General features: G+C 51.9%; 3 protein-coding genes and 1 non-coding gene across 6 annotated transcripts in view; all 4 read left to right on the top strand.

Moving 5' to 3' along the window:
- The first annotated feature begins 22396 nt into the window (after window positions 1-22396).
- On the top strand, window positions 22397-22469 carry TRNAQ-CUG (transfer RNA glutamine (anticodon CUG)). The gene has a single exon. It is a non-coding gene; the product is annotated as a tRNA-Gln (tRNA).
- Window positions 22470-35861: 13392 nt separating this feature from the next.
- Window positions 35862-110272, top strand: BICRA (BRD4 interacting chromatin remodeling complex associated protein). Its single transcript, XM_070387422.1, is given in 17 exon segments — window positions 35862-36080; window positions 74559-74663; window positions 86285-86385; window positions 88255-88300; window positions 88398-88440; window positions 90562-90627; window positions 92537-94507; window positions 95061-95237; window positions 103425-103691; window positions 103693-104070; window positions 104237-104417; window positions 104718-104827; window positions 105917-105978; window positions 107047-107195; window positions 107308-107402; window positions 107611-107713; window positions 108199-110272. Coding segments are annotated over 14 exon segments (4764 nt in total). The 5' UTR covers window positions 35862-36080; window positions 74559-74663; window positions 86285-86385; window positions 88255-88259; the 3' UTR covers window positions 109320-110272.
- A 4848-nt stretch (window positions 110273-115120) lies between these two features.
- On the top strand, window positions 115121-133846 carry EHD2 (EH domain containing 2). The gene is made up of 6 exons (XM_005900922.3): window positions 115121-115259; window positions 117438-117896; window positions 118431-118528; window positions 123013-123425; window positions 129102-129266; window positions 132044-133846. Exons 2-6 carry the CDS (start codon window positions 117493-117495, stop codon window positions 132593-132595), a joined length of 1632 nt encoding a protein of 543 aa, XP_005900984.1. The 5' UTR covers window positions 115121-115259; window positions 117438-117492; the 3' UTR covers window positions 132596-133846.
- A 1666-nt stretch (window positions 133847-135512) lies between these two features.
- Window positions 135513-141101, top strand: part of NOP53 (NOP53 ribosome biogenesis factor) — an 8649-nt gene continuing 3060 nt past the window's right edge. For all 3 annotated transcript variants that reach the window (XM_070387420.1, XM_070387419.1, XM_070387421.1), the window contains exons 1-6: window positions 135513-135755; window positions 136184-136248; window positions 138024-138132; window positions 138738-138937; window positions 139301-139371; window positions 140454-140549. In XM_070387420.1, coding sequence (XP_070243521.1) covers window positions 135532-135755; window positions 136184-136248; window positions 138024-138132; window positions 138738-138937; window positions 139301-139371; window positions 140454-140549 — 765 coding nt within the window. In that variant the 5' untranslated portion in view covers window positions 135513-135531. The remainder of the gene's footprint in view (window positions 135756-136183; window positions 136249-138023; window positions 138133-138737; window positions 138938-139300; window positions 139372-140453; window positions 140550-141101) is intronic.

Below are 141101 nucleotides of genomic sequence, written 5' to 3'. Positions count from 1 at the left end.
CACCCCCACACCTTAACCACTCAGAGTAAATGAAATAAAGACAGCAAAGAGCAACGTGTGAGTTCAGGTATGGCCACCGAATGAGGCCGCAGCCACCTCAGCATTCTCAGAGCTTTTGGGGATTCTAAATTGCAGACAAGAGAATGTGGATTACAGAGGTTTATATTCCGGGACAAAAGGGATTTCTCTGCCAGTTCCAAAGTTGCTTCTGCAGGGCTGCTATAAAGTATTCTCAGCACTCCAAGAAGGAAAAAACCCATTGCTTTCACTTCCTATCAATAAAAAATGAGCAAATAATACAAAACATAAACCATCATTTCAAAGAAACAGAAAGCAATATCTTACAAAGTCAAATTGTAAATGTTTTCTCCTTGTTAGACATCACACTAAGTGTTCTACTTTATGAATTCACTCTCCACAACACCCCGGAGGTCGGTTCTATTATACTCCCCCCCCCGCCCTGCTTTTTTTCCCACTTCCATTTAACAGAGAGGAAAAGGGACTCTGAGCAAGTAACTCATTTGTCAGAAGTCACACACCTAACTGGGAGTTGAAACCAGATCTTAAAACCAGATGTTTAGACTTTAGAGCTTGTGTTCTTACCTGCTACACAATACTGATTCCCTGTAAGTTAAACTATAAATGGCACTGCACCAATTATACTAGAAAACACGAAAGGTGCAGGACGAGGGCGGGGCGGGAGACAGGCTACATCTCTGACTTCCCCAGTGCCCAGTCGCCTGCCTTCCAACATACTGGTACAGTCCATGTAACAAACTGGTCCGGTTGCAACCTTGGGCAGGCATGCCAGAAGTTCAAAGGCCATGCTTTGCTATCTACATCCTTTTCCAGAGAGTAAAGCAAATCCTCACTCAACCAATATTGAACTTGCTCTTGTTCTGTCAACAGATTTCAATTCAACAAGTTTTAGCACCTGCTAGGCAGAGAGCTCCCTCCTAGGCCCTGTAGGGCAGTGTGTCTTGAACCTTGGAGACATTCCCAAACATCCAACTACTCTTTCCAAGAGTTCGGTTATTTTGTGCGTTCGTTTTGAGAACCTAAAAGAACATCTTTATATATGGATTACTGGATGACTACTTTATCACCTAGGGCGTGTGCAAGAGTGTGCTCAGTCATGTCCACCTCTTTGCAACCCCATGGACTGAAGCCTGCCAGGCTTCTCTGTCCATGGGATTTTCCAGGCAAGAGGACTGGAGTGGGCTGCCATTTCCTCCTCCAGGGGGACTTCCCAACCCAGGGATGGAACCTGCATCTCCTGCACTGACAGACGGATTCTTTATCACTGGGCCACTTGGGAAGCCGCTGATCACCTGGACTACTACCATTTGGTAACAACGCCCCAGGGGAGGTTGGTAACTGCACTAACTGCAGTAATGCCCAATGGGACAACTTTAATTGCTGCAGGCTAATGAGAGGAGGACAGAGGTGGACTTGGCTCATGATAACGCTTTTGGGCTCAACTAAAGCCAACGGACATCATGGTACAAGGGGAGGTTTTGCTGCTGCTGGAACTGAGAAAAGGAATAGGCGATCTGAGACACCACAGGGCATGCTAAACCCAAAAGGGCCCGGTGTGGTAGTCTGCAGAAGTCTTTGTCTCAAGGAAGCAGTTTAAGTTTTAGCAAAATAGCATCCCTCTCATTAAATTAACATTTGTAATATGAGTTACATTAGTTTGGTTGCTTTGTTTGTATTTAATTTGCAAGCTGACTTTGGCTCACAGTGGCATAAGAGCTGTAAGCTTCAGGAACTTGTACACTTTATCATCACTTAAGCTTTGTTCATTAGTTTAAAAAAAAATTTAAAACAACACTGGGGATCCAAGGCAATTTTAAGTTTTGCCTTTTAAAAAGACCCATCATTCAACGACTGGTGGGGTTAAGAAGACAAAGGGAGTCTCCTGTGAAATACTACAACCTCTGGGGAAAGTAACTCACTATAAGATTGTAGACAGCAGCCATAAATCCGCAACTAACTAGGTAAATAACACCCACAGCAGCTCTGTTTGGCAGGGAGGCAGGGGACAATCTGAGTATCTACCTGTCTACAAAGATGTTTTATTTAGTCCCCAGTTAATTTCATCATTTTTCAATTATTTATCAGGTTGAAAAATCTGTCAGCGTTCTTTCAGACAGAGTGAAAACGAAATGTGAAATGTGCTGGTGCTCAGGACAGAGTGAAAACGAAATGTGAAGTGTGCTGGAACTCAGTCCTGTCTGACTCCGCGACCCCATGGACTGTAGCCTGACCAGGCTCCTCTGTCCATGGGATTTCCCCCAGGCAAGAACACTGGAGTGGGCTGCCATTTCCTTCTCCAGGGGATCTTCCCGACCCAGGGCTCGAACCTGCATCACTTGCGTCTCCTGCACTGACAGGCGGATTCTTTACCTCTGCGTCACCTAGGTTTCTCTTTGGGGCAGATAATCATGGTCTGAAAGAACTGTCTGCGCTGGTGGCAACGTTCTAGATCTGCACTGTCCAGTGACAAGCCCTGGGCATGTGTAGCTCACAAGCAGCTAGAAATGTAGCTGGTGCAACTGACAGATAAAGTTCTTTGTTTTACTTACTTTTAATTAAATTAGCTACAAGTGGCTAGTGGCTGTCACATGGGACACTGCATTAAGAGAATATTTCCAACTTCTACCTACAAACCTGGGGGGAAAAATCGGATGCTCTGTCAACGCCGAGTCTACAAAGCAACAACTGGCTGGAACTGCCTTTCTTCATCTATTTATTTTCTATTTTTTTTGGCTATGCCGTGCAGCATATGAGATTTTCGTTTCCCCGACCAGGGGTCGAACCCATGCCCCCTGCAATGGGATTGCGGTCTTAACCATTGGACCACCAGGGAAGTCCTCACAGTTGCCTTTAGACACAGTGCACTCGCCAGTTTGCCAGAGTCCCCACCACTCCCTGGTGGCTCACAGCCTCCCACCCCACTCATTTACCTGCCTGCCAGGCTCCTCTAAAGAGGGCCTGGCAAGACATTTGTATTTTTTAAAATATTTATTTGTTTGGCTGTGCTGAGTCTCAGTTGCAGCATGCAGGATCTTTTCTTCTTTTTTAGTTGTGGCATTTGATTGCCTAGTTACGGCATGTGGGATCTAGTTCCCTGACCCAGGACTGAACCTGGGCCCCCTGCGCTGGGAGCACAGAGTCTTAGCCACTGGACCACCAGGCACTGGACCATTCAGGTGTCCCAAGACACGTGAATTTATAATGGTTGACTTGTGCAGTTTCCCTTGACCACTTTCTCTCCACTCGGCTTTACCAAATGAAACCCTTCAAAATCAGATCGAAACAGCTCCTCCACTTTGGAGAGTACTCCCAACATAATTAAGTCAGAGATTATTTCTCCCTCATCAGAGCTCTGACAATCCAGTTAACACTTAACTCAAAAGACCTTAGAGTTTAATTCTCTCTCAGGTTCCCCCAGACTATAACCTCCAGCATGACTTCCAACTCTGCCTCATGTATCTGTACTTCTCACAGCATCTTGCTGGGCACAGAAGGCTGATCAAAGGAGCTCTCAGCATCCCTTTCCTTGATGAGTGACAGCATTCCATCATGCCACCTCTTGCCCTCTTTGGAAAGTCCTAACCTGCTAACATGTCAGCCTTCCCCCTCTGCCCCTGCCCCGCCCAAGTGCCACTTCCTCTTTCTCTCTCTGCATCAGGGTCACCAGGGACGGAGTGAGCATGTCTGGGTAACATCAGGTTGTTGGGAGCTGGAAGATAGGAGAGACTTCCAGCTTTTACCCTACCTACACCAATTCTTTCTTATTTTCCCACACCAAACACTGCTGTAAACTCTAGGCCTATTGTATTTGACCCACACTGTGCTTTTAAGAATTAGATCAGCAACATTTTTTTATGTTTCATGGGGAAGATCTTAACTAGTTTTTCTGGCTTCTCTTGAAGATGGTTAGATTTGATATTCGCTGCTGGTTAACAATAGGATAGAGTGAGGGACAAGAGACTTCCCAAGTGACTCAGTGGTAAAGAATCCACCTGCCAATGCAGGAGACGCAAGAGACACGGGTTAGATCCCTGGGTCAGGAAGATCCCCTGGACTAGGAAACGGCAACCCACTCCAGTATTCTTGCCTAGAGAATCCCATGATAGAGGAGCCTGGTGGGCTACAGTCCATGGGGTGGCAAGAGTTAGACATGACTGAATGACTGTGCATGCACACATGAGGGGCAATGGCCATCTCTGTACTGGGTGATGGCCTCTGGTTCCCGTGGTCCTCACTTATCTTCCTGCCTGGCCCCCATAATCATCAGCGTTATAATAATAATAATAATAATAATAATAATAGTAGCACACATTTACTGAAGATTTATCATGTTCCAGGCTCTACTGCAATCACGTATATATCATTTAATTCCCACAGCGCCCCTAGAGGAAAAATCAAGGAAAAATCTTCCTCTAGCCATGTAACCAATATAATTTTAACTATTAACTCATTTCCATTGATCACTCGTTGGAAAAGAGAAAGACATTGAGGAATCAGAAGGCTATGACTGCACTTGCCAGAGTGAATTCTTACACAGAATTAACTAAACGAAGAAAAGAGACGTCAAAGTTTCTCACTCCACAAGCTGATCCTAGCAGAAAATGCAGATAATCATTAAAATCTAGAACATTTTCACAGTGAGGACAACGAGAGGACCCCTGGGGTCCTCAAGCGCCTTTCAGGTAGTCTGTGAGGTCAAAACTATTTTCATAATAATATTTACATGTTATCTGCTTTTCTTATTCTAGTGAAACTTTAGAGGATTTATCTCAAGAGGCTGCATGCAGAAGCAGATATAAGACACCAGATGACTCTAAAAATGCAAAACAATGCCACTTTTCTCACTAAATGTTCTTTTTTGAAATAAAAGTGCCCATTAGGTTAACGTATAATGGGTTTACTATTGCTATTTTTAAATGAATTCATATTTTAAAAATTTATTAGTTTAAACTCCTAATACAGCAAATATCAGCAGATATAAATTCTTCAGCCACCTGCTGCAAAGAGCCGACTCATTGGAAAAGACTGTGATGCTGGGAAAACTGAAGGCAAAGAAGGGAGTGGCAGAGGATGAGATGGTTGGATGGCATCAATGACTCAATGGACATGCGTTTGAGCAAACTCCGGGAGATAGTGTAGGACACAAAAGCCGGGTGTGCTGCAGTCCATAGGGTCACAAAACTCTGGACACAATTTAGCAACTAAACAACCACAGTTCACATGCACAAAAACACCCTGGGTGGGGTCTTTAATAATTTTTAAGTCTAAAGGGCTCTGAAGACAAAAAAGTTTGAGAACTGCTGCTCTGAAGGGAAAAAGTCCAGCACATATGCATGGCCCAAACATGATATATACAAGATATATATCTGTGTATGTGTATCTAACCTAAACCCAAATTCCAAACTGGTGGCCAGCAAACACGTTTTGCAAGGGCCCCACACTGTATTTAAAAACTTGTTAAATTGGTTCTCAACACTTACCAATCAAAATACTTCACATAAAGACAGCATTATGGCTTCTTCTCAAAAACAAAAACTTCTGGCAACACTGTTGTGACATTTCTACTTGGCCATTTCCACTGGCTGCATCACTAGATGGGGAACACAATCTCTGTTTCACCACACTCTGGACCTTTACCTGCCCATCCCCGGTAGGCATCTACATTGCTGAGCTAAAGAAGAAAAGGATTCCTTTGCAATAAATAATCAAACAGACATCAATCTAATAAATGTCTGGATTCCTCCAGATCAGTCAAAATGTACAATAAGTGATCCTCTTTCTTATCTGTTCTCCTAAAGCAGCAACTTGTGTAATGGCCTTGGACTGATCAGAAACCCTCCTGAGAAAAAGGAATCCATCTGAAAACGGAGACATTCTCCAACAAGTGCAAAGCAAGGAAACTCACCAGGAGAAGGAGTGAGTGAATCAATTCCCAGGGAACAGGGGGGCCCAGTGTAGGCCCCACAGAGAAAGGGGTTCCGGTGACAGTCAGATCATTGGCTATTTCTTCCTGGAACGCTGGACAGTAAATTCAGGACCCTTATTCAACTTCTTCTGCCCTGAAAGCAGGTGGTGGAAAGGAAGGGGCTGTCAGAACCTGGGTCCCCAAAGAAGCAAGGGCACGGGTGTGAAACTGGGGGCGACTGGTAATTTTTGGAAGAAAGAAGAAAGCAATACTAAACTGGGGAGATCTAGGTAGGAAAATGGATTTTGATGTTCAAGGAGTTATTTTTTCTTTCTTTCCTTATTTTCCTCCCCTTGGGAAGGAACCTGGAGAGCTTTGCTGGGAGAAGTCTAACTGAGGTGGAACAGGTGATGAAAGGGGTTTGTGTTGGGATTTCTGGGGAAGAGTTGGAAAGAAAAATATTAGACAAGAGAGAAAACGGAAGGACTAAGTTGGTTTGTTATCAGTGGAAAGATATTCCAAACAGGGGGACTCATGGTGGGAGGAAAGAATTTTTGCTGGAAAGTGATCCTCAATGAAGAAAAAAAAAATTTTTTTTTGCTAGAGAAAGTTCCTAAGGGGAGGGGGAGGGGCGAAATCAAGGCGTCTAGGCGGGCTTCTTGGTTTTGCTGGAAGATCCTAAATAGAAACAAATCTGGGTCCTCTAAAGTGGGGATCTTTGGGAGGAAAGCGGATTTTTAGCACCAGGGCCTGGAAAAGCGGAGGGCAAATGCAAGGCCGAGATGCAGAAAGTGCGGAGGTCGGGTAGGGCCCGCGGCGCGAGCTGGGGAGCTGCGAGGGGGCAGTTGGGGCCTGGGGGGCGGGGTAGGAAAGAAAAGGGGGTGCAGCGAGCCAGGGGCCTCTGAGGAGAGTCTTCTCCAAGGGGGAAGGGGCTGCGGGGATGCAGCGGGGCCCGGAGCTGTTGGGGTGCAGAAGGTGCGTGCGTGACGCGGGGTGAGGGGCGCTCGCCACGCCTGCTGCGCCTCTCGAAAGGGAGCTGGGCCCCCCTAAAAAAGAAACATAAAAACGAATTAGATTTTAAAAGGGGGAGGGGTTGACGAATGAGGAAGGGGCGGGAAAGGGCAGGGTAAGAAGGAAGGGGAGGGGGCAGGGGCAGCAGCAACCGGGTTTTACCCGCCCCGGGGGCTCGCGCGTCGGGCCTCGAGCCTCGCGGGCATCCCAGCGGCCCCCAGCCTGCCCCCGCGCCGCCTGCCGGCCGGGCGCGCACGCGCAGCCGGGCCCGCCCCTGGAGAGCCCCGCTCACCCGCGGCGCGGGCGCGCGTATGTGGCCGAGGGCTGCCTCGCGCCGCTCAGACCGGCCTCGCGCCGCCCGGGCTCCCGGCGCGTGCCGCCCGGCCGCGCACTCTCGGCGGCTATTCGGACGTCGCCGAGGGGGCGGGGCCACGCGGGGGCGTGGCCAGGCGCGGTCAGGTGACCTGCGGCGGGCGGGAAAGGAGGCGGTTGGTCGCCATTTTGGGAGGAGGGCGGTTGAAGGCGGGAGAGTGTGAAGGAGCACAGGGAAGGGGACCGCGGGGGGAGGGGCCGGCGCCCCACGACCCACACACTGAGGCGGAGAGTCGGGCGTCTCCGGCCATTGTTCCTGGAGGGCGGCATTAGAACGCAGCATGGGGAACTCCGGCTCCCCGCGGGCCGCTCTAAGCTGCAGCCTCAGGGTGTTGCGGGGTGGGGGTAGGGATGGGGGCGGAGGGGGGTGGTCGGTGTGAGAGCAAGGGCCCCTCGCAGCGTCGTGGGACCCTCGAGGCAGCCCCTGTGCTCCCTAGGGGCCACCGAGCTCTGCCTGCCAGGGGGTTGGGAAGACGTGGGGCTGGAGAAGCACGAAGCGGGACACGATCTCCTCTGCCTTTTTAAAGCCAAATCCTGAGCCGTCTGTAGATCGGGCTCTGAGCTGAGCTATGTTTCGGGACCAGGAAAGAGGAGGAAACCGGGAGCAGCACTGGCTTGGGAGTCGGGGTGGTTGATGATCGGTCAAGAATTTTGAACCCTGGAACGACTTAGACGGGGATTTAATTCCTTAGAAATTGTGCGCTGAAAACCTATAGAGACATCAGATTCGTGGTTGCCTGGGTGGTGGGGATGGAGGCTAAGTTTCTAAACTCTAAGAGGATCTGCTTGGGATGATGGAAGTATTTTGAAAGTAGGTTGTAGGGGGTGACTGCACAACGTGATGACTTTACTAAAAATCCTTGTGTTGTACACTTTACATGGGCGACTTTCATGTAAATTATAGTAAAGTTCTGATGTTTTTAAAAAATGTGATCCCTGGGGTAGGTAGAACAGAGAGGAGAGGAAAAGGACTGGCATTCCATCTTTGGATTCCTTCATTCAGCAAATATTTATTGAGCTTCTGTTCTGATATACCACAGTGTATGAGTCAAACAGCCCTGCTCTGGCTTATGTTCTAGAGAAGCACTGTCTGATAGAAATATAATACAAGCACTAAATGCCAGCCACATAACTTTCTGTTTTCTAGTGGCCATATTTTTCAAAGTTAGAAAAAAGTGGGAAATTAATAATACAATTTAACCCTAAATGTTATTTCAACATGTAACCAGTACAAAAAGTTTTAAAAGATAATTTGCCTTGGGGGTGACTCTTTAAAATCTGGCACATGTTTTACATTGACAGGACATCTCAATTAAGACTAGCCACGTTTCAAGGGTTCCATGTAGCCAAACGTATGGCTTAGGTACCAAACAGCAGGCATATCTTTAGTGGGGGCAGGCAAAGACATTTAGAATACAATGTGGTTATACTTTTTTTTTTTTAATGTAAGGAAGGACACTACACTGTGTCAGAAGATGCTATTTTGTACAGGTCAGTAAAAGCCTCTCTGGCAAGGTTACACTGAGCAGAAACTGGAAGGCGGTAAGGAAGGGAGGTATAAAAATATGGACTGGGTGGGGGAGGGCAGAGTACTCACCTTCCCTGGTGGTCCAGTGGTTAAGATTCTGAGCTTCCCTGGCAGGGGGCCCAGGTTCAATCACTGGTCGGGAACCAAAATCTAGGATGCTGCATGGTGCAGACAAAGTAAAACTATCTGGAGGGGAGGAGCAAGTGCAAAGGCCCTGAGGTAGGAAGATGTGGGATCCACCTTCAGAGACCACTGTGGTTTGAACCATGTAAGCAAAGAGTAAACTCGGGGCAGGTCATGTAGGACCTTGTAGGTTATGCAAAGACAGGCATTAAGCATCTGCCTTTAATTTAGGAGGGTTTCTTTGTTTACTTAGCAAACATTAAAAAATACTGAGTTTCAGCAGTATGATCTCTCCTCCTGATGGAAGAAAATGAGTACCCTGGTCAATGAGTAGATGGGAGTTTTAAGAACAAGCCGTAAGGTCCTGAATGAAAATGACATTTTTTTTTTTTGTCCTTTGACAAATACCAATCAATTTATGACCAGAGAAGTTCCTTGCAACACACAACACCAAAAAGAGCATTCAGAAATTATTTTAAAAGACTGAAAATTAATGTGACAACCCAATTAATAAAGGTATGTGGAGGCATTTCATACAAGAGGGAAAATAGGAAAAATGACCTAACAATAGCAAGATTTTAATGCAAATTAAAGCCACAAATATTAGGTCACACCCACCAGTTCGGCAAAATTAAACATTTTTTTCTGTCAGGCATAGCAAGGGGAACTTGCACAGTGCTGGGCATGGGTAAAATTGGTATTCACATTGGATAACAAGTTGGAGATACTGAAGAAAATTTAAAGCATAGGACTTCCCTTGTGCTCCAGTGGTTAAGAATCTATCCTTGCAATGCAGAGGACACAGGTTTGATTCTTGGTCTGGGAAACCCACATGCTGCAGGGCAACTGAGCCTATGCACTGCAACTACTGAAGCCCTTATACCTGAAGCTAGAAGCCACTGCAATGAGAAGTCCATGTACCGCAACTAGAGAATAGCCCCCACTCACCCCAACTATAGAAAGCCCACATGCAGTAACGAAGACCCAACACAGCCAAAAAAATGTTAAAGATGTAGTGTGTCCCATGCCCCAGCAATGCAGGGATTGACTGTAGAGAAGCTCTGGTTCATATGCATTTGAGATGGACATAAGAAGAGTCATAAGCAGTAATGTCTAATAACCAAAAAATAAAACATCAACTTGGATTGGATGATTTCTGGAACAGAAAAAGGACATTAATAGAAAAGCGAGTGAAATCTCAAAAACCGAAATTCAGTTAATACTAGTGGATTAGTGTTGATTTCATGTTTCTGACAAATGTACTCTGGTAACATCAGAGCTGACATTAGAGAAATCTGGGTGAGGGGTCTATGGAGGTGTATGTCTTTCCAACATTTTGTAAATCTAAAAATCTTTTCAACCTAAAATTACTTCAAAATCAAAAGGTTGGGAAAAAGAAAAAATGTTCTTCTGAATAACTTGTGGTGTTGTATAGTTATTCAATGGAATATTTTATAGCAGTGACGATCATTTTCAATTACTACAGTACAGATGTGCTTCCATTTACTTATAAAGTTTCAAAACATAGGCCAAAATACACAATATACAGTTTGCTGCTGCTGCTGCTAAGTCGCTTCAGTCGGGTCCGACTCTGTGCGACCCCATAGACGGCAGCCCACCAGGCTCCCCCGTCCCTGGGATTCTCCAGGCAAGAACACTGGAGTGGGTTGTCATTTCCTTCTCCAATGCAGGAAAGTGAAAGTGAAGTCTCTCAGTCATGTCCGACTCTTAGCGACCCTACAGACTGCAGCCCACCAGGCTCCTCCACCCATGGAATTTTCCAGGCAAGAGTACTGGAGTAGGGTGCCATACAAATAAAGTGAATTGGGCTTTTTAAAAGCGAAGGAAAGAGAAACACAAAATTTAACAAAGTAGTTACTCCTGAGGGGTGAGGGAAATGAATTGAGATGGAGAAGGGCCCATAAGAGAAGTGCAGAGGAAATGGATTTTTTTCCCTTATGGTGGGCCCACTCATTTTATTCTTTATAATATAGATATATTTGATTTTTAAACTGTATTACAATGTTTAAACATTTGTAGCTCAACATTTTTTTTAGATTTGGGGGTGCAGCTGTGGAACCAAGATTTTGGGCTCTGGAACAATTCAAGTAATTCCTTTTATTTCCTCTCAATCCTTGACAGTCTTTTGGGTGCTGTGCTTTGAAAGAGGTACCAAAAAAGGGGGAGAGATGGGTTAAGAAAGAAATAACAAGTTAATTCCAAAGGGAGATGAGAGCTGTGAAAGAATTGAACACAATGATGTGATGGAGAGGATCTGGATGCTTAAGAAGCTGGATTTTCAAAGCACAGTCCCCAGACCAGGAGCTCCACCAGTTTGTTAGAAATGCAGAAGGCCAGGCCCTATCCCAGTTCTCTTAAGGCAGGAGGTCTTGAATTTAATAGCAAAATTCCCATGGGATTCATGTACACCTTGAATTTTGAGAAGCACTGCCTTAGCATGATCCAGGAAGACTTCTAGGAAGAGGTGGCATTTGAATTGAGAGCTCAAAGTTAAGAGTCAGATGGTCAAGGAGAGGTCTAGAGCAAAAATTCCAGGCAAAGGGAGTGTCAGGTACAAAGATCATGATACCAAGTAGAGGTCTGAGGAGCTCAAAAAGGACTAGAGGACTTCCCTGGCAGTCCAGTGGTTAAGACTCCGTGCTTCCACTGCAGAGGGCACTGGTTCCATCCCCAGTCTGGGGACTGCAGCATAAGATCCCATATGCTGCAAAACACAGTCAAAAAAGAAACTGTCAGAGAGGACTAGTGTGGCCACAGCAAGCAACACAGGGGTACTGACGAGGTTAAAGAAGCAGATGAGGTCCACCCAGAGCCTGGTGGGCTCTGGGAAGAAGTTTGGATATTATGTGAAATCGTTAGAATCCACTGCAGTGTTATATGCAGGGAGAGACACAATCAGATGGACATTTACAAAAATGTCCCTCTGGGCCTGCAGTGGCTTCATATTGTGACAGTTTAGCTAACCTGCAGCCACATTTCTCAGAATTCCCTTCCATATATGGTTCTGGGTTAGGCTTGGCTAGAAGAGAAATCCACAAAACATTGATTTGTTTAGCAATTTTAATGTAATATATAGTCCATATTCAGATTTCCCAATCATCCTTCAAATTCTCACCTTAATATGAATAATATTCCAAGTAACAGTTAGAGCTGTCTTAAGGCTTGGAGAAGGCAATGGCAACTCACTCCAGTACTCTTGCCTGGAAAATCCCATGGATGGAGGAGCCTGGTAGGCTGCAGTCCATGGGGTTGTGAAGAATCCGACACAACTGAGCGACTTCACTTTCACTTTTCACTTTCATGTATTGGAGAAGGAAATGGCAACCCACTGCAGTGTTCTTGCCTGGAGAATCCCAGGGACGAGGGAGCCTGCTGGGCTGCCGTCTATGGGGTCGTACAGAGTCGGACACGACTGAATCGACTTAGAGCAGCAGCAGCAGCAGCAAGTTTGTCCTAAGGGCTTCCCTGGTGGCTCGGATGATAAAGAATCTTCCTGCAATGCAGCAGACCCAGGTTCGATCCCTGGGTCTGGAAGATACCCTGGAGAAGAGAATGGCTACCCTCTCCAGTATTCTTGCCTGGAAAATTCCATAGACAGAGGAGCCTGGTGGGCTCCAATCCATGAGTCGAAAAGAGTCAGACACAACTGAGTGACTAACGAGGTTGATCACACATAATTGCAAAGAATATACCTCTTAGGGGTGGCACACAGCGTCTTCCAGTAGTTTCTCCCCTTGGTGTGACCCAATTTTACACAACCAGTCCCAAACATGAGAGTAAGTGCAGTATCTCATGCCTGGAGATTATGAATTAATTGACAAGCCCGTGATCCAGTCATTGTTCGGTTTTAAAACTTCCCTAGGTGATCACAGTATGCAGACAAGTTTGGGAATCACTACTGTGACTGTAGGAAAACCTGCCCATCTCAGAAGTCAAATCCTGGGACTTCCCTGGTGGTCCAGTGGCTAAGACTCTGTGTTCCCAATGCAGGCAGCCCAGGTTCGATCGCTGGTCAGGGAACTAGATCCCACGTGCAGAATCTAAAAGTTCACATGCCACACTGCAGATTCTGCATGCTATAACTAAGACCCAGGGCAGCCAAATATATTCAGTAAATAAATATGTTTTTTAAAAGAGAAGTCAAGTCCTCACCACGTTCTTCCTTGGCCATTGATAGATAAAGCTGCCTCTATAGCCCTCTCTACCTCCCACCACTGCCTGACTTGCATGAAGACCACCGACCTGATCCTTTCAACTGTTCTCAACAGTGCTTCTGATACTGGGATCAGAAATGTTAGCTAGTCACTGAACCTCTGGAAGCCTGGGCAGAAAAGGAGAGTCAAGGTGGGGAAGGGGTGCCTAGATTTACACTCAGAAAAGTGCAGGCATTTGAGGAGAAGTTGATCGGTGAGGTTGCTGAAAAAAGAGGAACCAGAGAAGTGGAAGGAAAACCATGAAAAATCAAGCCCCAGTGAAGTGAAGGGAAAAGACGCTTTCTGAGGACTGCCCTGGTGGTCCAGTGGCTAAGATTCCTTGCTCCCAATACAGGGGTAGGGGGCGGGTTTGATCCCCAGTCAGGGAACTAGATGCTGCAACTAAAGATCCCACATGTTGCAAGGAAGATGGAAGATTCCACGTGCCGAAACTAAGACCTGGCGCAGCCAAACAAATAAATATTAAAAAAACAAGATGCTCTCCAGAAGGTGTGAGAGGTCCACCCTGGCCACACGTCTCTCCTTCCTGCCTTCCTCACTTTCCTGTCCTCACATTCATCCCTTGAATTCACTTCCTTTGAGCATTCTCGAAGCCCTTGCCCCTCTCATCCTCTGAAGTACGCACCTGGCCAAACTCCAGCCATCTGCCTTCTCCAAGCCAGCTGAACAACGTAGCAGGAGGAAACTGCCCAGCCGGCCCGGCAGGGTTAACCCGAACCGGGGAAATCATGGACCTCAAGGGGGCGCAGGATGTTCTCTCTGTGTCTCTGGCGAGCTGGCTTTCTGTCCCATTGCAATTCGACCTGTTCCCTTTCAGGCCTCCCACCCACCCAGCCCTCTCATCCAGCTGGTGGCCACGTCCCTCACTTCCCTGTGCAGACTGAAGCTCTCATTTGGGAACCTCTTCATTGCCCAGTACCAGAGCACAAGCCTCTGCAACTTCCCATTCATTACCAGTCCCCCAACTCCTGGGTTCCATCCTGTTCTTTTTTCTTTTTCACCTTCTTTTCTTCCTTCATCATTCCTTTTCTGTTACTTCTACTGCTCCTCCTTCTAATTCTTCTCCCCCTCCTTCTCCCCTCTTCCTGCACAATCTCATCCCACACCAGCTGCTGCAATCCTTTCTAAAAGGAAAATGGGACCCCTCCACTCTTGGTGGGAAGAAGGGTCATAATATTGCGGACAGATTTAGCTACTACTCTCTTGCCTGAAGGTGTGTAGGGGGTGATAGTTAGCTCCCTCTGTAGTAAAGGCAACTTCTTTGCAGCCAGCAGTCTGAGAGGTAATGCTCTGAGACCTTGTGAGCATCCTGCTTCCCACCAGCCTTCCTCCAGGGATGTTGGTGTCTGATTCTGCCCTTCTCCTGGAAAAATGTTTCCCAGCAGTTGACCGTGTCACAGATGACCACAACCTGGACTCAAGTGGTCGGTATGGAGATGGTGAAAGATGACGACTCTGACTTTAATTGTAATAAAATCCCTCACTGTGTAACTAATGACTAAGTATGTGTCTCCTCTGCTCATTCTGTGAGGATGGGGGCCGTGCTGATTTTGGTCACCAGGTCTTCAGTACCTAACAGGACCTTCTAGTAATAATGTAAAGGCACCAGGGCTTCCCTGGTGGCTCAGTGGTAAAGAATCCACCTGCCAAGCAGGAGACACGAGTTCTATCCCTGAGTCGGGAAGATTACCTGGAGAAGGAAATAGCAACCCACTCCAGTATTCTGGCCTGGCAAATTCCATGGACAGAGGAGCCTGGCGGGCTACTGTCCATGGGGTAGCAAACAGTTGGATACGATTTAAACAGACTTTCATTTTCTTTTTTTTCACCAGTGTACTAGGCCCTTCACATTCACTCCCCAGTTGAGCGAGGGTTTGCTGCTATGCCCACTGTACCCACGAGGAACCTGAGGGACAGAGAGGAGACCAACTTGCTCAAGATGCAGAGCCAGTAGGTGGCAGAGCTGGGGTATGAACCTGGAGGCCTCATTCCAGAGCCTGCTCTCTTCAATGTCATGTTCTCTGACTTCAGAAAGAAGCTGCAATGCCACTATGGTGGAAAACAGCATGGAGGGTCCTCAAAAAACTAAAGCAAGAATTGCCATATGACCTCTCCTGGGCATATATTTGGAGAAAGCCGTAATTCAGAAAGTGCACCCTAATGTTCATAGCAGCACTATTTACAATAGCTAAGACGTATAAGCAATCTAAATGTCCACTGACAGATGAATGGATAAAGACGATGGGGTAAATATGCACAATGAGATAGTATTCAGCCATAGAACAAGAACGAAATAATGCCATTTGCAGCACCGTGGGTGGATCTAGAGAGTATCATATAAAAAAGTGAAGTAAATCAAACAAAGACGAATACCATATGATATCACTTTCATGTGGAATCTAAAATATGACGCAATGAACTTGTGAACCTATCTGTGAAACAGAAAAAGACTCATGGACATAGAGAAAGACTTGTGGTTGCCAAGGGGAGGGGAGTGGGAGAGGGAAGGCTTGGGAGTTTGGGGTTAGCAGATGCAAACTATCACATATAGGCTGGATAAACAACAAGGTCCTGCTGTATAGCACAGGGAACGCTATTCAATATCCTGAGATAACTCATAATGAAAAAACAGTATAAAAAGAATGTATAAATGACAGAACCATTTTGCTATATAGCAGAAACTAACATTGTGAATCAACTTACTCTTCAGTAAAAAGAAGAAATCCTTTAAGACTGTAATGACATTCTCCTGAAAAGAAGAAGCTACCGTTAAAATCTATTGAATGAGTTACGACTGCGTGCGGGGAGTGAGGGGGAGGGTGGGCAGGAAGGAGGGTGGGGGATTTAGGAATGTGTTCCAGGTTATCTCAGCTTCCTCTACTTAAAATTCTTTAGGGGTGGATTTTTGTCTTGTTTTTTTCTTTCAAACATGAGAAGTGTCCAGACTTCACAAGATGGGTTTTCTGAGCACAAGCAGGGCCAGCCCAGCCTGGCAGATGGGTCCATGCTCTGTCTCGCCACATCCGTTTGGGACACAAGGCTCCAGGATTCCAAAGTGCAACTTTTTCAATGAAGGAAACAAAATCTAAGTGTGTCCTATGTCTGCAGCCACCCAGGCACCCGTTTTTCCTAACAGGAAAATCCAGGCTCACAAATACCATCCCTTCCTTACCTAAGTCCTTGTAGTTTCTCCAAGTGGAGTCCAGAAAAGAAGAAACGACGTAAAAAAAAATAATTTGCCATCTTTGCACAGGTGACATGGGTGGCTTCTTCTCTCATTTCCACCAGAACTTCTCACCTCATTTCAACAAGAGCATAGTCCCTCTGAAATTCACGCCATTGTTCTTAATTTCAGTGATAAAAGTGGTTCTCAGCTAATACGTGGCCTCAGTTCCAAAGCTGTTATTCTTTGGCCATGTCATTCTTTCCTTCTTAAAATGTTAACATCATATCCCTGGAAAAGGTATGTTTTGTTATTATTAGTAGCGAGCTGTGAGCTGGATTTGGAATAAGTTTCAAAGGAAGACTTGAAACTTATTTCAAGATAAGAGAGAATTTTGGATTTCCTTTGTCTTTCAATGAACACAAAAATAGTCATCGAGGATGCCCACATGTTTATCCTAGCGTTCAGCCTCTCCTCTGTATCAGCTAGCTACAGCTGTGTAAGAAATCATCTTGAAATTTAGTAGCTTAAAAGAACAACTTTTTATATATATATATGTTATCTGGGTCATCTGGACAGTTCTGCTAATCTGGGCCAGGCTTCACTGACCTTGGCTGGGCTCATTCATGAATCTGCCATCATCTTCTGGCAGGTTAACCAGAGGCTGGCTGGTTTCAAATGACTTCAACTAGGATGACTCACTTCTTCTTTACCTTTCCCTCACATCCCTCCAGCAAGCTAGCCTAGGCATGTTCTCACAGCAAGGAGAGAGAAGAGAGATACTCAGAGCCTCTTAAGGCTTAATCTGCAATCTACTGATGAAAACAAGTTGTATGTTTCAGTTCAGGGGATAGGGAAAAAACTCTGTCTCTTGATGGGAGGAGCTCCAAAAGCACACGGCAAAGGGCCTGGATACAGGAGGGAGGAAGAAGGGCAGCCTCAAAGTAGAGAAGAGTTTGCTGTTGTTGTTCAGTCAGTCATATCTGACTGTGACCCCATGGACTGCAGCATGCCAGGCTTTCCCATCCTTCACTGTACTTTGCTCAAACTCATGTGCGCTGAGTCAGTGAGGCCATCCAATCATTTCATCCTCTGTCACCTTCTTCTCCTCCTGCCCTCAATCTTTCCCAGCATCACGGTCTTTTCCAAGGAGTCAGTTCTATGCATCAAGTGGCCAAAGTATTGGAGTTTCAGCATCAGTCCTTCCAATGAATATTCAGGGTTGATTTCCTTGAGGATTGACTGGCTTGATCTCCTTGCTGTCCAAGGGACTCTCAAGAGTCTTCTTTAGCACCACAGTTCAAAAGCATCAATTCTTCAGTGCTCAGCCTTCTTTATGGTTCAACACTCACATCTCTTTGTGACCCCATGGATGGCAGCATGCCAGGCTTCCCTGTCTTTCACTGTCTCCTGGAGTTTGTTCAAATTCAGTTCACTGGGTCGGTGATGCCACCTCAACATCTCATCTCATCTCAGGATGCCATCTTATCCTCTGCCACCCACTTCTTTTGCCTTCAGTCTTTCCCAGCATCAAAGAAGAGCGGTCCCTTCCTATTTCTGCTTTTTTCCCATTAGTGACAGTCTGATTCCCGTTGTCCAGTTGCTTCATATGCCCCACGTTCCTGTTTTCTGATTTTAATCTTCACTTCTTTCTGTGGGTCCCTTTGATCTCTTTCAGGGCTGCTTTATCTCAAGTCCCCAGCCCCACCTCCACCCATTATCACTGATGACGCCCCTCTTACTTTAGGATCGGGCTGATTCCTGCTTCCCTGCCTCTTGTTTATTTCTCCCATCTCCTGTGAGGAAGTGTTTCTTCTCCAGTAGTCCACCCCTCCCACTTTCTTAGCCCACCTCCCAGGCAGTCACCCTTCTGCCTCCCTGTGGGTCAGTCCTCCTGTCTCTAGAAGCTTCCACCCTGGTCCAGGTGTCACCATTATCTCTTGTCTTAGACTCACAAGAACCATATGTATGGGGGTGGTGAGTGGTTGGGCTTCCCCCCATGGCTCAGTGGTAAAGAATCCACCTGCAATGTAAGAGTCATGGCAGATGCAGGTTCCATCCCCAGGTTGGGAAGATCCCCTGGAGGAGGGGATGGCAAACCACTATAGTCTTCTTGCCTAGAGAATCCCATGGACAGAGGAGCTTGGTGGACTACAGTCCACGGAGTCACAAAGGGTCAGACACAACTAAAGAGACTTAGCAGGCAGCACGGTGAGCAGTAGTGTCTGGGTATTAATCTTGGTTCTGCTGTGAACTAGCTGGGTGACCGAAGGGGACTGACTTTACCTCTCTGTGCCTCAGTTTCCTTCTGCTGTAGACTGAATGTTTATGTTCCCCCTTCGTCCCACAGATCTATATTTTGAAACCTAATCTCCAGTGTGATGTTATACAGAGACAGGGCCTTTGGGAAGTGAGTAAGTCATGACAGTGGGGGTTCTCATGAATAAAATAAATTCCCTTAGAAAAGAGACCCCCTAGGGTCCCCTTACTCCTTCTGCCCTGTGGGCACGTGGCAGGAAGGTGGCTGTTTGTGAGCCAGGGAGCAGGACTTCACCAGCCACTGAGTCAGCCAGCACCTTGATCTTGGATTTCCCAGCCTCCAAAACTATAAGGAAAAAAAAGAGTCTGTTGTTTATAAGTTACCTGGTCTATGGTCTTCTGTTACATCATCCTACACAGACTTAAGACACGTCTTCTATGATACCTTGCTCACTTCTGTGACTTTCCTGGTGGTCCAGTGGTTAAAAAAAAACTCCTTGCTGCCACTGCAGGGGGCGCAGGTTTGATCCCTGATCTGGGAAATAAGATCCTGCATGCAGCATGACCGAAAAAAAAAAAAAGAATGACTCACTTCTATAGTGATAAAACTATCCGCTTACATGGGTGTTTGTTGTAAGGATCTGAAAAGCAACCTTGTCTGAAGAGCTGCAGCACTTGGCGCTGCTCTGGTCCTGGAAATTGACAGGGCTGAATGGCCATGATGGGATGGGGGTGGGGGACTGACTCCACCTGATGTGCTGGGTCTGTGCTTGGTACACCGCCGGTCCTCCCAGGGAGCCTAGGGCTTAGTTCCATTTTCCCCATGAGACAACTGAGGCTCAGACCGCCTCAGGGTCACAGTTGCCCAAGGTCAAGGTTACCGAATGACTGAGAAAGATTTGAACTGAGATCCATCTGATGCCTGAATTTCTGTCTCTGACTGTGAGCACCAGCTTCTCCCTTGTCTCCCCAGTCAGCCAACGGGAGGCAAAGAAGGGGTAAGGCTGATCAAATGCCTTCCTTCCTAAGATTTTTCAGTGACATGACTCAGTCCATTGCACAATCCAGGATGGGACCCTGTACTGGCGGAAAACATAGCTATAAAGGACGTTATTGAAGTGAGGCGAGAGATTTGAATTTGTGGATTAAACAATTGTACTGTTGTATCAGTGTTACATTTCCTGATGTTGATGACTGTCCTGGGGCTTTTGAAGAGAATGTTTTTGTTCTGTAGCTCCATGCTGAAGTATTTATAGGGACCAAGGGACAGGATGTTTGCCACTGACTCTCAAATACTCAGAAAAGAGATAAAACACATGTGGCCAAATATTATTGACTGACAAACCTAGGAAAGAGGAGTTCTTTTTACCCTTCTTGCTTGTCTTCCGTTGTTTGATCTTATATCTGGTGAAAAACAAATCAGCAAAACAAACCATTCATCCCGCTCCCAGCAGATACCCAAGAGATAGGAAAATCTATGTCCATACAAACCCTTATACACCAAGGTTCAAAGCAGAATTATTCACAGCAGCCGAAAGCAGAAACAACCTAAATATCTGTCCACTGATGAATGGATAAACCAAAGGTCAAGTGAAAGTCGCTCAGTTGTGTCCGACTCTTTGTGACCCCATGGACTATACAGTCCATTCTCCAGGCCAGAATTCTGGAGTAAATTGACCCAGGGATCAAACCCAGGTCCTCCCGCATTGCAGGCGGATTCTTTACCAGCTGAGCCAGCAGGGAAGCCCAAGAATACTGGAGTGGGTAGCCTATCCCTTCTCCAGCTGATCTTTCTGACCCAGAAATCAAAGCCGGGTCTCCTGTATTACGGGTGGATTCTTTACTAGCTGAGCTACCAGGGAAGCCCTAAACCAAAGGTGGTATATGCCAATAGTGGAATTTTTTTTTTATTGAAATAAAGTTGATTTACAATGTTGTGTTAGTTTCAGGTATACAGCAGGGATTTAGTTATATGTGTGTGTGTATATATATGGGCTTCCCAAGTGGTGCTAATGGTAAAGAACCTGCCTGCCAATGCAGGAGACATAAGAGACACAGATTCGACCCCTGGGTCAGGAAGATCCCCTGGAGGAGGGCGTGGCAACCCACTCTAGTACTCTTGCAGGGAGAATCACATGGACAGAGGAGCCTGGCAGGCTACAGTCCATAGGGTTGCAAAGAATCGGACATGACTAAAGTGACTTAGCACACATGCACATATATATATGTATGTATTCTTTCCATTATAGTTTATTATATGATATTTAATATAGTTCTCTGGGCCACACAGTAGGCCTTTGTTGTTTATCTATTTTATATATAGTATAAAATTAGCATTATTGTATCTGCTAATCCCAAACTCCTAATTTATCCCTCCCTGTCTTTTCCCTTTGGGGAACAATGAGTTTGTTTTCTATGTCTGTGAATCTGTTTTGTAAATAAGGTCCTTTGTATCATATACTTTACACTCCACATATAAGTGATGTCATATGACATTTGTCTCTGACTTACTCCACTTAGTATAATAATCTCTAGGTCCAACTATATTACTGCAAATGTCATTATTTAATTCTTTTTATAGCTAAGTATTATTCCACTGTGGGTTTCCCAGGTGGCTCAGTAGTAAAGTTTCCGCCTGCTGATGCAGGAGAGGCAGGAGACATGGGTTCAATTCCTGGATCAGGAACATCCTCTGGAGGAGGAAATGGCAACCCACTCCAGTATTCTTGCCTGTGAAATCCCATGGACAAAGAAGCCTGGCTAGCTATAGTCCATGAGGTTACAGAGTTGGACACAAGTGAGTGCCTGAGCGTGCACACACTGTTTCATTGTATATATGTACCACGTCTTCTTTATCTATTCATCTTTGGATGGACACTTAGGTTGCTTGTCAATAGTGATGCTATGAACATGAGGGTACATGTATCTTTTCAAATTAGAGTTTTTTCCAGATATAGGCCCAGGAGTGGGATTGCTGGATCATAAGGGAACTCTATTTTTAGTTTTTGTGGTTGTTTTTTTTTTTTTAGTTTTTTGAAGAACCTCCATACTGTTCTCCATAGTGGCTGCACCAATTTATATTCCCACCAACAGTGTGTATGTGAGGGGATTTCTCTGTCTCCACACCCTCTCCAGCATTTATTATTTGTAGACTTTTAATGATGGCCATTCTAACCAGCGTGAGGTGATACCTCCATGTAGGCTTGATTTGCATTTCTCTGATAATGTGTAGTGATGTTGAACATCTCTTCATGTGCTTGTTGGCCATCTGTATCTTCTTTGGAGAAATGCTATGTAGGTCTTCTGTCTATTTTTTGATAGGTTTGTTTTTTTGTTTTCAAGTTGTATGAGCCGTTCGTATATTTTGGAAGTTAAGCCCTTCTCAGTTGCATCATTTTTGAATATTTTCTCCCAATCCGTGTTGTTGTTTAGTTGCTAAGTCACACCCAGCTCTTTTTTGACCCCTTGGACCGTAATAGCTCAGCAGGCTCCTCTGTCCATAGGATTTTCCAGGCAAGAATACTGAAGTAGGTTGCAGTTTCCTTCTCCACCCAATCCATAGGTTGTCTTTTTATTTTGTTTACGGTTTCCTTTGTTGTGCAAAAGCTTGTAAGTTTGATTAGGTCCCATTTGTTTATTTTTGCTTTTATTTCTATTACCTTGGGAGACCCTACAGTGGAATATTATTCAGCCATAGTAAATAATGAAATTCTGATTCACGCTACAGCATAGGTGAACTTTGAAAACATTGTGCTCGGAATTCCCTAGTGGTCCAGTGGTTAGGACTCTGCACTCTGATTGCCAAGGTTCCAGGTTCAATCCCTGGTCAGGGAACTAAGTTCCCATAAGCCATGAGGCAGAGCTAAAAAAATAAAAAGAAAACATTATGCAAAGTGAAAGAAGCCAGACACAGAGGCCATATATGATAGGATTTCATTTATACGAGAGGTCCAGAATGGACAAATTGGTAGAGACAGAAAACAGATTAGTGGTTGCCTAGGGTTGGTGAGGAGGGTGGGGGATAGGAAGGGACTGCTAATGATATAGGGTTTCTTGTTGGAATGATGGAAATGTTCTGGAACTAGATAGTGGTGACGGTAGCACAAGCCTGTGAATGAATATACAATAAACCATGGAGCAGCTTCCCTGGTGGTCCAGTGGTTAAGAATCTGCCTTGCAAAGCAGGAGACATGGGTTCCATCCCTTGTTGGGGAAGATCCCACATGCCTCGGGGCAGCAAAAACCTTGTGCCACAGCTACTGAGCCTGCACTCTGGAGCCCATGTGCTTCGACTACTGAAGCCCAGTGCCCTAGAGTTGGTGCTCTGAAAGTAAAGAAGCTACTGCAGTGATAAGCCTGAGTGCTGCGTCTAGAGAGTAACCCCTGCTTGCTGCAAGAGAAAAGCCCTTGAAGCAACGAAGACCTGGTGCAGCCAAACACAAATAAATAATTTTTTAAAGTTCTTATAAAAAAAACACCTTGGAATGGATCCCTTTAAACAAGTGAGTTTTATGGTATGTGAATTGCATAGCAATTACAAGTAATAATGACAATGACAACAAACCCATCAGTGACTGTGTATGACCTTTGAGATCAAACTCGAAACCTCTAAGGTCACCCAGTCCCTCAGCCTCACACAGCTGAGCTGTCAAGATGCCAGCAGCCTGACCAGCCTTCTTTCCCTGTTTCTGCCACCTCTGGGCCTTTGTACCTGTTGCTCCCCTCCACCCTTGTCTAACTCCATTTATCTTGCAAGTCTTAGCTTACAATGGGCTCCCTTCAGGAAGGTGTCCCTTAATCTCCAGAGTGCAGGTCACCGGGTTCCCAGACTAGCATTAGGGATGATCTCCAGGTGATTTATTTTAATGCATGTTGGGGAAAAAGTAACTGGACTTCATGAATTTTGTAGCTTGGTGTGAGCCTAAGGTAGCCCCAGGGAAACCCATCAAAGGAAGAAAAAAGACTAGATTGAAAGGACAAATTTTTAACAATTTATTTTACTGAAGTAGAGTTGGTTTAGCAATACTAATTTCTACTGTACAGCACAGTGATTCAGTGATACGTGTATAGACATTATTTTTGTAAGAGTTTTTAAAAATAATTTTATTTCTTACTTTTTGGCTGTGTTGGGTCGTGGTTGCTGCCAGGGCTTTTCTCTCGTTCTGGAGAGCAGGGGCTACTCTCCAGTTGCAGTGCGCGGGCTCCAGGGCGCGCGGGCTTCAGTAATTGTGGTTCCCTGGCTTTGGAACACAGGCTCAACAGTCGTGGCACATGGGCCCAGCTGCCGCGAGGTATGCAGGATCCTCCCAGATCAGGGATGAAACCTGTGTCTTCTGCATTGGCAGGTGGACTGTTCACACCCCCAGGGACGCTCCTAGACATTCTTTTTCAAGTCCTTTTTCACATTCATTTCCATTATGCTTTGTCGTAGGATATTGCACATACTTTCCCGTGCTATACAGGAGAACCTTGTTTATAACAGAACAGATCTTTAAGATACAAACAACAGAGGCACTATTCTGCAAAAACTGTGAAATAGCCCCTCGGGAATAATCGAAGTGGGGAACCCCCTGGGGGCTGGGTTCACTCCACCTGGCCTCCCATAGCAGCCATCAGACTAACACCTGTCAGGCTGGGAAATGGTTTGTTTCACACCGGTGTCCCCCGCAGCGGTTTGAGTCCCATGAAGGCAGGGCGGGGCCTGTCTCCTCCCCACTGTATCCCAGCATTACCGATGCAGGGCGGGGCTCAGAGTAGCTGCTCAGAGAGGGTGTGCTGAATGAATGCAGGCCAGGTAATTCTGGACTGTGGACTTTCACCCAAGGGCACTGAGGAGCCCTAGGAGGGTTTCCATCAGGGGGGTGTCAAGGTTGATCTGTGCTTTAGGAATTCCAGGCTCCTGGGACTTCCCTGGTGGTCCAGTGGCTAAGACTCCCAGCTCCCAATGCAGGGACCTGGGTTTGATCCCTGGTTAGGGAACTAGATTCCCATGTGTCCCAACTAAGATCTGGTGCAGCCAAATAAATAAATATTAAAAAAAAAAAAAAGAAAGAAATTCTAGGCTCCCTTTCTACTCTAGACTCACACTCCTCCCCATCCAGCCTCTTCTATCAGACCCCTCTTTATCCTTCTCCTCCTCCAGGAAGCCTTCCTGAACTATAGGCTGTGTGGTGGAGTGCCTGCTCTGGGCTTCCCCCATACCAGCCCTGTCTACCCTGGGGGTGGGTCTGTATCCTCCAGAGACCTGTGAGATCTCCACGAGGTCCACCCTAGGCTCTCAGGAGCCTCCTTAGAGCAGGGACCTTGACTGGGTCTCACTCCACTGCCGTCTCCCCAGATCTCCCTCCAGTCTTTCTCTCTACCAGTCCCTCCCTAACTGTTTTTGGACATTGCCATGTGTATTTTTTAATGCAATTTTTATTTTATATTGGGATGTAGCTGATTTACAATGTTGTGTTCATTTCAGGTGTACAGCAAAGTGGTTCAGTTCAGATCAGATCAGATCGGTCGCTCAGTCGTGTCCGACTCTTTGTGACCCCATGAATCGCAGCACGCCAGGCCTCCCTGTCCATCACCAACTCCCGAGTTCACTGAGACTCACGTCCATCGAGTCAGTGATGCCATCCAGCCATCTCATCCTCTGTCGTCCCCTTCTCCTCCTGCCCCCAATCCCTCCCAGCATCAGAGTCTTTTCCAATGAGTCAACTCTTCACATGAGGTGGCCAAAGTACTGGAGTTTCAGCTTTAGCATCAGTCCTTCCAAAGAAATCCCAGGGCTGATCTCCTTCAGAATGGACTGGCTGGATCTCCTTGCAGTCCAAGGGACTCTCAAGAGTCTTCTCCAACACCACAGTTCAAAAGCATCAATTCTTCGGCGCTCAGCTTTCTTTGCAGTCCAACTCTCACATCCACACATGACCACAGGAAAAACCATAGCCTTGACTAGACGGACCTTTGTTGGCAAAGTAATGTCTCTGCTTTTTAATATGCTAACTAGGTTGGTCATAACTTTCCTTCCAAGGAGTAAGTGTCTTTTAATTTCATGGCTGCAGTCACCATCTGCAGTGATTTTGGAGCCCAGAAAAATAAAGTCTGGCACTGTTTCCACCTTTTCCCCATCTATTTCCCATGAAGTGATGGGACCGGATTCCATGATCTTCGTTTTCTGAATGTTGAGCTTTAAGCCAACTTTTTCACTCCCCACTTTCACTTTCATCAAGAGGCTTTTTAGTTCCTCTTCACTTTCTGCCATAAGGGTGGTGTCATCTGCATATCTGAGGTTATTGATATTTCTCCCAGCAATCTTGATTCCAGCTTGTGTTTCTTCCAGTCCAGCGTTTCTCATGATGTACTCTGCATATAAGTTAAATAAACAGGGTGACAATATACAGCCTTGACGAACTCCTTTTCCTATTTGGAACCAGTCTGTTGTTCCATGTCCAGTTCTAACTGTTGCTTCCTGACCTGCATACAAATTTCTCAAGAGTTATATATATACATATATCCCTCCATTTTCCGATTCTTTAGGTTGGGTTTCCCAGGTGGTGCAAGTGGTAAACAAGCTGCCTGCCCATCAGGAGACATAAGAGATGGGGGTCCAGATCCCTGGGTCGGGAAGATGCCCTGGAGAAGGAAATGGTAACCCACTCCAGTACTCTTGCCTGGGAAATCCAATGGATAGAGGAGCCTGGTGGGCTACAGTCCATGGGTTCGCAAAGAGTAGGACACGACTGGAGCCACTGAGCATGCATATAAGTTATTACAGAATATTTTTATGTTTTTAAAAAATTATTTATTTAACTTTGGCTGTGCTGAGTCTTCATTGCTGCAAGAGTTTTTCTGTCGTTGAGGAGAGCAGACATTACTGCCTAGTTGTGCACGGGTTTCTCATTGGGGTGGCTTCTCTTGCTGCTGAGCGTGGGCTATAGGATCGAGAGCTCAGTAGTTGTGGCTCCCGGGCTCCAGAGCACAGGCTCAATAGTTGCGGCTCAGGGGCATGCAGGATCTTCCTGGATCAGGGGTCGAACCCATTTCTCCTGCATTGGCAGGTAGATTTCTTACCACTGAGCAACGAGGGAACCACTCATGTGTATTATTTTTTAAATCACGTGTGCTTAACACCTCTGCTTTCTCATCATCCAAAAAAATTTTTAATTTGTGTATTATGAAATTGATCGTTGTCACCATTTAAAATGTATAATTCCGTGGCATTAAGTACATTCACAATGTTGTACCATCACCACTATCTTTTTTTTTTGACTCTGCTGGGTCTTAAGTTGTGACATGTGGGATCTAGTTCCTGGATCAAACCCAAATCCCCTGCATTGGAAGCATGGAGTCTTAACCATTGGACTACCAGGGAAGTTCCCCCTAACCCCAAAAGGAAACTCTGTGCCCATGTAGCGGTCACTCACCATTCGCCCTCCCCACATCCCCTGACCTCTGCTCATCTGTTTTCTGTCTCTGTGGATTTACCTCTTCTGGACAGTTCATAAAAATGGGCTCATCCAATATGCGATCTTTCAGATCTAGCTTCTTCCACTCAGCCTTGTTTCCAAGGTTCTGTGTTGCAGCATGGACCCATTCTCTTTTACGGGGCTGAATAATTTCCCATTGGGTATACCACATTTTGTTGATTCCTTCGTCCGTTGATGGACATTTCGGTTGTTTTCACCTCTGTGAAAACAGCAGTGACTACAGCTGCTGGGAACATTCATGTACAAATTACGGTTTTCAACTATTCTGGGTATACACATAGGCGTGACCCTGTAGTAATTCCAGGTGCAGCTGATGGAGGAAACAGCAAACTGTCGTCCATACTGGTGGCCCCATTTTACCCACTTCCCATTCCCCCACATCCTTCCTTTCATTTGGTATTGTCCGTTTTTTGGATTATAGCCCTTCTGATGACGGTGAAGGGGCACCTCATTGTGGTTTTGACTTACATTTCTCTAATGACTAATAGCTTCCCAGATGACGCAGCGGTAAAGAACCCGCCTGCCAATGCAGGAGATGCAGGAGACATGGGTTCGATCCCTAAGTTGGGAAGATCCCCTGGAGTAGGAAATGGAAACCCACTCCAGTATTCTTGCCTAGAAAATTCCATGGACAGAGGAGCCTGGCGGGCTACAGCCCATGGGGCCACAAAGAGTCGGACATGACTGAGCATACACATGATAACTAATAATTTTGAGTATCTTTTTGTGTGCTTCTTGGGCATTATCTTTTGCAAACTGACCTTAGATCCTACCACCTCTCTAAAGCTATTTTCCCTGTATTCACCAGTCCACTGGCTTCTCTCTCTCTCTCTCTCTGTTAAAGGCCCCCCCCGCCCCACTTTATTTCTTTATTTTTTGGCTGCACCACCCATGGCATATAGGATCTTAGTTCCCCAACCAGGGAATCGAACCTGTGCCTCCTGCATTGAGAATGTAGTTTTAACCACTGGACTGCCAGGGAAGTCCCTTGGTTTTAACTTTAAAAAAAAAATGTTCATGGTTTATTACATGATAACTCGGGTTCCCTTGTGGCTCGGCTGGTAAAGAATCCGCCTGCAATGCGGGAAATCTGAGTTCGATCCCTGGATTGGGAAGATCCCCTGGAGAAGGGAAAGGCTACCCACTCCAGTATTCTGGCCTGGAGAATTCCACAGATTGTATAGTCCATGGGGTCACAAAGAGTCGGACATGACTGAATGACTTTCACTTCACTTCACTTCATTGAATATAATTTCCTGTGCTATACAGTGGGAACTTACTGCTTTGCCACAGGCTTAATTCCTATTTTTTCTCTTAGCAACTTTGCATACCTTCTTCTCTCTCCTTCCATGATCTACCCATTCCTGGTCTTCCTCTTCCTTTTCTGGAGAGAGATGAGTGACCTCGGGCGAGTTACGTAACTTCTCTGTGCCTCGGTTTCTTCATCTGTGAAGTGAGACCGCTAACCATTTTGACCTCAGGGTTGTTGTAACAATTCAGTGAGTTAGAAGTGTGCCTCGCACGCGGTAATCATTAGGGAAGTATTTAATGGTGAGAGAGGAGTAGGAGGGCTGAGGGCAAAATGTTTCCTCGTGAAAAGTACTTTAAAAGATAAAAAAGATTGAGGAAGAAAAAATTAAATTAAATTAAAAAGCTTGCCCTGATATAGAATTTTAGGGGAAAAAACATCAGAAATTATTTCAAAAAAATCCACAATATTACTCAACCATAAAAGATAATGAAATAACGTTATTTACAGCAACATGGATGGACAGAGAGGATCATACTAAGTGAAGTAAGCCAAAGACAATGTCATATGATATCTCTTATACGTGGAATCAAAAAGAAAACAAACAAAACCCCAAACAAATGAACTTATTGACAAAACAGAAAGAGACAAAACAAACCTGTGGTTACCAAAGGGAAAGGGGGGGCGGATAGGGATAAACTAGGAGCTTGGGATTAACATATACACACTACAATATATAAAATAGATAACCAACAGGGACCTACTGTATTGAACAGGGAACTGTACTCAGTATTTTATAACAATCTTTAAGGGGACAGAATCTGAAAAATATGTATCAAGTCACTTTGCTGTACACATGAAATTTACACGAATTATAAATCAGCTACACTTCAATAATAATAAAAAGGAAATCACAAAACTCCTTTACAACACAAAGCGTATAAAATGGTTCACCGTCATTAAGAATCTGCATTAAACTTTTTATGGCTTTTAAAACAATGCATCAAAAGACAAAGCAGTTTTTAGGGGCAAGTGTCAAATATTCGTTAAAAGTATGAACTTCAGAGCAGAGCTGCCAGGGTCCAAATAGCTGTGACGCCAGACGTGGGCAGTTATATAACCTCTCTGTGACTCAGTTTCCACATTCGTAAAACGGGTTGCTGTTAGAACCTGCGAGCATCTTTGGGGCATTCACCGAATTTATCTGTGTATCTGGGCCGGCAGCACCAGCTCGGATAGGCCTGTTCCTTAGAACTACAAGCCCGGCAAATTTTCACTACGGGCCTGGGTGACTTTCCCAGACATGTAAACAATGTTTCACAAATCCTTTAGCGAACTTATACAGAGGAAGTCTTTATAAGTAAGATCCATAACAGGTCAAAACTCAGCTGCAGGAAATCGTTCTCATCCTCGCCTCCAGATCTCCGGGAACAGAGAGTAATAACAAACGTCAAAATCCGGACAACTCTCCCTTCTGCCGGTCAGTTCCGTCAGCCTCGCGTCGTTTACCAGAGGAGGCTGGCTTTCCTTCTTAAAGGGGCCTCTCCTAGTTTTGACTTCTCTTTCCTAAGAGGGCCTCCCCCACATCCTCCACTTAGCGTCTCTCAGGAAAGGGTCCCTCCCTCCCAGTCGGGATGTTAAATCCTGCAGTAATTACTAATAAATAAAACCACCCTTCATTGGATCCGGGTATCTCTTGGTCATTGAGTAGGTGAAGCAGCTCTTTCCTAACGCGTTCCCACTCCCCAATACCATTGTGGGATGCAAGGAGCGCAGATGGGGGGGTCCATGGCCTCTACAGCCTAGTCAAGAGTTTTCCTAGGGGCAGTTGCTTCGAGATATGAGATAATTGGGGAGAGTTCTTAGAATTTAATATTTTTGTTTACCCTGTATGTCTTTGAATAGGTGCTACAAGTTGCTAACTTTCAGTTCAGTTCAGTTCAGTTCAGTCGCCAGTCGTGTCCGACTCTGCCACCCTATGAATCAGCAGCACTCCAGGCCTCCCTGTCCATCACCAACTCCCGGAGTTCACTCAGACTCACGTCCATCGAGTCAGTGATGCCATCCAGCCATCTAAGCCTCTGTCATCCCCTTCTCCTCCTGCCCCCAATCCCTCCCAGCATCAGAGTCTTTTCCAATGAGTCAACTCTTCTCATGAGGTGGCCAAAGTACTGGAGTTTCAGCTTTAGCATCATTCTTTCCAAAGAAATCCGAGGTCCAACGTGATCTGCCTTCCACGCTCCTCGCTCCTTCTCTCCACAGACATCTGCAGTTAGGAGTTTGTTTTTGCTTTCAAAGATATTCTGCGTGTTTAACAAGCAGAAGGTTGTATTTTCTCACGCACCTTAAATTATTATACACTCTGCTTCCATTATTGCCTTTTTCCCTTAACTGAACTCATAGCTCATTTCGTGTCAGTTCATGTATTACTTCCTCATTTTGTTTATGTCCCACTATGGGCCATTCCGTGAGTGCTATTTCGCTTCGGTAATGTCCGACTCTTTGCGACCCCATGGACTGTAGCCCACCAGGCTCCTCTGTCCATGGGATTCTCCAGGCGAGAACACTTCGGTGGGTTACCATTCCTTCTCCAGGGGATCTTCCCCACCTAGGGATTGAACCCGAGCCTCTTAGGTGTCTGGCATTGGGGGGCAGGTTCTTCACCACTAGCGCCACCTGGGAAGCCCACTACGGGCCAGACCACAGCTTATTTGAGTCCCCTAGGTTATCTGAGTCCCTTATCCATGGGCAGCTCGGTTGTTTCCGGGTTTGTTTTTCCTTAGGCGTTTTTATGGTAACAAAAACAATGCTCCCTACGCCCTTGGTTAGCATTTATCAAGAAGCCAGCGGAAGGCTCAAACTTGCCGGCCCCCGCTGCCCGCACCCGCCCAGGGCACTCCAGTCTCCAGAGTCCCGATGCTTCAGCGGCGCGTCCAGCGCGGCTTCTGCCTGGCTGAAGCTGTCAGGCGCCCGCAGGGGCCCTCTGGAGCCCCGCCCCGCAGCCGGCAGTCGGGCCGATTCAAATCCAGCCAATAGCAGAGTGTAAACAAACCCCGACCCCGCCCCACGGTGAATAACTCCCCCGGCCGGCGCGAAACCTATTTAACTTGGCGGAGAATGGGGGCGGGACGAATACGTGACCCCGCCCCCATCGTGAGCCAATGGGCGGCTGGACCCCGCCCCTCGCACTTGCCGCTCTGAGGACCCGAGGTCGGGCTGGGCTTGTATCTGCCTGATTCGCGGCCGCTCGTGGTCTTGGTGTTGCCGGCTAGCCAGCGTCTCTGGGAGCTAGGGCAGCTTTTTCCCGCTGTACGCGGCACGTTTAAAGGGCGCGGTCAGAGGGCGAAGGTCGCTCCGGAGTCAGTGCCCTCCGAGCCCTCCTATTTTTCCCCACCTGGCGGCTAGAATTCGGATCCCTGACGTTGGATTGACCGAGACGTGAAGGGTCCGCAGGGGTGTTCTGGGCAAGGTTTTTTGTTTTGTTCCTTTTTGTTATGGAATCGTTTATACGCCTCCAGAAAAGTGCACAAATCCTAAGCGTGCTGCTCAGCTGAGAACGAAAAACACTCGTGGAAACATCCTCCCAGATCAAAAAGCAGCTTGAGTTGACCAAGTTTTAAACTTCGCAGCTGCGGGTGCGAGGGAGGAGCCGCGATGGGCGTTGTTTTGGTTTTCAGAGGCTCAAACCGCTTGTTTTAAAAAAAGAGAAAGAAAAAAGAAAACCACGCCTCTCTGTAGAGAGATGGCAATCAGGCCAGACTCTGGTCAAGCTCCCGCTGGGTAGGAGCTGGCCTGTGGAACGGGTAGGAGGTATAGGCAGTTAGAAATGAAGGGGATTAGGGTCTGGTTGAGAGGGTCGGGTGGAGAACTTGAAATGTGAGGGGGTGGGACAGAAATGCGCTGGTACTGAGCGTGGGGGAGGGGAGCCTTCTGGGCTGGAGTGTTGGGAGAGCCTGCGGGACTTGGACCCGGTGGACTAAAAGTGGAACTAGGCATCCTGGCCACTTGGAGAGGGCAAATTAGTTCTCCAATGTCCTGGACTTTTCCATGGCAAATGAATGTGTGTGTGGGGTGGGATGGGGGATGCGGTTTCCAGCTGTTCTTTTCTGCTGCAAAGTGAAAGTGAAGTGGCTCAGTCGTGTCCAACTTTTTGCGACCCCATGGACAGTAGCCTACTAGACTCTGCGGTCCATGGATTTTCCAGGCAAGAATACTGGAGTGGGCTGTTATTTCCTTCTCCAGGGTATCTTCCCAACCCAGGGATCGAACCCGGGTCTCTTGCATTGCACACAGACGCTTTACCGTCTGAGCCACTACACGAGTATAATTAAAACAGCCCTTAAATGAGATGATGAGCCCGGAAACCCAAGCTCATGTTGGCTACAGGGATGTAGCATATTTGCTGAGAAAAGTTGGGTGCATCTTCTCCAGTCCTAATTTTTTACATCTGAATGCTGTTTTGTCCCTGTCCCATAAGAGCTTCTGCATGTCTTGTATCCATTTCATCCTCCCGGTGGTCTTCATAAAGTCTGGACTCTGGGAACAGACAGAGCTGGGTATAAATCCCCAGCTGTGTGACCTTGGTCCGGTTTCTTACCCTTTCTGGTTTCTCATTCACACACAAAAAATGAGAATTGAGGTTTAATTCTCTGGCTCAGGGGCTTGTCATTACAGTTGTGTTAACCATGTGTTTGGGAGAGATACACAGATGTGTGTAATGCATCAAAAAAATGAGATGGATTTGATGAAGGGATAGAGGCACAGATGTGTGACACAGCAAGGAGAGGAACGTGCTGATTGTTGAACGTGCTCATGGAGGGTGTTTTGGTGTCGCTGTTCTATTTCTTCAACTTTTCCATGTTTGAAAATGTTCATTAGAAAATGTTGGGGGAGGTGAATTCTGGTGTGACTCTACAGTCCCATTGTACAGATGAGAACATGGAGGAGCTGCAGAAGTGACTTGCCCCAGGTCCATCTGGTGACTCAGAGACAAATAGAACACCCAGGTGCACTGAATAAGTCCTTCCCCTGGCTGGGCATCCCTGGGCCAAGTTGCTGAACCTCTCTGGGTCTCATTGCCAACTCCATTCTGAATCTGTAACTCCCAACTTGCATCTGAGCTGCAAAGTGAAGGTAGGTGTCACTCCCCCCAAAGGATAGCAGGTCTCTTTCCATTTGGGCCCATGTTGACCCCTCCTCTGGCCTTGGACGTTTGACCTCTCAGGGCTTTGCCAGCCACGGCTAGACTGGGGGTTTCTTTCATACCCATGCGTATTCCTGGCCACCTGGTCCTAAGAGAATGCCTGTAGAAGAGTGGGCAGTATCTCATGGTTTCGTAGATCTTTCTGGAGCACTTACTAAGTGCCAGGTACTGTACTGGGGTGTGTGTGTTGGGGGGTGGAGGGGTCGTGGTGGTTACCACAGTGCACCAAAGAAGCCTGGAACCTGAGGGCAGGGGAAACTGAGGCTAAGCAACTTATTTGCTCATCATCAGACTGCGTACTGGGGCAGGAACCAGGGTGCTCTTGGTCACAACTATATTGCTGGCAGACTAGATACTCGTAAACAATACTTCCTGTATGAATGAATAAACTTGGATAGTCACCCCCGCAATGCCTCCTGTCTCATAACTTTGAACCCCAGTCAATTCCCAAGTTCCGAGTCCCCCGGGATTGGCATCTCTGAGACATCAGTGCCACCCAGCTCAGATCAGGCCCGGCTTGCTGGCTCTGTGACCCTGGGCAAAACACTTTCCCTCTCTGAGCCAATTTAGTTTTCTACACTGCAAGGGGGGAGGCCTGGTGTGCTGCACTTCATGGGGTCACAAAGAGTCAGACACAGCTTCTAGACTGAACAGCAAGGTGGGAATCACTAAAGACCTCCAGGTGGGGGTCCCTGGAGGTCTCTTTTCTGGTGAAGAGTGGAAAAACAGCACATACATGAATACTCAAGGCGTAGCTCCCTAGGCTCAATCTTAGCAGATGAAAGGCAAACTCCACAAAAATAATGTCCGTGTATACTGCTGTTCCTGGAAGGGTCACATACCTCCACGGACTGTGGATGACCACTGTATAAAACTTATAGATTGACTACTGTCATATTTGGGGCAACACATGTGCTCACATCTGGAACGGATAAAATTTCCTTTTTGCTATAATAATAACAGCACTTATCTGCACTTCCTGTCACGGGCTGCTCTCCATGAGAACATTCTCTCCTAATGACCCTATGAAATGAGGCCTGTTATTGATTTCCCCTTAGAAATGGAGGCACGGAGAGGTGAAGTAGTTTGCCCAAGGTCACACAGCAAAGGAAGTGGGAGGATGTGAATCAAGGGCTCACTGGTTGGCGTCAGGGCCCTGGACCTCCGTGGTCTCTTCAATAATATGCATAGTACCACCAAGATCCCAGGATCAATTCTAAAGCTTAAAACACAAAGCTTAAAACAATCACTCGTTTATTCAACACACATTATTGAGTCGCTTCAGTATGCACGTGGCTTTTCCAGGGCACCGGGGAAGCGGAAGGTAACAGACCAGAGTGTAGGTGCCGTTGGCCTGTGCGCCCCGGGAGGGTAGCTCCGAGCTGTCTCGGTGCTCAATGGGTCCCGAGCACGGCGCAGGGCACACTGCAGGCGCTCTGCAAGTGTTCCCTGAAGGAATGCGCGAATCGAAGTGTCACGCCCGCAAGGCGTACACGGCCCGGCGAGGCGGAAACAGACCCAACACCACCGAGGCGTCCCGGGGCTTCTGGGAATCCCATCTGCGCGGCCCGCGAGGCCTCGAGGAGGCGGTAAGACAGGTCGGACCCGCGTCCCCGGTGCCGTCCCCGGTGCCCTCCCCGGGGCCGTAGCAGGTCAAAATTTTGGCCGACTGAGGTGAGTGAGCAAGCCGCGTTCGGGGTCCCGGCGAGGAGCCCCAGCACATCCTCTGCCCCCGCGCCTTCCACCCTTTTAACTCCGACTCCCGGCTCCTTCGCGATTCCACCTACGGGGCCTCCCATATCCTCCATCCTCGTCTCCCGCTACCTTTTCGAACCATCGGCGTTGCCCCTGCTCGCGTCCTCCCGCCCGGCGACCGTTCCCCGAGTCGGGGCGCCCCCTCCCCAGCCGGCCCAGCCGAGCCCGAGGTCCGGGAGCGCCAATCCCTTTAACCTTTCCCTCTAATCCCGAGCATCGCTCGATGCTGTCGGTCGACTCCACCGGAGCCTGGGAAAGCGCGCCCCCGAACCCCCGGGACTCCGGCTGGGGAGGGGGCGGCGCCGGCGCGGAGGTCACCCTCCCGGGGCGTCCGCAGTCTCCCATTCGCTCGCAGGCCCGCCGCTCCGCGCCCAAAGCCCGAGCTGGTTCGCCAAGTCGCGGGGCGGGGCCTCCCCCAAGCCCGTCCCCCGGTGAGGGCGGAGGGAGGAGGAGGAAAGGGGGGGGGCGGAACACAAAACCTGCAAGGTTTTTTTTTTTCTTTTGCATTTAATTAAAAAAAAATTTTTTTTTTTTTTTTTTTGCAAACCCGAGGGGTCCCGCCCGGAGCGGGCGCGAGTCCGGGGCGCCCGGGCCGCGGCGCGGGGCGGCGGCAGGGGCCTGGCGGAGGCCGCCGGGCGGCCGCCATGCGATCAGGCAGTGCGCTGACCGGCCCGGCCGGTCGGCCCCTTCTGGGTCCTCCCTTTGCAGCCCGTGCGGGGCCGTCTCGGAGACCCCGCGCCGACGGCTGCTCAAACATCAGGGTGAGTTTCTCACAATGTAGCAATTTCTCTTTAAATCTCTTAACTCTCTCTACCTGCGAGTCGGGGCTGTGACAGGGCGCAAAAGCGAGGGGGGGAGTGGGGGTTGGCGGCGAGGGTGTGTGTGGGGGGAGCCGGAGCCGGGGCCGAGCCCACCCCCCCGACACTCAACACTCAGCCCCCCAACCGGGGCGCAGCGCCCGCTGCCTCTTTTTCTGCTCCGCGCCCACCACCCCCGGCAGCTCCCCCCAACCCCCCGCGTCTCTCCCACCATCGCCGCCGCCCTTATCCTGCGGGGACCCCCCCACCCACCCACCGCGGGCTCCCTTGCCCGCGCCCGGTGCCTCCCCGGCCCTCCCGCCGGCTGCCGGGGATACAATGGAGCGGCGGAAAAACGAGACCTAACGTTCCACGGGGGGAGGGGCGGGGAGACCCCCTCCCCCGGCCCGGGGGCCCCCTCCCCTCGCTCCGCTCCCCGCCTTTCGGAGAAGAAGAGGGCCGTGGGGGAGCGGATGGTGGTTTCCCGGCCGGAGCCGGCGAGCCTTCATCTCCCTCCTCTTCGCCCCGTGCCCTGCGCCCCCTCCTCAAATCACTCCCGGGGGTCCGGGGAGAAACGGGGCCTCTGGCAAGCTGAGTGGGGGGGATGGATGCGGAAGGAGGCCACTGGGTCTCCCCCTTCCCACCGCCCCTAAACAATGAAAGGAGTTGACTTGGTCCCCCACCCCCCAGCAGTGAAAGGAGTTGACCCCCTCCCCCGCTAGCTGGCGGGTCCCGGAGGGGGCCGTTACGGGGAGGCGGGTGGGGGGAGAGGAGGGAAGTGAGCCTTACCCCTGTCACCTCCCGAGATTTGGGGCGGCCCCCCATCTCCACCCCCTCGGCCGGGGAATGGGAGGCACCAGGCCCAGCCTGGGCACCGCGCTCGGGTGGTGACCTTTAGACAAAGGCAACCTTTTCCCTGGGGTGAGCCCGGCCGAGCCGGGCCCGAGGCCTCCCCGGGCCCCTGCGGAGGGCGGCCAGGCCGCGGGCACCCGGAGGGAGGGATGGAGGAGGCGGGAGGAGGGCTGGAGCCATCTGGTTTTCTCATCCCTGGTTGCCCCTCGGCGGCTTCTCCGGCTCCTGTCACGGGCGGCCCGCGGGGAGACAAGGGACCGGGGAGCTGCCCAGGCCTTGGTCCGCGGCCAGCGGCGAGCGGGGCGAGGAGCCGCGGGCGGGCTGGGGAGGCAGCGGTGATTGGAGCCTAGGCGGCTCCTTCCTCTCCGCACCCCTTTGTTTTGCTTTGTGGTTCTGAGCAGCTGAACTTCCCGGGAGGTGGGGTCAGAGGCCGCTGTGTCAGCGCTCCCCGGGAGGCCGGGGTGACAGGTCCCAGCGCTCCGGTGTGCCCGGACTTCTGCCGGCCAGGCGGCCCCTTTTGTCACACCCCGCCGGTAGTGTAAACATCGCGGGGGGATGTGTCTGCTTTCCCCTCACACCTCCTTTCGCCGGCTGCTCCTCAAGGAAACAGTTTTTCGGAACACCCCAGACTTCACGGCCTGAGATTTCTGATAAGCGCTCTGTACTTTCAACCTCTCCCCCAACTTGGGATGGGGGTTGGGCGGGGGGGCCCCGTCATCTCTGACCTGCTGGGGTGATGGGAGAACCGGGGAGGTGGGCAGATCAGGGGCCACCCCCCACCCCCCTGCCAGTGTCCAACGGGCCTTAAGGGGTGTGCTTACCTACACCCCCCGCCCCTCCCTCGGAGCTCCCCAACTCCTAGAAGCCGGAAATAACATCTCCCTACCCAGAGAGCACTAGGGATTAGCTGCTGTTAGGTGAGTTACACACTGGCCACAACCCAAGGAGGAAGTTGGGGGGGGGGTGTCACTTATATAATTCCCATTTTGCAGACAGGCTAATGGAGGCTCACAGCAGTTGAGTGACTCGCCCAGGGTCACACGGCCCCAATCTGTAACCATCTCAAGTTTTCCCAGCTCAGCTCAAAACTGTTAGGTCTGCCTGTACCTGCCTTTGGCATTTTCGTCCCTTTGACTTCAGCTGGGTCTCAAATGTAGATGAGACCAGGAAGGAGTTGCCAAAATTTTTTTCCCCCACCGAGTATGGGTAAGGGGTCAGCTGGGCTGAGGGCAAGGTGCTTTCACCTGTGGCCCAAGCAGAGCGTTTACCTGCAGGAGCTGAGGGTTGAAGATGTGGGGGTCAGGAGAAGGGGGGCCCCAGGCCTTGCTGTGTGGGGCTTGGGGTGGGTGGGCACTTGGCGGTTGGGCCCCTCTGTCATCCTCTTCCTGCACCTGAGCTGGCTCTTGGCCCAGCTGGCTGCTCCTCAGCCTTGCTGGTAGGGATGCTGAACTACTCGGGACCTTCGTTGTCTCTCTGCCCGGTGACCCTGCGTGGTGCCGTGACACAGAGAAGTCCCTTCCCGTTCTCCCCATGGCCCAGGTGGCAGGCTCCTTGTCTCACCCTGTGACCTCAGGCACTGGATTCAACTCACTTGTCCTGTTTCCTCATGGGCAGATGGGGGGGACCATTAGAGCCTCTTTAACTGACCTCGCAGTGGCTGACAGTTTTATCCACGCGTGTTATTTTTGTTTTCCCCTCACTCTGCCGGAATATGGCTGGCCTGTAGGGGTGGGGAGGAATGTTGGGGGGCTGGGTATTTGAGGGTGACCGGCAAAAGGCGCCCACCCTGGAGGAATTCCCTGTGGTGGATGAGCAGCACCACAGTGTAAATAGTTTCACTTTGGTGGCCCGCTTCCTCCAGCTTTCTTGGACCCTTCCCCTTCAGCACTTACTGGTGCCAAATAAACCCTTGGGCGGGTGGGTGTGTGGCATGAAGGAGAAGAGCTGTGGAGGGCCCAGCCTACTCCGGGAGCGAGGCTGTAGGAGTGATCTCGCCATTTTACAGATGAGGAAACTGCAGTCAGTGGCTGAGAGGGGATTCCAACCCAGACTGCAGGGATGGAGGGGCTGGGGGTGCCGTTGGAGAAGAGCGAACACTTTCAGGGACCCCTTGCAGATACTTTCTTGAGGTGACAAGCATAATAAGTCATAATAATTCCTGTGGGGTGGGGGCAGGAGGGGCGGGGCTGTGGGCCTCTCTGGAGTGAGTGCTTCCTGATTTTGGGGGGGTTGGGAGGGAAGTGGGGGAAGCATGAGTAAGGCCCAAGAGTGACAGGCCTATGCCCCGCCCCCTTATTTGCCAACTTCCTTCCCAGAGGCCTCCGGGGCCTTTCCCAACTTTCCCTGGGGATGTGGTGGGGGGTCTCCCCGCTCTCCCCTCTGAAAGGGCCCAGGGGTCAGCGCCAAGCCCTGAGAGCCTGGCTGGAGAGGTCCTGGGGTGTGTGTGAGGGTCCTGGCAGGGGGGGTCACCTTTTCACCCCAGGCCCAGCCACCACCAGAGTCGCCCTCCCCACCTCTCCCCCGTGGCTGTCTTGACTCCTGGTCTCAAGAATGCAGAGGGCTGCTGGTGGGGGGAAGTTAATTGGAAACAGGAAAACATGGCATTCCTTTCTAGACGGCCTGGGCTTGGAAAGCAGCGAAGGGTTGCCTTTCTGCCTCTCCCGTCCTGCAGGGGAGAGGGGTGGGGGACATGGTTATCTTGCCTTGATCTCTTTGGGGTCTCTGCCTCACCAGGCTCCCTGACTTTTACTGGAAACAGCAAGTTGCCTGTTTTACATCCATGGTATGAAACACTCTTCCCCGCCAATCACAATCACTTGGGCAGCGCCACCCCCGCCCCCCTTCACTGGTTCATCCCCATGTTTGTCCCCGGCCTTGCACTCTGAAGGCGGAGGGCCTGAGCTGGCTCTCCACTGTATCACTCTTGAGACACGTGGGAAATGTTTGGTTAACTGGTCCCCGAGGATTCCCTCCTCCTTCCTTCCCTAGACCTCTCCCCTGCCTGGGGTACCACCATTAGAGCTCTGTCCCCATCCACTGAAACCTTTGTGTCTCAGCGGCATGCAGGATCCCCCAGCAGGAAAGAGAGAGGGTTTTCTAAGACATCTCTGGCTTGGCAACAATGAGTATTGTGTCCTGAGTTTAAGGATATTCACTGATGCTGGGGATCTGTTGGCAGGAGAAGCTGGAGAGAAGGCCTTTGTGTCTCTAATTGTTCCTAATCAAACTTCCTGAGGGTCTTCTGTGTGCCTGGGCCCCAGGGCCCAGTTATGATATGGGGACCCCGTTCAGGAGGAGGGCAGAGAGAAGAGTTGTCTTCAAGGCTGCTGGAGGACTTGATCCATTCTGTCTGGGTGGTTTGCAAAGGCTCCGGGGAGGAAACACCTTCTTTCTCCCTCTCTTTTTTTCTCCTGAGTGATACCCAGGACAAATTCAAGATGCCAAACATAGCTCCCCTTTCCTCCTCTGGGACATCCCTGGTCTCCAGCTCATCTCTCCAGAGGCGACTCCTCAATCCTGATGTTCTGTGCACATACATTTGTGTACATGTGTATATCTTTAAAAATATGTATTTTACACACGCTGGAACCCTCTGCCCATTGTCCTGCATGTTGCTTGTTTTGCTTCATCTCCCTGGGAGACGTACACAGTACCCAGAGGGTTTCCTCTGGGTTTTTCTTGACTGCGTTGTATTCCTTGGTGTGGGCACGTCCTCCATGACTCAGCATGGATATGGAGGTGTTTCCTGATGTTTCTACCTGCTGAGCAGGAGGACAGACGTCTGCTTGGCGTATCAGGAAACGGGTATGCTGGGAGGATATACTGGAGGCAGGATTGATGGATCAAGAGCCTGTTCTTTGTCATTGAGTCCCACGGAGGAGGCACCTGTGCAGCTGAATCTTGAAGGAAGTCATTCCCTCTCCTGTTCAAGTCATCCCGCCAGTCCGCCCCATTGTCTTTGCTTCTTATGACCTCCTTGCCCCCTCCTTCCTGCCTGTAACCTGCACCCACCCCAGGTGGGCATGCATGGTGTGGAGATCAAGGACTTGGATGCTGTTGGTTCAAATCCAGGTTCTGCCACTTACTGGTTGAATGGCTGCAGGCTGGGGGCTTGCTGACTCTGGGCCTCAGTTTTCCCTTCTGTTAAATGGGCCAGTCTCAGTACCTATCTTTGGAAACTTTGTTACGAGGATTAAATAGTATCTACCAAACTCATAGGTACCCTAGTCTAGGCTGTCCATGGCAGTGTCATCTGTCATTCGGTGGCAGTCCTATCACCTGGGGGCAGGAATCCCTTAATCCTGGGCTGTGAACCCCCTTACTGACAGGCAGGGGAGGTGACTTTTGCACTTACCTACAGTGTGACCTTGGGCAAGTGATACTTCCTCGGGTCTTGGTTTCCTTGTCTGTGAAATGGGCTTGTAACATCTCCCCGGCAGGTGGGCTTATAAGGGCAGGAGGAGGCAGTGGGCGGGCGGGCGGGCCGGGCAGGCAGTTGATGTTTGGGAATCAGCATCTGATGTTGATGTTTTCGCTATGATTACTTTTCTCCCATGGGCCCCATGCTGACTTCCCTGCTCTGAAAGCTTTCCATTGTCTTCCCAAAAGGCACATAGGGAAGGTTGTTAGCATTCTATACTGCTTGGCTGCGGAGGGCACAGGGCAGGCTGCTTTGGCATGAGGCAAGGCTGCGTGGCCCTGGGGACGGACGGGGCCGCCCCGCTCGGGGCCTCAGTCTCCTCACCTGGAAGAGTGGCTGTGACGAGAGACCCAGCTTTGTGCTCACGGTTCTTGAGTGCTTCACACTGTGCCTGGCGTATCGTGGTTGTGATGGTGATGATGATGGTAATAGTGGTGATCGTGGTGGTGATGGTGGTGGCGATGGTGGTGGTGATGGAGAGAAGCACCAAAGTTTCCTGTGGAATTAGATACCAAGTCCTTGCCTCCTTCCCCTAAAACCCTGGGCAGTCAGCATTGGCCATTTTAATTGAAAAGAAGAATCCAAGGGAATCAAATGCCCCTTTGGGCCTCAGTTTCCTCATCTCTGACAAAACTCGTGGGGTCACTGTGAGGCTTAAATGAGTGAAGATGTAGGAGAGCTTTTAAGACACCCTGGCTTGCAGGAGTGCACAGGGAAGGTTCGCTTTGCTTGTTGTTATTTTAACTTTTTATCATGGAAATTTTAAAGCACCCACCAAGAGTTGAGAGAATAGAATAATCAACCCCTGTGTATCCGTCTCCAGCTTCGCCAATTTTCTCCTGATCCTCCCTCCTCATTTCTGCCCTTTCCTTTTCCTTTTCTGCTAAAGTATGTTTAAGCAAATTCCAAACACTGTATCAGTTCAACTGTAACATTAACGTTGTTAATGGTGTTATTTTTGGCATCCAGAATCGACTTCATCACGTCTGGGATCTGTCCTATCCTGTGAGGGAAGAGACATGGAGCCCATTTCACAGGTGGGGGCAATCAAGGCTGCAGGCAGTAAGCTATAGTCAGGTTGTCCCATCCTGTCTTGGCCACCCCAGGCTTTGCACGCTGGTAGCTGTTTCAAATCACACAGGCCCGGGGATTTATGCCTGGATGTGTATTGTGTGGGTTGGGGGTTCTGATATTCTGTGCAGAAATCACAGAGAAGGTGGGCTGTTAACAGCGGGAGGGATAGATGGCAGTGAGGGCTTTGAATCCTCTTTCTGCCCCTCCTGACTTTGTGACTTGGAGGCAAGTTACTGTCCTCCTCTCATTCCAGATTAGAGAACCAGAAGTACAGGAATAATAACTGATGCTTCTTTTGAGAGCTTTTGCATTTGTTAAATAAGGTCCCGTGTGGAAAAGTGTTTTGCAAGTGCCTGGCTCTCAGTAAGCGCTTGGCAGGTCATCATAGTCACTGTCGTGATTACTTCCAGGTGTGCCCCAAGGGGACTGTAACCAAAGCCTCCTTCCAGGGTTCAGAGGTCAGAGAAAGGGTCCGTGTCTCTGGAATCTCCCAGCCAGGCCCAGTTGCCTTTCTCCCCTCCTCTTGCTCACTCCATCTAATTCTCCTTCGAAGTGTTCCTTGTCCTTGCAGGGGCGAAAGGGTTGCTGACTTCTAGTGACCCCCACCCCACCCTCTGTGTCCCGTAGGTCCCAGCCTGGCAGCCTTGGGAGCGGAGTGAAGGAGTAATGTCTGGCTATGGCTGTGGGACCCTTGTTAATGACCCCTGGGGCCCTGGAGGGAGCCCCAGTGGCCTCCGCAACCTGTTCCCCCAGGACACCTGCAGATCGAGGGTCCCTGGGTCCCCTTTTTCCAGAGGAGGCATGCTGTCCTGCCTCTCGTTCACCGTGTGGTGCTGGGCAGGCTGACGCCCACAGTACCGACCTCATGGGACGCTTGTGACAGTTGGCTGGACTGTGTAACCTCCCTCCTGTCCTTCAAGGAGGCGCCTCTCCCATCCTCAGACACTCAGCCCCCCAGGCAAGGTGGGTGGATCCCTGGAAGAATTCTCAGCTCTTTACCCAGTCGGCCGGGCTCCCCTCGTCCTGGCAAGCTCTTGCCACACTGGCTTCATTCCTTTCCCCGGAACCTGCGCAGTGACCCCCTGGTTCTGTGGATGTGTGTATTCTTTCACAGAAAGGTGTATATTTCCCTCTCACCCTTTCACCGGATGTAATTGACATACACAACAAAACGCACAGAGATGACCAATGCTTCTCCCCAAGTCTTGCCAAACGGTAGCCACCTGTGTAATCCACACCCTGTCAAGACCCAGAGTGTTTGCATCGCAGCCAGAAAGTTCCCTTGTGCCCCTTCCTAGTCAACGCCCCCTCCCAGAGAATCAGAGCCACTGGCCTGCTGCTCCCTCATGTCAGGCCTTGCAGATCTACCTGCCTTGCCTCTTCTCGAATCCCACAGGCTCTCGCAGACCCGCCTGGTCCTTTGGGTTGAGCATCTCAGCATCACTGTCTTGAGATTAGGCCGTGTAGTCGTGGTCTCAGGACGGCCTGCCTGGTTTTCACCCAGCAGGAGTCCTTGGGAAGGTTTTACCTCCTTTTTCTCCAGAGAGAGAGATCTTCCCGCTCCCCACCCCCATGGAATCTCATCATTCAAGAGCCCCTCGCCTGGGTGCCTTCCCCAGCCTCAGCCCCCAGCCTGGGGGTGCTGTCTCTGCTCACTGCACCACCCATCGTAGCTCTGTTGGGATGTAGATGTCCTGTGAGCGTCCCTTCAGGCCTGGCTTTCTCACTCAACTCTAAACTATAGAAGGAAAGAAACAGCGTGCCCATGTTCCCAGCTGCTGGCGTGCAGTAGGCATTTCGGAGATGTTTGTTGACTGACTGAAGGATGGACATGTCACAGGGGTGAAGAAAGCCGAGCAGAGAGCCTGTATTTGGAGTCACCATTCTAGTTCTTAAAAAGTGTGACCCATTTGCTTCCAAAGCACCAGTGGTGTTTGTTAACAGTGCCAATCCCGGGCTCCCACTTGGAACGGATCTCCTGAGAGTCATGGTGGGTGGGGCCTGGCCAACTCAGCCACCTGCATCACTGCCCTGGACCCATCCCCTTAGCACTGTTATCACGCCCTACCCCTGAGTGCCCCTTCCTTGGCTCAGGATGCCCAGCCCTCAAAGCTGCAGGGCTCCGGACAGGAAGCTACTGGTCTCCCAGCTGCTCATGACCCTTGCTCCATAGGTGCTGTTACATCGTACCCTGGCTGCCTTCCCGGTGCCCAGTAGGCGCTCCCTATCTACAGAGAGGGAGTGAATCAGGGCCCGTGGGGCAGGTCAGGACAGGAGCCTGGCCCCTGCTCAATGGAAAGACTGAGATGGGGGGTGGTGGGGGAGTTCTCAAGTGCTGTCCCCCTGAGTTTAGTCACAGACTGCAAACCAGCCATTCTGTGTCTGTCAAATCTTCTTAGCTGTCGCTTGTAAGCTGCATCTCCTTTTATAGACGGATACAGACTCAGGTCTCGAAGTTGGTAACAGTTTTGGGAAAATCTCTCCTCCATTCTGGCCTTCAGGTTTGTGCAACCCTTCGGGCTGCCCTGGTGGCTCAGATGGTCTCCTGCCTGCATTGCAGGAGACCCCGGTTCCATCTCTGGGTCAGCAGGATCCCCTGGAGAAGGGAATGTCTACTCATTCCAGTATTCTTGCCTGGAGAATTCCACGGACAGAGGAGCCTGGTGGGCTGTAGTCCATGGGATCGCAAAGAGTCAGACATGTCTGAGTGACTCACACTTTCGCTTTTCTGAATGCCTACAGTTTGCCCCCTACATCTCAAAACTGCTTCATGAAGTGTTGTTTCTCTTTGTCAGATTTCTGTCTAGCCAGACAAGCAGAATTCCCTAACGTCTGCCCAGCTCTTCTCCCTCTGTCCCCCTTCCACAGTCCTGCTTTTTTTTTTTTTTTGAGATCATTAAGGAGCAGGGCACTGCGTCTCCATTTGTCACAGGGACACCGAGCCCATTTCTGGGCCAAACTCTGTAGCAGGAGTTGTTGTTTATGAAGTATGTTTATGAAGTTTATGAAGTTGAAGTTTATGAAGTTGTTTATGAAGTCCGACTCTTTGCAACCCCATGGACTGTAGCCCACCAGGCTCCTCTGTCCGTGGGATTTCCCCAGCAAGAATAATGGAGTGGGTTGCCATTTTCTTCTCCAGGGGATCTTCCCAACCTAGGGATCAAACCTGAGTCTCCTGCATTAGCAGGTGAGTTCTTTACCACTGAGCCACCTGGGAAGGCCCTGTAGAAGAAGAGGAAGATTTATCTAAGGGAGTTCCTAACATAAGCCTTCTTTATGCAAACAGACAGTAAAAAAAAAAATATATATATATGTACATTTCCACATGTTCTATATCATTGTAGTTTGTATAATAGCTTAATAGTAAATGTAAATTTAGCACTATGATGAGCATATAATAAATGTATATGTTATATACAGATATCTGCAGGTATAGATTTATAAGTCTGTATAAAATCCCCTTTTATTCCCATCCCCTTCCCTGGCCCTCTGCCCTGGCAGATCGTTCAGTGCCCTGGCAGACTGTTCGCTCTGTGTGGTGGATTTTTGCTTTCTCCAGAGGCTCCTGCTGTATTTCTTCTTCTGTGTCTTTTTCGCCCAGCACCCCACTTTCAGGCCGCGCCCCGTGTTGCCACTAGTCCATCTCGCCTCCTCCTTCTTCCTGCTGTGGGACTCCTTCGGTTGTAGGTATCAGAGGTGAAATGTCTCTTCCAAGGTCAACACTGCTAGCTGCTGGTGGAGCAAGGATTCGAATCCAGGTGCTTCCTGCTGGTTAATTCAGACCTGCACAGCAGGCCTCTCCTGTCCCTGGTCTCAGAGCTCTACCCTCAGGGACTGGGAGGGGAGTAAGCCCCAAACACACCCATCCTCCCAGCTAGGTGAGATCTGTATCTCGGGAGTGTCTCCTGGGCTGGCCTGGAGGAGGCATGGCTGCTGGGCTATGTTGATGCATCAGGTCAGGCTTCCTGGAGGAGAGGGGCTTCAGGGATGGAGGGTTGGGAGGGGGCTTTGGGCTGCAGCCCATTTCTAGCAGAGGACCCTGGGATGCTTTGCATAAAACTAACAGGGAAAGAGGGCCTAGGACACTGGGACTGAGATCTGGGATGCCCAGATTTTGTTGATGGGAGATAAGAGAAAGAGGGTTTCCAGGATGATCCAAGGTCATTGGCTTGAGCGACTGAGTGGATGCAGGTACCCTTTCGTGGGACGCTGTAGCGGTGTCTGTGGTTTGGGGAGCACAAACTCCAGAGAAGAAAACTCCAGCGCCCTCTTGGCTGGTGGAAAGGTGCAGACGGGAGGAATGAAGGAACTGGAGGAGTCGTGAGTGAGAGACGGTGACCCAGAGTGATCACTCGAGCCCCAGGGATGGGGACAGTTCCTCCTGGAGAGGACAGGAGAGGTGGGAGCTTCTTTGGCCAAAACTGAGAGAGAGGGAGGAGCCTGGGTTTGATAGGCGGGGAGGGGCCTGAGGCAGACTGGAATATGGTGAGGAGTCAAGAAAGAAGGGTGGCTTCAGGGATAGAGGGATGGATGAATGGAAGGTGGCTGAATGGATGGGTGGATAAATAGACAAATGGATGGAAGGAAGGCAGGCAGATGGAGCTCTTGGCAGCCTGAGATTGAAAATCTGTATCTATATCTGCTATCCTCTATGGCTCCCTAGTGTTCTCAGGTGAAAATCTAGCCCTCCCGTCCTCTTACGAAGCCCAGTAGTCTGGCCTGGGCTTATCTCCTTGACCTCATCTCCTGCCTTTTCACCTGGCTTTCTTCAGGCACCCAGCTGGTTCCTGCCCCCTCCCACCTTTGCTCTTGCCTCTCCTTGCCCTCCTCTTCACCCACTCCTTCCTGTCTCTGGGCTCCTATCCTCCAGGCCTCAGTTTAAATACTCTCTCCTCCAGGAAGCCTTCCTTGATGACCCTGTCCAACTTCATCTACATCACTTTGTTTATTTCCTTGTCAGGATTCGTCCCTCGGACCTGACTGGGAATAAGTCCAGACTCAGTATTCACTGCATGAAAGAGGGGACAGGCTTAGAGACAGAGATTCCTAGGATTGGCACAGGCTTAGAGAAAAAGAGAGAAGGAAGATTCTAGAAGAGGCAGGACGGGGTGGTGCTGGTTGGGCTCAAGAGTGAGGTTTCCTCATAGGTCAGGAGATGAGGAGGAGAGGGGAGTGAAGGCATAAGAAAGGTGTTTGTGTAGTTGGGAAGGAGTTCAGGAGGCCAGTGCGGACCTGCTTGGACACGGGAGGAGAAGGTTGCGGGGAAGCTGGTGGTATTGCCAGCCGCTAGGAGGGAGGGAGCTTTGGCAGTCCTGCCGCAGCTGGGAGAAGGCAGCCGCCTCTTATCTTTAGAGGTCTTAAGAGCACGTGCTGAAGCTAAGTCACTTCAGTTGTGTCTTACTGCAATCCCACGGACTGTAGCTCAACAGGCTTCTCTGTCTGTGGGATTCTCCAGGCAAGAAGATTGGAGTGGGTTGCCATGCCCTCCTCCAGGGGATCTTCCCAACCCAGGGATCGAAGCTGTGTCTATTATGTCTCCTGCATTGGCAGGCGGTTCTTTTCAATAGCGCCACCTGGGAAGCCCTGAAGTGAAGCTGTTTCTGCCGATTAAGAGCAGGTGGTGGTCCTTAGTTTGAGGATTCTTTGGCGAACCTGTTCGGAGGCCACTGATCTTTCCCCCCAGAGAAATGCATGCTTGACTCTACATCCCAACCTTTGGTGGAGGATTTCGGAGTGGGGGAGGGTGGATCCAGTTACCATAGCAACACTAATACTAACAGCTCACTCGATGCTGAGCACTGGTCTAGGGTCTTCACAAGACCTGACTCCGTTACACACGTGGAGACTTAGGAGGTAGGTGCAATGGGCAACCCCCATTGTACAGAAAGGTTGAGGGTGGGAGAAGATGGGGGCAACTGGATGAAATGATAAGATGGCATCACTGACTCAATGGACATGAGTTTGAGCAAGTTTCGGGAGATAGCGATGGATGGGGAAACCTGGTGTGCTGCAGTCCACAGGGTCGCAAAGAGCAACTGAACAACAGTTACAAGTTGTACAGATGAGGAGACTGAGGCCCTGGGAGGTTAAGTAACTTGCCTGGAGTCACACAGCTGCTGAAGAGTAGAGGGGATTCCCACCCACCCCTCCCCCCAACTCTGCCTCCCAGACTGCCCAGTCTGGCCCCACAGCCCAGGCTTTTAGCCATAAAGCCTCACTGCCTGCTTGTTACAGGGGCCAGGACCAAAGCCCACAATCCAGAAGCTGCCCTTCCCCCTTCCTACTATTGCCCTGGGATCTGGCTCGGTCGGCAAGGGCGGGGAAGTCTTGGCTCAGCAGGAGACCTCCCTCCCTGCTCTTTCTCTCTCTCCACTCCTTGGTGTCTTCATTAACCTAACCTTGAGCTTCCTGCAGGCAACTGAAGTGTTGGTGAGTTTGTGGGATGTGTTTGTGTGTTTGTGATGGAGCCGGGTGGGTGACTGAGTGTGAGTCAGCGAGGCCTGCCCGAAGGGGTCAGGACACCGGAAGGCAGATCTGGCTGGGCGCAGGGGCTCCTCCACCCGGCTCAGCCTTAGTTTCCCTGTCAGCAAGAAGGGCCTGATGCCAGCCTCGAGGAGGTTTCATAGATGATGTCACATGTCAGCAGGCGTGCTGTAAATTTATGGCAGTAACTGGCTTCAGTGGTGTTTCAACATTCAGAATATTTCAGAGCCGAGAGCAGGCTAGATGAGGTAGAACAGCTCCCAACCGGGCAGGGCAGCTCTCCTTCCCCAAAAAGGCTAAAGATTTTTGCAGCAAATAGTATTTCTGATGCTAATATTGGGTGGGCCAAAAAAGTTCGTTCGGGTTTCTCCAGAACAGCTTACGGAAAAACCTGAAGGAACTTCACCCAGTGTATCTGTGACTGTTTGTACTAAGCGGGATATGGAAGGATGGTCATGGCAGGTCAACTTTTGCCTTCCCCCCACCCCTCAATGAGAGTAAAGTGGTGGGTGGGGGAAAGGAGTTGGTTCTTAGAGATTTTTGAAGTCGGAATTGCAGAAAAGGGGTTGTAGACAGAAACCATTTACCTGTTGGGATGTCTGTGGAGTTTCATTGAGATAAGGTACCATCCAGGGCCTGACACTCAGTAAGCCCGTTGTGGGTGTTGGTTGCTATTATTACTAACCAGCCTTTAGTCTGTACCTGCTTGGTGCAGACCGGTTGGGCTATGTTGCAGATCAACAGTTTCTCCACCTTGAGCACGAATCCCTTGGGGAACCTGTTCAAGTGCAGGGTCTGTGGCAGCCCTCAGACTCTGCATTTCCGGCCAGCTCCCAGGGGACACTGAGGCTACCCTTGGTCTGGGGCCACACGTTGAGTAGCAAGGGATAGAGTGGTTTCCGGATGATTTCTGAGTTGCTTCAAGGGTTCTGGCCTGGATACTGAGGCTAAAGTGAAAGTTTGAATTAGTCGCTCAGTTGTATTCAACTCTTTGTGACCCCACAGACTGTAGCCCACCAGGCTCCTATGTCCATGGGATTCTCCAGGAATGTCCATGGGATTCTCTGTAGTGGGTAGCCATTCCCTTCTCCAGGGGATCTTCCCCCGGTCTCCTGACCTGCAGGCAGATTCTTTACCGTCTGAGCCACCAGGGAAGCTAAAGTCAGATTTAACTCTTGGGTTGTTGTTCAGTCTTTGTGACCCCTGGGATTGCAGCGCACCAGGCTTCCCTGTTCCTCACCACCTCCCGGAGTTTGCTCAAACTCATGTCCACTGAGTTGGTGATGCCATCCAACCATCTCATCCTCTGTCGTCACCTTCTCCTCCTGCCTTTAGTCTTTCCCTGCATCAAGCTCTTTTCCAGTGAGTCGACTCTTCGCATCAGGTGGCGAAAGTATTGGAGCTTCAGCTTCAACATCAGTCCTTCCAATGAGTAGTCAGGGTTGATTTCCTTTAGGATTTAACTCTTTGAAATTAAAAGTGAAAATGTTAGTCACCCAGTCATATCCGACTCTCTGCGACCCTGTGGACTGTATAGCCTGCCAGGCTCCTCCGCCCGTGGGATTTTTCTAAGCAAGAATACTGAAGTGGGTTGCCATTTTCTTCTCCAGGGGATCTTCCAGACCCAGGGATTGAACCTGGGTCTCCTGCATTGCATGCGGATTCTTTACCATCTGACCCACCACTCTTTCAGTTCAGTTCAGTCGCTTAGTCGTGTCCGACTCTTTGAGACCCCATGAATCGCAGCACGTCAGGCCTCCCTGTCCATCACCAACTCCCGGAGTTCACTCAGACTCACGTCCATTGAATCAGTGATGCCATCCAGCCATCTCATTCTCTGTCATCCCCTTCTCCTCCTGCCCCCAATCCCTCCCAGCATCAGGGTCTTTTCCAATGAGTCAACTCTTCGCATGAGGTGGCCAAAGTACTGGAGTTTCAGCTTTAGCGTCATTCCTTCCAAAGAACACCCAGGGCTGATCTCCTTTAGAATGGACTGGTTGGATCTCCTTGCAATCCAAGGGACGCTCAAGAGTCTTCTCCAACACCACAGTTCAAAAGCATCAATTCTTCCGCGCTCAGCCTTCTTCACAGTCCAACTCTCACATCCATACATGACCACAGGAAAAACCATAGCCTTGACTAGACGGACCTTTGTTGGCAAAGTAATGTCTCTGCTTTTGAATATGCTGCCACTCTTTGGGGCTTACCAATTTGAAGGCAGATCTGTATGAATTATTATACAGGGGGAAGAAAGTCATACATAGCACCGTGAAAGTCTTTTCACCGTGCCCTTATCCTGCCCCCTCCAGAGGGCCTTCTGTGCGGAGTTTGGGGTGCATTCACTCTGCCCCTCTATTCTATGAGTACATTCTTCTCCCCTCTTGATTGCATGTTTCATATGAATTATTTTACACCTGGCTTTTTTAACTTGAACAAACATCTTAGAATTATTTCCGTGACAGCAGTCTAGGACTCCATTCTTTTTTTTTTTTCCTATTTGTTCATTTTAATATTTATGTTCTTGGCTACGCCTGGTCTTAGTTGCACCATGTGGGATCTAGTTCCCTAACTAGGGATCAAATGAGGGCCCCCTGCATTGGGAACTCAGAGTCTTAGTCACTGGACCACCAGGAAAGTCCCTCTTTTTTTTTTTTTTTTTTTGTCCCTTTTTAATTGAAGTATGCTGCTGCTGCTGCTAAGTCGCTTCAGTTGTGTCTGACTCTGTGCGACCCCATAGACGGCAGCCCACCAGGCTCCCCCGTCCCTGGGATTCTCCAGGCAAGAACACTGGAGTGGGCTGCCATTTCCTTCTCCAATGCAGGAAAGTGAAAAGGAAAAGGGAAGTCGCTTCAGTCGTGTCTGACTCTTTGCAACCCCACGGACTGCAGCCTTCCAGGCTCCTCCACCCATGGGATTTTCCAGGCAGGAGTACTGGAGTGGGGTGCCATTACCTTCTCCGTTAATTGAAGTATAGTTGATTTATAATGTGTTAGTTTCTGGCGTGTAATAAAGTGATTCAGTTTATACATATATATTTATACACACATTCTTTTTCATATTCTTTTCCATCATGGTTTATACAGGCTATTTAGTACAGTTCCCTGTGCTATATAGTAGGACCTTGGTGCTTATCCATTCTGTATATAATAGTTTGCATCTGCTAATCCCAACCTCTCAATCCTTCCCTCTCCCCTGCCCCACTAGAACTCTTTTAGCAAACTAAAAGAGTATCCCATAATTTAACCTCACCTCTACTCAGTGGATTTTTTGTTTTATTTTGGCTACCAGGTTTTACTGTGAGCCTGTATGTATCTTTGAGCTTCCTGGGTGGTTCAGTGGTACAGAATCTGCCTGCCGATGCAGGAGATGCAGGAGACAACAGGTTCCATCTCTGGGTCAGGAAGATCCCCTAGAGGAGGAAATGGCAACCCATTCCAGTAATCTTGCCTGGGGAATCCCATGGACAGAGGAGCCTGGCGGGCTACAGCCCATGGGGTTGCAAAGAGTTGGACACAACTGAGCGACTAAGCAAAAAGAGCGTGAGGTGGCACGGTCTCCTGACTTTTGTTTGCGCCTCCTCACCGGTACCCGAGTGTCGCCTTCAGTGTTTTCGGATATATTCCTGGGGATGGAATCGCTGGGTCGTCTGGTAATTCTCTGTTTAACTTTCAGAGGAGCCACTGTTGCTCGTGGTAGCTGCGCCCTTTCACATTCCCACCAACAGCGCACAGCGTCCCAGCTTCTTCACAGCCTTGCCAGCAAGTGTTGTGTGGTCTTTGCCCGACCCCACCCCACACTTAAGTGTTTGAAATCCAGTGTGTATTTTCCACTCAGAACATCTTGTTGGACCAGCTCTGTTTCCAGGGCTAGAAAGTCATGTGAGAGTGGACGGTGCAGGCTTAGACCGTTTGTGTTTGCCCTCGTTACTCATGTGGCTGTACTGAGATCTCCCATCTTGCTGTTGGTTTTCAGTTTATCTCCAGTGTCCCATGTTCCTTTTTCCCTCGTTTCCCAACTCCTTTAGTTTGAGCAGTTTGGTATTCCATCTTATCTCCACTAGGAGCTGATGCACGCTGTCTCTCTACTACTCTAGCGTTTCCATTCTGCCTCTTTGACCAGGACTTGGGCTCCCATTCGGAGGGAGATGGGAGCCACGGCAGGCTTTTGACTGGGGAGTGACCCGACCTGCCGTTTTTTGTATCTGCGCCTGCAGTGGCTTGTGCAAGAGGGTTTCTACCGGCCAGATTCCTGGAAGAGGACTTGCCGAGGCAAAGGGAAGCGTCCACTGAGGATTAGGGAGGTGGTGCCAAGTGGCATTCCAGAAAGGCCTCACCGTTCTCAGCCCTGGCAGACAGCAGCCAGAATTTACTGAGTGACTGCTCAGTGCCAGGCATGTGCCAGACCCTGGAGTTGCTGTTGAGAATCAAGCCAGGTCCCGCTGCTTAGATAACTCTCATCCTGGAGATGTGGGGCAGCCTCTGGAGTGGCCTCTGAGCTCAGAGGAAGGCAAAGCTTTCAGAGGAACCAAAAAAGGAGAGGCCAGAGGCCGTTCCTAGGTGGTGGAAGGAGGCTTGGCCCAGCCCAGGTGGCGTGAGTGTTGGCTGGATCCAGAGGCAGACTCTGTTCGTCTGGAGACTGTGTGTGGGGGTTCCCCCTCCACCTGGGACATGTCAGGGTACAGTTGAGGAGTAAAATAATAATACCTCCCCCTTGGGGCTTGTTTGGGAGGGTTCAGTGGGAGGCAGACAGCACATGGGTCAGGGGTTGACTAATTTATCCCCACTGGGAGGGGATCAACATCAGGAACCGGGCGGCCTGACCCAGGGGCTGGTGTGACCGTGCTCTGGACGTGTTTAGGGCCTATTGCAGATACACTTGGACTTGGAGACCCAAGCTGTCTCCTTCCTTGGGCCAACTGCACCAGGCCTCTGTTTAAAGAGGATAAAAAAACAGATGCTGCTTCCCTGGAGGCTGATAAGGGTCCAGTCAATGAGGTGTTGGCCATGTGGCACTCGGGGCCCCCTGTACCAGTCAGGCTCCATAAAGTTTGTTGTTGTCTAGGCACTTGGTCATGTCCGACTCTTTGCGACCCCCATGGACTGTAGTCCGTCAGGCTCTTCTGTCCATGGGGATCCTCCAGGCAAGAATACTGGAGTGGGTTGTCATCTCTTCCTCCAGGGAATCTTCTCAACCCAGGGATTGAACCTGCAACTCCTTCATTAGCAGGCGGATTCTTTACCACTGAGCCACCGGGGAAGCCCTTCCATAAAGGTTAGCTGCTGTTACTGTTATTGCTGCTGCCATCATTATTAGTTTAACGCTATACACAACAGCCAGCTCCTTCCAGACCCTTCAGGACTGAGACCCCAGAGAAGTGAGGTCAGTGGCTTGGGGTCAGGAAAACTGTGGAGCAGGGATCTGAAGCCCGGTTTGTCGGACCTGGGCTCAGGGGCTCCATGCTTCCGGACTCTGGGGAAGCCTCATGCTTAACATAAAGACCCTTCCCTTCTCACAGCAGCACACAGAGCAAGACACGCTCTCAGGGTAACACCACCTGCATCAGTGGTGATAACGGGAGCTCACCTGCGGTGACTCGTCAGGCGCCTGACCTGAAGCCAGGCTATTTATAGTCTGTCTTTGTGCTCTGTGTGAATATTCATATGTTTGGCTGCAGACATATTAGCGTTTGATTCCCGGTGGCATCCCACAGCCGGTTGTGGGTGTTCCAACATAGACACGTGCTCATCGCAGCACCTGGCCAAGTCTGTGGAACAATCTGCTGTTCAAAAAACATCTCCCCTCCAGGGTTTTGAACAAAGCCTCAGGGACCTCTAAGCACATGGATTCTGTCACCCGCTGGCCCACCCTGCAGGGTGCCAGTTGCCTGTACAGTGATACCGCTGCTGCTGCTGCTAAGTCGCTTCAGTCGTGTCCGACTCTGTGCGACCCCATAGACCGCAGCCCACCAGGCTCCGCCGTCCCTGGGATTCTCCAGGCAAGAACACTGGAGCGGGTTGCCATTTCCTTCTCCGATGCATGAAAGTGGAAAGTGAAAGTGAAGTCGCTCAGTCGTGTCCGATCCTAGCGACCCCATGCACTGCAGCCTACCAGGCTCCTCCGCCCATGGGATTTTCCAGGCAAGAGTACTGGAGTGGGGTGTCATTGCCTTCTCAGATAGTGATACTGGGTGGTGTTTACTATTCAGATTCTGCGCTTCTTGGTGGACTGTGCAAAATGAGCAGCCGCGTCGAGCCTTGGTGGGTTCCAAGGGTAAGGATGCCGGGTGGGCGGCAGGAGTGGGTAGAGAGAGGCTTCTGGAAGCCTGTACCCTGCAAGCTGGGAGTCTGGAGTCCGTGTTGGGCCGTGACTGGTGGTGAGGAGGAAGGGGGAGCGTGAAGGGCCAGCCCTTGTGATGCGATGCTCCTTGTGCCAATAGACACGGTGTCCAGGGAGGCCACGGTGTGGAAATGGTCATGAGAGGAGTTAAGGGCGAGTGGGCAAGGGAGCAGAGGTTTTTCACTTTTGTCTCCAGCCCTTCCAGCTCTTGGGCTTCCTGGGTGGCGCTAGTGGTAAAGAACCTGGCTGCCGACGCAGGAGACGCCAGAAACCTGGGTTCAATCCCTGGGTCGGGAAGATCCCCTGGGGAAGGGACTCCACTTCAGTATTCTTGCCTGGAGAAGCCTCATGGACAGAGGAGCCTGGCGGGCTACAGTCCATGGCATCGCAAAGAGTCGGACACAGCTGAGCAATTTAGCACGCGTGCACGTCCTGCTCTGCTGAACATTGCCCTGGATTGTTAAATAGGCATCTCAACCCAAACACATCCGACACCTAGCTCCCCACTGCCCGCCCCCCACCACACACACACGCAGATAAACAGCGGCCAAAACAGCAGAGCCTGCCTCTCTCCAGTCCATCCATCTTCCCACTGACCTCCGTCAGGCACTTTGGCGTCATCCTTGACTCTTCTCTCTCTCTAATTTTTCTTTTTCCTTTTTTTGGCCATGCTGCGCCGCTTGTGGGGGTCTCAGTTCCCTGACCAGGAATTTGGACTTGGGCCCTGGCAGTGAAAGCGCTGAGTCCTAACCACTGGACTGCCGGGGAACTCCCAATTTGAATTTTTCTTACTGTAGTATAAGCAACACATGATGCGAAATTGGCCACCTCATGCCTCTGTTATTCACATGTTGTGTAGATGCCCGTCTTCTGTCCCCTGTTGGGCCACCAGCACAGCCTGGGAGCTCGGCCTGCGGGAGACCGCCACGATCTGGCCCCTCTCCCCACCTCCTCCACAGCCCCCCAGCCCCATCCAGCCACCATCACTTCCCGCCTGAGATCAGCCTCCTCCTCCCCCCCCGGGGCTCCCTCCATCCTCTGCCCCCTACCGGCCTTTTCCCTCACTCCGCCAAAGGGACCCTGTTATAACCTGAGTCTGCTCACATCCCTTCTGCTCAGAGCCCTTGTGGCTCCCGCCAATCAGTAAATACCCAAGAACCCTGCTCACCAGTGCACTACCCACTGGATGAGCCGTGCGTGTTCAAGGAGAGAAACACGCTCGATTTCAAAGCCTTGAAAGGAGAGGAGGAAAGAGTCAATCTCCCACTAACACTATTTTTTATATTGATGACACGTTGAAATGATCATATTTGTTTATGTCACAGGGTTGTTGTTTAGTCCCTAAGTCATGCCTGACTCTTTTGTGACCCCATGGGCAGGTAGCCTGGCAGGCTCCTCTGTCTCTGGGATTTCGCCGGCAAGAATACTGCAGTAGGTTGCCATTTCCTTCTCCAGGGATCAAACCCACGTCTCTGAAATCTCCTGCTTTGGCAGGCAGGTTCTCTATTGATAAGTAATTCTATATATAACATAAATTCAAATATCTATTAATGTTTATTCAATAAATAAGAACTAAATATATATAAATTAAATATTTATAAATACTTAGTTGAATATGTTATATTGTTCTTTTTTTGTTTCCATCCTTACCCTCTTTCAGAACGTAAGCCCCAAGTGAACAGGGATCTTTGTCTTGTTCACAGCCGTCCCTCCAGCTTCTAGAACAGAGCCTGGCACGCAGCACATGTCCCAAGCTTTAATTGCTGAATGGGTGAATATTTAGTGAATGAGGAACTCGGGAGGATGTGAATTAGCCATAAGAAAGTGTATTGAGCAAGGAGAGAAGAGGAAGTTGGGAAGAGCAGAAAAAAGGCCCCGAGTGGGTGTCAAGGACGCTAGGGAACAGGCTGGCAGAGGAGACAGGGTGAATGCCGGGGAGGGGGTATCTGAACTTTATCTGAACTGTGGTTCCCTCATTTACTGGGTAACCTTGAATCAGTGACTTGCCTCTCTGGGCCTTATGGCCTCATCTGTAAAAAGGGAGAAGAGTAGCTGTTTACTCATGTATTCAGCAGGTACTTCCTGCTTTCCTGCCGCGTGCCGGGCACTGTAGTAGATAAAGTAGGTGGCGTTTGTTGCTGTTTGGTCACGAAGCCGCGTCTGACTCTTTTGAGAACCCCCCAACTGTAGCCCACCAGGCTTCTCTGTCCATGGGATTTCCCAGGCAGGAATACCGGGGTGGGTTGCCATTTCCTTCTCCAGGGGACCTTCCCGACCCAGGGATCGAACCCACGTCTCTTGTGTCTCTGGCACTGAGAGGTGGGGTCTTTACCACCGAGCCACCAGAAAAGCCTAGTAGGCAGCATCTTCACCCTCATTTGACCTAGCCTAGGCTCCCACTTCCGGGGTCATGTGGAATTAAATTGAGCACTGTAATGGCCTGTGGTAAACCTCAATTCCTGTTGTCAGCTTGGCTGTTGGCTTCAGCTTTCCTCATGGGTAGAGTAAGGATGCAGGGTTGTCATGAAAGCCTGAGTCACTGTGCTGTACACCTGAAGCTAACATGACATTGTACATCAGCTATAGATCATTTCCGGTAATGGTGGTTTCTAAATGGGCGCACTTAATTTTGATGTGGTCTTGGGCTGGAGGTGCAACGTGTGTCTTCATCATGGAGTCTGTGTTTCTTTTCAAACTAAGGAACTGTTGTGGCTTAGAACGCATTTTGTGGATATTACATCTCTGTCCTTGAACGTGACCCTGATGCTTCGCAATAGGGTCTTCTGAGCCGGGCACACCTGGTTTACTCTGGGACGTGCAGAGACTCAGTTTCCTTTCGTTCCCTCTCTGGAACTTCAGCAAAAAGGTTCTTCATTTGCCAGGCTGCTGAGTTAACCAGCTTTCATCTGGGGGTGGGGGAGCGGCGTTTATAAGTTAGCACAAGTCATGCTAGCCTCTGTTAACAAATAAGCCCTTTATTCTCCAGTGGCTTAAGTATATTAAGCAGCTTAAAAGTATTTTTCTCCCACATGTTATAGACCAAGGAGGGTGTTTCTGTTGCGGCGGCCTCATGTGCATCCATCCAGAGAACCGGGCTCCTTTCCTCGTGTGGCTCTGCCCTCCCCTTAGTCTGTGGGGTCCACTGTAGATGAAGAAGCGTGGAGGGATGTCTTTTGTGCCAGGCCTGGAAAACCCGAGTGTCACTTCTGCCTACATTCTGTTGGCCAGCATTCAGTCACGTGACTACACCCAGCTACAAGGGGTGCTGGGAAATGTAGTCCAGGAAAAGAAAATGGTTGGGTTGGGGGGAATCTAAAACAGTCTTCGCCATATTGGGTGTGTATTTGTAGTTGTCCGTGTGGCCAGTGGAATGAGTGGGAAGGCCTCAGATCTGTGGGAGGGGATATCTGGATTAGCTGTTCTCCTCACTTTTGAACCTGTAGTCTCTGATGAGACATATTTCACACCGTGACCCAGGAGAGATACACGCATATGCCCCTGAAACAAAGTTCTGTGGAACACTTAGCCTAACCACTTTCGAGTCCTTCAGCACTCCGTTTTTCCGATTTTATTCAGTTGTTTTTCCTTCATTGTTTCAGTGATGGTTGAGACCCACTACGCTGATTGCATCACTGCTCAAATTTTGCAACCCACAATTTGAAAAACAATGAAAAAAACAAAAGTAGAAATGTGAAAAAATTTGAACGGTTGGCAACTTCTAGACTCCTGAGAGAGTACCGCCTCGGTCCCCTTATATATCCCAGGCTCAGACCCAGAAGGATGTTGGAGGCATTGAGGCACTCCTGGAAGGTTAGGACACTTAGAACCAAATCCCCTCACTTCCCCTGCTTACCTGTGCACCCCGCTCCCCCATCCTTTCTAATGCCTCCACCCACTTCACAAAGATCTAATTGTTCTTGGTGCTGCTCAGGCACATTCCTCCCCCAGGGCCTTTGCACTCACTGTTCCTCTGTCTGGGGTGCTTTCCCCTCACCTATTTGGCAGGATCCCTCCTCACTTCAGGCTTCCCAGGTGGCTCAGTGAGTGGTCAAGAATCCACCTGCAATGCCAGTGACTTGGGTTCGATCCCTGGGTCAGAGAGATCCCCCGGAGGAGGAAATGGCAACCCACTCCAGTGTTCTTGCCTGGGAAATCTCATGGACAGAGGAGCCTGGTGGGCTACAGTCCATGGAGTTGCAAAGAGTTAGACATGATCGAACAATGGCTACTGGCCATTATCACCTTGTAGGTGACTGTGTTTACCAGCTTAGCATTTGTTTCTTCCATGAGGGGTCTGCCAGGGCCTGGGGCATAGTTGGTGCTCACTGCATGCTCCTGGAGTGAGTGAATGTAATGTTTTTGGTTTTGCTGTTTTTCTCTGCCTGGTGGGAAAGCAGCTTCTCTGATCAGCATTTTGGAAAGGTAGATTGTCCTCTATGGAAAGGGATTCCCAGGAGTGCTATGGAGTCAATAGCTTGAAGCAAGTTGCTTGAAGCAAGAACTTAGTCTGTAGATGATTATTTCATCAAAGGATCATTGAAGGAACCATGCAGGTTTTCCTGTCCCCCTCTGCGGAAGTAACAGTCCTAATCTCACCTCTTAACCAGCTTCACCTCCCTAGGCACGGTAAAGCCAGGGTGGGGGGTGGGAGCCAGGGCTGGGGGGGGTGGAGTGGGGTGGGGGTTCCCTCAGGTCCTTTCCCTCCAGCCCCTGGGGCCCGACTTGCTCTGTGTGGATGTTTTCAATTCTTGTTGAAGCAGGAAGGTTCCTCTGTGTGCTGGGTTTTGTGTTTTTGAAGTCTAAAGGCATCATGCCTCTGAGATCAACACTTTACACACTTAAATTCTACAAACCCAGCACATTTCACAGGCCTCTGTGGTTTCTGTGTTTTCTTGCCCATTTTTGGCTTTGGTGGGGTTGGGGCGGGGTGAGTGAAATGAGAGGTTAAAGCTTTGTATTCAGCCCTCGTGGGCCCTCCGGGATCAACCAGAGGGAGGCGACCCAGGGACCCGCCTTGGCCATGGGGTTCCCACCCGGCTCCCGTAGGGAACCCGGGAAGTACAGCCAGGACTGGAAGCCGGGGTCCAGGTGCTCCCTGTGTGTTTGATAGGGTGGGGGGTGTTGCGTTGAGGGGACAAGCCCTGGGAGGATGTGTGGCCTGGGAAGTGCGGGTTGGGAGTCAGGGTCCTGGTGGGGGTGGCAATGGGCTGCGTGACCAGTTTCTTCTTTTTTTTTTTTTTTAATTTTTTTAAAATTTCTTTTTTTTTCTTTTTGCCTTTCTTCTTTCCCTTGCTTATTTATTTTTGAATTATTTCTCCCGCACCTCGCAGCATGTGGGATCTTGGTTCCCCCGCCCCCTGCATTGGAAGGCAGAGTCTTAACCACTGGACCGCCAGGGAAGTTCCCCCTTGCTTCAAATTGTGAACAGCTGAATCGAGATAGAGTGCACGCACCACAGAATCCCCCCATTTAAGGAGTATGATTCATTGGTGTTTCGTACGTTCACAGAGCTGTGCAGCCGTCCCCAATCTGGTTCCAGAACGTTTTCATCCTCCCTAATAGAAACCCCAGTTCCCTTAGTTGCTGACCATTTCCCCTGCCCTCCAGCCCCTGGGAACCCCTAATCTGCGCTCTGCCTCTTACAGGCTTGCCTCTTCTGGACGTTTTATATAAACAGAACCCACCACTGTGCGGTCTTTGGGGTCTGACTTCCACGCAGTGTGTTTTCAAGGCTCACCCCTGTTGAAGCATGTCTCGGAGCTTCGTTCCTTTTTCAACACTGAGACACTTGCATACCATTCATTTCTCCCCTTTAGAGCATGTCATTCAGTGGGTTTTAGTACATTCACAGAATTGTGCAACCATCACCACACTCTAGTTCTAGAATAATTTCATCACCCAAAAAGAAACCCTGTACCTATCGTCCCCCAGCCCCTGGCACAAAGCCCCACTTTCTGCCTCTGGGGCTTTGCCTTTTCTAAACATATGAACAAACAGAATCACGCAAGATGGGGTCGTTTGGGTTTGGCTGCTCCCTCTTTGTGTACCGTTTTCAAGGTTCATCCACATCGTAGCATGGATCAGTGCTTCCTCCCTTTTTCTGGCTGAGTAGTATCCCATTGTGCACACGTACTGCATCCGCTTCATCCATCCGTCCGCTGAGGGACATGTGTGTTGTTTCTTGTTTCTGCTTTTTGTCAATTATGAATGAAGCTACTTGGTGGCTGTTTTCTTCAGCCAAGGTGGGAGAGGGTGTTTCCAGCCACCCTCTGCCCAGGTGCCTGCTCTTCCTGTGTGTTCTTATACGTACACAGGCCTCCCCCTCCTCCAGTTCTTCCTGAGTTGTATTTCCCCCTCTCCCAGCCTCAGCCAGTTCAGTTCAGTTCAGTTCAGTTGCTCAGTCGTGTCCGACTCCTTGCAACCCCATGAATCGCAGCGTGCCAGGCCTCCCTGTCCATCACCAACTCCCGGAGTTCACCCAAACCCATGTCCATCGAGTCGATGATGCCATCCAACCATCTCATCCTCTGTCTCCCCTCCTCCTGCCCTCAATCTTTCCCAGCATCGTGGTCTTTTCAAATGAGTCAGCTCTTCACGTCAGGTGGCCAAAGTATTGGAGTTTCAGCTTCAATATCAGTCCTTCCAATAAACACCCACAACTGATCTCCTTTAGGATGGGCTGGATGGATCTCCTTGCAGTCTAAGGGACTCTCAAGAGTCTTCTCCAACACCACAGTTCAAAAGCATCAATTCTTCGGTGCTCAGCTTTCTTTATAGTCCAACTCTCACATCCATACATGACCACTGGAAAAACCATAGCCTTGACTAGACGGACCTTTGTTGGCAAAGTAATGTCTCTGCTTTTTAATATGCTGTCTAGGTTGGTCATAACTTTCCTTCCAAAGAGTAAGCATCTTTTAATTTCATGGCTGCAGTCACCATCTGCAGTGATTTTGGAGCCCAGAAAAATAAAGTCAGCCAGTGTTTCCACTGTTTCCCCATCTATTTGCCGTGAAGTGATGGGACCGGATGCCATGATCTTAATTTTCTGAATGTTGAGCTTTAAGCCAACTTTTTCACTCTCCTCTTTCACTTTCATCAAGAGGCTCTTTAGGAAATCATTCCCAGGGAGCCCTGGGCAGCCCTACAAGGCAGCTCTGCTCTCCTTGCTAAGTCTCAACCATGCCTGCCCCCGCCCCCCATCCCCAGAGGGGACAACCTGATCCTTCTATTACAGTCTCAGAGCAGATGTGTGGGGACAGGGCCACGCTTAGGAAACCAATTTTCTTTGGAGGTTAAAAACATTAAAAAAATAAATAAAAAATAGGAAACAACGTGCCCAAGTGTAAAACTCAAATAACATCAAAGATTTTTAGTGAAAAGCCTTCCTTCCCCCCTACCCCCCCCCGCCCCACCGTCTCCCAGCCATCTGTACCCACGTCCTCTTCTTGGAGGTAAATGGTTATGGTTTGGGAGCCTCTTTTTAAACAGACATTCTGCCTGTGTTAGCATCTCTGTCTCTCCCCGCCCCCCACTTTCACTTCACACCCCCCTATTTTTTAAGGTACTAATGGCAAGTTATTCTAACACTGTTTTGCCCTTTGCTTTTAATAATATATCCTGGAGTTAATATAGTATTAATTTTTAATAATATATCCTATATATAGAATATATAATAATATATCTATATATACTATATAATATATCCTAACTTGTCAAATTCTGTGTCTTTCTTAGTTGTGTAGTATTTATTCCACTGCTGCTGCTAAGTCGCTTCAGTCGTGTCCGACTCTGTGCAACCCCATAGACGGCAGCCCAGCAGGTTCCCTCGTCCCTGGGATTCTCCAGGCAAGAACACTGGAGTGGGTGGCCATTTCCTTCTCCAATGCAGGAAAGTGAAAGTGAAGTCGCTCAGTCGTGTCCGACTATTAGCAACCCCATGGACTGCAGCCCACCAGGCTCCTCTGTCCATGGGATTTTCCAGGCAAGAGTACTGGAGTGGGGTGCCATTGCCTTCTCCCTTTATTCCACTGGAGGACCCTAACTTACTGAAACTAGTCCCCCTCTGCTGGACACTTTGGTTCCAGGCTATGACAAACAAGACTACAGTGAGGCACTATGTGTACAACTGTTGATTTGCATCAATGTCAGTGTGTGTGTGTGTGTGTGTGTGTATGCACTTAGTCGCCCAGTTGTGTCCAACTCTGCGACCCCATGGACTGCTGTGTCCATGGATTCTCCAGGCAGAAGACGAGTGGGTTGCTCTGCCTTCTCCAGGGGATCTTCCCAACCCAGGGATTGAAGCCAGGTCTCCAGCATTGCAGGCTGATTCTTCACCAGCTGAGTCATCAATGTGAGTAGAGTGTAAGTTAAAATCCCATAGGTGGAATTGCTGGACAGAGGATGTGTGCAGTGGGAAAAAAAAAAAGTTATTAATGAAAATTTCCAAATGTACACAGAACTAGAAAAGACAGTATAACGAACCCTCTGTTACTTATTCCCAGCTTCCATAGATCAAGATCTGTCCACGCTTTTCTTGGAGGGGGGCATTCCATGCAGTATGTGAGATCTTAGTTCCCTGACCAGGGATCAGGCCCATATTCCCCGCGTTGGAAGTGCATAACCACTGGACCACCAGGGAAGTCCGAAACTGCTCTCTTGACCAGCTGGAGTTCTTCCTTCAAAGGAGTACTGTGCTGGGCTGGACGTCTTGTTCTGCTTCCAGCGGCTGGCGTGTTCATTTTTTGACAATCCATTACGATTCTAAAATGAGCATCTGGGGAGATGTGTGATGTCAATAAAAAGTTAAAGGAAAACACAGTCTCTTAACATGCAGCAAGTAATGCAAGATCATTAGAAGAAATAAAAGAGGAGGGAGGGCAGGGAGGGGGAAGAAATTGGAATATACAGAGTTCCAGAAACGCCGAGAACACAAAATGGACTTCTTGTTCTGTCTCCGGGGTAGAAAAGCCTTATTCACATTTTGGCACCTTTCCTCCCCATCAATCTGCTTTTCCTCTTGCCCTTGGGACAGTCATTCTTGCACAGTTGACAAGAGTGACATATTTTGAGAGCTGAGGCCAAGAGCAAATTTCAGGAGGTCAAACTCAGTGCAGGGGTGTTTGGGGAGCTGGCCAAGTGGGTGTCTCATGGGTGGGGTGTGCGCACTGAGAGTTAGTGCCCCCTGAGCTGTTCCCAGGGGAGAGGCTCAGAGGCTGTGTCCTTGAGGTGAGCAGGCAGCATTGGGTCCCTGCTGGAACTGCCCCTAAATCTCCAGGGCTCCTCACGAATGCTCTAAACCCAAAGCGGAACACGTAAGAGGCTGGTAGCGTCACACTTAACAGTTTCTAAGTTTTTCATTTTTTTAATCTTATGACTAAGAACAACCTGGGAAGACATTATCATTCCCATTCTTTTTTAAATGCATTTTGTTTTTGGCTGCGCTGTGCCTTCCTTGCTGTGTGCGGGCTTTCTTAGTTGTGGGGGGTGGTGGGGGCTAATCTCTAGTTGCGATGTCATTGCAATGGCTTCTCTCGTTGTGGAGCATGGGCTCTGGAGCATGCGGGCTTCAGTAGTTGGGGCTCACAGGCTTAGTTGCTCCGCAGCATGAAGAATCTTGGTTCCTAGACCAGGGATCGAACCTGACCCTCTGCAGTGGAAGCACGGATTCTTAACCACTGGACGGCCAGGGAAGTCCCTGTGTTTTATCTTTTGAAACCTGAGCCTGGGGATTTGGGGATAGTAGTTACTCCTGATGATAACACATACTCCTCTAAGACAGCCTCGGCACCCCGGTCTTGTACTCTACACATGTTCATTCATTTAATCCTCGTACAACACCGTGGAGGTGTTATGGTTCCCTTCAGAAGTGGAAACTGGGGTGCAGAAAGAAATGACTTGGCCAAGGTCACACCGGTGCTTAGAATCAGAGTGGGATCTGAACCTGGGCAGTCTGGACACATCTGAAGAAACAGTTCACCTGTTTAACTACGGCCACCACAAGCCTGTGTGTGTGCTTAGTCACTCAGCCGTGTCTGACTCTTTGCAACCCCATGGACTGTAGCCCGCCAGCCTATGTGGAACTAAAAAGAGACCCCTTTCTTATGACCCTTTACTGCCATCTGTCAGAAAATTGTCCTTATGTATATATACATGAATCTACAGTGTCCTAAAATAGGAATGCCCCACCCTCCCTGGCCAGGGTTGTGCAGTGTACGACCTACACAGCTGTACATGGTTAGCCAAGCTTTAGCCAGTATTTCCCAAATGTTTACTTCAGAGACAGACAATAAGCAAGGAAGTCAGTAAAAGATTTACTATGTCAGGTGTCAGTAAGTTTCCTAACAAAGATAAAGCAGGAGAAGGAGGGATCAGGGTGCAGAAGATTGGGGCTGCACTTCCAAGGCAGGGGTCAGAGCCGGCGAGGTCACCACGGAGGCGACATTTGAATAGAGAGACCTGGGGTTGAGGAGGCCCGTGTTGCTGGAGCTGAGTGGACACAGGAGAGAGGAAAGGGGATGTGGGCAGAGGGAGCAGGGGAAGGTCCTGAGGGGCCTGGTGGGTCACAGAGAGGACTTGACTTTGAATGAGACCAGAACTCTGCTTGGACTCTGAGGGGAGTGGGTACGGGAGGTGATTTGGGTTCAAACCAGGTCCCTGAACTGGGGATGGGGGCACGGAGACCGGTGAGGAGGCTGCTGAAGAAATTCAGGCATAATGTGGGTTTGGGGAATGTTCACTGATTTTGAATTGAGTGAAGGGATGATTTTGGCAAAGAAGCAGGCAGTCTTTGCTGGCTCAGAGGTGCAGGGGAGAGGGCTGGAGGTCTGTCCCAGCCATACCCTCCCCCACCAGTCTGGTCTCTCCTGTTTCTGCCTCCCAGAACAAGCAGGGACTCCTGAGGACCCAGCCCCCTAACAACCCAAAGCCCGGCTTCTGGGCAGACCCGCTCTATGACCTGGGGCATGTTCTGGGGGGGGCGTTGCCTCAGGGTTCATTCTGTAAAATGGGGAAAATCAAGTGACTGGGTGTGGTCACCCGTGGGATTTTAGTTCCTGGCCTGGGATTGAACCCGTGGCCCCTGCAGTGGAAGTGCAGAGTCTTAACTGCTGGACTCCCAGGGAAGTCCCTACTTTTCTTTTTAAATTGCGAAATAGAGGGTTCATACAGAAAAGTGGAAAATGTGTTCCATCCAGCAATGAGAAGATAACACTCTCACGGTTATTTTTTTTAATAACTTTATAGAGCTTCAATTCATACACCACACAGTTTACCCATTTAAAATGTCCAACTCTGGTTTCCGTACATTCGCAGAGATGTGTAACCCTCACCATAATCTGTTTAGAGCATTTTCATCACCCCCAAAATAAACCCTGTGCCCCAGGGCCATCACCCTTCCCCCAGCTGCGCTACTTTCCATCCCCACCCTGCTCTACTTTCTGCCTCTCTGGATTTGTCTGTTCTGGACATTTCATGTAAAGAGAATCATGCAGTATATGGTCTTTTGTGCCTGGCTTCTTTGCTTGGCATGCTGGCTCCTTGGTTCATCCACGTCATAACATGTGTCAGCGCCTCATTGCTTTTTGCGACTGAGTAATGTTCCATCACTTGACTGGACCACGTTTTGCTTCTCCGTCCACCGGGTGATGGGTATTTGGATTGTTTTCACTGTTTGGCTGTTATGAATAATGCTCCTGTGAACATCTGTACACCTGTTCTTACGTGGCCTTGTTTTCAGATTTTCTGGGTAGTGTACCCAGGAGTGGAATTGCTGGGTCATAAAGTAACTGTTTAACCCTTTGAGGAATTGCCAGACTGTTTCCGACACCGATTCTAACTCCATAGTTAGAATGGGTGTGTACTTTGTATATGAAACCGTACAGTGGTGTTTTCTTTCAGCATAATGTTTGTGAGATGCTTCTGTGTTATGGGTACCAGTAGCTTGTTCCTTTTGTATTGCTGTGTAGTATTCCATTGTGTGGACGAACCACAGCATATTCATGCATTCCATTGATGGGCATCTGGGTTGTTTCCAGTTAGAGGGTGGTGTGAACATTCTAGAATGTTCTATATCTGCCCCATTATTCACAAGGGTGGAATTAAGAATAGCCCCTGGCTTCTTATGGTGATAGGTAGAAATTGTCTGTAGGCTCTTCTCCCTTGACAGAGGTGTGCTCCACATATCATGTTCTAGAATCCTCCTTCCTAGGTGAGGACTGAAACCCATCATGGCAGACCTCGCTGCTGTTGTGGCTCATCAGCCTTTGCTCTGCGGACTGGAGGAATGTCCTCTTCCACAGTGCCCATGAACAAGCCATCCACGATGCCCATGGAGCTGCCTGAGGGTCTGGCCCCAGAGGACAGCATCCTGACCAGCTTGATGGGGTTCATTTGGGCGGTGTCTGCACACATTCTGCACACTTGTCTGGAGTTTTTGTTGTCTTCTGTGTTGGGGTGGCTCCTGACATTTGGGGCAGAAGCCACTGGTGTAGACTGACCAGATTATTTTGCCTCCTGGGTTGCTGTGCTGGGCGGGGGCAGGTGGAGCATCTCCTACTCCCCGCCCCGCCTCCCCCCCGCCCCCGCGACCCTGTCCTGGAGAGATGCACCCACCTCCCTTCTCTTTCCCTCTCGTTTTCTTTCTCTTTCTCTGAGCTGCTCTCTGTAGCACTGGCCCCATCAGACCCTCTACTCAATTCCCCCTTCTCTGATCCGCTTTCTGTGCTGAGGCCCAATTTCCCCCCTCCCCCACCCATGACCTTTCACCCCTCCCATCTGCCACTGACAGGTTCCCTCTGGGTCCCTGCTGTCATCCCCGTGGCCAGTCCCCCATTCCAAGCCCAGCCCCACAGGTCCCTGGTCTGCCTGTGGCTGTATGCTGCTCCCTCCACCACGCCCTCCCCACATCACCTCTGTTCAGCATCAGCTGTGACCCCTGAGAAGGTCCCCCTCTGACTTTCAGTCCCTGTTTACACGGAAGGAACAAAACAGCTGGCGCTTACCCCTCCCAGCCAATATCTATCAGGCGATAGATAAGATCAATCACAGTCACACGTGAGATGGTGATCAGAGCTTTGAAGACAAGCACAGCGGGGCAGAGGGAGGTGGAAGTGCTGGGTGAGGGGGTGGGGCCCATAGCTGTCCACAGAATGCGGAGCATCTCTGATCTGGTGCACAGGTCCAGAGGCAGGCTTGTGCCTGATGCCTTGGAGAGATGTGGAGCAGACTGATGTGGCTGGAGGGGACTGAAGGAGGGAGAGAGAGGGTGGGAGGCGAGGCCAGAGGCAGGATGGGGGCAGAAGGTCACGGGAAGAACTTAGGTTTTGAGTGAGGCAGGAGTCACAGGAGGGCCCTGATGTCCTTCTTCTGTCCCAGGACTCCACCCAGGACACCCCATAACACTGATGACATTACATGTCCTTCGCGTCTCCTTAGACCTCCCTCTCCTGGCTATGACGGTTTCTCAGACTTTCCTTCCTTTTGGTAACCTTGACATTGAGGGGGACTGCTGGTCAGGAGTTTTGGAGAACGTGCCTCTCTAGGGATTTGTCTGATGTTTTTTTCCTCGTGATTGAGCTTCCCTGGTGGCTCAGCTGGTAAAGAATCTGCCTGCAGGAAGACCCAGGTTCGATCCCTGCATTGGGAACGTCCCCTGCAGAAGGGAACAGCAACGTACTCCTGTATTCTTGCCTGGAGCCTGATGGGCTGCAGTCCACGGGGTCACAAAGAGTCAGACACACCTGAGCAACATTCTTGTGATTACACAAGGGCCTAGGGGTTTAGGAAGAAGACTGCAGAGAGGAAGTGCCCTTGCCCTTCCCATCTTATCACATCAAAGGTACATACAGTCAACTTGACTTATAGGTTGATGCTGACCTTGATTGTCTGGCCAGGCCACAACAACTTTTGAGTCTACACTCTTGGCAATAAAAATGGTAAACGTGTGCCTTATGCATATATTTACATGCGTCCATTCATTTTAGGGCTTGCAACCCTCTGATGTAGGTGCTACTTTCAATCTCATTTTACAAGGAAAGAAACTGTAGGGAAGGAAAACAGGGAGGTTGAAGTAACTTGCCTGAGGTCACAGGTCAGTTAAGTGGCAGAGGTGGCATTTGAACCCAGAGGATCTGTTTCCAAAGTCCAGGCTGTTAAGCGTCACCTGCTTATCATAAGACAGGTAAGGAAGATTTTTAAAAAATCAAACATGTTAAATAATGTTATATTTATCAGTAGTCAGCATTAATGATAAAAACTGAAGTCTGAAAACAATTAAGTTATATAAACAATTAAGAATAATGTTCTTGACAATAAAGTTTCAGTCAACTTTTTGTCAGTTCTGCTAAAAACATCACTGATTTTATTATTAACGTGGTTTAGAAAAAGCTTACGGGGCTTCCCTGGTAGCTCAGACATTGAAGAATCTGCCTGCAATGCAGGAGATTTGGGTTCAATCCCTGGGTTGGGAAGATTTCTCTGGAGAAGGGAGTGGCAACCTACTCCAGTATTCTTGCCTGGAGAATTCCATGGACAGAGGAGCCTGGCAGGCTACATACAGTTCATGTGGTCGCAAAGAGTCAGATACAGCTGAGTGACTCTCACACACACATACACACACACACACACACACACACACAGAAAGAGCTTACAGTGGGAACAGAACTGTCTACTTACTGCTTACATTAATTTTCTTTTCCTTTTTTGAGTTAATATTCACATGTCATGAAGTTAGCAATTTGGGGATGAAGAGATAAATTAGGAGTTTGGGATTAACATATATACACTACTATATATAAAAGGTTAACAACAGGACCTCCTGTACAGCACAGGGAACAATAGTCAATATTTTGAAATAACCTGTAAGGGAAGAAAAATAATCTATGTAAATATAAAAAACTGAATCACTTTGCTGTACACCTGAAACTAACAAGATTGTAAATCAGCTGCTGCTGCTGCTGCTGCTAAGTCGCTTCAGCCGTGTCCGAGTCTGTGCAACCCCATGGACTGCAGCCTACCAGGCTTCTCCGTCCATGGGATTCTCCAGGCAAGAGTACTGGAGTGGGTTGCCATTTCCTTTTCCAATGCATGAAAGTGGAAAGTGAAAGTCAAGTCGCTCAGTTGTGTCCGACTCTTAGCAACCCCGTGGACTGCAGCCTACCAGGCTCCTCCATCCATGGGATTTTCCGGGCAACAGTACTGGAGTGGGGTGCCATTGCCTTCTCCTGTAGATCAGCTATATGTCAATTTAAAAAAATTTTTTTAAACTATACAAGTCAGCGGCTTTTAGTTACACTAGTAATGTTAAACAGTCTTTGTCTCTATCTAGTTTCTGCCTACCCATCTATCTAGGATAATTTCCCTTGCCCAAAAGGAAGCCCTACGCCTGTTAAGCAATTTATCCCCATTTCTCGTCCCCGAAGCTCCTCAGTTCAGTTCAGTTCAGTTGCTCAGTTGTGTCTGACTCTTTGCGACCCCATGGACTGCAGCATGCCAGGCCTCCTTGTCTATCACCAACTCCTGGAGTTTACTCAAACTCATGTCCATCGTGTCGGTGATACCATGCAACCTTCTCATCCTCTGTTGTCCCCTTCTCCTCCCGCCTTCAATCTTTCCCAGCATCAGGGTCTTTTTCAGTGAGTCGGTTCTTTGCATCAGGTGGCTAAAGTATTGGAGTTTCAGCTTCAGCATCAGTCTTTCCAGTGAATATTCAGGACTGATTTCCTTTAGGATGTACTGGTTGGAATTTGCTTTCTGTTTTTATGGGTTTACCTGGACATTTCATATCAATGGAATCATATGATATGTGACCTGCTGTGTCCACAGATTATTATTTTCAATCTCCTGGTTTCTTTGTGAGTACTTTTTTATGCCTTCTGTCTCTTCGTGAGGATAGTTTTGTTAAAGGCTGGCAGTGTGATATACGTCAGCTTACTGAAGGATGCGTCGTCCAGCAGAGGGACATCACAATCTCTGCTTTGGGCACCTTGTGCTCTTCCGAGGCGTCTTGCTATCTGGACTGCCCCTCACATCCTACACAGTGTCAATCCGTGTATTGATTACCTGTCCAGCTGAATACGTTTTATCTCTGAGATTAGGGAATAAATTGAAATTGACATTCTACTGATGAAATAGAACGGAGCCCAGGTCGAGAGCCAGACCACATGTGGACGTCTGGTGTGAGACCAGAGTAGCCGCTGGTCTCATTGATGGGAAAGGAGAGACTTAATAAGCCAACCTGGGGACCAAAAGCTCATTTGGAAAGAGACGAAATGGGGTGGGTCCATTTGGAGAAAGAAATGGCAACCCACTCCGGTATTCTTGCCTGGAGAATCCCACGGACAGAGGAGCCTGGTGGGCTATTGTCCACGGGGTCGCAGAGAGTCGGACACAAGCACCCTAACACACACCATATACCCCCAGGTGGTTTAAGGATTCAGAGTCAGATCTAAACTGTGAATCTCAGTTTAGCCTTTGGGGAAAGGCCAGACTCTGAAATAAGATACACAGAGAGCTGCTGGGTGAGGAGGATTTGGAGGTCTTGCTTGTCTCAGCTATTCCTCTCTGTCTAGACACTGAGCAGCCCCGCCTGCTTTTGCCCCAGGTGGGAGGTCAATCTCTCTGCTAATAAGATAATTAATAGCTTTGGGACCATCAGAATACCTTAAGGAGAGATGGCCTTAACTGGAAGGTGCTAGGTCAACCAAGAGCACTGATACAAGAGGGCGTGTGAGGGCTTCTCGTCCTGCCTGGCTGCCCACTTTCAGCTGCTCTACCCTCCCATCCATCTCAGCTAACAGCAGGCCCTCGACTCTGCTCGTCCCCATACCTCCTGGCCAGTCCATCCGCAGACCCTGTTGCCTTGCCGTCATTCCACCATCCAAGCACTTTTTACCTCTTCTCCTGTCACCATTCTTGTCACCATTCTCTTCCCTGGTGGCTCAGTGGTAAAGAATCTGCTGCAATGCAGGAGGCCCCAGGTTCAATCCCTGGGTCGGGAAGATCCCCTGGAGAAGGGCATGGCAACACGCTCCAGTATTCTTGCTTGGAGAATTCCATGGACAGAGGAGCCTGGCGGGCTACAGTCTATGGGGCTGCAGAGAGTCAGACACGTCTGAGCGACTGACTCTTTCACCTGTCACCATTCTGTCCTCTCTGGGCTCTCTACTCCCATCCTCCTCTCTTGCAATCCACTCTCCACTCTGCAGCCAGAAGGATCCAGTGAAAGCCCAAGTCCAGTCACCTCCCTGGACTTATGCAGAATAAAAACCCAAGGCCTCCATGGCTTGTCCTCATCACCTGTCTGACCCCACCTCCTTGACCTCGCTTCAGCTCCTTGCGGTTGCTTAAGCGTCCCCAGCACATTTCTGCCACAGGACCTTTGCGTCTGCTCTGCCTTCTGCTCAGAACGCCCTTCCCCATTTGCCTAACCCGATCCTTATCTTCTGCGCATCAGCTCAGACTCCCTTCCTCGTGTGGACACCCTGACCACTAAAAATGCACCCCAGCCACCCCCACCCCCTCCCCACATCACCTTTCTCCTGCATCCTGTTTTTCTCCATTCAGCACAGTGTCTGTTTCGTGGTCTGGCTCCTGCCCTAGACCACGCCAGGAGAGCAGGGATGTCTGCTGTCCCTGCTGCTGTCTCCCCAGCACCGCTTTGTTAGGGTAGCAGAGCATCCTGAGAAAGGGAAACCACGTGACCTTCAGGGCATGCATCTTGTTGGCCCTGGAGTGGGGAGCTGAGTTGAGAAAGGAGTCTAGAAGAAGCAGGAGACTGAGGCTGGTTCAGCCTTCCAGCTGGTGAGCACAGACAGGGCTAGAGGGACCATGCTGCCCATGACTGGGCTTCCCAGGTGGCACTCACGGTAAGGAACCTGCCTGCCAATGCAGGAGACATAAGAGATGCGGGTTTGATCCCTGGGTCGGGAAGATCTCCTGGAAGAGGGCATGGCAGCCCACTCCAGTATTCTTGCCTAGGAAATCCCATGGACAGAGGAGCCTGCTGGGCTACAGTCCATAGGGTCGGAAAAGAGTCGGACACAACTTAGCAACTAAACAACAACAGAGGAAGGTGCAGACATTTGTTAAGAAACAGGATGGAGTGTGGCATCTTGAAGCCAGGATTGTAAACTCGTGGCTGGCTCAGGATCTGCCCACCCAGCTCCCCGCCCCTTCCTGGCGTGGGCCTCTGGCTCACACTTCTCAGGACTCTCCCGTATTTCTGCCTCAGTCATCATGTGGGAGAAATCAGGCCATGATTAGGAAGGCTCCCTCCAAGTTCAGGGAGAAAAGAGTTTCTGCTGGGGAAAGGAAGGGAGGTCATGCCAGCAGATGGCCAGATTCCCAGCGTTTTCATGGGCACTGGAAATGGGGCAGGGCCATGTCCTAGAAGGCAGTCCAAGGTTTCCACCGAATCTGGGTTCAAATCCCAGCACTTGCTGTTACCACTGGATAGCTTTTAGTTTGTGTGCGTTCAGCTGCAAGTAACAGTTGATCTGATGAGCGATGGTGGGAATATTCCTCTCGTTTTTTTTTTTAACCCATTTTTAATTTATTTTGATTCCCTGGTGGCTCAGACGGTAAAGCATCTGCCCGCAGTGTGAAAGACCTGGGTTCGATCCCTGGGTCAGGAAGATCCCCTGGAGAAGGAAATGGCAACCCACTCCAGTACTCTTGCCTAGAAAAAAATGGTTTATTTTTTTAACCCATTTTTAATTTATTTTTATAACATTCTTTTTATTTAACTGCCACCGGGTCTTAGTTGAGGCACGTGGGATCTTGGTTGCATCATGCAGGACTTTTCATCCGGACTCTCTAGCAGTGGCTCTCGAGTTTCTGTAGTTGTGTGTGGGCTTAGTTGCTCTGCAGCGTTTGGGATCTTAGTTCCCTGACCAGGGATTGAACCCACGTCCCAGTGCCAGGCAGATTTTTAACCACTGGACCATCAGGGAAGTCCCTAACCCAGTTTTTAATATTTGCCTTTTTGAATGATTAGGACATTGGCTGAAAAACCAAGTAATATTTCTGAAAAATTTGCAGCGGAATGTCTCCCTCCCATTTGTCCCCATCTGCAGGTCCCCCATCCTCGTTTTTACTAGAGAATCAGGCCCATGAAGGACATCTCTGGGTAAAGAGTAAATGTGTTGTAATCTTGATACTTATTTCTCTATATGGTCAATTCTTGTTCCCTCGTGCTGTTTTTGTAAATTCATCTACCTGCTGCAATTTCTTTGTAAGCCCCAAATCAGCACTCAAAATGCTTTCCTGATTGTTTGCAGACACGTTCAGAGCAGATGAGAGTCTTGAGTTGTCCCCGTGTGCCTGTTCCCAGCTGAGATAGACCGTGGCGACTCCGTCTTCTTGTTTCAGCTCTTCCGTCTCAGGCAAGTGGCTTTTTCTTGGCCTGGTTAGTGCCACGTTTTTCACATCTGGGGGCTCTTTGTTGGTAATTCATTTCATTGAAATGCCCCAAGCATCGCGATGAAGTGTTGGCTTGTGGTCCTCAGCTCCAGAAGTCTCTGATGTGTCTCAGATGAGCTTCGTTCACGTGCGAGTCACAGGGCCGCTGGTTATCAGTTCAATGCGAATGAATCAGCAGTATATATTAGATCAGGTGTCTTTAAACAGAAACACTCGTAAAAACAAGGTTATGTATTGATCAGTCGATGAAAATGTTGGGACCAGAGGCTCATAAGAACCTGTATTTCTCTCCGGAGCAATAGTTCCTTGTTCTCGAATTCAGTGTTTGTGGCAACTCTGTAGAACGTAACTACGACAAATAACAAGAATTGATTGTGTAGGCTTTATTATTTTAACACACTAGTTGTGCTTCCCTGGGATACAAATTAGATATAATAAAATGTACAAATCTTACCTGCACTGCTTGATGAATTTTGGCAAATATTACCTCGGAAACCATAACCCAGATCTAGCTATAGACCATCTGTGTCATCCCAGATTTCCTTGTGGATCTTCCTGGTCAGTACTTAGCCCGCTCCTCTTCATCCCACCCCCTTGAGGCAACTAGACCCCGATCTTTTTCCTGTCATTTTCACTAGAACTAGACTTAAAGAGGATCACACAGCGGGTTGTCTTTTGTGCTTGGCTTCCTTTGCTTAGCATGGTGGATTTGAAATTCATCTATGACCTTGCCTGTATCAGTAGTTTATTCTCTTTCGTTAATAAGCTATATTCCGTTGCGTGGTTATAACACAGTTTGTTTATCCAGCTACCAGTCAACAGGCATCTGTGCTGTTTCCAATTTGGGGCTTTTGTTAATAAGGCTGCTAGGAAAATTTTTGTACAAATGTTTTTGTAGACATACTTTTTACATCCATTTAGTCAATGCCTTGGACTGGAATTGCTGGGTTATAGACTAAGTGTTTAATCTTAGTTAATCAGTGCTTTTAATTCTCTTCTGGAGCAAGACATCTAGTGGAAGGCCTTTCCAGGGATATTTGGCAGCCCAGTACTGCCTGGCCACTGGGTCTGTCTCTGATTTGCTTGACCTTTGTCCCTCAGGAGTGCAAAATGGCTGTGCTAGCACCGGCCATTATCACCATGCTTCACATCATCCTTTCAAGCAGGAAGGAGTAGGGGCAGGAGTAGGAGTAGGAATAGTAGCCTTCCTAATGTAAGGCTTTTTTTTAATTCAAATGTAAAACTCTTTCCCATGTCCATACTTAGCTGCAAACGAGGCTGTGAAAGGAGGTTTCTGGCAACGGGACAAAAGACCTGCACTCATTGTGAGTCATTGTCTTGGGAAGGTACATTGCTGAATGGAACCAAGTTCAAGTTCTGTTTACCAAGCTGTCAGACTGAGACTGGCTGTTGCATCCTCCTGAGCCTCGGAGAGGACCCTGTGAGGCCACTTTGTCAGGGGCCTGGACACTGGCCCAAAACTGGTGGCTTGTGTTCTATACGAGAGCAAGAGCCCCAGGAGGAGAACTAAAGACACCCAAGCTTCTAGAGCAGTGGTTCTGGGACCAGCAGCATCAGCATCACGTGGGAGCTTGTTAGAAATGCAGATTTTCAGTCCCTCGCCCCTAACCTGCAGGTTCTGAAATCCATTTTTTAAAAAACAATTTTACTTATTTATTTGGCCTTGCTGGGTCTTCACCGCTGCGTGGGTTTCCTCTAGTTGCGGAGAACAGGGGCTGCTCTCCAGTTGTGGTGCACCGGCTTCTCACTGTGGCGGCGTCTCTCGTCACAGAACTCAGGCTTAATTGCTCTGAGACACGTGGGGCCTTCCCGGATCAGGGATCGAACCTGTGTCTCCTGCATTGGGATTCTTTACCACTGAGCCACCAGGGAAGCCCCTCTGAAATGCATTCTTTATTTTAAAAGCCTTCCAGGTGGTTCTGGTGCCTGCCCACCTTTAGGAACAAGTGGTCTAAACCATGTGTGGATGCTGTAGGGGCTTTTGTTTCCCCTTCACTTCTCTTAGCTCCATTTTGTCCTGAACTTGAAGCCTTCTCTTGTTGCCTGATGCCCTGGGTGACCCTGTGTCCTGTCAAGGTAATCACTGCTTGTGTTCCCTTCACAACCACCCCCTGCCCCATTGCCCGTTCCATTCCTTCTGAGTTTCCTCTTGTTTTTTATACACTAGTATTAAGAGAGAAAAAAAAAAAAGCAAAAACCTTTTCAGATGCCTGATTTTCTTGGCAGGCCGGCAGCTATATAGCTGCATTTAGAACAGTGGTGAATAGCAAAAGGAAAAAGAAAGCATGTACAAAACACTTCTAGTGTGTAACTACCTGTGTAAACGAGGCTTTTAGGAGCTAGACACCAGTCGCTTTATGAGCAATCCAAGTTTTATAGGGCACGCTTTTATGTTGTTAAACTCATTCAGTGATTTGAGAACTCTAAAGGTCACTGAAAATAAAGCTGGTGTCGACTTTAATTGCTCTCCAAATAGCTTTCTTTCTCTCCCCCCAAAAGGGTGGGAGTAGGTGAGGAATTAACATTTCCCCTCCCTGTTTTTCTTTTCTGGCTTTGAAATTGACACGGCATGCCCGCGGCTACATATCTGGGGCCCAGTTTACTCTTACTAGGTCTTTGCAGGGAATTGCAAAAGGTCTCTTCTGGGAGGGCGCAGTCCCTAAGAGTCTCCCTTGAGTGAATTAGGATAAGTGAGTCTTTTCTCCAAGTGTGGATGTAGCTCTTCTCTGAGTCTCACTGCTGTGAGCAGATTTCTGCTGGATTTCAGGCCCCACTTGTACCCATACTGGATTCCTTTGTGCAGTGAACAACCTGTGCAACTATACGTGGTGGTTGGTGCATATGTATCCTGTGCCTAGCGCAGATGACAAGCATGTATCTTACAACAAGTTAGAATAACAGACATTTATTCTCACAGTTCTGGAGGGCAGATGTTCAAAATCAAGGTATTGGCATGCTCTCTCTGAAGGCCCTGGGGAAGAATCCTTTGTCTTTTCCTATTTCTGGTGGCTCTGGGTGGTCTGGGTCTTGAGGCTGCATCACTCTAATCTCTACATCCACGTTCATGTGACATTCTCTTTTTGTATCTTCTGTCTGTTAAAAGGTCATTGGTTGGGAATTCCCTGATGAGTCGGTGATGAGGACTCTGTGCTTCCACAGCAGGGGCCACAGGTTCAGTCCCTGGTCAGGGAACTGAGATCCTGAATGCTGCGTGACGTGGCCAAAAATAGTCTTTGGCTGTTGGATTCAGGGCTTATAGATAATTTAGGATGATCTCATCTTGAGATCCTTAACTGATTACAGAGCCTTTTCTTCCCAAATCAAGAAGGCCACCTTCACAGATTTGGGGTCGTGGACATATCTTTTTAGGGGGACCACCATGCAGTGCACTACAGATGTCTTAGAAATGCATCCTAAGGAATTCTCTGGTGGTTCAGTGGTTAGGACTCTTGCTGCTGAGGGCCTGGGTTCCATCCCAGGTCGGGGAACTAAAACATCTTACAAGCCGTGTGGCATGGTCAGAAAAAAAAAAAAAAAGCATCCTAAGAGCATGACTTCTCGCATCGTGGTATGTTGAGTCCACCGTGGAATGCCCGTTGGGGAATCACTCCGTCTGTGTATGTGGCCCAGGTGTGGGGAAAGTGCTATGATTTCTGTGTGGTGTTTCAGGAAAGTGTCGGGGAAGAGCACCCGAGTGGGCGCCTGGAGGAAGGTGGGGGCCTAGGAAGACATTGCAGGAAGTACACCCATGGCAGGGTAGGTAGGGGATGGCCAGCCAGGCAGCCACCACTGTGTAGTTCCCACGATCTCGGGAGCCTGTCAGCCTGGATTCAAATCCCAGCTCTGCCAGCCTGCTACCTGGGCGATCCTTGGGCAGGTTACCTAGTCCTTTTCACAGCCTCAGTTTCCTCAGCTGTGAAATGGGTGCAAGGACACTGGAACCTGCTGTGTCGGATTGTTGTTGAGGCTGCAGTGAGGTGAGATGAAGCACTGAGAACAGCACCTGGCCTGTGGTGAACCCTGGGCAAACCTTGGTCATGGTGACGAAGAGGACGACAGAGCAGGAAGTGGTGGTGACCAAGGGCAGAGGGCACAGACCTGCACCACCTCAAACGCCTGAACTGCCAGCCTCCAGCCAGCTGAGCAAGTTTCCTTAGCGGTGAGATGGGGGCTGGCATGCGTGAGCAGAGGCCAGTGAGACCCTAGCCAGTAGTAGGAGGCGGGTTGGCATCTTTACCTGTGGCCTTGCCTCTGTGAAGGTATATCTCTGTCCACAGCTGTATCTCAGCACCCAGCCCGGACCAGGAATACAGGAGGTGCTGAGTGACACTTGCCCATCAGCGGGTGAATGGCTGGATGCACAGTGGTGATATTTAAAATTCATGACAAGCAGCATGGATACCAGTCAGGCAGTGTCCAGCATGGTGCCAAGGGAGGGACACAGGCTCCCTGCTGTGCTGGGCCATGGGGGTATCTCAGGTGGTTCTGAGCAGCCAGGTGAGGTTCTGGGGGTTGGGGCAGCGTTTAGTTACCAACCAGTAAAGAAGTACATAAATATTTTAGAAACAGCAGCCAGTTGTTACCCTGCATGTTAAAGCAGGCTGGTTGGATGGACAGATGGAAAGAGAGACAATGAGACTTAGATCTGGGCAGGAATAGTGGTCTTTTAAAGGAGGAGATAGAGTGGAGAGATTTGGGAGGCGGAATGGGTAAGACTTGGGTGAGTCAGAGGTACGAGGTCATGGCTGTTCCTTTATCTCTAGAGAGGGCTGTATCAGTTAGCTGCTGCCACGAAACAAACAACCCCCAACCTCTAGAGATTGTTAGGGAGAAGGCAATGGCACCCCACTCCAGTACTCTTGCTTGGAAAATCCCATGGTTGGAGGAGCTTGGTAGGCTGCAGTCCATGGGGTCGCTAAGAGTCGGACACGACTGAGCGACTTCACGTTCACTTTTAACTTTCATGCATTGGAGGAGGAAATGGCAACCCACTCCAGTGTTCTTGCCTGGAGAATCCCAGGGACGGCGGGACCTGGTGGGCTGCCGTCTATGGGGTTGCACAGAGTCGGACACGACTGAAGCGACTTAGCAGCAGCAGCAGCAGTGCTGTTTAACAAATTATCCCAAAGCTTAAGGGAAAAATTGTATTGTGCCCATGAGTTTTATGCACCAGGAATTTGACATAGTGAGTCTCTGCTCCAAGATGTCTAAGTTCTTAGCTGAGAAGACCTAAAGGCTAGGGGCTGAAGGCTCATTCACATACATGCTTAGCACCTGGGCTGGGATGACTGGAAAATACGACTGTCAACCAGAACACCTACTTGTGGTCTCTCTGTGCGCCTAGCTTAGGCCTTCGCATAGCATGGCCTCCCCAAAGCGGCCAGAATTCCATTAAGGTGGCTTAGGGCATCTAGGGTAAATGTCCTGATGGACACAGCAGAGACTGAACTGGCTTTAAGAAGTCACATAGTGGCGCTTCTGTTTCACTGTCCTGGTTGAAGTAGTCACAAACTTTGCTTAATTCAAGGGGACTAACACTGTGGAAGATTATGGGGGATTGGAGACATTACTGCAGCCATCTTTGAAAAACACGATATGCCACAGTAGGTCAAAACAAAACCATGATCCTAATGGTTGGAAGTTGGCCTGGGCACCTCGTTACTTCTCTCTTATTTCGCTGTGGTCACCTGTAGGTCAGCTAGGTGGTTCTGCTTCGACAGCTTGGCTGCCTGTGAACTGGAATGATGGCGGTGATGGCATTTGTCTCTTGTCCTCCAGAAGGCAGACCTGGACTTCTTTACATGTCAGCTGGGCAAAGAATAGGCTCAGAAACACACACTGTCACTTCCGCTACATCCTTTTGGCCAAGGGCAAGTCAAAAGGCCAACCCAAGTTCAAGGGTTGGTTAATAGACTCCATCTCTTGATAGGAGGCCCTGGCAAGACCAGGAGGAGAAAAGTTTCTGGTTGCTTTTGCAGTCAACCACAGTAGTTTTTTTTTTTTTTTTTTTCAGATCCCCTTATCATCAGCCCTCTCCCATTTTGCTGGGCCTCTCTTCTCAGTGGATTCAGAGTACAGTTTGACTCATGGAAGGCTGCGAGAGTCTTTGTGATGGGTTGCAAAGATACCTAGAAGTACTAACTCATTTGTGTCAGATTGTGTTTGCAAACAATGGAATCTTAATAGTGGCTTAAACTGTAAAGATTAAGACGTCTAGAGGCAGGCAAGCCTTGAGGAGTTTTAAAAACCTAGTCTTTTTCTCTCATCAGTTATTCTCTTTAGGTAGGCTTATCAGCCTCAGGTTTATTGCCTCATGGCAGCAAAATGGCTGCCACAGCTCCAGTCTTCTCAACTATATTCAAAATGAGAAATGACTTTCTCCCTAGAGAAGCTCTATCTTTATATTCTGGAAGAAAACCTTTCTCAAATTCTGTCTTCCCCTAAAGACTCATTGAGCAGAACCCAATTCTATACACTTTGCTTACTTATTTGCAAAACTGTGACTACTCTGGCTGCAAGGAAGCCTTGGAAAGTGAATGTCTGATAAAGGGATAGCAGCTGTTTTGGCCACAACCTACAATAGGAAATATGTACACACACACACATAATTGAAACCAGTGTCCATGGAAACCCTGTGTGATACCCTTTAATATTTTCTATTCTATCCCAAGCCATTTGATCCTATACTCTTTAACTTAAAAGCAATCCCTGGTCACAGCCTGCTAATTGGATTTCACAACCCTCAAAGGCGTGACCCGTAGTTTGAAAAAGACTGACTCAGAACAGCCTTTGTTTACATCTTGGAGTAGGCAAGTGTTACCCTGAGATTGGGCTTCCGTGAGCAAGACAAGGAGAGCTGGGGAAATGGTGTTTGGAAAAGCAACAGCTAGACTTTGCCATATCCTCTTCTCTGCCTATCACTTCCCATCAGCAAATGATAGGGTTCCACTGACTTTCTTTTTTATGACTTGCAAATAACCTGAGGGTTAGTAGCATTCCTATCGGGAAATTAAAATAAGCCTGTTTATGGAGCTTCACGGGGACTTTGAATTCTGTGTCCTGCTCAGCACCCTGGCTGCAGCACAACTCCTGATGACAACGCAAAACTCCGAAGGCATTCCAAGTGCCGGAGGAATTCACACGATTTTCTGGAAGGACACTTTGTCATTGTTGCGTCATGGCTGTTCTCTTGAGCTGGTTGTGGTTTTGCAGGCCTAGCTTCTCATGCTTTTTATAGCCCGATGCTGGAGAATGAGGTTCTTCGGAATCACAGGGTCTGGGTTCAGAGACTGGTCCCAGTCTCTGGGATTGGGGGCAAATGTCCTGGCCCCTGTAAGCCTCAGTTTCCTGCACTGTGAAATGGGAAACATTCCTCCCGTCTCCCTGGAGACTGGGAGGAGTCGATATGGCGTTAGCACAGGGCCTGATACTGAGGAAGCACTGGGGTAAGGGGGTGCTCTTCCAAGATGTATCAGTCAGCTTCGACTGAGTGATGTGCAGTAACAAGTGAGCCCCAGATCTCAGTGGCTGACAGCAGCAAATGCTCCTCTCTCGCTCATATGTCCAAGCTTCGAGGGTTAGCTGTGGCCCTATCCATGTGTCCACATCATGCTGGGACTTGAGTGGAACCATACAATGGCTTTTCAAGCTTCTGCTCTGGAGGGGTGGAAGACGTCCTCTCGTGCGAATATTTTGGGTTTGCAGCTTTGCATGCTGATTGTGTGTCCCCTGCCCTAGTCCCGCGATCTTTTTTTTTTCAAAAGCTTTTTGAGTATGTGTGTGACATTGGGCATCCAGTGTCATCCCTGGTTGAGAACCACTAAGCATCATCTTCCCCAAGGTCAAGGGCTGGAGGATCTCATTGCTCATTACAGGATCCTCAGTTCTCCCCAACACAGAACGGACAATGAATAAATGCCCTTTTCACCAGGCTTCTCTTCAAACGAATGAGTGGGTTTGTTTTAACCCTCCCTGCAAATTCATTCATTCATCCCACAAATACGTAGTGAGCTCCTTCCATGTGCCGTGTCACGTGTGGATTCTGAGCATTCCACAAGGAACAAAACAGACAAAAATCCCTGTAGTTGGAGGGTTGACATTTTCGTAGGGGAGACCGACAGTAAACAGTCAGAGACTCACATGATTTGTGATGCTCAAGTGTTTTCAAAGTAAAAATTTTTCATTGTGGACAATTGCAAATGTGCACAAAGCAGAGAGGACAGTAAAATTTGAACCGCACCAACCAATGCTTTACCAATCTTCGGTTTTCCACCACTCTGACAGACCAGCCCTGTCCAAGGGGGTTTCCTGCCACCACGGGAATGTTCTAGATCTGTGCTGTTCCGCGTGGTAGCCACCAGCCACGTGTGGCAGTTGAGCCCACGAAATGTGGCAGGGGTGACCACGAACTCGGTGTTTTAATTTCCTTTACACTTTTAATGTGAATCTGTTTTATTGAAAACTTTCATATTCCTGGTTGTCCCCTCTGTTTCCCATCCTTTTATTGTGGTTAAAACACACATAACAAAACTGACCATCGCAGCCATACCTAAGTGTACAGATCAGCGACCTTAAGTGCGTGTGCATGGTGGTGCAACCATCACCCCCGCCCTTCTCTCAAACTTGCTGTATCTTGCAGGACTGAAACGGGATACCCACTAAACAATTCCTCGTTTCTCTCCACCCCACCCCCCAACCCCTGGCAAACTGCATTCTCCTTCCTGTCTCTCCATCACGAGTGGAATAAGATGGTACCCCTGTCTTTTTGTCACTGGCTGACGTCACTCGGCACAGAGTCATCCATGCCATCCCTTCAGCCTTTCCTCCCTGAATGATAATTCTGTTGTAAACAGATACCGCGATTGGCTTAGCCATTCATCTGTTGACGGACACCTGGGTTGTTGTACCTCTTGGCTCTTGCGAATCATGAACAGGGCTGCGTAAATATGCCCTTCCAGACCCCACTTTCAATTCTTTTGTGTTATATATATCCAGAAGTGAGCTTGCTGGGTCATATGCTAATTCTATTTTTAATTTTTTGAGGAACCACCAAAGTGTTTTCCACAGCAGCTGCATCATTTTACGTTCCCACCAACAGGGCGCAAGGGTTCCAGTTTCTCCAAGTCCTCAGCCACACTTGTTAATTTTTGAATTTTTGCTGCTGCTGCTGCTAAGTCGCGTTAGTCTTGTCCGACTCTGTGCAACCCCATAGACAGTAGCCCACCAGGCTCCTCCGTCCCTGGGATTCTCCAGGCAAGAATACTGGAGTGGGTTGCCATTTAACAGGAGTGAGGCAGCATCTGTGGTTTCGATAGCATTGCCCTAATGTTTGGTGGTGGCGATCATCTTTTCGCGTGCTTATGGCTATTTGTATGTCATCTTGGGACAAATATCTACTCCAGTCCTTTGCCATAATTTCATTTCAGCAGCTTGAACTTAAATGGACGTAGCCGCGCGTGGCTAAGTGGGTACTGTTTTGACCCGCATAGGACAATATGCCTCTGAACTCACACAGCTGCGTTATTCTGAACTTAAGTCACAGTTGTTCTGTCATGTCACTTCTACGTATTTTAGGATGTATTTCTGAAAGGTAAAGACTCTAAATGAAAAAAAAAGAATATGATGCCATTGTTACACACCTAGAATCCATTCCTTCTTTTCTTCTTTCCTTCGCTGGGTCTTCATTGCTGCCAGGGGGCTACTCTAGTTGCGGTGTGTGGGCTTCTCATTGTGTAGCATGGGCTCTAGAGAAGGCTGTAGTACTGAGTTGCAGCTTGCAGTCTCTAGAGCCCAGGCTCAGTAGTTGCAGGGGTATGCTGGGTTTTCCTGGATCGGGGATCGAACCCACATCTCCTGCATTGGCCAGTGGGTTCTTTACCACTGAGCCATCAGGGAAGCCCTGAGCTATAAATGTTTAAACCCCCATATAACTGATGCCCCATCACAGTGAGGATCTGTCCTCTCCCTGGAAAGCCCCCCTCACCCATTGAGCAGCTGTCACCATCAAAATGAAAACGCAGGGATGACAGATTCTCACAGCCTGGTGCCTCCTGCTGGACATTCACCCGCAGGTCCCACTTGGAGAGCTCCGTTCAGGAAACACCCGCCTCCTGGCTCTCCTTCTGGTCCAAGGTTTACAGAACTTGGGCCACACCCGAAGTTCGGGGCAGGGAGGAGGTGGGTGGGGACCCACGTGGAGCTGGCGGCTCTCACGAAGCTGCTACGGGCGCTTGGGATCACTTCCGGGCCAGGGCAGTGCCCCTGCAGCCTAGATGGGCCAGGACTCCATGTTCCAGGGTCCTGTGACAGAGGCTTTCTAGACCTTTCCGGGGGTCTGGGACTCTCCATCAAAAGGAGCAGCAGCTCCTGTCCCTCCTCTCTCTCTTCCATCCACTCACCCTTATCGCGTCTTTGGATCTGAACTATCCCAGGCATTCACAAAATGCTAACAAAGGCTTGTCACCCAGCTTTGTCTTATCTTGACACTGTGGCCATGTTTGCTTCACATTTTGAAGAGAAACACCACGATGAGAGGGCTGTCTGTGGGACTGTGGTTAAGGGCGGGGACTCTGCAGTCAGCCTGCCTTGGCTCAGATCCCAGCCTGGCCGCTGACCACTGGAGGCATGTGGGGGTGGCGTATGCCATTCAGAGCCTTGCCGTCCTCATCTGCAGAATGGGGCTAAGCAGAGCACCCGCCTCGTAGGGAGTCCAAGATGGTGACACAGGTGGAACACGCAGAGCACTTAAAATCAGCAGCTATCATCCCCACCATCATGTCAGGTCAACCCTCGGTGTTCGTGGATTCCGTATTTGCGAATCCACCCACCCACTGACATCAATAAGCCCCCAAATCAGTATGGGGCTTTCCCAGTCACGTGCAGAGTCGTGAAGTGTTTGAGTCTCAGAGCACATCCCGCCAGCGGAGGTGGAACACGGTGACCCTCTGCCTTCTCAGTTCAGCTGTCAACAAGCATCCTCCTTAGGGCCCTGTTGTTTTGCACTTCTGTGCTTTTGGTGAGTGGTTTTGCTGTTAAACACGGCCCCTCCCGCACAGAGGTAAAAGGCCACCCAGTGCGCGTAAGCGCAGGGAGGCTGCAGTGAGCGCTGTGGAGAAAGCACGTGCGGAGATGAGCAGTTACACCTGAGTTACAGCGCTGTTGGCCACAAGCCCAGTGTGAGCGATTCACCGATTTATATTCAACAAGGCGTCTTTAAACAGAAACACACAACCAAGGCAGTGTGTTGTTGGGTTGATGAGAATGGGGCCAGAGGCTGGCAGGAAGCCTACCCTGTGTTTCCTCAGGGCGGATGGCTCAGAAGTGCTGGTGGAGTATGTCGTACGGTGTTGCGTGGTGTTGCGTGCTATTGCGTGATGTGTGCTTATGTACATACGCTGTGCAGGTAGACACAGGGCAGTGTTGTCTGCACTTACCACGCGTGTGATCATGTGCAACGTTTCCTCTGGTTGTACTCTTGGGTTTGACCTCTCCTCTCTCTGGCTACATCTTTCTCCTTTTCACTGACGGTCCCACTCACAGCTTCTCTCTCCCTCTCTCTCCACAGCTGGCCCCCGAAAGGACACTCCCCAAGTCCCCAGCTGGGGGCCCCGCGTAGACCTGGAGTGGACACCCCCTCCTTCCCTTCATGATTCGTTTGTAGCGCAGGTAACCAGCCAGGCGTCAGCTCATTCCCAGAGGGGCTGTGGTCCCCCACCTCCTCCATCCACCTGCCTGGAAGGGACAGTCCTCCTTGACTTAGCTGCAACCTTCAGCCCCACCCTTTGCAACCTGGGGCCCCGGGGTCATTTGGGCCAGCCCCCTGCCTCCTCGCCATCTACAGGCAAGGCAGGATCTCCCTCCCACATCCCCCTCTTCTCCACGTGCTCTGCAGATCTTGCCAGGTTGCTCCCTGGCCAGGCCTTGCCCACTGTGGGCTGGTTGGGAAGGGCAGGGGCTCGTCGCCCGCGGAGCTGGTGACTTGGGAAGAAGGAAGCATGGGTGGGGGTGGGGATGTGAAGCCAGAGAGGGTATGTTGTCACCAGCGCCCGGTGCAGCCAGAGTCTCGGAAGGGAAGGGCCTCTCTGGGGTCGGTGCCCAGGGCCAGCTCTGGAGGGGAGGGCGATTGGCGTGTGAGGCCCTGAAGACGGGCATTTCTGTTCTAGACTGGCCTTGTAACCTGGGGCCCGTGAAGTGTGTATGTGTGTGCATATGTGTGTGCACACGTGTAACATTTCTGGCCCACGTGCGTGTTTCTGGCCAGAGGGTCTTTTTGCTTTCATCAGACCCTCCAAAGCACAGTTCAGAGAAGACCCTGAACTAGCAATGCGTGATTCCTCCCGAGGCTATGTCACAGAGCCGTTGGGGTTACTGGGGGTTGGGGTGGCGATTGGGAAGTTTAGAGGATACTGTCGGAGTGACCCAGCTGAGGGCACAAGTGAGATTTTGTGTGTTTTGAGGTGGAGGGAGGGGTAGATCCTCCTCAGTGAGTTCAGGACCACTCCTGCTCTCCCTACCAAAAAAAAAAGAAAAAAGAAAGTAAGAAGTCCATGGCTCTGGGCTGGGGTTGTGTGTGATTTCTCGTTGGGAGGGAAGGATGTGTGGGCAGATGGAAGGATGGATCAGTTGGATGTGTTTGGAAGACAGGAGAGATGGACCATGAGGCGGAAGTTTGGCGAGATAGGTGCTTGGAAGCCTGGTGGGATGTTTGGAGCAATGGGAGGTTGGGTGAGGGCTGGGGGTGAGTGGATGGGCAGACACAGAGAACTTGTTTTCTCGCTATAGAATGGGACACACAGCACCCTTCCCCATGGGGCCTAACATTAGTGAAACGCATGGGACAGTGCCTGGCGGGCACGTGATAAGCACGGGCCAAATGTTAGCCGTCCTCATCCTCATCACTCTTGACGGGCTCGGCCCAGCTCTGGCGGCTGCTCTGACGCCAAGCGCCTACCCTCCGGGTCCTTCTCCCTCTCTTTCCCTCCGTGAGAGCCGCACTGCATGTGTCTTCCACGGGGGCCCAGAAGCTGGGCCCCTTAATGCCTTCCCCCCAACCCGGTCACGTGTAGGACAAGCCCCCCCACGCCCGCTCTGGGCCAGCCCTGCCCTCAGGAGGCAGAGCACAGGCTCGGGGGGCCAGACCTCTGCTAGCCGGGAGACGGAGAGCCACAGCCTCTGCTCTTGCATTAACTCCTCTGCGAAGCTAAGGGGCGGCAAGACCCACCTCGGGGGATTCCCTGGGGATTAATCGAGTTAGCGTGTGTGAAGCACTTAGCACGGGCTCGCACATGATCAGGGCTCACTTAGTCAGGACTGACGTCATCATCGTTATCACCAGATGCTGGGGGATCAGAGGGAGGAGGAAAAGGCAGCTGTGTCTCTCTGGTCAGAGCCGCTGGTGGGGAGGGCCCTGCCTTGCACCCCCCACCCATGCCCACAGACTCCAGGGGTCTGGGCCCCCAGGGAATGGTCCTTGCGGGGAGGGTCCTGGCCTGCTGCCGCTGTCTAACCTGTCGCCCTCTTCCCGCCCCTGTCCAGTGGCGATGGATGATGAGGATGGGAGATGCTTACTAGACGTGATTTGGTGAGTAGTGGGCTTCCCGTCCCCCCCTCCCCCCTCACTCTCCCTCCCCTCCCCTGTTCCTCATCTCCTCAAGTGTCTCTCCCCTTCTCTCTTTCAGTGACCCTCAGGCCCTCAACGACTTCTTACATGGATCCGAGAAGGTGAGTGCTGGGCAGGGTGAGGCATCCCCCAGGGCAGCAGGGTGCAGGGCAGCAGGTCAAGCCCCCCCCCACCACCACACTGAGTAGACATCTGCCTTCCAGGAGCCAGGCCCCAAGCTCACAGCGAAGAGGGAAAGAGACGGCAAATCCCTGCCCTCACGCCATACACATTTCCTGGGTAAACAAGCAACCAGTGACTAATAAAGGCAGTGGTGGAAAGCACCACGCCAGGCAGCAGAAGAAATAGCAACATCACTTTTGCACCACAAGAGAGGATCCGAAGAAAATAAATGGGAGGCGGGGGGCGAGGGCAGGGGCTCCTTTAGCTGCAGTGGGCAGAGGGTGAACATTGAGGGTGAACCTGAAGGACCAAAGGGAGGCGCCCACTGTGCTCTGACCAGGGGGAGAGCAGGTGGGAAGGCGGGAAAGTCTGACCCGTTCCAGGAACAGAAAGGAGGCCAGTGGGGCCAGGAAGAAAGGTAGACTAGTAGGAGGCAGGACTGGGGTGGACAAAAATCCCTAGGTCATGCAGAGCCTAGAGGAGCTTGACTGGGGAGCTTGGACTTTATTCTGAATGTGACAGGCAGCTCCGACAGGTTATTAAGCAGCCACATGGCATATTCTATTTGCACTCCAGAGAGGGGAACAAAGCGGGGAAGAGGGGACGTCTGTTGAGCCACAAGGGGTTGTGTCAGTTACCTACGGCTGTATAACAAGTTATCCTAACACGGTGTGGCTTCTAATGACTTCTAATAACATTTGTTAGAGCCCTCAGTTTCTGGGGATTGGGAATGGGCGAGCAGTCTAGCTGGGGGTCTATCTTGGAGTCTCCCCTGAGTAGCATTCAGGATGTTGGTTGGAACCATTGTCATCTGAGGGCTTGCCTGGGGCTGGGGGGGGCCTGCTTCCACAGTGAGTGACTCACTCCTGTGGCTGTTGGCTGGAGGCCTCAGCTCCTCGCCACGTGGGCCTCTCCAGAGGATTGCTTGAGCATCCTCATGACGTGGCAGCTGGTTTGCCCAAGCAAGTGACCCAGAGGAAGCTGAGTGCCTCTTATGACCTAGTCTCCGAAGTCACACTGCATTCACTGGAAGCGAGTCACCATGCCCACCCACACTCTCAGGGAGGGAAAAGAGCTCCACTCCTCAAGGGCATGTATCGAATAATTTGCGGAGCAGAGGCAAGTGCAATGGGAGGACGGCGGCCTGGGCCCCAAGGCAGGTGTTGCAGGAGGTGGCAGGTGCTGACTTTGGGGCTGGCCTGGAAGGCAGTGTCACTTGACTTGAGGGTGGATTAGATGGTGAAATAGTGTCCAGACTGCCTCCTGGACTTGACCTGAGCAACCAAATGGGTTGTGCCATTCCCTGAGACTGGGAGTTTGGGGCAGATCCCAGAAGTCTGAGGGCAGCTGTTGGATGTATTGAATTGGCCAAAAAAAGTTGGTTTGGGTGTTTCTGTAAAATGTGATGAGAAAACCCAAATGAACTTTTTGGCCTACCCCATACCAGTCTAGGGTTCTAGAAGGGGATCAGCTAGAAACTGGGGAGCTCGGCTGTGGACAGTGGGCGCTTAAGGCCTGTTCTCGGCATTGATGATAACTCCTGGAATGAGACCGGTTGCTGCCCTCCCAGACATGGGAGCAGCTCACACATCTGTTGCCCGGGGAGCGCGGCTGTGCAGAGGAAGGGCTGATTTCATAGGAAGGGACAGGCGGGCACGTGTGGGGAGGAGGAGGCACGCGTCGGGAGGAGGAGGCACGTGTGACAGGCCCTGCAGGGTGTGTTACCAAAGAGGCAGAGGGCAAAGGGCCAGGGGTGCTACTTGGGTGAAGGTGCGGAGGCAGGATTCTAGAGAGTTCCAGGCAGGCATGTCGGGGAGCCTCGGATGCGGTGCTGGGGGCTCCTTAGGATTTAAACTTGCAGCCAAGCCCCTTTCTTTGGGGTCTCTTTTCTGGAGGTGGAGTTTCCCGTACCCCTCGAGCCTCCGCCACCCCCTGCACCCCCCCAACCCCATCTTTGTCTTTGTGCCCATGTAACCCGAAATTGGTTTTTGTTCTAGCATGTGGGCCGGCCCACTGCCCAGCTGACCACTGACCTTGGGTGGGGGCGGGTCTTGTTGCAGCTCGACAGTGATGACCTCCTGGATAATCCCGGGGAGGCCCAAAATGCCTTCTATGAAGGTCCCGGGGTAAGTGGCTGCGGGGGCTCGGGGAGGGTGGTGGGCAGAACGCCCGTGGAGCAGCCCTTGGGGGAGGGTTGGAGGGTGTCTCACTCATTCCCTGAGGCACTTTGCTCTGGGGGTGGGAGGCTGGGGTGTGGTCACTGAGAGCAGAGTGGGGTGCAGGTGAGGCCAAGGCTGCCAGATACCTCCCCTACCCCCAGGCTGTGCCTCAGAGAAGGAGGTGCGGTTCCGGGGTCCCTGGCCTTAGGGATCAGCTGCTACAGCGCTGGCATGGAGGCTGAGGCTGGCTCCTGAGGAGTGGGGATGGGGGCATCTTGGGGGTCCTGTCCTAGCTCAGCCGTGGCTAGAAGGTGACCTGGGGAAGAGGATCCACTGATACAGACCTCCGTCTCCGCATGGAAAATGAGAGCAGGGATGATGAGCAAAGCCCAAAGTGGGGCTCGCAGTGGGCATCTATATTATTGAGCACCTCCTGTGTGCCAGGCCCGTCCCTCCTCTTCCCCTTCTGTGGCCTCTCCCTTCCCCTCTTCTCTCCCTACCCCGCCCACTCCTTGTTCCTCCTCCCTCCCCCTCCTTCGTCTTCGTAACTGTCATTTACAGAACACTTATCATATGCTAGACCCTTTACGGTAATTTTCATTTAATCCTCACAACCACCATAATAACACATTCCAAACAATTGATCTGGCGTAATATACATGCCTAAATCCAGAACCCAGCAAATAATAGTACTTTCATGTTATTACACTTATAGATCGGTTAGAGTATGTGCTATTCTTATCCATGCCGCCCTGTCTTAATTTGACCTGTAAGGACCCTGGTCAGGTTCTTAGCACCTCACGTGCATGATGTCAGTAAATGTCACAACCATCCTAGGAGGCAGGTTTGGTTATAGCCATTTAGCAGTTAGGAGCTCAGAACCCCCTGGTCTTTGGTTGGGGGCTGAGCCGGAGCCTGTCTCACCAGGCAATGCCCCCTGCTTGGCAGCGGGATGACCCCCTCCCAGTCTAGGGGGCAAGGAGGGAGCAGTGCCCACCTCCCTGGGCTGTTACTAACAGCAGCGACCTAGACAGTAATAGTAATGCCAGCAGGAGTGATAGATGGTGTTTCTCAGGTGCCAGGTACTGCTCTGAGCCGTCCACGTGGAATGAACTCAGAATCTTTTTAACAACAGTTTTGACCCATTATCAGTGGGTATTCCATGCTGCTAGCATACTCATTACTTATGGAATATTTGCTCGAAAATGCATACATGTATTGATTGTACATTCGTGACCTGGATCACCATCCAGAAAGCACTTAAGAAACCTCAAACTCACAGTGCGCTTGGCACTGGGTAAGGCTGCTGCTGCTCCTGCGCTTAACAGAACCATGATCTTTGATCCAAAACCTTTGGGGCCAGGCTTGTGGGATTCAGGGTTTTTCAGATGCTGGAAAGGCAATGCTGGCTACATGTGTGCTGCGTGTAACGTGACACACTCACTTTTCTGTGGTCACATTGAAGGCGAGTCCTGTTACGTGGCTGAATAACGCTTTTCCCTCTGAGCATCAGTTGCAATCCGGTCAGGGCTTTCCAGCCTAAAGTTCTCAAAACATTTGTGGTTTTCAGAACCTTTGGGGTTTTGGAATTGCAGATAAGCATCATGGGCCTGTATGGCTGTTTAGAAAATGGTTTTTGTTACATTCTGCTGATGTGCACAGATGGGGGAAAAAACAGGCTGGATTAAACCAGTCCTGGGGTGCCCAGCTCAGCCCTGGTGAAGCTGGGATTTGAACTCGGGTCCAGCCACTTCTTGTAGAAGGTTCTTTCTGTCCCTGCTGCCCTGACATCAGGTACCCTTGGCTTCAGCTGTGTCCTGGGCCCAGGCCCTTGCTAACCTGGGCTCTCTCCTCCCCCACCTTCCCTGGCCTCCAGCTCCACGTGCAAGAAGCCTCTGGCAACCACTTGAACCCAGAGCCCAGCCAGCCGGCCCCCAGCGTGGACCTCGACTTCCTGGAAGATGACATCCTGGACTCGCCCGCGGCCGGGGGCGGCGGCGGGGGCGCGGGGGGCGCCGACCAGCCCTGCGACATTCTCCAGCAGAGCCTCCAGGAGGCCAACATCACCGAGCAGACACTTGAGGCTGAGGCCGAGCTGGACCTGGGCCCCTTCCAGCTGCCCACCCTGCAGCCCGCGGACGGCGGGGCTGGCCCGGCGGGGGCCGGAGGGGCTGCTGCCGTGGCCACGGGACCCCAGGCACTCTTCTCGGGGGGCGCTGACCTGCTGGGGCTCCAGGCCCCACCCACCGTGCTGACCCACCAGGCCCTGGTGCCGCCCCAGGACGTGGTCAGCAAAGCCTTGAGCGTCCAGCCCTTCCTGCAGCCTGTGGGCCTGGGCAACGTGACTCTGCAGCCCATCCCGGGCCTCCAGGGCCTGCCAAATGGCAGCCCCGGGGGTGCCGCAGCAGCCACGCTCGGCCTGGCCCCCATCCAGGTGGTGGGCCAGCCTGTCATGGCACTCAACCCACCCACCTCCCAGCTCCTGGCCAAGCAGGTGCCTGTCAGCGGCTACCTGGCCTCAGCGGCCGGCCCTTCGGAGCCAGTGACCCTGGCATCTGCTGGCGTCTCACCCCAGGGGGCCGGCCTGGTCCTCCAGAAGAACCTCCCCGCCGCCGTGGCCACCACACTCAATGGGAACTCAGTGTTCGGAGGGGCGGGAGCCGCCCCGGCGGCGGCCAGCGGGGCGCCCTCAGGACAGCCGCTGGCGGTGGCCCCCGGCCTGGGCACGTCGCCGCTGGTTCAAGCGCCCAACGTCATTCTGCACCGCACACCCACACCCATCCAGCCCAAGCCTGCCGGCGTGCTGCCCCCCAAGCTCTACCAGCTGACTCCCAAGCCGTTCGCCCCCGCGGGTGCCACGCTCACCATCCAGGGCGAGGCTGGGGGCCTCCCGCAGCCACCCAAGGCTCCCCAGAACCTGACTTTCATGGCGGCGGGCAAGGCCGGCCAGAACGTGGTGCTGTCGGGCTTCCCAGCGCCCGCCCTGCAGGCCAACGTCTTCAAGACGCCTCCGGCCACCACCACGGGGGCGGCCGCCCCACAGCCCCCTGGGACCCTGAGCAAGCCCATGAGCGTGCACCTCCTGAACCAAGGCAGCAGCATCGTCATCCCCGCCCAGCACATGCTTCCGGGCCAGAACCAGTTCCTGCTGCCTGGCACGTCGGCGGTCCAGCTCCCTCAGCCACTCTCAGCCCTGCCAGCCAACGTGGGCGGGCAGATCCTGGCAGCCGCGGCCCCCCACGCAGGCGGACAGCTCATCGCCAACCCCATCCTCACCAACCAGAACCTGGCGGGCCCGCTGAGCCTGGGCCCCGTGCTGGCCCCCCACTCGGGGGCCCACAGCGCTGCCCACATTCTCTCGGCCGCCCCCATCCAGGTGGGCCAGCCGGCACTCTTCCAGATGCCCGTGTCGCTGGCCGCCGGCAGCCTGCCCACGCAGAGCCAGCCGGCCGCCGCCGGGCCGGCCGCCACCACTGTCCTCCAGGGGGTCACCCTGCCCCCCAGCGCCGTGGCCATGCTCAACACCCCCGACGGTCTGGTGCAGCCCGGCACCCCCGCCGCTGGTGGGGAGGCTACGCCTGTCCTCACAGTGCAGACAGCGCCCCAGGCGCCCCCCACGGTCAGCACCCCACTGCCTCTGGGCCTCCAGCAGCCGCAGCAGCAACAGCAGCCGCCGCCGCCACCACAGGCCCCTACCCCACAGGCTGCCGCCCCAGCTCAGGCCACCACCCCACAGCCCAGCCCTGGCCTGGCGTCCAGCCCGGAGAAGATTGTCCTGGGGCAGCCACCCTCTGCTGCCCCCACGGCCGTCCTCACTCAGGACTCCCTGCAGATGTTTCTGCCCCAGGTAACCAAGGCCGCCAGGGCAGGGGAAGGGGCCTATGTGGAGAGGGGGCCCAGAGCTGGAACCAGATGCGGTTGAAGCAGCAAGTGGGTGGGGGGGGCCCGGGGGCCAGGAAGGGTGCCCAGAGTTGCCACCCCTGCCCCAGGTCACCGAGGAGGTGGTCCTGGGGCGACAGGGCCCAGCTGACTGACACCAAGACAGACAGACAAGGGGAGGGACAGAGAGGCGGCCCTCTTGCTGGAGGGTTGGAGAAGGGTCCAAGAGAGAGAGCAGGTGAGACACAGACAGACAGACAGACAGACGGGGCGGGAGAGATGGATGCTGGGGTGGAGCCGGAAGATGACTCATGGAACCAAGGGGACTGAGCTACCCCAGGTCAAGCCCCCTGGACTCTGGGGGCTCCCAATCCCCTGACTTCGGCGTCTAGCCTCTGGGTGTCCTCTAACTGGTTCCCACTACCCCCTTCTCCGGAGCACCCGTGGGGGCGGGAGTTGGGGTGTAGAGGCCTTGGGTGTGTGGGGGTGGCCTCTGACCCGCTGTGGGCTGCCCGTTGCAGGAGAGGAGCCAGCAGCCCCTCTCCACAGAGGGCCCCCACCTCTCCGTGCCCGCCTCGGTCATAGTCAGCGCCCCGCCTCCCGCCCAAGACCCAGCCCCGACCACCCCTGTCGCCAAAGGAGCTGGCCTTGGCCCTCAGGCCCCCGACAGCCAGGCCTCCCCGGCGCCGGCCCCCCAGGTAGACGAACCCCAGCAGCCTCTGTCCCAGCGCAGAGCAGCCCTGCCCCTCGCCCCTCTTCCCCACCCTCTCCACGCGCTCTCTGGCTGCCCTGCCTGCCTCTCTGTCTCGCTGGCTTGGGAAGCGGTGCTCTCCTTGGCTCCCCAGATGCTTCCTGAGGGTCTCCTGACGGCCGTGGATGCTTGAGACCACACTCTAGTCAGGGACACATGGTTAGGTCCTAGAATGATCATTTCCCTGTCTGGATAAGTATCTCACATTTTGAGGAAGACACCAAGAGGTCTAGATCCGAGCCTGGCTTTCCCTCCCCAAGGGGGTTTCTTCCACTCCTTTCCTACGAAGGGGCAAACAAAAAGACAACAGGGTTCTTTTCCTTCCATTTTTACGAAAACAAAAGCAGTACTCTACATGCATTCTGCACCGTTTATCATTTAGAGGTTCATCTTGGAGACTGTACTCCATTCTTTTACATGATCGCATAGTACTCCATTGTGTGGAGGTGCCCTTTATGTAACCAGATATTGTTGTCGGGAATTTAGGTCACTTTTGGTCTTTAGCTGTCGGATGAGCAAGGCTGCAAAGTACAACTCTGTACATATGTCTCTTTGTTGGATACATTCTAAAAGGACATCGCTAGGTCTGAAAGCATATGCATTTGTAATTGTGACAGATACTGCCAAACTGCTCCCTGTAGAGTATAAATTGGTTTAATGGATTATCTGTGGTTGATCAGTATATGATCTCTGGTTGTTTGCCCTCACCCTCAAGTGATATTGAATTTGGCCACTTGGGTAAGTGAAAAACAGTGTCTTCTTCTGTTTTAATTTGTATTTCTTTTACTGTAAATGAGGCTGGGCAGGTTTTTATAGATTTAGAGTTATTTGTGTTTTCTGTGGAATTATCTGTTGATACACTTGGCCATTTTCAAATTTGAGTTGCTGGTCATTTTCTTGTTGGTTTGTAGAAACTCTTTACATATGAGAGAAATAGACTTTGTCTCATATGAGTCATTAGCACATCAGCATATGAGATGTTGGGATGGGCCCCTTTTATTCTGGAGGGACAGATGTTGCACTTGTTCAAAAAGGATCCATGGGTAGGTAGATTAGGACAGGCAGAAAGAGGAGGAAATAAGATGAGCGAGGGCCATGCAGGCAGAAAATCAGCTAGACTTTGCCCGTCAATAGCCATGATTTCACTCTCAGGCTCTGCTACTCACCATGTGACTGGAAGCAACCAGCTTCTTCATTCCATCAACTGTTGTTTAGGGAAAAGAGAGCGCTAAGTATGTGCCAGGCCTTGTGCTAACCCTGGGCAAGTCCCTGTAACTGCTGAACCTCAGTTTCCTCACCTGGAAGATGGGGATAGTAGTTTCTTTATACGTCTACTAGGACGAGTAACTTAGTTGCTATGTGCTTTGCACAGAGTAAACAGTCCAAAAATATTTGCTATTGTTATTATTACTTGGGGACTTCCTAGGTGGCTCAGTGGTAAAGAACCTGCCTGCCACTGCAGGAGAGGCGAGTTCGATCCCTAGGTCAGGAAGAGCCTCTGATGAAGGAAATGGTAACCAACTCCAGTATTCTTGTCCGGGAAATCCCGTGGATAGAGAGGAACCTGGCGGGCTTCGGTCCATGGGGATCACAAAAGAGTTGGACGTGGCTTAGCGACTCAACAACAAATGATTGTTTTAGCTGTTGTGTTTGTGGCATCAAGCGCGGGTCAGTCCAGAGGGACAGGGGCCAAGATTTCCTCTGGTCATCTCTATACAGGAAAGAAGGGCAGGGGCCAGGGGCCACCTGGACTAGGAGAGACTCAGGTTGAAAGTACTGTTTTTGGGTGGTCAGACGTGGGCCTGGGTCCCTGGGGCAAGGGCAGTCCCCTCTGCGAGCCTTCCATCCTCAGCTGGAGCTCGGGGCTGGTAGGAGCCCTTCTGAGTGCTGTGGTTGAGAGCAGGGCAAGGCACGTATGTGATCTACCACTTCAGCGCCACATACCTGCAGGTGCTTGTCTGGACTCGCTCCTTGGGTGACCATCAGTACCAAGATGGAGCCTCCCCCAAGCCCCTTAACCTCCCTGGGCCTCAACTTCCTGAACTGACAAATGGGTATGAGGACAATGGCTGTTGTGAGGAATAAATGAATTAGTGTATGTAACGTGCTTCAACAGGACCGACATGTCGAAAGTCCTGGAGTGTGAGAGAGAAGCCCGGCGAATTTTCCATGAAGGGCCAGTAGTAAACGTTTTGGGCTTTGCGGGACTGTCACTATAGCCTAGAAATGGCTCTAGATAAATGAATGAGCGTGGGTGGGCTCCCATAAAGCCTTACTTATGCACACTGAAATTTGAATCTCCTATCAGAGTCAAAGAATATTCTTCTTCTTCTGACTTGTTTTCAACCATTTAAAAGCGTAAAAACTATTCTTAGCTTGCAGGCTGTCCAAAATGGTCGGGCCAAGCGGGCGGCAGGCCACCTTTGGCTTCTGGGCCTTAGTCTGCCAGACCTTTTGAGATCTTTATTTTATTATTTTGTAGATGTGCAAGACTTCACTTATTCAGTCCCCTATTGGTGAACACTTAAGGTATCCAGTCCCATGGAATCGCTAACGAACATTCCCCTTCATACATACTCTTATACCGGACTTTGCTCGTGCGTGAGAATGCCCATAGGGTGAATGTCTAGAAATAGAATTGCTGCATCAGAGGGTATCCAGTCGGCCCTCCGAATCTGCAGATTCTGCTCCGCTGGATTCAACCACCAGTGGATGGAAAATATTCGGGGAAAAATATTCCAGAAAGTTCCAAAAAGCACCATGTGAATATGCAGACAACTACTTCCATAGCATTGACATTGTGTGTGTGTGCATGCGTGCTAAGTCACGTCAGTCATGTCTGACTCTTTGCGACCCCATAGACTGTAGCCCGCCAGGCCCCTCTGTCCATGGGATTCTTCAGGCAAGAATACTGGAGTGGGTAGCCATGCCGTCCTCCAGGGGATCTTCCCAACCCAGGGATTGAATGCACGTCACTTATGTTTCTGGCATGGGCAGGTGGGTTCTTTACCACTAGCGCCATTTATTAGGTATTGTAGGTAATCTGCTGCTGCTGCTGCTGCTAAGTTGCTTCAGTCGTGTCCGACTCTGTGCGACCCCATAGATGGCAGCCCACCAGGCTCTACCGCCCCTGGAATTCTCCAGGCAAGAACACTGGAGTGGGTTGCCATTTCCTTCTCCAGTGCGTGAAAGTGAAGTCGCTCAGTCATGTCCGACTCTTCACGACCCCATGGACTGCAGCCCACCAGGTTCCTCCATCCATGAGATTTTCCAGGCAAGAGTCCTGGAGTGGGTTGCCATTGCCTTCTCCATCATAGGTAATCTAGAGGTGATTTGAAATATGTGAAAGGTTGTGTGTAGGTTATATGCAGATACTGCACCATGGGTATAAAGGACTTGAGCATCCCTGGATGTTGGTATCTGAGGGGGTGAGCCCCTGTGGACGTGGAGGGGTGGCAGTACGCACTGCCCAAGCACGCTATGGACCAATCCAGCTGCTCCTTCATGAGGTTCCTGCTGGTAAAGGCCTCTGTCAGCTTCCTCAACCCCAGATCAGCGACCCGCTCATTGCCTGCCATGTGGGAAGATGCATGCCCCCCCACTCCTGTGCTTCTCTCAAATTCTGCTTGACTCGAACATCTTAACATCTTCCCATCTCCCCACGGGCAGTTGGAATCTCTCAGTAAACAGTCCACTCATGTGGGAGCTTTAAAAAAAAAAATGTAATTATAAAAATAATTTCATGCTTCTCTAGAGGATTTAAAAAATACAGAAAAGAACTAAGAAGAAAAACAAATCACCCAAAATACCAGCGTGTAGAAGCTGCTGGCAGCACTTTTGGTATGAAGTCTTCTTTTAGCCTTACTTTTCTTCTTCTCATCCATTGCAAACATTTGTCCCTCTTGACATTAGGCAGTATATTCACATGGTTCAATCATGAAAAACCTTTTTTTTTTTTTTTAATCTTTTTTTCTTTTTATCTGTGGTGTATGGGATCTTAGTTCCCTGACCAGGGATTGAACCTGCGCCCCTGCAGTGGAAGCCCAGAGTCTTAACCACTGGACAGCCAGGGAAGTTCCAAAAAGGATTTTTAAGGTATGGGGGGAAGTATCCCACCCCATGCCTGCATTCCCAACCCTCCCCATAGCCTCAGCACTTAACTTTTTTGTATTTTCTTCCAGTTCTGTGCATATACAACCTTGTGCAAATATAGGTTAACATTTCTCTCTACCCAGCAGGTAGCACATTATCCATGTTCTTGGGTAGCCCGTGGGGCGTTTCCTTGGTCCTTTTGTTACAGTGGAGAAGTATTCCTTTGTGTAGATGGGGCTGGATGAGCTTTCATCCTCGGACATGCTGTCCTGATGCGCCTACCACGTCTAGGCTTTGGTCCTTCACATAGAGCTGCAGTAAACATCTGTCATCTCGTGTACATGTGTCTCTCTGGTCACTTCCCAGAAGCCTGTTTGCTGGATCAAAGCACAGGTGCGCTTAGAATTTGCACAGCAGCTGCTGAATTGCATTCCTCTGAGGCTGTAGCAAATGGTGCCAGCTTAGACTCCCACAGGCAATGTGCGAGTGCCTTTATGAGACATATGACTTATTTGTAATGTGTGCCTGAACTTGGCTCCATAGGGCACCTTTGATCTGCATCTCTCTTATTACAAGGGAGGTTGAGCATCTCTTGACCTATTTAAGCCTGTTGTGTTTCTTTTTCTACACTGTGTCTGATCATATCCTTTGCCCCATTTTTCTCACTGCTTGTTATTCTTAGTGATTTCCAGAGGCTCTTTTTATATGAGAGAGATGAGCTTTGTCTAGGCTGTCTTGTTGGTCAGTCACTAACTTGTGTCTGACTCTTTGCGACCCCATGGACTGCAGCACGCCAGACTTCCCTGTCCTTCACCATCTCCTAGAGCTTGCTCAAACACATGTCTGTTGAGTCAGTCATGCCATCCACCATCTCATCCTCTGTCGTCCCCTTCTCCTGCCTTTAATCTTTCCCAGCGTCAGGGTCTTTTCTAATGAATGGGTTCTTCAGATTAGGTGGCCTAAGTATTGGAGTTTCAGCTTCAGGATCAGTCCTTCCAATGAATATTCAGGGCTGATTTCCTTTAGGATTGACCAGTTTGATCTCCTTACTGTCCAAGGGACTCTCACTATTTCCCCCAGTATGTCATTTGCTTCTTGACTTGGTTTGGGGGGAGTGTGTGTGTATTTGTCCCTGTATTTTTATTGAGGTTGAGAATTTTTTAAAATATTTTTCAATTTGGGGGTTATTTTTAAGCTTTTCATTTTTAGTTAGTTTCAAACATATAGCAAAGTTGTAAGACTAGAATGTGGGAATAATACCCATGTGAGTTCTTTACTCTAAGCAGATGTTTTAGTTATCTGTTGCTGTGTAACGGATTATCTTTCTTCCAAAACTGAGCAGCTTGAAACAACAAACATTAACTTACCTCACGTGATTTCTAAGGATCAGGAATCTGGAAGCAGATTAACTGGGAGGTTCTGGTTTGTGATCTTTTGAGAGATTATAGTCAAGGTGTCAGCCAGGGCTGAGTCATCTGAAGGCTCGACCAGGCTGGACAGTCTGCTTCCAAGATGCTGCACTCCTGGGACTTCCCTGGTGGCCCAGTGGTTAAGGCTCTGTGTTTCTGCTGCAGAGGGTAAGAGTTTGATCCCTGGTCAGGGAACTAAGATTCCGCATACCGCACTGCGTAGCCAGAATAACAACAAAGATGGTGCACTGGTAGGGCTGCTGGTGGGAGAGGGCCTACGTAGAGAGAAACTGAGGCCTCCCCGAAGGGCGGCCCACATGATCCACAGTCGGCTTCCCCTGAGCACATAATCGACTAGAAAAAGAGCAAGGGAGCTGCCCAGGAGAGAAGCCAATCTTTTTTATAACCTAATCTTGGAAGTGACATGTGATCACTTCCGCTGAGTTCCTATGGCTGCAGAGACCAACCCTGGTACAGTGTGGGAGGAGCCTGAAAACAGGAAGGCGGGGATTGCTAGGGGCCACCCCTGATTGGAGCCTGAAAACAGGGAGGCAGGGATCGCTGGGGACCACCCCAGAGTTAACCACTGTAAATATTTGGCCACATTAGCTTTAGCCACGGCCCTCGCAACATGTATCCCTTTTTCTTTTCCTGAATCATTTGAGAGTCAATTGCAGACATCATGCTTCTGCACCCCCTTCATATTTTGATCTGATTATTTCTGTCTTTGAGAATAAGAGCATCCTCTCACTCAACCACCGCAGTCATCAGATCCAGTGCCTCTAGCATTGTGACAATACTGTTATCAAATTCACTGTCCATAATGCGGTGCAGCCAGCCGTCTAGCAATCGTGTTGTGGATCGCTGTCATTCTCTCACTCAGCATCTGGTCTGTGTTGCCACTTCATCGTGCCCTCTGAAGCCTGTGCTTAGGAGGGGAGAGTGCCAAGCGGGACAGCTCCCTTGGTCCTCACCGTCAGCTCCTCGCCTGCGGTTCCCACCAGCTTTCTTCTCTGGTTTTCTCTGTTGTAAATAGTCCCACGGTGGCCAGCCCTGTGAGCAAGAGCCTGAATATTCCTGATCACAAATTGCTGCAGGCGAGATTACCAGGTCCACTCGAGGCTCTTCTGTTTTGTTTGTTTCATTTAATATCTATTTATTTATTTCCGAACTTTAAACTTTATATTTTGTATTGGAGTATAGCCGATTAACAATTTAGTGATGGTTTCAGGTGAGCAGCCATACATGTACATGCATCTATTCTCTCCTAAACTCCCCTCCCATCCAGGCTGCCACATATCATTGAGCAGAGTTCCCTGTGCTCTACAGTAGGTCCTTGGTGATTATCTATTTTGAATATAGCAGTATATACATGACCTTCCAAAACTCCCTAACTATCTCCTTCCCCCTGCCCACCACCCCGCCCCCAACCAGGAAACAGTAGATTAGGTTTTTAAGTCTATGGGTCTCTTTCTGTGTTGTAAGTTCATTTGTATCATTTGGACCCGTCATTTTGGTTCCCTGGCCTCAGTGTCTGATCTGTGAAGTGGGTCAGATACGATCACAGCTCTCAGGACCATGGAGAGAGCCCATGAGTGGGTACACGTTCCCAGCCGCAAGCGCTGGGTCAGTGGGCGCTCTCCGTGGGGTGGATTCTGTGACCCAGAGCAGAGAGGTGCCAGTTCAGTGTTGGGTGCCCAGCTGTTGCCCGTGGTTCAATAGCAGCTGCTGAGGTTTGAGGTTCCTGGAGAGGTGACCTTTAGGGGAGAAGGATGCCCTGACTGAGGTGTGTTTTAGGTGAGGTCACTGTGTACGTGTTACAGACTAGTGCTTAGATTGCATATGCAAGCCTGATACACACACACACACATGCACGCACACACTCACACCCATACCTGTAGGTTTCCACGACCCCCAGGTAGCCATGCAGCCACGACCCCACAGGTACAGGTCATGGACACTTAGAAGGGGACTCGTAACTCATGTGCTGGCATCCAGGGGAACTCGACCCTGACCTTGACCCTTGGTTTCCATCCTCATCCCCGGCTCCCCCATTCCCAGCGTGCCCTCCTCAACCATTGGCCCCCACCCCCACCCCCAGTTCTCAGCAGCCGCAGTCTCCCTGCTGGTGTCTGTTCTCCTGGGTCAGCTGGACTGTCAGCCCGGCACACTCCCCACCCCCCCGCACTTGCTGCTGTGCTCTGCTCCCTGGCCCCCTCTGCCTACCTGCCGCAGGCAGCTGGTGTGGTGCTCCCGCCGCCACTGCTTCCTCTGCTGCTGCTCCCAAAGCCTGCAGAGCTCGCCTTCCTCTGGGGGGAGGGGGGTCTGGGGGGCAGGGGCGGAGATCAGAAGGCAGAGGTACGGAGTTGGGGGGGCAGATGGTGGGTCGAGAAGGGATAGGTTGAGGGAATGAGGTAGGTGGACAGGTCGGGGGTGGGGGGCAGGTACAAGGTGGGGGACGGAGGTGGAGTGGTGAGAAGGATGGCGGAGGCGGGGATCAGGACAAGGGGTGGCCAAGAAGGGGGGCAGGGCTTCCGGGCGGGAGTGGCTGGGGTCCCCAGTGTCTTGGGGCCAGGGGAGCCAAGGTTGGTTCTGATCCCCGCCCCCTCCCCTCTCCCTCCTCCCCTGCCCAGATCCCCGCAGCGGCTCCGCTGAAGGGCCCCGGCTCCTCCTCTTCCCCGTCACTACCTCACCAGGCCCCCCTGGGGGACAGCCCCCACCTGCCGTCCCCTCACCCGGCCCGGCCCCCGTCCCGCCCCCCATCTCGCCCCCACTCCCGCCCCCCTTCCCAGCCTCAGAGCTTGTCCCGTCCCCCCTCAGAGCCCGCCCTGCACCCCTGCCCTCCTCCCCAGGTCCCCCCTACCCTGCCTGGCATCTTTGTCATCCAGAACCAGCTGGGCAGCGCCCCCCTCCGCAAGCACCCCGGCCCCCACCGCCCCAGGCCCACCCCAGCCCCCACTGCGACCCCCATCCCAGCCCCTGGAGGGGCCACTGGCCCCCGCCCCCCACCTCCCTCCGGCCTCCACCTCCACTGTCGGGGTCGCCTCCACCTCCTCCTCCGAGACGTCCTCCCGGCTGCCAGCCCCCACGCCGCCTGACTTCCAGCTGCAGTACCCACCCAGCCAGGGGCCCCACAAGTCCCCCACGCCCCCTCCGACCCTCCACCTGGTCCCTGAGCCCGCAGCGCCCCCCCCACCGCCTCCTCGGACCTTCCAGATGGTGACCACCCCCTTCCCGGCGCTGCCCCAGCCGAAGGCTCTTCTCGAGAGATTTCACCAGGTAATGGAGGCAGGGGCCAGCCCACCACCCACGCCACACCCCCACCCTCCCTGCCAGTCCAATTCCTTCCCGCTTTCTGGCTTTCTCTTCACCCCCGTTCCTGGTTCCTGGCTGCCCCTGCTCCTAGCGTGTTCCCCCGCCCCAAACCACCTGTCCCCCTCCTCAGGTGCCGTCTGGGATCATTCTCCAGAGCAAGGCCGTGGGGGCCCCCACCGCCCCACAGTCCTCCGCCAGCCTGGGACCCCTTGCCAGCCCCACTGCCTCCGTGCTGGTCAGTGGGCAGGCTCCATCCGGGACCCCCACCACCCCCAGCCATCCCCCCGCCCCAGCGCCCATGGCCACCGCAGGTAGGGGAGAGGGAGCCCGCAACAGAGCCATGGAGGGGCCCGAAGCAGGTGGGTGGGAGTCACAGGGAGGACATGTGGGCCAGAACTGTGGGCACCGGAGCCCAAGGGTCACCCAGATCTCCAGGGACAGGGACGGTGGAGGGGGGCGGGCTGTACTCCCCAGATCCCCTCCAGGCGCACTCACTTTGGGGCCGCCATAGCCCCCGAGGCCCAAGAACCAGAGCAGTAGAGGGTGCAGGGTCTCTGGGGGCCTTTGTGCCCGTGACCCCTGAGCCCTGTCTGCCCGCACCTCCACCCCAGGCCTGCCTCCTCTGCTTCCTGCCGAGAGCAAAGCCTTTGCCAGCAACCTCCCAACCCTGACCGTGGCCAAGGCCGCCCCTTCTGGGCCAGGGAAGTCCTCCGGGCTGCAGGTAAGGGGCACCCAGAGTGGCGGGCTAGGGCCCAGGCCAGGTCGCTGGGGAACTGTGATGGGGCTGGAGGGGAAGGGGAGGCCGGCCGGCAGGCAGGCAGGGAGGTAGAGATGGGCAGAGACACAGCCAGGTCGGGGGTAAGACATCCGGCCAGTCCAGGCTGGGGCACGTGGGAAACCAAGACAGTTGAACGGAGATCCACCCCCAAACACCGAAACGACAGAATGAGGATGGGAGAGATGGCCTGAGAGAGACCCCAGGCGGTCACTGGGGGCATGAGCAGGTGAGAGATGGAGGCTGCAGGAGGAGGGACTGTGTTGGCTCAGGACAGGCGGGGGGGAGACCCTAAAAGGAAGGACAGGGCAGGGTGGCCAGCAAGACACTGAGTCAGAGATGGCAGAGGGACTGCCTTGGCGGTTAAGACTCCGCACTTCCAGTACAGGGGGCATGGGTTCAATCCCTGGTTGGGGAACTAAGGTCCCACATGCCTTGCAGTGCAGCCAGAGAAAAGAGAAGGTGGTGATGGGGGTGGGGGGAGGGGAGGATGTGGTCAAGAGGAGAGCTAGGATGGTGGTACCCAGGCCAGAGGGGCATAGGCAGGGAAGGTGGAGGAGACTGAGGCAGAGACAAGATTCAAGAGAGCCTGAAAGGGAAGAATAGGCAGGACAAGGGAAGTCAAGGTAGAGATTTTGGCAGGGGTGGGAGGAAAGAGGCCGTGCCCATCAGGTGCTGGACAATGAGGGGGGATTTGTGGGCCTTTTGATGGGCAGGGAGGGAGGTACCAGGTGGAAGCTGAGAGACCCAAGCCTGAGAAGGGGCTGGAGGAGGCGACCCAGGTGGATGCCTGGGGCTTGAGCCTGCCTGTAACCCTCTCCTTGCTGTGTCCCCCCAGCCCTGGATCCAGCCCCAGTCTTCCCCGCAGGTTGAGTGTGCTGGGTGGGCAATCCTGCAGCTAGGACCTGGACCCCATCTCGGGTGACATCAGCCCCTCCCATCTTTGTCCCAGGCTGGGGCGTGGAGAGGCTCAGGTGCCAAGGGAACGCTCCTCCGTCACGAAACCCCCCTCACTGGCTTCTCTCTCCCCCACAGTATGAGAGCAAGTTGGGCAGCCTGAAGAAACCCCCCACGCTTCAGCCCAGCAAAGAAGCCTGGTGAGCTCTGCGTGTGCCTCCTCGCCCGGCACTGTCCCCCGCTGTGGGTTCGGGAAGTGTCATTGACCCCTCCCCCTCCCCCTCTAGGGAGAGGGGTGGGAATAGTAGTGATTATAGGCTGAATGACGAGGATTCCCTGTGGCTGTGTTAGCAGCATTCGTGGGGCAGCTAGGCTGCTGGCTTCAAGCGGGCGGGGGTGGATATTTGGTGTGGCTTGGTCACCGCAGTACCCTGAGCGCCTCGGACCCGGCTGGCAGGCAGTGTCTCCTGTCCGGGGGTTGGGGGGTGTGTGTTCAGGTGGACGAAGGGATGCCTGGGGGCCAGTGTGAATGGATAGATGGACGCTACCCAGGCAGGTGCATGGCTGGACGGATGGCTGTTGGGGTGGGTGGGCGGGTCCGTGTTGGATGCTCGCGTTCTGTCCCTCTCTCCTGCCCTCCGTCCACTGAGAGTGTTGGTCAGATCCTCATCGGGTGCCCAGTCCTATGCTGGACTCTGGAAACACTGGACAGACCAGGTCCCGCATCCACTGTGTGTGAGGGCTGCTGGCCTTCAGCACTGGGTACAGACAAGGAAGCATGTCTGGTGGGAGAGACAGCCATACATAGTAGGCGATAGTCTACTGCTCAGTGAGAAAGCAGATCTTATTAACCAACCACGCAAGGGCCCAACCTCCCTGCCCGCCTCCCCAAGCCTGCTGCTGGGTTCCAGGTAGAGCGGGGACATGCTGACCCCAAGTGGCAGGAGATGGTATTGCATGGAAGGTGAGTCGCACGCTCTGGCATCTAACTCCCAGCGCTGCCTCTAGCTGCTTTGGATCCGTGACTTCATCTTCGCAGGCCTCAGTTTCCTCATCTGTAAAATGGGCATAAGGATAGCACTTCCTGCCATTGGTTGTCCCCAGAGATACAGTGAGGGAGGCCAGGCACACGTTCACACGTATTTCTGCAGCGTTCCTTCCCTCCTCGTTGTCTGCCTTGTGGCCTTGGGGCTCAGGGTCCGGTTCTGCCGTCTCCTGGCCTCACCACGAGTTGTCTGTGTGTGTGGTCCTTCCCCCGACCCTCCCAGCTTCCTGGAGCATTTGCACAAACATCAGGGCTCCGTCCTGCACCCTGACTGCAAGACGGCCTTCCCCTCCTTCGAGGATGCCCTGCACCGCCTCCTGCCCTATCATGTCTACCAGGGTGCCCTCCCCTCCCCCAACGACTACCACAAAGGTGAGGCCTCCCCTGGGTGTGGAGGCGGGAGGTGAGGACCAAACAGGGTGCAGGCGCCCTTGACTGTGGGTCCTTCCCCAACATCTGGGTCTCTGGACCTCTTCCTCCGCAGTGGACGAGGAGTTCGAGACGGTCTCCACGCAGCTGCTGAAACGCACCCAGGCCATGCTCAATAAATACCGCCTCCTGCTGCTGGAGGAGTCCCGGGTAGGGTAGCCTGTCACCTTTCTTCCTGGGGGACCCTGCCCTTCCCCCACCCCCACCCCGCCGCTGCAAGGAGGGAGGGAGGGAGGGATCAGATCACAAGAAGGACAGTTGGGAATCTGTTCCCATCCATCCTTGGCGACCGCGTCCCCTCCTCCACCTCGCTTCTTCACTGGCTCATCTAATCGCCTCTCCCCCTCCCTGCCCCCAGAGGGTGAGCCCCTCCGCGGAGATGGTAATGATCGACCGAATGTTCATTCAAGAGGAAAAGACCACGCTGGCCTTAGACAAGCAGCTGGCCAAGGAGAAGCCAGGTAGGTGAGAGCGGAGGGAGCCGGGTCCCCGCCGCCTCCGCAGGGTGCGGCGCTTTCCCTCACTCTGCCACTGGGCGGCGCCCGAGCCCAGCCTGAAAGCCCTGAGAGTGGACCTCCGCTTCCTGCTCATCCCATCATCCTGTGTCCATTTCGCCCCCTCAATCCTGGACCTGGAGGGAGGAAACGTTCTGCCACCCCCGGGGGCACAGAAAAGCGGAAGAGCAGAGCCAGGACTGGGGTGAAGCCAGCAGAAGTTAGTGGGTTGCAGAAGTTAGGTGGTGTCCTCTGTCCGGTGCCGAGGGCTGCTGGCATATTACGGGGACTTGGAACTTGGGGAAAGGGTCTTGCCTAGCAGTGTCCTCGTGAGTGAAGGGCTTAGCGGGCCCGGCAGATGGTCAGTACTCAGTGGACACCGGCTCCTCTCAGCTCTGCAGGGGCCTCCTGCCTTGGCTAACCCCCAGGGTTTTCTTGGCCCCCTTCTACAGATGAGTACGTGTCTTCCTCCCGCACTCTCGGCCTCCCCGTCGCCGCTTCTTCCGAGGGACACCGGCTGCCCGGCCACGGCCCGTCTCCGTCCTCGGCGTCCGGGGCCCCAGCCCAGCCCCCTCTGCACCTGCCCACCAAGCTGGTGATCCGGCACGGCGGCGTGGGCGGCTCCCCCTCCGTGACCTGGGCGCGGGCCTCCTCGTCCTCCCTGTCTTCGTCCTCCTCGTCCTCCGCCGCCTCCTCCCTGGACGCCGACGAGGACGGCCCCATGCCCTCCCGCAACCGGCCGCCCATTAAGACCTACGAGGCCCGGAGCCGCATTGGGCTCAAGCTCAAGATCAAACAGGAAGCTGGGCTCAGCAAGGTCGTCCACAACACGGCTTTGGACCCGGTGCACCAAACGCCGCCGCCACCCCCCACCTCCCTCAAGGCGGCCGAGCCCCCGCCCCGGCCCCCGCCGCCGCCCCCCGCCCCGGGCCAGATGAACGGTACGGTGGACCACCCGCCACCGCCGCCGGCAGCCGCTGACCGCAAGCCCCCGCAGCCGGCCCCACACTGCCCCCGTCTACCCCTCCGCAAGACCTACCGTGAGAACGTGGAGGCCCCAGGTGTCGGGGTGACCGAGGGGGCAGCGGCCGCGGCCGTGGGCAGAGCCCGGGGCGGCAGCCCGGCCCCGCTGCCCACCAAAGTGGACGAGGCCACCAGCGGGCTCATCCGCGAGCTGGCGGCGGTGGAGGACGAGCTGTACCAGCGGATGCTGAAAGCCGGCCCGGCTGACCCTGCGGCGGGCACCGGGCAGGGCAGCGGCAGCCGGGAGCCCGGCTGGGAGGCGCCCCCGCTGCCCCCCGCCAAGCGGCGCAAGTCCGAGTCGCCCGACGTGGACCAGGCCAGCTTCTCCAGCGACAGCCCACAGGACGACACGCTCACAGAACACCTGCAGAGCGCCATCGACAGCATCTTGAACCTCCAACAGGCCCCCGGCCGGACGCCCGCACCCCCGTACTCCCACGCCGCCCCGGCGGCCGTCACGCCCACCTCCCCGACACCCCTGCACAGGCCGGAGGCCTACCCGCCCTCCAGTCACAACGGTGGCCTCGGCACCAGGACGTTGAACAGATAACACTGGGCTGGACTTCCCTTCCCTGTCCCCTTTCTCCGCAGGGACGCAGCGGGGAGCAGGGAGGGGGACAGCCGGGCGTCTGACCTCAGCCTCCTGGGGTACACGAGCCGGGGACCCCTTGAGTTTTTCTTGCCTAAGTTATTTGAGTCACAAAGGCCTCGTCCCCCCCCACCTCCTGTCAGCCGGGTGGTTGGGTGGGGTCGTGGATTTCGGGGAGGGGGGCTCTAATGTACAAGGTCTCCCCTGCCAAAGGAGGGGGTAATCCTGGTGTGTCGTTTCCTGTTTCTTCCCATATCCAGCCACGCTCCGCCCCTCCGCCCGGGGGACACGTGCGCATTGGCCAGGGAGGAGGGCTCCCTGGCGGTCCCCACCGCTCACACGCATCCAGGTACCCGGTTTGCCCGCGTGGCTTCAATCTGTCCCTGCACCCGTCGCTGGCAGGGTCCGCGTCTCTCCAACGCCCCCCACAGGCCAAGACAGGAAACGCAGGGAAAGGGCGGCGTGAGCCTGCCTCCCGGGACCCGCCACCTGGCAGTGCGTGCCTGCGGGCACCCGTGTCACATCCGTGTGTGTGTGTGTGTGTGTGTGTGTGTGTGTGTGTGTGTGTGTGTGTGTGTGTGTGTGTGTGTGTGTCCCTCTCCGTGTCCTATGTCTCTCTGTATGTGCTCGAGTGAGAAAGATTTCAAAAGCCTCCAGTCCCTCGACTGAAATCCGAGCACCTCCCAAACAAAACCGGGATCTTCCTTCTACCCCCTTCCCCAGCCAGTCTTCCCCTCTGTTCTTCCTGCCGCCAGCCACCCGCGCCAGATTTTGAAATCTTGGAGACAAAACTAGTACTGTAAGATAAATTTTTTTGTACTGTATTTATTGTGTATAACGATTTTTTTAAAAGGAGAATTCTGTACATTTAGAACTCTTGTAAATTAAAAAGCGATCCTTTTTTTAAAACTGTACTGACGCCCCCCCGCCCGCATTGCTTTGGGATTTTCGGGAACTTGTTTGGAGTCTGCGGGTTGGGGCGACAGGTGGGTGGAGAGGGGGATTGTGGGGACTTACTACACATTAATTTGTGAGCCCCTGCTGGGGGCCAGGTCCTATTCTAGGCACAAGGGTGCAGCTGAATATGATGGAAGCGCCTGTTCTGGGAGGCCCGACTTCTTAGTGAAGGGGGCAGACAGTGAAAAACTCAATCAGCCACGTGTTTTTGTATCATTCCTGGTGCGGTTCTGTGGTCTCCCGGAGCATGGAATTCGTCAATGTGTAACCATCCCTCCTGGGAAAAATATAGGGCTAGCTTCCGGCCAGCCTCTGATCCACATTTTTGTCAAACCCTCAACACATCACTTTGTTTTTCTGTTTAAAGACCCTTCACTTAATATATAGTGTTGATTCTTAACACTGATCACACAGCCAGCAGCATTAACTCATGCCAGAATGAAGCTTCTGTAACACGGTGTTTTCTCTGTAAGGCACATCCTACCCTCCTTAGGCTTAAGAACTCAAGAACCTCGGGGGCTATTTAAAACAGCGAAGTCAGCAAAAGCATCAAAATGTGAATACACCCGCAAAAGGATGCATGGTTTCAAGTAGGAGAGCGTCCTCACCTATTCAGCACTCAGTCGGAAACATGCCTGCTGGACCACTCAACGTTTTCGCCACTCTGTGCATGTCCGTGGAAGTACCACGGATTTTTGGCAACAGACAAAAGTTCCAACAAGTAGATGAATTCACAAGCAGGGTACCTGCTAATAGTGAGGATTGACTAAATGTGTACAGTGTCAGAGATATGGGGGCAGTCAAGCAGGATATGTTAGCTTCCCATGGATACGAAAAAAGGTACCTCCGGGAACTTCCCTCATGGTCCAGTGTTAAAACTCCACGCTGCCAATGTAGGGGGTATGGGTTTTATCCCTGATGGCTGAACTAAGATCTCACATGCCACCCGGTGCAGCCAATAAACCAAATCACTTTATATGAAAAGAACAAAAAAACACCCAATTGGGTGGGTGGCTTAAAAGAAATTTATTCTCTCAGTTCCAGAGGCTAGAAGTTCCAAATCAAAAGTGCGGTCAGGACTACCGTTCCCCTAGAGACAAGGGGAGGGTCCTTCCTTACATTTTCCAATCTCTGGTCATCCCGGGTCTTCTTTGGCTGTTAGCTACATCCCTCCATTCTCTCCTGAGCCATTTCCCCTCAACATCGGTGTGTCTTCTCTTACGAGGACACCAGCCATATTGGATTTGAGCCTAGCCTACTCCAGGATGTGCTGGTGTTAACTAGATGACATCTGCAAAGACCGCATTTCCAAAGAAGATCACAAATTCACAGGTAATTCACTCGGGTTAGGACACTGGCATATCTCTTGGGGAGACGCAGCTCAATTGGACACAGCAGCTGCTCGTTCCTAGAACCCTTTTGTGTGAACTAGAAAACAGCACCCCCTTCCTCTGGGAATTTGGAGAGCAGCACATGACCCAGATTCCAGCCCCCTTCAATCAAGCCAGTGCTTTGTGCAGTGAACAATCTGCCCAACCGCACATGAAGGCCCTCAGGATCAAGTGGGAAGGGAAGACTTCTTTGAGGAGGTGACATCTGAACAGAGAACTGCATTAAAGAAGGGAGGGGACCACAGGAAGAGAGTACTCAAGGCAGCGAGAACAGCCAGTGCAAAGGCCCTGAGGCAGGAGCGTGGATAGAATGTAAAACCGCCAAATGGGTCTGTGACTGGAACCTGGGGAAGAACGGGGTACAGACAAGAGGTGAGGTCAGTGGGAACAAAGGGGGCCTATCCTGTAGGATCCAATAGCTCCACGCTGAAAACTTCGCTTTTACTCTAAGAATGAGGCAGGAGCCACCGGCGGGTTCTGCGCAGAGGGCTGAGCTGACTTCGTTTTCCCAGGCGCCCTCTAGCGGCCATGTATGCAACCTACAGGGCAAGGAGGCAACGGCCAGTCAGGTGGATGTTACGGCGGCTGGACTAGGGTGATCCACCCCGGTCCTTGGCAGGCTCCTGGGGGTGTTTGGGAGGGGAGAAGCAGATATATGGGATCTCAAGGAGAGAGACCTCCCCCCCACCGCCAGCTCTAGACCTACTTCCCCCGCTTACGTAATAAAGCACTAAAGGAGAACAGCGGTTCTCAACATCCTTGAATCCTCGCAGGCTCCTGGAAGACCTCACGTAGCCGTGGAAAGAAGTTTGCCAGTCATTTCCACCGGCTAACATTGGAAAGCTAGCTGAATGCAGCCCAAATGCAGCCCAAGCAGAGGGACATGATGAGTAACGTTTCCAGAACACATATCTTGGGCTCCCAGCACTTCACCTGGGATATCTTATTTGATGCTCACAGAAGCTGCCTTGTGGGAATTAATAACCCCATGTTGCAGATGAGGAAACTGAGGCCCCGAGGACTGTAGCTTACCAGGCTCCTCTGTCCATGGGATTTCCCAGGCAATAGTACTGGAGTGATTGCCATTTCCTTCTCCACCGGATCTTCCCGACCCAGGGATCGAACCCGGGTCTCCCGCATTGTAGACAGACGCTTTACCATCTGAGCCACCAGGGAAGTCCTGCATACAAGGCTTTGACAAGTCTGCTGTGCAGAAGCCAGAGACAGCCTCCCCCCCAAGCCCCGGGGTATGAGACCAAAACTGACCTTAGCTTCTACAGTTAGCCTTTGGCATATTCGTTCTAAGATGCTAGATGCAGCAGAGTGGGCATCTGGAGAGTGTTCAGTCGCTCAGTCGTGTCCAACCCTTTGTGACCCCATTGACTGTAACCTACCAGGCTCCTTTGTCCTTGGGATTTCCCAGGCAAGAACACTGGAGTAGGTTGCCTTTTCCTTCTCCAGGGGATCTTCTTGACCCGGGGATCGAAACCGAGTCCCTTGCATCTCCTGTATCGGCAGGTGGATTCTTTACCACTGTGCCACCTGAGAAGCCCCTTTCTACAGCTGAGCCATCCAGAAAAAGAAGCCAGAAATGACTACCTCTGGGCCCAAGTCACCTGGACACGGAGCGCGACTGGAACCCAAGACTGACCAGTGTCCCAAGTGAACAAACTCACTGGCTGCTTTCTCCATTTTTTTTTAATTATGAAAAAATACCCATAACGTAAAATTTATCTTCGTAACCACATCAGCATTAAGACATTTACACTGTGCAACCATCAATCTTCAGAACTCATTTCATCAATTTTTTTTTTCATTTGGCTGTGCTGGGTCTTCGTTGTAACATGAAGGATTTTTTGTTGTTGTTTAGTTGCAGCATGTGGGTTCATAGTTTCTTGACCAAGGATCGAACCTGGGCCGCCTGCAATGGGATCTCAGAGTCTTAGCCATTGGACCACCAACCTGTGGTCAGCCTGGAAGTCAGGAACTCATTTCATCTTGCAGAACTGAAACTCTGTGCCCATGAAACCATGATCCTGTCCCCCCTCCACTTCCACCCAGCTCCCCCACGACCACCATTCCACTTTCTGTCTCTGAATCAGACTACCCTAAGCATCTTGTATGAGTGGAATCACAATATGTGTTCTTTTGTGAGTGGCTTATTTCACTCAACCTAATGTCTTCATTCATGTTGTAGAATATGTCAGTTTCTCTTTTCAGTTTTGACAGATGGGGTGAGGGCAGAGAAAAGAATATCTGAGCTTGTGCTTTGCAGTGGGGACTCCAGAGGCTCCAAGGGCATCAAGGAAATTGGATGACACTGGGGACAGATGTCAGAGACTCCCTGATTCGGAGGTCAGCAGGTAGCAAGATGCGACAGCCACCTTGGTTATTAAGGGCTCAAAGGGTATTTAATGGAGCTGAATACGTCACTCCACTGACCCCTTCCTAGAATATTATCTTTAATGCACAAAATGAAACCCTTAGGATCCCAAGGGAACCAATTATACTGAAATACAGTTATCAGTATTTTTTAAAATTGACAAGGCTGTGACAGGGTAATAGGGTCTGGTGTACCAGCGAACAATTAGAAAGCTAGCTTGCAGTGGGTCTAATCAGTGATGAGTAAGCAATCACTGGAAATTCCAAACACAGTGTGAGAACATCAAAGATTCCTCTTGATGACCGTCTGGAATCCTTGCTCTCACAGGACTCATGTTCTCGTGAGGGAGACCCTCCCTGAAACAGAGAAATGTAAAATATGGTGATAAAGGCTGCAGAGAAGAATAAAGCAGCGAGAATGGAGGGATGGTGGGTACTGCATTAAACAGGGAGATCAGGGAGGGCTTCTCGGAAGAGGTGACATTTGGGTGGCGACTGGAAGGAGGGAAGGGTGAGAGGGCGGATGGGAGTGGTCGGGTGGGACTTTCCAGGTGGAGGAACAGCAAGTTCAAAGGGCCCTGAAAAGAGGGTTGTCTGAGGAACAGTGGAGAGGCCAGTGCGGCTGGATCTGAGGGATCAAGGGGGAGAGAGGGAGGAGAGGACAGAGGGAGCCTGCAGATCTTTCAGGGCCTTCTGGTCCACACTGAAGGCTTTGGCTTCTGCTTTGAGTGAAAGAAGAACAATGGAGAGCTGTGAACAGAGGAGTTTTCATGCACTCGTTTCCGTAATTATTATGATTACTTATAATTAAAATTAATATTGTTGGTGGTGTTACTATTTTATTATTGCTGTTTCCATGTCAGGAAGGGAGACAGGGGTGGAGTTTGAAGGCAGGACTGGGAACCCGCGCGCGCACCCATTTCGCAAAGGCACCGTGACTGTCTCCACCAGAGGGCGCCAGAGGCTGGGCGCCCGGTTTGGGGATGGGGGGGCGCCTCTTCCCGCCCCCCCTTCTCTGCCCCTCCCGTCCCTCCTCCCCGTTCTGGGCCCCACCCGGCTCAGACGGCTCCGGACGGGACCGCGAGCACAGGCCGCTCCGCGGGCGCCTCCGATCCCCGCGGGACCCCGCCCAGCTCTCCCTGCCCGGTCCTGCAGTCTGCGCGCCCCCTTGGTGAGTGACCCCCAACTGAGGCTGTCGCCTCCCAGCCTCCGCCCGCGGAGCCCTCGAGCCTGCCCTGGCTCTGGATCATTCCCCTGCTTGCCAAAGACCCTCAGTCCCCACCCCAGGCAGTGTGTAGGGGGTCTCTCAGCCCCCCGGAAACCTATCTCCCTCACTGCCCCCCACCAGTCCCTTCAATCTGTAGCAGTGTTCCCCACTCTCCTCCTCCCTTCGCGGGGCCTTCCTTGGGGTCTCCCTCCACCGCATTCATCCACCTCTGTTCCATTCCTCCTCCCACCCCAAAAGCTCCTCTCCTACCTCACCAACCCCACTGCCTGTCCAACCACCCCAAAGCGTCCTCGCTAAGATGTCCCCCAGGTCCCTCCCTGTGTAGGACACCGCCCAGGGCCCCCTCCCTCTGCCAACGTCCCAGGTCTTGGCTCCAGCCTCTCCTTCACCTTTCTGGCACACCCTCCCTGAATTCTCCCCCTCCCACATATGCACACACTTTGTTTTTTTAAAGCATGGTTATGATTTTATGGATTTTAACATATTGGATGTGCAGTTAGTCTGGGTGCTCAAATTGTCCCATCTTTGGCCAGTGGGAGTCCTGTCGAGCCGGGACTCTGTCCCTGTGACATGCCCCATCCCAGTTTGAGCACTTTCCCGCTATCTGACCCAGACTCACTTGTTCTTTCCCTGCCTCAGACCCGGAATTAGCCATTTCTCCCGGAAGCCTCAGGTTCTCTTTTAGTGGAAAATGGAATTTAGAGACCCCAATCTGACCAAAAGTCGGTTCTGTGCAGAGATCAGTAAAATTATAAGCATCCACTTAGACTGATCAAGGGGGAAAAAAGAAAGAAAGCAAAGACACAAATGAATGATAATTGAGAATGAAAGGGGGAGGGAGGACATCACTACAGATACTACAGTGAATGAAAGGCCAGTAAGGGGATGTAGTGAACACAGTCTAGGTGCTGGGGGTGCTGGTTGCTGCTGGGCTGGTAATTTGTCCTCTCCCTAACTCCTTAGATCTGTGATAGGAGTGTTGGCTCTGAGGTCAGGTTATCTGGAGTCCCAGCTTGAGCACGTACTAGCAAAGTGATCTCAGGGAAGTTATACTATCTTCCTGAACCTCTATTTCCTTATCAGAAAAGTGGGGGTAATAATAGCTTTACCTTACAAGGTTGCTGTGAAGATTAAATGAGTTAGAGCAGTTTCTGGCATGCAGTGATCACAAATGTTATTATTCTCATGAATGATAACATCATGATCTGGGGGGGACCCAGGCAGTGTTGAGTCTCATTTCTCATCCTTGGGCCCACGTGTTCAGCCACTCTGTCCATCCATTTTACAGTTCCAGGTCATGAAACCCACCATCCTCTCTGCCTAAATGCCCTTGTCACTCTTCAGGAAGCAGCTCAAAAGTCAGCCCAGGGGGCTTCCCCCTGTGGCTCAGCTGGTAAAGAATCTGCCTGCAGTGCAGGAGACCTGGGTTCGATCCCTGGGATGGGAAGATCTCCTGGAGAAGGAAACGGCTACCCACTCCAGTATTCTGGCCTGGAGAGTATGTATGGGAAAAGATTCTACAGGACACAACCAAGATCTGGTACAGCCAAATAAATAATAAACGTGAAAAAAAAAAAAAGTCAGCCCAGCCAGAGCTTTCCTAATCCTGTGATTGGTTCATCCTGTCCCCCTCTGGTGTCTACAAGTCTACCACCAGCTTTTCCCAGGCCTCGTTGATTGCTCCGTGCCCCGGTTCTCTCCGCACTGGAGGCTCCGAGTGTGTGGGGACTGGGCTCTGGTCTATTTTTGGATCCATACCCCTTGACACATGGTGTGATTTCAGTGAAAATTGCCAAATAATGGAAGGTGTGGGGACGGAGAAAGAAAAAGACAAAGGAATCCTTTTCTTCGGATCAGCTTCTGCATCCTTCCCCTTGTTTATCTCTTGGGCTTCCACCACCAATCTCGCTTCTTCCAGCATCTCTTTCTCTCCCTCCAGCTGGAATAATCACCTTCTTCCTCCTTCAGCCGCCAGCTCCTGCCATCCACCCTCAGTGCTCTCAGAAGCTCTCCCCCTCAACCCATCCCACCAGCCTTCCCCATCGATTCTACCTTCTGGCTCCCTTTCTTCTCCACCACCTCCTCCAGGCAGTCCCCCATCAACATCCTCTCCTCCCACAGGTAGCCCTCGCGCTGTGCATCTCCGTCAGAGCTCAGCGGGCAGCGTGCAGCCACCATGTTCAGCTGGCTGAAGCGGGGCGGGGCTCGGGGCCAGCAGCCGGAGGCCATCCGCACGGTGACCTCGGCCCTCAAGGAGCTGTACCGCGAAAAGCTGCTGCCTTTGGAGGAGCACTACCGCTTCGGGACCTTCCATTCTCCGGCCCTGGAGGATGCCGACTTCGACGGCAAGCCCATGGTGCTGGTGGCCGGCCAGTACAGCACGGGCAAGACCAGCTTCATTCAGTACCTGCTAGAGCAGGAGGTGCCCGGCTCCCGGGTGGGGCCCGAGCCCACCACCGACTGCTTCGTGGCTGTCATGCACGGTGACACTGAGGGCACCGTGCCTGGCAATGCCCTCGTCGTTGACCCGGACAAGCCCTTCCGTAAACTCAACCCCTTCGGGAATACCTTCCTCAACAGGTGTGCAGCCAGCAGCCCGGAGGGTGTCTTCCTGTCCCTGGCCCCCGTCTGTGTCCCATCCCCGCCTGTGTGTCTCTCCTTTTCAGTCCTAATCCCCTTCTCTCTACTAGAGCCTTCCTCTTCTTGCCTTCTCTCGGGGAGCAGTTAAGCCAGTGACGCCTCAGTTCGACTCCTGTCTAGCTGGGTGACTTTGGGCAAGCAACGTAACCTCTCTGTTTCTTATCCTCATCTGGAAAATGGGGATAACCATAGTCCTTCCTCCATAGGGCTGTTGTGGGGACTAAATGAATGAAAACATTCAAAGTGCTTAGAACAGCACCCTGCACAAAGTAAGTGCTCAATTAACATCAGCTGTTTTTTTTTTTTTTTTTTTTAATATAGTTCTTATTCTTTATCCTAATCTTCCTTTTCTCTTCCAAGATTCTTTCCCTCTCCGAATCTGATTCTCCTCCGTGCAAGTCCTGGGTTCCCTTCTCATGCGTCCCCTCCTCCTACCGGTCCCTGCATTGACCCCTGACCTTCCCTCTGCCCCAGGTTCATGTGCGCCCAGCTCCCCAATCAGGTCCTGGAGAGCATCAGCATCATCGACACCCCGGGCATCCTGTCGGGGGCCAAGCAGAGAGTGAGCCGTGGTGAGTGAGGCTGGGCTCCTGGGTCCGAGGGAGGAAGGCCCAGGGTGGCTGCTAGGACTGTGTGAGCCCTGGCCCTGAGCTAGCTGCGTAGCCGAAGGGAGCTGGTGGAAGGCTGTGACTCCTCCGAGCTGGCGCGCGCTGAAGGGTGGGGGAGGCGTGTGGATGAACACGTGTGAACCCGCTGCGGCTGCATGTCTGGGCGGGTCCGAAGGATGGAGGGGGAGAGACCAAGAAAGAGGGAGAGTCCAAGGTGGACAGAGATTCAGAGGGCGAGGCCGGGATCCAGAGAGATGATCCGGAAAGTGGGAGACCCAGCGAGAAGGCAGAGCCTGGCGGGGAGGCCCTGGGCTCCTGTCAGCGCCTGGCTCCAGCTCTGGGCCACGGTTGGGGCTGAGGAGGGCCCGGGACGGGGAGTCTGGGCAGGGGCCAAGGGCGGCCAGGAATTTATAAACAGCTGTGCAGGGAGAGCGGCGGGGGGAGGGGGTGAATTCCAGCGGGGCCTCCGGGTGAGCCCGGCCCCCACCCCTGCCCTGCCTGGCTCGGTCTCCGCGCCGCCCCCCCATCCCCCCTCCCCGCATTTCTGTCCCTTCCACCCCTGCCCCGCGAGGCCTCGGAGGCCAGAAACTGGGGCAAAGGAGGTTGCAGTGTGGGGCAGAGGGGACCGGGAGACGACGGCGAGGAGGCAGGGAGGCTGGGCCTCGCTCGGGCGAGGGCGCGGAGGGTTACCGGTGTCCCTGGTTGCTGCCCAGCGGGAGCCTGTCCCCGGGGAGAGAGGCAGGAGACAGCTGCAGAGGAGATCAGGGAGGGGGGAGGTGAGCTGCCAGCCCCATGGGGGAGGCAGGGGGCTGTGGGGGGGGTCCCTCGGGAGAGTCAGCGGGGGCCACTCCAAGCCAGGGCGGGGGTGCCAGATGGAGGCCCAAAGGAAGTGGGGGAGAGAACCGGGGTCTCTTTCTGTGGCTGCGGGAGTAGAGGAAGAGGAGGGTGTGTCTGTCTGTCTGTCTGTCTGTCTTGAGGGTGAGTGTGTGTATGAGTGTCTGTGCCCATGTGGGTCGCTAGGTGTGACTTTGGGCAGCTCCAAGGGCCTGGGGGTGGGGGGGGCGGGCTTGTGGGATTGTGTGTGACTGTGACTGACCGTGTCTCTGTAGGTAGTTGTATTGTGAAACGTGTGGTTGGTGTGTTGTGCAGGGGAACTTTTATTTGACTGTGTGGATCATTTGTGTGTGTCTGGGAAGGTGTGTGGGATTCCCAGGCGGCTCAGTGGTAAAGAACCCGCCTGCCAATGCAGGAGATGCAGATTTGATCCCTGGGTCGGGAAGATGCCCTGGAGGAGGAGACGGCAACCTACTCCAGTCTTGTTGCCTGGGAAATCCCATGGACAGAGGAGTCTGGCGGACTGCATCCATGTAACTGTGGGTGTGACTCTGAGGTGTCAGCGTTGTGCTCATGGTTGTACTTGTGTGTGGCCCTGTAGGACTGAGATGATTTTGTTAGATTAGGTATAACCACATCTCTGTATACAGTTGTGCCCTTGTGTGTACAAGTGAGGGTGTGTGTGTGTGCACAAGTGAGGGGGTGTGTGTGTGCACAAGTGAGGGTGTGTGTTTGTGCATGAGTGTATCTTTTGTGTAACTATATATGATTGCGTCTCTCGTTTGGTGGGTGTGCAGGTGTGCACAGGCTCGTTGTGTGCCTGCTGCTGTGTATCTGTTATGTTGTGTGGGTCTCACATTATCTTCACAGTTGTGTGACCCTGGATATCTGTGTAGGTTCCCAATTGCTATCGAGGGAGTGTGTGAGGGTCTGCATCTTGTAGCAAGTGACTCGGATGGTGTCCAGGTGTATGCTTGCTCCTGAGTGCACGTGTGCACGTGCATGTGTGTGTGCACTGATGGAACATGTGGCCTCTGTGTAGAATATCTGTGAATACACACGTGTGTGATTGTAGCAGAGGGGAGCCTTCTGGCAGGGTTCAAATCTGGCCTCTGCTCCTTCTCAGCTGTGAGACCTTGACCAAGCCACTTAACCTCTCCATGCCTTAGTTTTCCCACCTGTAAAATGGGAACATGATAGTCTCATGCCATACCTTGCTGCTCTCCCCAGTGGTCCAGTGGTTAGGACTCCATGCTTCCATTGCAGGGGTGCAGGTTCAACCCCAACGGGGGCCCAAGATCCTGTAGCCTGCATGCCACGTGGCGAGGCCAAAAAAAGAGTCAAAATGTGTGAGGCACTTAGAGCAGTGTGTGGCCCCCAGGAGGTGCTGGGAAGGCCCTGTGATGACCGCTTTCCCTCTGTGAGGCTGTCATCTGCACCTGGGGTGTCTGCCTGCCACGTCACCCATTCCCATGCTGACTCAACCTCCCTCCCTCCTCCCTCCCTGCGTGAGACACACTTTCCAAATCTGGATGTGTGTGTGTGTGTGTGTGTGTGTGGAGACACTGGGGACAGAGGAGGGGCCCTAGCTTTGGTCCCTCTGTTGACCTGGCCCTCCCTCCCCCCAAAACAGCGTCCCCCACCCATCCCATCCCATCCAGTCCCCTGTGGCTATAGGAACCTGCTTCCATTCAGGCAGGATGGGCCCGGCACAGCTCCCCGGCAGAGTGTAGAGGCCCCCAGGGCTGCGGCTCTGTGCTTCTGTGTCTGGAGCAAATGAACCAGTGGATTCCTTAACCACTCTGTTCCTCAGTTTCCCCTTTTGGAAAATAGGGGTCCTAAGAGTGCCTGTCTCCTGGAGTCGTTTTGAAGATTCAATGAGTTGAATCGGGGAGGGCATGAGGTGACTTCTGGTGAATCAGCGATGGCTCTCTGTCCCGCCAGTTAACTCCTCACTCCCCAGATCACCACTCAGTGTTTCCTCCTCCGGGAAGCCCTCCCTGACCACCCTCAGGCACACTCTTCCCCGGGCTCCTGCAGCTCCCTGGGTTTTCCCATCCTAGCCTCACCACTCTGGACGGTAAGCCCCGTAAGGACAGAACTGGGGCTATCTGAGCCACCCTGTGTGCCCAGCAGCTCCTGGATGGCTTCACCACAGCGTCTCACAGGCATCATGAGGAACTTTTGTGGATTGCTTGTCATGTGCCTAGCTCCGTGGGGGTTTTTTGTTTGATTTTAATGTTTATTTATTCGTTTGGTTGCATCAGGTCTTAGCTGCAGCAGGTGGGCTCCAGAGCGTGCAGGCTCAGTAGCTGCCGTGCGTAGTCACCCCACAGCATGTGGGATTTTACTTCCCCCACCAGGGATCGAACCTGTGTCCCCTGGTTTGCACGGTAGATTCTTAACCACTGGACCACCAGGAAAGTCCTTGGTTTTTTTTTTTTTTTTAAGTTTTATTGTATAATTTGCATGCCTAAAGCTCACTCCTTTTAAGTGTGTAGTTCAGAGCCAGGTACTGTTTAAGCTCTTCATATAGCTTAGCTCGTGTATTCTTTCCATCTTCACACAGTCCTAGGAGGTAGGTTCTATGATTTTACCAAAGAGGAAACAGAGGTTCAGAGAGGTTACTTGCTTCCTTAAGGTCACCTAGCTGATGGAAGCAGAGTCGGGATTCAAACTGAGGCCTTCCCGATTGCCAAGTCAGGGGGTCTCAACGGCTCCTCTCTGCTCTCCCAGGCATTGCTTGCCGCTGAATGAATGAGTGAATGAAGAAATGAATGGTGAAAGGAATGAATGAATGGGCCCAGGAGCCAGCTGTTGGTGGGATAGGTACCCTACGAAGGCAAGGACTTTGTGCGTTCTCTGTGGGATCCCCAGTGTCCAGGACAGGGCCCAGCACACAGGAGACTCTCGGTAATTTATTGTTAATAAATTTAGAATATTTAACATCTGCTATGGCAAGACTCTAACAAGGGCCCAAGTAAAATTTTCAGTTGCTGGATGGTAGGGTGATCAGACACATCTTGGGGAGGAGTTGGGGTTGATGGTGGCATTTGGGGGACTCAGAGGTCCACAGAAGTATAGGGAGTCTATTAGTAAACATTTCACTGTTTTAATAAGGGGACCGATGCAAGCTGCTAATATTTGCCCAAAGAATGAATGGAAAGGTGAAGGGGTGATTGTCCTCTGTAGTCAGATGGCTAGAGGGCCAGAGTGATGGGGAAATTCTGGAGGCTGGGGCCTGGAGCTATTTCCCACAGACAAAATTTTCAGTGGTTAACAACCTAAATATCTGTACAGTCCAGTTTGAGCCCAAAGCAATGAATGTCTCCCAGTGGCTGAAGGCTGGGGGCTGACCTCTGCTTTGGGGGACTGGAGCCCCTGTGACTCAGTGGTAAAGAATCCGCCAGCAGTGCAGGAGATGCAAGAGACGGTTGGATCCCTGGGTGGGGAAGATCCCCTGGAGGAGGGCATGGCAACCCACTCCAGTATTCTTGCCTGGAGAATCCCATGGACAGAGGAGCCTAGGGGGCTACAATCCACGGGGTTTCAGAGTCGGACGTGACTGAAGCGAGCACGTAGGCACACGCCCCTGTACCACCCTTCCCCGGCAGGCTACGACTTCCCGGCTGTGCTGCGCTGGTTCGCGGAGCGCGTGGACCTCATCATACTGCTCTTCGATGCTCACAAGCTGGAGATCTCGGACGAGTTCTCGGAGGCCATCGGCGCCCTGCGAGGCCATGAAGACAAGATCCGCGTGGTGCTCAACAAGGCCGACATGGTGGAGACGCAGCAGCTGATGCGTGTCTACGGGGCGCTCATGTGGGCGCTGGGCAAGGTGGTGGGCACACCCGAGGTGCTGCGCGTCTATATCGGCTCCTTCTGGTCCCAGCCCCTGCTGGTACCTGACAACAGGCGCCTCTTCGAGCTGGAGGAACAAGACCTTTTCCGCGACATCCAGGGCCTGCCGCGCCACGCTGCGCTGCGCAAGCTCAATGATCTGGTGAAGAGAGCCCGGCTGGTGCGGGTGAGCAGGGATGGGGGATGGGGAGGCAGCGGCCGCTCTTACCTTTCTCTGATCCTCCTCTACTTGGCTGCTGGTCCCTGATCTGGCATCAGCTATCTGAGGAGTTAGTTCACTAATCTGAGAAAGTTCTCCTGTTGTGCCTGGCCCTCTCTGCCAGGTGGTACTGGGAAGGGAGCTCTGACCACGGCAGTCCAGGGGAGAATACCGTTTCATCCCCAGAGTGACCACCCGGCACGGTCAGGGCTGAGAACTTGGGAGCCCAGGGGAAATCCTGGAGAACTTCTTGGAGGAGAGGGCATCTGAGCTGCAAACTGGAGGATTATGAGGATGAGGAGGGAAAAGGATTCTAGAAAATGGGGCCAGAAGAGGGGAAATGCCAGTGTTGAAGCCAGTGTAGATGGTGGGAGTAACTGCATCTGAGGGGTGGGGGTGGGGTGGGGTGGGTGAGAGTCAGATCACCCGGGACTGTGGTCTGGAACCTGTGCTTTGTCCCAAGGGCACTGGGGAGCCATGGAAGGACTCAGGGTAGGGGAAGGACAGGGTCAGACCCTCCCTGCCTTCTGCAGGGTGGATTCAAGGGCAGTAAGACTGGGTTCCCATACTAAGGAGGAGGCTGGGGACAGAGGAACAAGGAGAAGCCTGGATCAGGATATAGCCTTGGGGAAGGGGAGGGGAGCACTGGTTTAAGAGCGTTTCTGGAGGCCGAATGGAACATTCACAGGAGAGGCTGCCAGCCAGGCTGGAGGTGGGGCAGGAAGCGGAGCAGGCAAGGAGGCCTGGAAGATTATGGGAGGTGGAGGAGCCTGAGGTGTTGGTTTAAGGAGCAGCAGAGGTGGTGAGTCAGAGCCACCCCCCCCACCCCCCCCCTCCCCGCCCAGGAATCCTCCTTAGGAGGGAGCGGCCCAGTGTGGTCAGCTCCTGAAGCCTCCAGAAAACACCTTTCGCTCCTCTGCCCAGGCCCTGGACTGTCTCTGTCCGTCTCTCTAGATCTCCTCATTTCTACCTCTTTCTGTTTTTTTCTCTTTTTCTTTTTTCCCTCATCATTCTCTTTTCTCTTTCTCTCCTCTCTCCATCCTCTCCCTCCCTCGGTCTCCCCCTGGTTCACCCGCTTCCCCCACGGACCCGGTCCCGCAGGCCCCTCGGGGAAGCTGCTCCCGCAGTAGCGGGAGCTAGAACCCCAAGGTCCGTGGGACCGAGGGGCAGGGTGGGGCCGGACACCTGGTGCCCCCACCACGCAGGAGGCGGCTCCGGAAACCCAGACAAACCCCGGAGTCCCGGACCCGCGCCCAGGCTCAGCCCGCCCACCCACCTTATCTCTTCCTGGCACCTTCCCCCGCTTCCTCTCTGGAAAAGCCATTAGCGTTCTCCCTCCTCGCGTCTTCTGGGCTTCAGAAGAGCGGCCCTTAGGCCCCGCCCCCCACCCCCATTGGCCCGCTCTCGCAGGCCCCACCCACCGGCCTGGCCACACCCCTGTCCTGATTGGCCCCTTCAGACCTACCCCCTTGGCACCCACACCTACCCCCTTGCTCCTGCAGCTACTCTGTGGCTCCCCAGTTGCCCCTCAAGATACGGGATCTACTGTGACCGAGCCTCGGTGCCCTTCCTCTGCCCTGTGTCACCCGCTCATCCCCCGCCCCCCCGCCCCCGCCACACCTGGTCCAGCCATCACACAGCCGCCCACACCATTCACCTCTGCACATGTTTTTCCCCAACAGTACAAGGCCTCTCCTCACTCTTGGTAACTACCCCTCTATGCCTCAGTTTCCCTGTCTGTAACGATCTAGGATGTGGGTGAGCCCTCTGGCTCTGCCCTTTGTTTGAAGCGACAGCTGCTTTTTAGAAGGAGCGATTTCCATGGGCTGTGTGACGCTTGAGCACAGGTCAAGACCCTTGATGGGCAGAGTCTTGGGAGGTTCTAATTCTAAAGAGGCCAGGGTGCCCTGAGCCTTCCTACAGAGCTCTCTGAGGCAGCTCAGTAGCTTTCATTCCACAGTAACTGAGCGCCGACACTGTGCTCCTGTACTGTTCTAAACCCTGGGGATGCCGCAGGAAACAGAAGCAGATAGTTTCTTTCCTTGTAGAATTGCTTTTTAATAGGGAAGTGAGTATTAAACAAATTCAGCTCTAATACACTGAGTGTGATAAGGATTATAAAGAAACATGAAGCAGAGGAGAGACTGGTGGGCTATTTAAGGGACTAGGGTCATCAAGGAGGGTCTCCTGGAGGAGGTGACTCTTGAGCAGAGAACTAAATGAGGGGAAGGGGTGAGCAGAGTGGAGATATCGGGGAAACTGTACCCAGGCAGAGGGAACAGCAAGTGCAAAGGCCCTGAAACCAGGACATGCTTGAATATGGAGTCCAGGGTGGCTGGAGGAGACAGGATGGTGGAGATGAAAGGATATGAGGATTCAAAGCCAGCCAAGGTGTCACCAGAATGTTTAGCATTCTAAACCTATGACTCACTAAAAGGAATTTTTAACGAGTGTTTCTAATTGAACATTTAAGACCATCTCATGGGGAAGCACTCATGTACTGTCAAAGGTGCCCCCTCCCACCCCTGACCCTGACAGCCCTCAGTTTCTCTTTCCCGCAGACAACCCCCAGGAATAGTTTCTTCTGTCTTTTTCAAGATACATTCTATTTTCACTTAAGCATATCCATTTAATTATTGAGCTTCCTATTTAAAAAAATAGGGCTTCCCTGGTGGCTCAGATGGCAAAGAATCTGCCTGCAATGCGGGAGACCTGGGTTCCATCCCTGGGTGGGGAAGATCCCCTGGAGGAGGGCATGGCAACCCACTCCAGTATTCTTGCCTGGAGAATCCCATGGACAGAGGAGCCTGGCGGGCTACAATCCATGGGGTCGCAGAGTCAGACACAACTGAGTGACTAAGCACAGCACATTTAAAAACAGGACATATGAATGCTGGTTTTCTCTCCTCGTTTACTTTTTGATAGCATACGAGATTGTGGCTCAGAGGTTCTCAAGTTCACTGGTTTACTTCACAAATATTTCTTGAGTCTTTTCTCTGCACACTGTGCCAGCGCTGGGGACAGAGGAAACAAAAAGGTCCCAGCCCTCCTGGAGCGCATTCTGATGAAAGGAGACAGAATAAGTAAATAATGATGGATTGCGATAAGTGCTGTGAATGAAACAATGAAAGTAAAGATAGAGAGAAATTGGATGGTGGTGCTTGGGGCACCCGCTTCCCACAGGATGGTCTCTGAGGAGGTGACATCAGAAGGAAGCTGAAGGGTGGGATTTCCCCAGTGGCCGGGCTGTTAAGCCTCTGCCTTCCAGTGCAGGGGGCACGAGCTCAATCCCTAGTTGGGGAACTAAGAACTAAGATCCACATGTAGCCTGGTGCGGCCAAAAAAAGAAAAAAGGAAGCTGAAGGACTCAGTTGTTGGAAGACCAGGGCGGAATTCCAGGCAGAGGGTAGCATGTGCAAAGGCCTTGATGTAGGAGAGTTTTGCAGGCTGATTTTAAAAACAAAAGGAAGGCTGTTGAGGAAGCTTAAGCAGATAGGGGCAGGGGGCAAGGCATGTCAAGCAGTGCTTCTCAAACCTTTCCATCTCAGGACATCATCACACTCTTAAACATTATGGAAGACCCCAAAGAGTTTGTATATACACAGATTAGATCTTTCTGTATTAACCGTATTAGGACACTGAGGGAATTCCCTGGTGGTCCAGAGGTTAACACTTGGGGCTTTCACCGCCATGGCCTGAGTTCAGTCCCTGGTTAAGATCCCACAAGCCTCGTGGCGCAGCCCAAAAAAGAAAAAGTTAAAACTGAGAAACGTTTCACTTTCTCTCATAATATTAATTAACCAACAATACTTATATCAGCCTCACCATGAGGCTTGTAGGATCTTACTTCCCCGACCAGGGATTGAACCTGAGCCCTTGGCAGTGAAAGTGTAGAGTCCTAACCACTGGACCACCGGGGGTTCCCAAACAATACTTACATACTTAATAGTAGATAACAATTTATTATAAATGTTATCAATACATTATTGATCATGCCAATGTATATTAACAGATATTGATAGTCTTATCAAATCATTTAAAATAGCAAGAAAAACCTATTGCCTGTTAACCTAAGTAGCAGATGGTTTGGGCTTCCCTGGTGGCTGAGATGATAAAGAATCTGCCTGCAATGCAGGAGACCTGGGTTTGATCTCTGGGTCAGGAAGATCCCCTGTAGAAGGAAATGGCAACCCACTCCAGTATTCCTGTCTGGAGAATCCCATGGACAGAGGAGCCTAGTGGGCTCCAGCCCATGGGGTTGCAGAGTCAGACATGACTGAGCGACTAAGCACAGAAACACACAACAGATGTTTTATGAAAATTAACTGTTTTCCAAAACCCCCCAAAAAACAACTTAGAGAGGACAGTGGCCCTGTTTTGCATGTTTGCAAATCTCTTTAATGTCTGGCTTCAAAGGTGACATCTGGATTCGAACATCTGTTTCTACATTCAGTTAGTTGCAGTATCTTTTAGCCTTTAAAAATTCCACGATTCACTCAGGAGGGAATGAAGGTAAAAAAGACAAATAGCACCTCAGCATTCTTGTGAAAGTAGTTTTGAGTGTGCGACCCCCTTAAAGAGTCTTGGGGACCCCCTGGGGATTCCCCGGACCACACTTGGAGAATTGCTGCCATAAGGCCTTGGCGGCTGTGGGAGGAATTTTGCACTTGGATAAGAAGCAAATTGAAACTTGGGAGCAGTGGCTCATGGTCTGGCACTTGTTCCTAAAAAAACAAAAAACTCCAGCTGCTGCTTCACAGGGAAAGGATTGAAGGGGCCAGAGGGTGAGCCAGGAGTCCAGTGGGGTGACAGGTGTGTCCCCCACCAGGCAAGAGATGGTGAGGTGGGGAGAAATGGAAAAATGGGAGAGAGTTCAAAGGAGTTCAAAGGAACGACTGATGAAATGGATGTGACCAATGAGACTGCTAAGTCACTTCAGTCGTGTCCGACTCTGTGTGACCCCATAGACGGCAGCCACCAGGCTCCCCCATCCCTGGGATTCTCCAGGCAAGAACACTGGAGTGGGTTGCCATTACCTTCTCCAATGCATGAAAGTGAAAAGTTAAAGTGAAGTCGCTCAGTTGTGTCCGACTCTTAGTGACCCCATGGACTGCAACCTACCAGGCTCCTCCATACATGGGATTTTCCAAGCAAAGTTCTGGAGTGGGGTGCCATTGCCTTCTCCAATGAGAAGGGAGGATCAAATCAGGAGTAATTTCCAGATCTCTGGGCTCCACTGGGCAGGCAGAGGTGGGGGGGGTGCCATTTGCCTCCAGAGATGGGCACAGCTGAGGGTGACACGGCCGGGCGGGGCCTGAATTCCACCGCGGGCGTCCCCGGGATGGAGCTGTCCAGGAATGTTGACAAGGCAATCGGCTCTGAGTCGAGCTCCAGGGAGAGGCCGAGGCTGGTATGTAGACTTGGCAGTGGACATGGAGGGATGTTGAAGCCACAGGAGGGGCTGAGAGGAGAGGGGAGAGCCCCTGTACCCACGGCAGCAGCAGCTCGCCTGTAACTGTTAGAAATTCATACTCTCAGGCCCCATGCCGGACCTGGTAACTTGGAAACTCCAGCCAACCCATGTTTTAAGGAGCCCTCCTGGGTGACAGAGGCAGGCTCAGGCAAGAACTCTCCTCCCTACAGGTTCACGCCTACATCATCAGCTACCTGAAGAAGGAGATGCCCTCCGTGTTTGGGAAGGAAAACAAGAAGAAGCAGCTGATCCTCAAGCTGCCCGTCATCTTCGCCAAGATTCAGTTGGAGCATCACATATCCCCTGGCGACTTCCCGGACTGCCAGAAGATGCAGGTGGGTGGACGCCCAGGAGGGAGGGGTAAGGGGTGATGGGAAGGTCAACTCCCATAGGCTCAGGATGGGGCCTTGAAAACTAGAGGGATGGATGGCAGGTTCCTGAAAGCACCTCCCACAAATGGTTCCGTGAGAGTATGGTTGTGTGAGTTAGGATAAGGGAGTGAAGAGAAAACCCAAAGTAATAGTAGCCTAATTAGGACTAGAAGTTTATTTCTCTCCTTCATAAATATCCTGGAAGATGGTCCAGGGCTGGTTTTGTGCTTTACAGAACCAGTTCTCTTCTGTCCATGCCTGGCCCATTCTCCATGCCTGGCCTCCAGGCCCAAGAACTCCTCATGGTACAAAATGGCTGTGGAAACTCCAGCCATTGTGTCTGCATTCCAGCCAGCAAGAAGTGCGGGAGGGGGGAATTAATGGTACAATCTCTCTAAGAACACTTTTTAGAGCAGTGCCATCCAATACTGCTTTCTATGATGATGGAAATGTTCTATTCTGTGCTGTCCAATGTAGTAGGCACTAGCCACATTAAACCTGAAATTTTAGGTTTTAACTAATTTAAATAACCATATGTGGCTACTATATTGAACAGGGTAATTCTGTATTTGCAAGTGCAACCTGTGCTGACTTCTGGTTGGCCAGAACATAGTCACATGGCCACAGTGCTGCAAGGGAAGCTAGGAAGTGTAGTTTTTCCTCTAGGTGCTTAGGTAACTCAGGGATTCTATACTGAGGAGGAAGGGAAGATGGATATTGGGGGATCACTGAAGGCTCCTCCTATGTTCAGGCCTAGGATTAACCAGTGACATGGAAAGCACTGGGTCTGGGGGTGGCAGCCTGGGGTAGATGGAGAGCCGCTGGAGGTGGGCCCGGGCAGGAGCAACCATTGGACATGGGGACAGAGATACGAGCTCAGGCATGGAGATGAGGACTAGCCCCTTGCCCAGGCTCTGCTTTGAGGCTGTGTTGGGGTGATACTCAAAGCCTGTGACCTTTGGGTTTGCGATGTTTCTACTCCAAGACTGAGGAATTATAGTACAGTGAAATTCCTCTTGGCCACTGACTAGCTCCATGAACCTGTGCAAGTCACTTACCTTTCCTGAGCCTCAGTTTCTTCAACTGGAAAATGGGCATCATCCTGATTGTATCTACCCTGAATGCTGAATTGACTGGTGTTAGTGACTTCCTTAGGACAGTATCTAGCACTGAGTTTGGGCTGGATCAAGGTTTCTTAACCTCTGAGCTACTGACATTTGGGACTAGATAATTCTTCACTGTAGGGGGCTGTCTTGTGCATTGCAGCCCCCTGTGTTTAGCAGCATCCCTGGGCTCTACTCACTAGATGTCAGTAGCACTCCCAAATTACGACAATCAAAAACATCTCCAGATAGTGCCCACTGTCCCCTGGGGGATACCACCATCCCTGGCTGAGAGCCGCTGGACTCGATAAAGAGCAGCTGTGAAGATTACAGCTACGTTTACTGAGCACTTGATCCAGATGAATTCATTTAGCCTTTGCCACCTCCCAATGAGGGCAGTGCTAGTTCTCAACCTGTTTTACACATCTGAAAACTGACAGGGAAACCAGAGAGGTCAAGTCACTTTCCTGAGGATGCACAGCTCCCAAGTTGGGTTGGAACCTGGGCAGTCTGGCCTTGGAGTCCTTCTCACTCACAACCATCACACCCCTGTCACTTTTTTGTTGTTATGATTTTTTTTCTGGCTAGGCTGGGTCTTCATTGCTGCTCAGGCTTTTCTGTAATTGTGGCGAGCGGGGGTTACTCTGGTTGTGGCGCATGGGCTTCTCACCGCGGTGGCTTCTCTCGTTTCGGAGCACAGGCTTCAGTAGTTGCTGCACCTGGGCTCAGTAGTTGCGGCTCTCAGGCTCCAGAGCACAGGCTCAATAGTGTGGCACTTGGGCTTAGGTGCTCCGAGGCATGCGGGATCGTCTCAGATCAGGGATCAAACCCGTGACTCCGGCATTGGGAGACAGAGCCTTTACCACTGGGCCCCACCAGGGAAGCCCCCACACCCTTGTCTCTTTATGGTCTCTTATGATCTTTATATACCTTGGCTCTGGAAATTTAACGTGGCGCCAGAATGTGGATTAGTCTTTGCAGCGACTGTCCTGGTGCAACTGACTTAGCAACGGTGCACGTGAGGAGCAGGGTGACCACAGACTCTGCCCAGCAGGGGCTCAGCTCTTGCACCAGATGACTTCTTGCCTGGGGCCAGGATTTGGGGGTGGGGTGGGGTGGTGGGGGCGGTCCCAGGATCTCCTGATGACTTGTCCATCCCAAACCTAACCACCAAATAAGGAGCAAGCCGCTTAGCCCTTTCTGTGTGGTGGGGTAACAGAGCCAGTAGGGTGGCAGGAATTGCATTTTCTTAATTTGCATGATGGTCGGGGGTGCTGGCTGGGCGCTGGGGTGCCTAGCGGGTGGGCAGGGCTGAGGCTGTGCTCTGGTAAAGCTCATGTCACCATGTTGAAATCCTCCTCCACTGGCTGGCAGATGGCTGCTGCTCTGAGTCAGAGGTCCCTGTTCTCCCTCTCGTCCAGTGAGTCATGGGGCGGTGGGACCTTGCTGCCAAGTCTGTACTGAGTGGTGGGTACTCAGGTGAATTGGGGTGTTCCCCCATAATCAGATACTTCTGCCCGTCTCCATCAAGAGCTGCCTGAGTGTCCTGGAGCCAGCATGGGGCTGGGGGACCTGGGGATGGTGCCTCCTGACTTCTCTGTGTCTCTCCCTCCGCCCCTGCCACCTCCCTGCAATCAGGAGCTGCTGATGGCTCATGACTTCACCAAGTTCCACTCGTTGAAGCCAAAGCTGCTGGAGGCCCTGGATGAGATGCTGACCCACGACATCGCCAAGCTCATGCCCCTGCTCCGGCAGGAGGAGCTGGAGAGCACGGATGTGGGTGTGCAGGGGGGCGCTTTCGAGGGCACCCACATGGGTCCCTTCGTGGAGCGGGGGCCTGATGAGGCCCTGGAGGACGGAGAGGAGGGCTCGGATGATGACGCCGAGTGGGTGGTGACCAAGGACAAGTCCAAGTACGACGAGATCTTCTACAACCTGGCGCCGGCCGACGGCAAGCTGAGTGGTACCAAGGCCAAGACCTGGATGGTGGGCACCAAGCTCCCCAATTCCGTGCTGGGCCGCATCTGGAAGCTGAGCGATGTCGACCGCGACGGCATGCTGGACGACGAGGAGTTCGCCCTGGCCAGCCACCTCATCGAGGCCAAGCTCGAGGGCCACGGGCTGCCCACCAACCTGCCCCGCCGCCTGGTGCCACCCTCCAAGCGGCGCCACAAGGGCTCAGCCGAGTGAGCCAGCCCCCCGCCCCACCCTCGCCTGCCCGTTCTCCCTCCCTCTCGCCCTGCTGTGGCTCCCCAGCTCTGGATGGCTGCACACACATCTCCACCCCCGCCCACAAGCGCGCTCCCTGCCCACTCTCCCAGCTGTAAGGATGGGGGTCCCTCTGCCCCCACCCCCCACCGTCAAACAGTGGGGACCAGGGGAGGGGCAAGGCTTCTCTGCCCACACTCCACGCCTATAGCCTCACGTTACACGTAGCACGTCATTCCGACACTAACACACGGAAGCACCCATCCGTGCCTCATTCATTCACGTATTTATTGAGCACCTTCGATGTTCAGGGCTCTTTCTAGACACTGGGGAGTAAAACAGACACATTTATCTGCTGCTCTCATGGAGCTGACATTCTCAGGAGAGAGCATGCCTAAGGGTCACTCACACTCAGACACACACCCAGCCCCAACCAGTCTGATCCCTGGTTCTGAGCGAGACCCCTCGCCTATCCCCATAAGTGAGCCGCCGCTTGGTTGAAATGACTAACACAGGGGCCCCACCGCCCCACTTCCTCTTGCCCATCGGGGCAAGGCCCCTTCACCCCATCGGGTCCTCAGGACCACCGGGGGCTCAGAGCCGGGAGATGCAACCTCCTACTTCCTCCGCGGGACCCCTCTTAGCCCCGCCCCCCATTCCGGCCACACCCCTTTCTTGACTAAGGATCCTCAGTTGACGAAAAGCCCCCTCCACGCCTGTTCCTCCCAGACCCGCGCACACTCTGAGGCCTTCTGTCCTCTACTGCTCACCTGCTCTGGACTGAAAGCCTGGCCTGCTACCTGCCCCCCAGGCTCCCCACAACTGATGGTCTGCATTTTAGACGGCGGGGGCACGGCCTCTCCGCCCACCGTCCATATTTAAGTGGAGCCCCTGCCAGATAGGAAAGCCCCAGGACGTCATTTTAGTCCCCTTTTCAGGGACGTCGTGGGGGGAGGGGTTCTTGGTGCTACAGCCCTCCCTCCCCTCCCCTAAAAGGAACTCTCACCTCCCACTACACACACCTTTCCCTGCCTTCAACACACTTTAGTGCTTGACCCTGGTGGGGGAGCCCACGGAAAAGATGGGGGGAAGAGCGAAATAGATGGGGATGACGCCCGCTCCAGGGAGCTCGCTGGGATTTCCACGCCCATCACCCCTCGCCCCGTGCCCCGGAGGGGACTGTGAACGGAACAGCGTTCCCAGAGTGCAAATAAAGCCAAGGCTTCTTTCCCAGTGCGAGTCTGGCTGTCTTGGGATGGGATGAGGGCAGGGATCGCTCTCGGCCCAAACCCCCTGGGGAAGGACGACCCTGGGCAGGACTTCACGGCGGGGAGCGAGGCGGAGGGGTCCCTCAAGCTCTCAGGGGCGGAGGTGGAGGCCATGACTCAATGCATCGGGAGCCTGATGACTCAGGCCTGGGCTGGGGGCCAGACCGACATATTTTCCGTAGAAAAGTTACTCTGGGGCCCTCCCTCTGGGACATCCCTCCTTCCTACCTCCTGCCGTGGGAGCCTGGGAACCAAGCCCTGGGGCGTAGGGTTTTGTGTGTGTGTGTGTGTGTGCGCGTGTGTGCACCCCTGCCCTCCTCCCTCTCCTCCAACGTCCACCCACACAACCTGGGAACACAGCTCTTGACATGTAACACCAGCGGGCTCCCGGAGGAGAGGCGGTGATGCTGCCCATCAGGAACACCAAGTGTGCGCACGCTCTGGCTCACACCCGGGGGACTCGGGCCTCCGCAACGCAGCGGACCCAGCTCCTGGTTCCGCGAACTCACACCCAGGCCACACCCACGGCGCTCGGGGACACGCTGTCCTCGCGCCTTCCCCGCCCACGCGCGCCCAGTGGCTCGGCTCCTGGCGCCCCCTGGTGGACGCTCGAGAGCTAGGTTGGCGAGTCGGTGACCACACCCCCCACTTCTCACACTGCCCGCCCCGCCCCCCCACCCCACCCTGCCCAGTCCCAGGTGATGGGTAAGCGGGTCTCTAGGGCCACAACCCGGGGGCCCGTCACCTTTCCCATGCCGAATTCTGCGATGTGAATCCCCGAGTGGCGTTTTCCCTCTCTGTGCGTTTATGAGGCTCTGGATCCCTATGGATGCTTGCCAGGACCCCAGGGCCTCTGAGCTTCCTTCCTTATTTGTAAACAGACTAGATTTGTTATAAGATGAAGTCTCAAGGGGCAAGGCAGTAACAATAGCTAACGTTTAGCTCCATCTTAAGGGCTTTGTATATATTACCTTGTTTAATCTCCAGAATAACCTATGAGGCTCAGTATTCTGAGCGTGCGCTTCTAGGGTTCTAATATTTTATGTTGCTAACATTTGGCGTACGGCATGCATACGTAACGTTCTGTGCTCCCAACCTCGACTTCTGAAAGCTCTTTAATTTCCAAGATTCTAGGATTGGAACATTGACAGGTCAAACGTTCTGAGATTGGAATGTGCCTTGTCCCGAATCTGCCCTGACAGTTCTTTTTTTTTTTTGGCTGCACAGCAGGGCATGTAGGGTATCTTAAGTTTCCCATTTTGTCCCGCAGTGGAAGCGCAGTCTTAACCACTGGACAGCCAGGGACGTCCCATCTAACTTTACTTTTTTAAGAAAACTAGACTTTTTAAAAAAAAATCAGCAAATTAAAAATATTCAGATTAAAAAAGTACTTCTAGGCTGTCGGGAAAGGTATTTCGCCTAGGTCTAGAACCCGGAACCTACGACCCGGGCCCGGCCCGAATCTGTAGAAGAGGGAGGAGCCATTTATCCTTTACCAAGATGGCGGCCTTCAAGCCTCCTCGTGGCTCCAGCCACCCTACCAAGATGGCGGCCAGCGGAAGTACGTCACTGGAAGGGGCAGGATTTCGGCGCGCGCATGCCCCAAACCGGATTTCCGGGTACCGGCGGTGTGGCTCTTTCTTTAACAACATGGCGGCAGGAAGTAATGGTGGTGGTGGCGGGCAGTGCTCGAAAAGCGAGACCGATACCGGCTTCTTGGGGCTGCGGCCCACGTCAGTGGATCCAGCGCTGAGGAGGCGGCGACGAGGCCCAAGAAATAAGAAGCGAGGCTGGAGGCGGCTCGCTCAAGAGCCTCTGGGACTGGAAGTCGATCAGTTCTTGGAGGACGTGCGGCTGCAGGAGCGCACGAGTGGGTGCGTAGGGCTGGACTTCCGGCAGCAGGACCAGGTTCTGTGTAGCGGGGTGGGAAGCCGTGCTGCCTGGGGTTAGTTCCGGCGGGCTGGGAGCGCCTGTTTGGACACAGCCGAAGAAACCCAGCAGGTGGGCCGAGGACTCTGGGCAAGAGGCTGGGAGACTTGATCAGGTTACCAGATACGAGACTCCCAGGTAAACCGCGTATAGTTTTCCTGATGTCTGCGTCCAATGACCCACCGTAGTTTAGTGCGTTTTACGTATTAAATTCTGCAAATTGGACGGAGGGACCCTGGCCTAGAGGGGACTCCAGGCGGTTAGTGCGTGGTTGAATGACCATCATAAGAAAACCTGGCCCTGAGAGGTTAAACCTGCTCCTTCCGCAGCCCCCTCCGATCTATGGCTGACATTCTGCATTTCCATCTCCCAGTGGCTTGATATCAGAGGCCCCCGATGAGAAACTTTTCTTCGTGGACACTGGCTTCAAGGATAAAGGTGAGGAAGGGTTTCAGTGGCGGTTTATGGCGATTAGTCGTTACCTAGGCCACCTCGTGGAGAAGGAAATGGCAACCCACTCCAATATTCTTGCCTGGAGAATCCCAGGGTCAGAGGAGCCTGGTGGGCTGCCGTCTATGGGGTCGCACAGAGTCGGACACTACTGAAGCGACTTAGCATTAGCAGTAGCAGCAGGCCACCTCGGCCTCCAAAACACGGCGTGGCTTGGATGGCAAACACCATCAGAAAAGGGTCTCTGCTATAAACAAGAGGACCTGAAATGAGTAGAAAGCAAGCTAATGACCAACCTAAATAACTCATTTTCTTTCTGAAGTTTCAGAGAAATCTCAGTGCCTAGAGAAGAAGCTAGTAGGGATCTGCCTTGATGAGTAGATAAGGACATAACTTAGGAGGTCTCCGTTAATTTGCAGAAAAGCAAACTAAGGACTTGTAAGGAAACAGCCCTGTCTAAGTCAGTAAGATGTGCTTTAATGAGAACAAAAGGATCAACTCGAATGAGTTGGTAAGAAACTTGTCTTGGCCTGCTTGCTTTAACTTGTCAAAATACAGGGTTGGAACCTGGCTAAAATAAACAGAGGAGAAGCAAGTTAGGGTTTGCTTCAGTGAGTAATAGGGTTTACTCTCAATACGTAGAGAAGATAAAGAATAAGCGGCCTTCTTTAAGGAGAGGATAGAAAAGCTAAGAGATGCATTTTAATAGGAAAGCCAATAGCTTTAATAAGCAAAATACCAGATTGCTGTTACAGGAGGATACCCTTTATGAGCATTTATGAGATCAGTCAGGGGATCTGGTCTATGGAAAATGAAGGGCCGTCTTTGGTGGGTGGGTGGAGTCTTTAAGCAGGTAAGAAAGGATTATTAAAGACGCTTTTACAGAAGTGAGGAAATTTGTTCTGTATACTGAAGGGTCAGGCAGGGAGCTGCCTTGGCAAGGAAATAGTTCTAGATTCTGTCTTAATTTTTTTTTTTTAAACAATGACAGCGATTGCATGCTTTCGTGGGTGATCACTGCTGTGGGATCTTGAAATGCAACAGACCCTCGAACAGTACAGGGGTTCAGGGCACTGACCTTCCCACATGGTCGAAGGTTCGCATATTATTTGTGATCAGCTCTCTACTCTCACTGTTATATCTATGGATTCTTGTAGTATTTAGTATTGAAGCAAGTCTGGGTATGAGTTCAAACCCGTGTTCAGTGGTCAGCTGTAATCATATCTTCACCTGACCTCTAGGGTAGGCATTAAACATTCTTGTTTTGGCCGCATAGGAGCAAAGTCACTTCCGTCAGGTTTCGTAGCCAGTGGAAGGATACAGATTTTGTCCCAGCATGTTTTGTCCTGGAGTTCTTACTGTGCTTTAGAAGTAAAGGCGGGAAACGGCCCCGTGCTGAGAATCAATGGTCTTGGGTCCGTCCTGAGTCCAGCTCCCTGGGCCTCATGTCACCTCGTCACTTTTTTCTCTTTAGTATTGAAGGTTCTGTGGCCACTTCTCTGCTGCCTCAGCAAGCCTCTTGTCTGCAGGGCTGTGGGGCTGGGTTCCCAGCACAGGGCTGCCTCCAGCTGGCTCAGGAAATTGGTGTGGGGGGTGGTCACAGCTTGGGCCCTGCCCCTGGGGGCCTCTTTCCTCAGGTGGGTGCCTGGGGCCTGCAGATCTGATGGCTCCAGTGGTGGGGGCGGGGGGTTGGGGAGGGCTGGAAGGCCCTCCTGGGTAGTGAGGAGGCCTGAAGTGTGGACTCTGCTCTCTGCCAACCCCAGAACTGAACAAGAAGAGGACCAAAGGCCAGAAGAGGTCACTGCTTCTCAAGAAGCCCCTCCGGAGCGACCTCATCCTAGAGAACACCTCCAAGGTCCCTGTTCCCAAAGAGTGAGTGACCCCTGACTGTCCTCCCCTCCCCCACCGCGCCCAGGTCTGGCCTTGTGCCCTTCTGTGGGGCCCCTACTCACTTCTTGGCCCCAAAGGAATTGTAGGGAAAAGGGGTGACAGGTGAAGCCTGCTGGTGGGAAGACGGCGTCGGATTAGGGGCTTTGGAGGACACACTGGAGGCAGTGAGGATGGGGCCCGGCTGGGGCAGGCAGAGAAGAGCCTAGACCTGCCCAAGGGCTTTGGGGCCGGAGGGCAGGGCTGGGCGGGCGCCCCCGTTGGGAGCAGGGTCCGGCAGGGCTTGGTGACTGACTCTGAAGGAGTGGAGGGGGCTGGATGGGGGGTGGGGAGCAGAGGGAGGCCGAGGTTGGTTTTGAAGCGACTCTGATTTCCCTGGAAGCCTCCCGGCTGAGGGCCCGGAGGCCGTGGTGGTGTCGGGTCTGGAGCTCAGCAGGGAGACAGGTGTGGGAAGCGGGCTCTGAAGCTGCCGGCCGAGTGAGGAGTAGCAGGAGCCTGAGAACACGCCTCAAGGAGGGAGGAGATGCTGGGGGTGTCTGAGGGGCAGGGGCGACTCACCCACTGCTCTGGGCTGCTTCTCCCCCACCCAGCGTCCTCGCCCACCAGGTTCCCAACGCCAGGAAGCTCAAGCGGAAGGAGCAGCTATGGGAGAGGCTGGCGAAGCAGGGCAAGCTGCCCGGGGAGGTGCGCAGGGCGCAGGCCAGGCTTCTCAACCCCCCAGCGGCCACAGCCAAGCCTGGGCCCCAAGACACCGTCCAGTGGCCCTTCTACGACCTCTGGGCCAAAGGCAGTGAGTGTCCCTGCCACCAGGCCCAGGCCTTTGGGTTGTGCAGTGACCTCAGGGAGCACCCTGTGGGTGTCACTGAGGGTCTTTGGCATAGTCAGGTGTCTCGAAGGGGCTCCCTGTCCTCGTTTCTGCTCTGCTTTCCGGAACGGGCTGATGCTGCTTTCTGGAACGGGTCTTTTCTGCTTTCTGGACCCCGTTCACATGCTCTTCCCTGGTGTTCGAAGCCCTTTGGGGTCTGAGAATCAGTCCCTCCTTGGCTATCTTTGCATAAGTACTTGGTGCCATCTTTCTAAAGGGAGGAGGGGTAGCAGGGAGCCCCTCGGGGCCAAGATGTTGTCCCACAGCCGCCCCTCACTGCCTCCACAGACCCTCTGGACCGGCCCTTGGAGGGCCAGGATGAGTTTTTCCTGGAGCAGACCAAGAAGAAAGGCGTGAAGGTGAGAGTTCATCATCAGGGCGTCCTCGGAGCTAGGGGTCAGAGGATGGGCCCATAGAGATGCTGTGTTAGAGCCCGAGCATCCTAGGACTGTGAACGCACAGGCTGGAGCCAGGCCATGCGCGGGTCTGCTGCCTCTGAGGGAGGAAGTGGAGCGGTGGGACGTTTTTTAGGGAGACGAGGGAAACCTTCACAGGGAAATTAGATGCTGCGAATGGGTTGGAGCCCTGGGGTAGTGAGTAAGCCTTTGGAGATGGAAGGGCGGAGCCTCCAGGCGAGGGCAGGCCTGTGGGGCTAGCTGGCGGGGAGGAGAACGCAGTGGGCAGCCCAGCTCTGGCTGTGAGCTTTATCTCAAGTGCTTCTGCACAGGAGAGCGGTGGTGTCGTGGGGTGCTCTGTGGAGGTGGGGTTGTGGTGGGTCAGGCACCCTGGCATGGAGAGGAATTGGGGGTGACCCAGGAGAAGTCCTCAGGCAGAAGCACCCAGCCTGGTGGGCAGTGGGGGCTGGAGAGGGGCAGCCTGGTGACCCCCAGGCTTTTGCTGGGGTGGGAGCCAGCTGAGCAGGGACACAGGGGTCTGGCTGGGGGTTGCTGCTCAGAGCTGAGCCAGTGCTCGGGCCCCCCGGGAGCTGTTAGAAAGCCATGGGCAGGTTTCAGCTGAGCTGGGAGCCGTGCCTTTGTCACAAGCTCTCGGGGGCCTGCTCTGAGGGTCTGTCGGCCCTTCGTCGGCTGTGCCCTCTGCTGACAGGGACCCTCGTACTCTCTGCCCAACCTGGCTGCCGATTGCAGTGGTGGCCTGATGACTGTGCCGCATGATTTTGCGAGTGTCCCCCACCACTTGGACGACAGGGACTCTTCTCAGGAAAGGCGAGCAGAGCTCCTGCTTGTCCTGGGGACGCCGTACCTGGGGTGCCGGTCCCTCTCTGCATCATTCAGATGCCACAGGCCCCTCCCAGGTTGAAGGCTGTGGGTTGTGCTGAGGCCTCTGCCACCTCCCAGGCCCGGGGTCCCAGCACTGGTGCCTGCGGGAGCTTGAGACGCGGGACTCCTGGGTCTCACCCAGCCTTGGTCTTGTCTTCCTCCAGCGGCCGCAGCATCTGCACACCAAGCCCTCTCGGGTACCTGCCGTGGAGGTGACACCCGCGGGAGCCTCGTACAACCCAGCCTTTGAGGACCACCAGGTACGCAGGTCGCCGCCTCGCCAGGCCTCTCTTTGGTCGGCACTTGGCCAGTCAGCATGTCCTCCCAGGGATCACAATCTTGTTGGGCAGACAGACCTCTTCCTGGACCATGATGTCTCACAGTGGGCAGGGCTGGGGTGGAGGGGCACGGAGGGAGCATCAGATCCAGCCTTGGGAATCAGGGAGGGCTTCCTGAAGGAGGGGGCATCAACACTGGGACTGGGGGCAGTTTGCTGTGGTAAGAGACGATGGGGTGTTCCAGAGAGAGGGAACAGCATCTGCAAAGGCCCGGAGGTGAGGGAGACAGCGGCATGTTTCAGACATAAACGCAAGAGGCTTTCAGCTGTCAGCAACAAACCACGTGACCACATGAGCCTTGCGGGTTGGCAAAGGTAGTTTAGCAACCGGAGAAACTGGTGGCGAGAGTCGCTGTTCGTTTCATAGGTGTCTGTTAGGCACCGATGTCACGAGCAAAGAGGACAAACACCCGCGGTTGGGGAGCACAGATTTCCCAAGAGAAACCCAGGTCACTAGTGAACACAGGTGCTCTGT

This window comes from Bos mutus, chromosome 18 (assembly GCF_027580195.1).
Source record: "Bos mutus isolate GX-2022 chromosome 18, NWIPB_WYAK_1.1, whole genome shotgun sequence".
Taxonomy (NCBI): Eukaryota; Metazoa; Chordata; class Mammalia; order Artiodactyla; family Bovidae; genus Bos; species Bos mutus.
The sequence above is the reverse complement of the archived record's forward strand: the minus strand, read 5'-3'. Positions and strand labels throughout refer to the sequence as shown.

Coding starts and splice junctions, on each gene's coding strand:
- EHD2 (XM_005900922.3), top strand. CDS start 117,493: ATGTTCAGCTGGCTGAAGCGGGGCGGGGCTCGGGGCCAGCAGCCGGAG. Junction 118,529..123,012: donor CAAGCAGAGAGTGAGCCGTG/GTGAGTGAGGCT, acceptor CTTCCCCGGCAG/GCTACGACTTCCCGGCTGTG. Junction 123,426..129,101: donor AGAGAGCCCGGCTGGTGCGG/GTGAGCAGGGAT, acceptor TCCTCCCTACAG/GTTCACGCCTACATCATCAG.